We start from the raw sequence: 144,179 nt of genomic DNA, 5'->3' as shown, positions 1-144,179 counted from the left end.
ATAAGTAACCAAGTTATCCTCTGAGAACTGCTCCTGAAGCCCAGCATCTGATCAACACCAGTGAACCCTCACGCTGTTGGCTAAAGGTACTTTATGACTCAGAAAAATATTTCTGTGAAAAATTCTGTGCATTAGCTGATTAGACATGCCTGCTCTAAACAGATGGCAGAAAATCTAAAATCCGATGAAATAGAAGGAGGAAATTTTAATTATTGAGAGATATTTGCATAATATTGGTACAGATATTTTTCCTTTAGACTAATTTTTTTATCAGATGATTTATTTTCTGACCAGTGCAGCTTCGCTAGTTTTTCTGTAAACAAAATCCATCATCCTAAACTGCCTTTTGATTAGTTTAATTAGAATTTCTGCTTCACTGTCACTAAACAAGAAAAATTTAAGGAATCAGAAAAGGTCAAAGTTTTGCCTCACTACTCAGTTATTCAACACAGAATAATATAAAATTTGTTCAGATATTTGAGGATAACTCTCCAAAGTTTTGTTAGTATCCTTTATTGTTTGTAGAAAACTTTCATCTTCCTCATCTTATTAAAAAATGTATTGTTTATATAATTGTGTTTTTATCATATCTGCAAAGGACACTGATGTTGCACTATACAATTGTACTATATAAAAATTAGTTATTATCTACTTTTTTAAATTTCATCAATATATATACCTGAATCCAATAGTTATAAAAAAGAAACCAACAACAGTCTGTAGATATTTATCAAACTGTAAAATTTTCTTACTCAAAAAATTGAAAATATTTATACTGTCCCTGTAAAATGATAATCTTAAGATGTTTAATTTTACATGAGGATTCCATTTCCTAACACTAAAGTGATGAAATATATGGAAGTATTTGTAAAGGGCTATTTATTTAAATAAACTCATTGTTTTGTTAATCGCATAACATTATTTGGCCTTAATATACAGGGAAAAACAGAGAACATAAGAGTTTAAATAAGATATGATGCTAGTAATTATTAACATGCCCAGACGATTGATGAACTGATAATCCTACCACAGAGTTAATGGACAGTTTAGGGTTGTTTTCTTCCTGTCGACTAAACACCATTGTGGGGCAGTGCCTATAGCTCAGTGAGTAGGGCACTGGCCCCATATCCCAAGGGTGGTGAGTTCAAACCTGGCCCCCACCAAACTGCAACAAAAATTAGCCAGGTGTAGTGGCGGGCTCCTGTAGTCCCAGCTACTTGGGAGACTGAGGCAAGAGAATCGCCTAAGTCCAAGAGCTGGAGGTTGCTGTGAGCTGTGATGCCACAGCACTCTACCAAGGGGGACAAAGTGGGACTCTGTCTCTAAATAAATAACTAAATAAAATAAAATAAACACCATTGTGTTTTCTGATTTGATACTAAAATTATATTCTGTTACCCATGGATCCATTAATGCAATTAATTTAATTAATGACACCAACTAGAACAAAGTCTGTAAAGATTGTAGTCACAATTATACATCACATCAGTGCTACCAATTTCCCCACTGCTTTCAGCTTCTTACTATGAGTTCTGGAGGACCTTCAGCTTCTCCTTATCTCTTATTCAACGGCACTGCTTCATACTTCAGACTTTTGTTATGACAGCACATCACTTCTGGTACCAAAATTTGTACTAGTTATCTATTGCTAAATATTTTTAAAATTCAAAATTATTTTATTATATCACAATTTTGAAACAGAGATTCTAGTAAGGCATATTGGGAATGACTTGTTTCTGATCCTCAGTGACTTAAAAAATTAAAATGCACAAAATAAGTTTTTAAAAATCTGACAAAGTGAGTTGAAGAATTTCAACATCTCATTTTTGTTTAGTAGGTTATAAAAGTATGAACTTATAATAGTAATAAACCAAGTTAAAGACATGTAATATCTAGTATAATTTTTAAAATAGGTTTAAAATATAAAGGAAACAAGGTAATAAAGGAAAAACCTAAAATCTAAGCTTTATAAATGCAAAAGGCAATAAAATATGAAATATAAATCACATGAGTAAAACAGCAAAAAAATTATCAAATACTAGAGTTAAACACAAATACACTAGTATTACATTAAATGCAAATGGACTAAATATTTCAATTTAAAAGGAAGAATTGTCGGATTTTTTTAAAATCAATTATATTGTGCTCAGAAGAGAAATATCTTAAATATAAAATGTAGGAATATTGAAAGTAATAATATTTTTAAGGTAAACACAAATAAAAAGATAGCTTTATTATTTTGAAGGAAATTTAGACTTTAAACAAAAAATAGTAATAAAGAAAAATATTTGATAACAGCAAAGGGATTTAATGTTTTATGTACCTACTAACAGTCTTAAATATATAGTGCAGAAATTGATTCACGTTATAAGAAGGAGATAAACCCAAAGTCATGTTGAAGGTTACATTTTTTTTTTTAATTAAGGGAACAAAGTGGCAAGAATTTAATTAAGAATATAATCACTGTAAGGAATAGAAATTATCAATTTGACCTAATTGATATGTGTAGAACATAACACCAAACAAATGTAGAATCCATATTGTTTTCAAGAACATCAGAACAATTTTCAAAAATTGGCCAAATGTTGGGTTATAATGGAAACCTGAACAGATGTTAAATGATGTCATGTAACGTATGCTATCTTGACCACAGTGATATTGTGCTAGAACTCAGAAAAAAAAACTAGAAAATACCCAAAAGGTTGTAAATTGAATTAGAAACTTTGAAATAAATGCTGTGCATCAACAATAAAATTACAATAGAAAACAACTAAGTGGGGCGGCGCCTGTGGCTCAAGGAGTAAGGCGCCGGTCCCATATGCCGGAGGTGGTGTGTTCAAACCCAGCCCCGGCCAAAAACCACAAAAAAAAAACAGAAAACAACTAAGTGAATAAAGATAAAAATGAAACATAATAAAACAGAAGGGTCAACACAAATGTAGCCTTAAAGGGACACATGTAATCTCTACTTACTACCTGAGAAAGAGGAGAAATTGAAAATCAGATTTAATTATCCATGTCAAATACATAGCAACATAGCAAAAGAACAAATATTGAAAACTAAGAAAGAGAGAAAGGAGGTGATACTAGATCGAGAATCTTGTAACAACCTGGATGGAACTCTAGACCATTCTTCTAAGTGAAGTATTTCAAGAATGGAAAAACAACACTACGTGTACTCAAGGCTAAATTGGAACTAGTCGATTAATACTTATGTGTATATATGGAATTAAAACTCAACAGAAATCAAATATGTGAGAATGGGGAGGATGTCCTTGGGTAATTTAATCTCACTTGGCCTGGGGAGGAGAAAGTCCTGTCTAATCATGTGCAACTTTTCTGTAAGTTTCAAACTGTTTCTTTAAAAACAATCCTAGAATTTGTAGGGGAGACCTATCCACTAAGTGGATTATACCTTTGTAGTTATTTAAATGAGTAATTGCTTTCAAATTTAGCTTTTTTTCTTCCTTTTTTTTTTTAGAGACAGAGTCTCAGATTGTCGCCCTCAGTAGAGTGCTGTAGTGTCACAGCTCACAGCAACCTCCAGTTCTTGGGCTTAGGCAATTCTCTTACCTCAGCCTCCTGAGTAGCTGGGACTACAGGCACCCACCACAACACTGGCTTTTTTTGTCGCAGTTTGGTTGGGGCCAGGTTTGAACCCACCACCCTCGGTATACTCACTGAGCCACAGGCACGGCCCAAATTTAGCTTTTTTTCAAGGGACTAGAATTTACAAAGATGATCTTTTCCAGGATTATAACTGATTCAGTGTCTTCACTGTTTAAGAATCATATTTTTCAGACATAAATGGAAGAATGAATATTTACTTTTTAATTGTAGCCTTTTACTCCTAAGCAAGATTTTTAAAAATCTTTTTGGTTTTTGTTTTATGCTGTAGAAGTTCATTACATTTATTAGCTATGTTCATAAATCAGTATTGATAATAATATAAGTATATCTGATACAATATAAAAACAGTAATATAAAGTGTCTGAGAGATTATGCTATTTGTATTTAATAAATTCTGCCCCTAAAGATGTGTTTTTAATTATAATGACTATGTTTTTGTGTTCATGATGGAAGTGTAAGTCTGTATATTAAATGTACCTCCTTAGAACACTAAAAACACATCTTTAGGGGCAGAGTTATTAAATTTTATTTTACATTTTTAAAATAAAATTGAGTACTTTTTTCTTTTAAGCGAGAGGTAATGATGTTTATCAGACTTTTTAAAGTTTCACAAAGCCATCTACTAAAAATATTTCCCCCCAAATGTATACTAGCTGTTTACTTTATTATAATTAAGAATTTGCCTGATCAATAAGAGTGTGTATATATTGTGAGAAATGAAATACCACTACTTACTAGAATAATAATGGCATTGAAATTAAGAAACATAGACAATAGAACTTTGAATGACCAATAGGATCACTATTGTCACGTTATAATTACTTCCATAAAATAGCATTTCTATTTTTAATATGCACTTTGTGTGAAAGTCGTAACTACCACAAAATTGTTTTGGTTATTCAAACAACCATTACATGAATTTCCCATTGAATGATGAATGAATTGTAATGAATTCATTAAGGATGTGTCTATAAAATGCTTACTCTTCTCTCCACAATTAAGTGTGGGATGTTTAGAATAAGGTAAAAATGCTATTAAGATAAATCATACAGAAATATTAGTGTCTTCTTATGATGTTTCAAAAGACCTGAAACTAAAAGTAATTTTAATTTTTAACTTAAAACTTAAAATAGTAGTTAACTATCCACTGTCTGTAACAGTTCTTCTCCACAATATGATATGTACAGATAAAACAAGTATAGGACTAGAGTTACAGAGTATAATAAAACAGAGAAAACAGCATAACACCAACACACTTTGCATGTGCTTCTTTTTCTAAGTCGGAAGCAAGCCCAAGCTGACTGACACAACTGCAAGGGAGTACATGGCCTTGAATAAATTTCTGGGTCAAGGATGACTTACTTGGGTTTTGTATTTTTAAACCTATGGGAAGGAAGTGGATGCTGCTTTCTCCTCAATCCATTCCATGGGTTTCCTCACAGTATTCTATGTTCAAGTACTATTTTTATAACCACTTTGAAAATAGAAATTTTCTTTTTGGATCGTATTGAACATTTTTTTAATTTAAATGTATTAACCAAAAATTAATTGACTTTAAAGAAAAGATTTTAGGGGTGAACAGCGTGTGGCCATGTGACGAATTTTAGTATGTAACACAAGAAGAATAGAAAAATGATAAGCATTTAGGGGTGACGTGGAGACTTATAATTTGAAGGAATTGTCTGTGTCTAAATCGAAGAATTACTGGAAAGAAGCTAGCGTGAATACAGTAAAAGGGATAATTATTTAGGTTGCCTAAAACTACCACTTTCTTTCTTTTATGAGTAATCTGTCTCACATTGTAGGCAGGAGACAGGAGAAAACTTTAATTTGTCCATTAACATTAATTACCATTAATTTAGCCATTAATGATATCGCTCTGATTTCCTGTAAAAAGAATTCCTTCTGATAAAAATGCTCACTCATAGGTGGGGGGATCACAGTCTGTGACACACACTTTGGGGTTGGGACATAATTATAAGAGGGACTTTACCCCAAAAATGAAATCAATGTAACCTGGTTTTTTATATTCTTCAGTGAATCCCCAACAATAAAAAAAAAAGCTCACTCTTTGCTTTTCTTTGCCTTTCATTTGTTCCTTTCTAAAAGATTTCTGAGTTCAACCATCCAAATTTCCTTTTTGAGGTGTGATAGGTCTCTGTAGCAGACTGGTTTATTTTATAGGTCCTGCCCTATTATTTGATGAGGTTTAAATGGTTCTGCGATGCTGTGGAATTCTCATCCAATGCTGGCTAGGAAGCTTTGAACACTGTGGTTGCTTATACCAATTCCAGCACTCTTTAGATTCACAGACATTATTATTATCTTTGTGTTTCATTCCTCAAGAACTCCTTCCCACCTCTCATTGCTACTCAGGAAATGGAAGAGCATCTGGATCCTCTGCAGAACACGTGTAACGCCAGGAGACCACTTATGCCACCTCAGCCTAAACCGTGTGGCCAATGCCTCCACCCGTACACTCTACTATAAAAGTCTGGCACAGGAAGAAGTGGGGACTTTCATTTGGATTTCACACAGAGAATTGGCTCAATTAGTTCTGGTGCTCTCATGTTTCCCCTTACTCTTCTGACAATTTCTATTACATCCACAGAAATACCACCATATCCAACAAAACTAGAAATGTGTACATCTACACTCCAGTTTCCTCCAGGAGGAAGTGCAGAAGTGAGGATACTGATCCTGCATCCTTTGATCTCTGTCTTCCTCTGAGAACAAGATTGCCCACTCTCATTCCCACCATCCATGATATTCTGAGTTTTATACTTTTTGCTTATCGTGAAACAGATATTCAAAGAAGATAATACTGGCTCATAATTTGTTAATGAAAAGTTAACACATCATCTTCAAATTAGATAAAGGTATCTTGTTAGGGAATTTTTTTTCTTTTTTTCTTTTTTTGAGACACAGATTCACGATGTTGCCCTCAGTAGAGGGCTGTGGTGTCACAGCTGGCAGCAACCTCAAACTCTTGGGCTTAAACAATTCTCTTGCCTCAGTCTCTCAAGTAGCTGGGACACAGGTGCCTGCCACAATGCCCGGCTATGTTGTTGCTGTTGTTGTTGTAGTTGTCATTGTTAGCATGCCTGGGCTGGGTTTGAACCCACCAGCACTGGTGTAGGTGGCTGGGCACCCTAACCACTTAGCTACGGGTGCCAAGCCTTGCTAGGGAGTTTTAAAAAAGTGTTTCATTGGTCATGAAAGCTAAGTATTGACACTATTTTTCTCTTTGCATTTCTACCACAAAAAAAGTTTTAATTCTCCTCTCCTACATTGTTTCCACCCTGTAGTACTGTGGTCCCCAACCCCCAGCTGCTGTCCTCTGTTGCCTGATTGGCCCCTGTCATGGTCTTCTGTTGCCTGATTGGAACTGGGCCTCACGGCAGGAGGTGAGCTACAGGGGTGAGAGGGCAGAAAGCAAAGCTTCATCTGTATTTACAGCTGCTCCTACCTCACTGCCTGAACCCACCTTCTGTCGGATCAGTGGCAGTCTTAGCTCTCATGGGAGCTTGAACCCTACTGTACACGGTGCACAGGAGGGATCTAGGTTTGCATGCTTCTTATGAGACTCTAATGCCTGATGATCTGAGGTGGATTTTTCATAGCATGAGAATTACAGATATCTATGACAGTAATCTGGATGAAAGAGGATTGGACTAGGTTGTTGGTGGCAGAGATGAGTGAATTTGAGAGACTAGTCTGGTTCACTGCATATTTATGGAAATTATGTTTTACTGTAACACAGCTACTCATTTATTTACACGTTCTTCATGACTGCTTGGCATTACAACAGTAAAGTTATGACGAAGACCATGTAACAAGCAAAGCTTAAAGTTTTTACTACATTGTCCTTCACAGAATTTTTTTCCAGCCCCTTATTTACAGATACACATTCTACCCACCATATATACTAATTATTTATTAAAGAGATCAGCAAGGTGAGTTTTTTCTGTTGTAGACAGTTAATTTTGATCTTAATTGTTTTTATTCAATATTTTAGAGGAAAATTTGATAAAATATTATCTAACTTTATATGAAAAAGAATTTTTGAAGATATTTGCATTCCATTTTTAAATTGATGTGGTACCCTGTTTCCCCAAAAATAAGACAGTGTCTTATTTTAAGGTGTGCTTCCAAAGATGTGCTAGGTCTTATTTCAGGGGACGTCTTATCTTTCCTGTAAGTAGGTCTTATTTTCAGAGGGTGTCTTATTTTCGGGAAAACAGGGTATTATTATACAATTACTCTTTTTAGAGTTACTTTTAAAAACTAATTTATACAAAATCTCAAAAAAATAACAAAGTAGGGAGAGTACCCTAATGAATTTTGATTTATACACACACAGGCAAAACAATTATAAACTATTCATAATTCTTTATACCTCCCTTCTCCTTTACCCCTTGTTACAGTTAATTTTATTGGTCAACTTGAGTGATCTTTAGGGATACCCAAATTAAACATTGTTTCTGGATATGCTTTAACTTGTGTAAGGGCACACTACAACCTCAGAATATTAATACTAATAGCACCACTAACTATATAATTCAAAAGCATACTGTTTGTAGGATACCCAGATGTGTCCTGGAAGTCAACTTTATTTTTAAATTTACTGAATACATTTTATTAATTACTTTAACTAATTATTATTATTATTTCAGATTAACATGAAGGTACAAATGTTAAGATTATTGTTTTCATTTCTAAGGTAAAGTTCAAGTTGTAGTTGAGCCCTTCATCCACGGGGCATGCTGAACACTCTTACATTGTGCACATTAGGTGAAATTCTCCCAATCACCCTTCCTCCTCCTTCCTCCCCTCTCTCTCCTCTTCCTTTCCCCCCACTAGATCATACATGTGTTTTTTTTTTTTCTTTTCTGTGGGTGTGTAGTTGTTCATATATTAGTTTCATTTTAGTATTGAGTACATTGGATACTTTTTTTTTCCATTTATAAGACTCTTTACTAAGAAGAATGTGTTTCAACTTTAGCCAGGTTTACATAAAAGATGTAAAATCTCCATCTTTTCTCCAAGCTATACATGTACCACAAAGCTACCACAGTTTATTAATCCAATTACTAGTTATCTATCCAGAAGAAAAAAAAATCATTTTACCACAAGGACATTTGCACTAAAATGTTTATTGCAACTCAATTCACAATTGCCAAGACATGGAAACAAAATATTTATTGGCCCATTCTAGTGGATTTCCATTAAGATTGACCTCTGTTCTGGAAATTACTACAAAATTTTGAAGTTGACAAAATAAACAAAAACACAATGATTTTAAAAATTATGAAATTCAATAATTCTTTATGGTTGTGCTTTGGTTCAGAATATCTTTATTCTACCCCCAATATTTATTTCAAATCTCTCTCTCTCTTTTTCTTTTCTTTTTTTTTGAGACAAGGTCTTTCTCTGTCTCCCAGGCTGGAGTGTAGTAGCCTGAGCACAGCTCATCATAAGATCAAACATTCATCCCATGTCAGTTTCCCCAGTAGCAGGGACTACAGTCACACACACTATGCCTATCTAATTAAAAACAAAACCAACCAAACAAACAAACAAACAAAAACTTCCCAGACTAGTCTTGAATTCCTGGGCTAGCATTCCTTTTCCCAGGTCCTCTAAAAGTGCTAAGATTACAGGCATAACCATGCATTTAGCCTCTTTACCTCCCATTACCTCTTTCCTCTCTTCTGCCCAAACCCCATTTAAAACATTTCTTTAGCTCACAATCAGCTTAGGAAACCATGAAAAACATTACCTACATTTATTTAAACACTGTTCTTTCAAGAGGAAAATAGTTGCTTTTTTCCCAATATTGTATTGAAATATTTTATTGAGTTTTACCTTTAGGAAAACAAAAACCTATGCATATAAGATAAGGTGTGGAAGAATGTATACAGCTGTATTTTAAATAGATTGTCTATATACATTATAATGCTGAAATCATGTGAAAATGTACTTTGTCCCTTTTAATTCACCTTTTAGTCATCCCTAGTAATTGGACATGTTAAAAGGTACTATGTGCAAAGTGATTATGTGTGTTAAAAACTTAATTTTTTCCTTATAGATTTTTAAACATGAGGAAAGCTTAATGTTTTCTTAAATATGGATTTAGCTATATCACAAAAATGTGATGTGTCATGAGTAAAATCTCCTTTTGAGGGTTTTGTGTGCATATCCTTACTGATGAGGTTGCAAAAACCATCCCCGGGTGCAAGCTACTCATGATCATATGGCTCAGCATAAGTGATTGGACTATGAGTCAGTTCCTTATGCATATATCAAAATGCCTTGATCACAATTATATTTCAAGAGCAATTCAATTATAGCCCTGCTCAAAATCAACAGAAAATGTTCAGAGTATTCTGGGTTATTGGCAATAACTGCCTCTCAGCTTCAGATAACTATCCTGATGAACAGAGTTTATCATAGGAAATCTGAATTTTGATAAATCGCAAATTTGGAGAATTATGTAAGTTATGATTTATAGATATTATTTCACCTAAAATAGGTTACATTTATAATTACTGAACAATGTATTTCTGAACATAGTTCATACTGACCACTGTTATAGAACCGATTCCATATTTCTTTTTAATTAAAAGAGATCTTTCACCAGAAAATAAAGTGGCCAGATCATACATAGTAGGTGGTTATGGAATATTAATGTTCTTTTAATGATAACTATGTTCATTGTATTTATATTAAATATATAAATACAAATTTATATTAAATTAAATAAATAATTTTCAATGAGCAAAAAATGAACTTAGTCAAATAAAATGTGTATAGCTAAACCAATGCATTTATAATTTCCCCTTTTCAACATAATAATCTTGGATCTTCAAATTTGGTTATCTAACACTCTTGACCTTACACTTACTTACTGTGGATCTGTAATTGCATTTGAAACATCCTACTGATACTATCAATTTTTTAATTTATTTTGTGTTGTTTTTATTCCAGAAGTAGAATTTTTCTGAAAATTATTTAGGATTAAATGACATTAAAATAATTTACACTTATAAGCTACAGTATGTGAGATAAGACTAAGTCAGTTGACAGGATCATCCAAATCCCATCCATCTTTGTTCAGTACCTCTTACCCTACACTAAGATTTTTATCCAGGTGGCATTGGCTTATGATGAAACTAAATGAAGATTCTAAAAGAGAAATTAAAACAGGTTATTATAAAGCCTAAAGAAAACACACAGAAGGGGATAGAAGTTTCTCCTCTTTCTCATGTTGTGAGGGACTCTAAATATCTTTTGTTTACATCGACTCTCAAGTCTTTTCCAACACCTAATGGTCACATTACTGTAGACTTCCATTGCAAATGAATTTTTTATGGTAGCTCTAGAATTTACTACTGGATAGTTTAAGATGAAAACAGGTTCTGGGATTTGTGAATCATACAGCTTTATTATAGGTCACAACATAATGCAGTAATGACCAATAAGAAAAGTATCAAATTATTGTTAATCAATAACAAGGAAAAGGAAAAGGAGGATGAGGAGAAAGAAAAAGGAGGAGTTAACACAGTCATTTCTCACCCAAACACTTTAGCTGAGTATACAGAAAACAGAGGAATGTGTTCATTGTTATTGAAATTTTGCTTTTCTGTAATGAGTAAATGGATCCCTCTTCAATTTGCAAATGTTATCTGCAAAGAGCCGTCTGGTCTCTGTCTCTCTAAAAAATAAAATAGAAGTACAATCTATAGAGATTAGTTTGAGACCTGCAAAGATAAAAACTTGGTCTTGTTTGTGCAAAAGCAATTCAGAATAATTGGGCTTTGCAATGGGCATTAATACACATGGAATTAGGAAAAATAAATCGACATTTAGGAAAAGTACATTTGACATTCACTTATAGTAGGATTTCATTATTTTAAATGAAATTTCTTACATTGTCATCTTTAGTTGAAAAAATGTGTTCTCTGAAAATTGTAGTTTTACTTATACTCCCTTGTTTTCTCTTTCCATTTCTTCCTTTATTTCTTTAGTAAGTACCTCATGTGCTTTGAATGTGCAATAGTTTTAAATTTCAATTAGGAAACCAGAGCTTATAAATATTGAGGTAAGTTTACGAGAAGAGTTAACAAAAATCTAAAGATATCTGATATTTGTTTTACAAAGTATATATATACTAGTATACATATGTAAAATATATATATAAGTTATATACAGTTACTTATATATATTAGCAATATTCTTATTTTAAACAATATATAAGTATATTAGAATATATACACTTATATATCTTAATATATATAAAGAATGTATATACTTTATATCTGAATATAATATAATATATAATATATAATAATATATATAATAATTATATATAAAGATATATATACTTATGTATCTGAATATAATATAACCAGATATATAATATCTGAATACATAAGTATATAGACTAGTATATATAATATATACTAGCATATACATAAGCATATATATACTTAGTAAAACAAGAGTTTTATACATACATATATGTATATAGGAATAGCACAAATTTTGTGGAAATTTCCAAAAATATAATTTGGTTCTTAAGAATGGCATGAAAAAAAGCTAAAGTATTTTATAATATTCATCCTCTATATTAATTCCCTTTGAAAACTTTAATGAGAGCCTTTTACATTAGCTATGAGTCTCTAGATTTGATCAAAAGAAATGTATTTTAAATTACACAATTTTAAAAAGAACTTGATCAATTACATTACTTTTTATCAAACTACTAAAAGTTAAAATAAAAATAGATAAAAATGGTATCAAATAAAATAAATTTTTGGATGAATTTCAAGTATATTTCAATTAATTGTTCAATACTGACCTTTCTTATATAATTTTCTTCTGTAATGATGTTAGCAATAAAAAATTGTAACCTAATTGTTTATACTACCCTCACATTAATCTCAAATACAAAAGGAAAATAAAAAATAAGAATGTTTGCAATAATTTAAACATCTTTCTTTTGTTCCAAATGAATTTACATGAATCTACTGTCAAAATTATTTTTATTTTCACTGAAATTTATTATCATTGTGGTCAATTAAATTTAATATATTTTGAAGATATGAAAACAATTTTAGGACTTCATTACATAAAGTGATGATGAATACAAGTTGCATTCACATTTTAATTATAAATCAGATGTTACAATGAAGTTTAATTTAGCAGATTTGAACCAATTTTATAACACTAAATAAGGACTCCCTATTGAGTTTTATTATTCAGATAATCAAGCCTGTGAAATCCCCCTTTTCTCCTAATTGTGGCATCCCTAAAGTAATTTTGAATACATTCAGGATAAATTCATTATAGGATTTGAAGTGACATACTGGTACAAGAATATCTTAGAAATCAATCGATTCAACTGACAGTTTCTGTTTTATGGTTATATGATCCAAAATTCCAAATTAACTTAGTTCTACCAGAAATTCATAGGCTCTAATTTCTGGTATTAACACAGCAAAAGTGATTAATTCTAGACACCTTCAAAAAGTTTGTTTAATTGAATACTTGTGGATTTAAAAGAATAATGTTTTACTTTGCTTTTTTTTTCTTCTTCTCAGTTTTATGAGAAGTATAATTTTGTTCTTTATAGAATGGTCTACTCTAGTAGAGGTTAAAATTTCAAGATCAGATGGAGCCATAAGATAAGAAAAGGCACCATAAAGACATACAAATAGCTAGGAATTTGGCCTGATGAAAGAGATGCTAGGTGTCTGTCTCATATAAGTAGAGCATCAGCAGCAAAAAAAGAAAATATATTACCGGACAATCTATAGAAGTTATGCATATAACATCTCAAAACCAGGAACCCAGCATTCGCTCAGCAAGAGCTGGCCATGTAGGCAGATTTCTGCTAAGTAACCTGCCTCAACAGCAGAGCCTTCCAAGGGTCTCATGGAGCCCCAGTTCAAATCATCAATCTCACTGTAATCAGTAAAAAATGCTGACAAGCTAGTACAAACTTCTCCAAATTTCTCAGACCCATGGTCACAAAGGAATCTATTAATCAATATGTTGCATTACTTACTTGAGCTGAAGGCAGAGCCATACATGTGTATTTCTTTCTTTTTTTTTTTTTTTTTTGTAGAGACAGAGTCTCACTGTACCGCCCTCTGGTAGAGTGCCGTGGTGTCACACGGCTCACAGCAACCTCTAACTCTTGGGCTTACACGATTCTCTTGCCTCAGCCTCCCGAACAGCTGGGACTACAGGTGCCCGCCACATCGCCCGGCTATTTTCTTTGTTGCAGTTTGGCCGGGGCTGGGTTTGAACCCGCCACCCTCGGCATATGGGGCCGGCGCCCTACTCACTGAGCACAGGCGCCGCCCACATGTGTATTTCTTATCCAGAATTCCTAGAATTAATTTTTACAGCACAATCAACCCTCTGCCCTGAACAGTTGATATAGTCAAGGCCTTATCATGACAAAAGGATTATTCATTTTTTTCTGGTATTTACTTTCCTTACAACATTACATAATCACTTATCAAAAGCCATATAAAAAGTCCAAATATTTGTGAAAATCAATGTTTGGCACTGTGATGGGATCAAATAGATAAACAAAATATCTAATAATATCAGCACAGATTCTTTGTACTAAAAATTTACTGATTTATGTGCTATTGTTTTTCACATACCTGAAGTATGGCTTTCTATTTATATGGTATACATCTCCTGACTGTCTAAGGAAACGTAATCATTCTATCACTAATTAAGTCTAAATCTACAGGCCAATTCTCTTTCGTGTGCATAATATGATATTATCAATGTTGCAATGCATATTGCTGAGATTCCCTAGATTCACCGTACTCCACCGAGAACTTGATAAAGGAATGATATAGAGCAGCGAAAGCAAGAGAATACAGGTAAGCAGTGGCGTTCCAAGAACCTGCATAAAAGCGAGCTCCTTGGGGGGGTTTATTCATACATACGCACACACACCCACACACGTATGGGCACACACACATTACCCTTTACTCTGTCTCTACCTCGGATCACAAAAACGTGTATGAGGAATTTAACTTTGGGAGAACTCAAAGCAGAAGCCCCAAGCAGAACTTTTATGCCTTTCTGCCTGTAAAATCAGCTGGGCTGACTAGGCTGGTTGCAAACTTTCAATAAAAAACAAAGTTTGGAAAATCTCTACAGGGAATTTAGAGATTTTAAAAATTCGTCATAACCCTATTCAATAAATGGTGCTGGGAGAACTGCATATCCTCCTGTAAAAGACTTAAACTGGACCCGCAGCTTTCTCCATTCACAAAAATTGATTCAAGATGGATAAAAGATCTAAATCTAAGGCATGAAACAATACAAATCCTCAAAGAAGGTGTGGGGAAAACACTTGAAGATATCAGGAAAGACTTTATCAAGAATACTTCGTGGCAATTGCAACCACAACAAAAATAAGCAAATGGAACTTAAACGGAAAAGCTTCTGTACAGCTAAGGAGACAACAACCAAAGCAAATAGACATCTTTCGGAATGGAAAAGGATATTTGCGTATTTTGAATCGGACAAAAGCTTGATGACTAGGATCTACAGAGAACTCAAATTAATCCAAATGAAAAAGCCAACAATCCCTTACATCACTGGGCAAGAGAAATGAATAGAACCTTCTTTAGGGAAGATAGATGAATGGCTAACAAGCATATGAAAAAATGTTCATCATCCCTATTATCAGAGAAATGCAAATCAAAACCACCCTGAGATATCATCTAACCCCAGTGAGAATTTCCCACATTACAAAATCTCAAAACTTCAAATGCTGGCATGGTTGTGGAGAAAAGAGAGCACCTTTACACTGCTGTTGGGACTGCAAACTAATACAACCTTTTTGGAAGGACATATGGAGAATCCTCAAAGAACTCAAACTAGACCTCCCATTTGATCCTGCAATCTCATTACTGGGCATCTACCCAGAAGAAAAGAATTATTTTATCATGAGGAAATTTGTACTAGACTGTTTATTGCAGCTCAATTTACAATTGCCAAATTGTGGAAACAACCTAAATGCCCACAAAATCCAGGACTGAATTAAGAAGCTGTGGTACATGTATACCATGGAATATTATGCAGCTATTGAAAAAGATGGAGACTTTACATCGTTTGTATTAAACTGGATAAAGAGGAACATATTATTCTTAGTAAAGCATCACAAGAATGGAGAAGCAAGAATCCTATGTACTCAATTCTGATATGAGGACAATTGATGGCCTAGTACATGGTGGAGTGTGGGAAAAGGAAGGTGCGTGTAGAGGGAAGGAGGGAGGGAGAAGGGGGTCCCACACCTCTTACAGGTGGGTCACAATTATAAGTGGGACTTTATACCTAACAAATGCAATCAGTGTAACGTGGTTCTTTGTACTCTCAATGAATCCCCAACAACAACAACAACAACAAAAAATGTTGAGAAAAAAAGTCATCATAAATCCATTGCTCTTATTTTATCCAAGAGTTAAACAGCCAGACATTCAGAAGTCCGTAGAATAAAGTGTTTCTAAACTATCTGTAAATTGAATTTATTTCACAGATACATAATATATGACCATCAATACCAACATTGTGATGTCATGTTTATAATTCACATATGTATATAATGCCAGTGTTATAACAGTACAAACTCGTAGGTAGAAGACAGGACATGAGAAACAGAGACCCATCATGAAAGCTGTCCAGATGCCAGCTTAGAAAGGCAAAAATGTGAAATAGTAAAACATAGTTACCAGGACAGAGTATATATGAGAAAAACAAACCTCTGAGATATTATATGGGTTCTTCAGAGCAGAGAACAGTAGCAAATTACTCAGAGGTTAGGCCAGAGAAGAACCAAGTGTGAATCCCACTCATGACACTGACATCAAGTTATTCAACTAAAAACCGTATGTATCTAAAATTATTTCTCACTCAGGATCCATTTTTCCTAAGGGCCAGAAGTGTGGACAAGTATGTAGGTGTGTATTAACTGAGCATAAGAGCTTTAATAATACTAAAATAAAATATAAAATATGTATCCAATGATAAACGATTTAAACCCATTTGAAATGTAGAAATAGGAAGTCAGACAATCACAGATAAAAATACAGATAGAGCTGATTGATGAAAGATTTGTTCCAAGGTTGAGTGGGCTTGCTTTTCTTCCCCAGTTAAACACTAAAATTACTGTCTCTTATGGCAGAAATAGAGCTTGTTCTGAATGACTTTCTAAATATGTGAGGAGTGAATGTATGCCTTTGGAAACAGGAATTTTCTAAGGAAAAGCGTTAGGAGAGTTAAATTAGAAATACCCAGTCTTAAATCAAGATCACTACTCAAAAAGGACACGACTTTATGAAGAAAAAGTGTTGCAATGTGGAGAAATAGGGTGGAAGTTGTCTTCATATTCTCCAACATTTTCTTTCTTTTGTTGTTTGTGTGTTTTAACTTTCTGTTTAATAGGAGGGTACAAATAGTTTACATTGTTTAGGTTTGGTAGATAAAGTCCAAGTTGTAGTTGAGCCCTTCACCCAGGGGATGTGCTCAATACCCTTACATTGTGAATAAGAGATTTCTATGACTTTTATACTAAAATATAACCCTAAATCATCCTTGCCCTTGAATATCATTTTTACTGTCAGCATTAGCATTCTTTTTGTGTTCCATCAAAAAGATATATATTATATATTCATTCTTGAATGAAGAATCATATTTATAAAACATAATAATTTGTTTTTTATTATATGAATTATTCAGATGATAATACCAGTAACACCTTGTTAGAAGAAACAAATTAATAAATTTGTAGATCTGCAAAACCTCTGTCGAAAATATGTCTGAGGTATGCAATATCTAATCTAATAATAATTCTTACCTAATACATTTCTTAGATATAATATCTTTATTCTCATGTAAACAAACTGACGAAATTTGTTATTTTCTGCTTTTAATAAAGTCTGTTTGGGGCCGAATGTGGTGGCTCACACCTATAATCCTAGCAAGCTGGGAGGCTGAGGTGGGTGGATAGCCTAGGCTCACAGGTTCAAGATAAATCTGAGCCAGTGCAAGACCTTGTCTCTAATAAGAGCTGGGCATTGTGGCAGGCACCTGCAGTCCCAGCTATTCGGAGGCTGAGGTAAGAGAATTGCTTGAGCCCAAGAGTTTGAGGTTGCCGTGAGCAATAACACCATGGCACTCTACCAAAGGTGACAAAGTGAGACTCTGTCTCAAAATAATAATCATAATAATAAATTTCTATTTGGAAAATATTAATTATGGAATATAAACAAATTCAAGCCAGATTTTTGCCTATGAGTCACGGCACATTGTCTATATATACTATCTGACTATGAAGTTTGTACCCCTATCAGGAAGCAATTTGCAATTGATGAATATATTCATCATATATTAATCTTAATTTAGATATTATATTATACATTATATTATATGTGAAATTGAGATCAATGATTGACAAGCATTTTAATTCAGAATGGTATGGCTATTGAGCTAATGCATAACAACTATAATTTGCAATGTCTTTTTTTTTTTTTTTATTGTTGGGGATTCATTGAGGGTACAATAAGCCAGTTACACTGATTGCAATTGTTAGGTAAAGTCCCTCTTGCAATCATGTCTTGCCCCCATAAAGTGTGACACACACTAAGGCCCCACCCCCCTCCCTTCATCCCTCTTTCTGCTTCCCCCCCCCATAACCTTAATTGTCATTAATTGTCCTCATATCAAGATTGAGTACATAAGATTCATGCTTCTCCATTCTTGTGATGCTTTACTAAGAATAATGTCTTCCACTTCCATCCAGGTTAATACGAAGGATGTAAAGTCTCCATTTTTTTTAATGGCTGAATAGTATTCCATGGTATACATATACCACAGCTTGTTAATCCATTCCTGGGTTGGTGGGCATTTAGGCTGTTTCCACATTTTGGCGATTGTAAATTGAGCTGCAATAAACAGTCTAGTACAAGTGTCCTTATGATAAAAGGATTTTTTTCCTTCTGTGTAGATGCCCAGTAATGGGATTGCAGGATCAAATGGGAGGTCTAGCTTGAGTGCTTTGAGGTTTCTCCATACTTCCTTCCAGAAAGGTTGTACTAGTTTGTAGTCCCACCAGCAAAAATAAACAAATGGGACTTCATTAAACTGAAAAGCTTCTGTACAGCTAAGGAGACAATAACCAAAGCAAAGAGACAACCTACACAATGGGAAAGGATATTTGCATATTTTCAATCAGACAAAAGCTTGATAACTAGGATCTATAGAGAACTCAAATTAATCCACATGAAAAAAGCCAACAATCCCATATATCAATGGGCAAGAGATATGAATAGAACTTTCTCTAAAGACGATAGACGAATGGCTAACAAACACATGAAAAAATATTCATCATCTCTATATATTAGAGAAATGCAAATCAAAACAACCCTGAGATATCATCTAACCCCAGTGAGAATGGCCCACATCACAAAATCTCAAAACTGCAGATGCTGGCGTGGATGTGGAGAGAAGGGAACACTTTTACACTGCTGGTGGGACTGCAAAATTTGCAATGTCTTAATAAAGCACTAACTTTGTGAAAGATATAAATGAGAAACAAAACCATTTGATGAAAATAAATATGATAAATCATTGTGCTTTAGAAAATAGAAGTTATTTATTAAAATTATTTTAGGTACTTAATTAGTTCACGAATAGATATCTTATTTGAAAATAATATGCACTGGCAAGAAGGAAAAAATTAAGAAACAAATCTTGAAATATCATCTCTGAATATGCAAAAGTTTGATACACAAGCAAGCAATTTGAATTTAATATCTGAGATTCTCGTTTTTAATTTTGGATAGGTTTGCTAAAATATAAAATTGTTTTAACTCCTTCCCATAAATAACACAGTAATAAAATAAGAAAAAGAAAACTGTTTTATATTAACCAGTTTTAATTATCTATTCAAAAGGGAACAGAGATTAGATGAGTAATACCCTGATATAATTATGAAGTTCTACATAGTCAGTGCTGTAATCTCATTTGCATAATACTTACTTTTAGTATTTATATATACCTTTCATATACTTACATAATAAAATAAATAGATTTATCTTTTCTTATAGAACATATTTATGTGCTAAGATAGTAAGAGGGTTGTAGACATATACAGCATTCTTTAGAAAAATGAAAGTGTTCATGTATAAAACAATTAAGTCATTCAAAAGAGTCGAAGCTGTTTATAAATGTAGAAACAATTTGAATTGGGTATCCTGCAATTTGCCTTTTATATAAGTGAACATACTTGTAATAGAAGATGTTTATATGAAATAAAATCAATATAAAACCTTTATTCTGTGATTTTGCTGTATTCAAATCTAAAGGTAAAAGAGAGTAGGGTATTTAAGAGAACATTTAGAATTTCTGGGAAAGCTTTAAATGCAGATGCTCCAAACTTTCTTCTCCTCTCTCTGTATTTCTCTTAGCGCTCTGATGTGCAGAACAAAGAAATGTAAGAGCCAAACAATCTCTATTGAAAAACATCACTAATCCATGAAAGGATAAGAAGGTGTAAGGCACTTATCACTGACACAGAAAGCCTATGGGTAGGAGACTTCCCTATGACATGGCTTTTCCCAGGTCCACTTTCTGATTAACACTGGAGTAGAAAGGAAGTCGTTAACATGTACCTTGAAGGGAAGCCAGTCCAATTTATTTACAACTTTTGACCCATAAAGCTAATGTCCTTCTAGGAATACTCTATCTCTAGCTTCTTACCTCAGCCCTACTTCTGTTAGCTCATTGACTAAAGAACAGAACTTAAATATTAAATTCTAAGATGATGACCAAAATATTCAAATTAATGGTTTACTGGGTCCTGAGCCAACTCTACCCACATCAGATAGAATTGTCCTTAGCTGAGTAATAAGGAAAACACTGAACTCATGGTCTAGTCAGAGAATATACCACAAGGATATGAACAAAGGACAAAAATGTATACAGACACACACACATATGCACACACACATACACATACATATATGTGGACATATATATATATAAGAAGAAGTTAAAAATACATGAATTTCAGAAAATATTTACTGTAGAAATCAAAGTAAAATTTATCCTCAAGAATTCTTAACATTTTTGGTGGCTATAGCCTTGTATAATAATTTTAGTCAGGTAATAAGATGCCTTCAGCTTTGTTTTTTTGCCTAGGATTTACTTTGGCTCTTTGGGTTCCTTTTAGTTCTGTGAATTGTAGGATGATTTTTATATTTCTGTGATAAATGACATTGCTATCTTGATAGGGACTGCATTGAATCTATAGATTCCTTGGGTCAGTGTGATCATTTTAGCAATATCGATTCTTTCTATCCATGAGCACCGGGTATTTTTTCCACTGTTTGTATCATTCAGGATTTCTTTCATCAGTGTTTTGTAGTCCTCCTTGTAGAGATCTTTCATCTGCTTAATTAAGCATATTTCTAGGTATTTTATTTTATGTATTTAATTTTTGCAGCTGTTGCAGATGGAATTGAGTTCTCTATTTGATTCTCAAATTGGTCCCTCTGGGTGTATATGAGTGCCACATTGATTTATTAAATCCAGGAGTCTTTTGGAGGTATCATTAGGTTTTACTGTGTTGAATAGAAGTGGTGAAAGTGGTCATCCTTGTCTTGTTCAAGTTCTTAGGGGAATGCTTTCAACTTTCTGCATTCAGTATGATATGGGCTATGGGTTTTGCCATATGTGGCTTTTATTATTTTGGGGTATGTTCTTTTTATGCCAAGTTTTTTGAAGTATTTTATTATGAAGTGATGGTGAATCTTATCAAATGCTTTTTCTGCATCTATTGAGGTGATCTTTTTTTTTGTTTTTAATTGTATTTAGGTGTTTGTTAATGTTTATTAATTATTGTACATTAGACCTCTTATCATTCCTGAGATGAAAGCCACTTAATCATGCTGAATTATCTCTTGATGAGCTCTTAAATTCAGTTTGCTAGTATTTTGTTGAGGATTTTCCCATCTATGTTCAGCAGGGATATTGGTCTGTAGATTTCTTTTTTATTGTTGTGTCTCTGCCTGGCTTTGATATCAAGGTAACACTGGTGATCTGTACCTTCATAGGATGAAGTAGAGATGATTCTCTCCTCCTCATTTTTGGGGAACAGTTCCAGGAGGATTCACATTGGTTCTTTGTACATCTGGTAGAATTTAGCTGTAAGTCAATCTCTTTACTTGCTACTCAATCTCTCGTTATTGGTCTGTTCAGGATTTGTATTTCTTCCTGGTTCAACCTGGGGAGTTTTTATATTTCCAGGAGTTTGTCCATTTACCGTAGGTTTTATAGTTTGTGAGCATAAAGTTGTTCATAGTAGTCTCTGATGATGTTTTGTATTTGTTCAGTATCAATTGTAATGTCCCCCTTTTCATTTATAATTGTGTTTAATTCCCTCTCTTGGTTAGTCTGCCTAGCCATATGTCAATGTTGATTATCTTTTGAAATAATTGGCTTTTGATTCTGTTGATCCTTTATGTTATTGGTCTCAATTCCATTTAATTCTGCTATGATCTGCAGCACTATTCACAACATCAAGGATATGAATCCAACACAAGTGTAAATCAGTGCATAATTTGATAAATAAAATAGCAACAATATGGAACCAATCTAAGTGTACATCAGTGGATAATTTGATAAAGGAAATAGTATAATACTTGGGCATAAAAATGAATGAAGTCATGTCTTTTACTGAAACATGGATAGAACTGGAAGCCATTATCTTTGTGAAACAACTCCGAACAGAAAAACCCAATACTCCATGTTCTCACTTAAAAGTGGGAGCTACATAACACGTACACATTGACATAGAGAATGGAATAATAGACATTGGATACTTAGAATGGTGAGAGGATGGGAGCACAGGAGTGGGGTGTGGTATGAAATATTACTTAATAGATACAATGTACATTATTCTAGTGATGGTTAAACTAAAAGTCCATACTTCACAACAATGAACCACATCCATGTAATGAAATTGCACCCTACCCACTAAATCTATAAAGATAAAAATAATATTCAGTTAATTTTATTAAAAGAAGTAGAAGCAACTAAAATATCACCACATATGGATTTATTAAATAAATTGTTAGTCTATACACTGAAATATAAGAGAACTTTTTAAATTTATGATGAGGGAAAGGATTACAAGTGGTGTTATAAAATTAAAATATATATGTTTAAAAAAATTCATTTTGTATTTACAAACATATCTCTTGAAAGATAAAATAAGATAATAATAATGTAGTGAATTTTGTGCTTTATTATTTTAATTTACTTTTCATAAGGACTTTCTATCTTTTTGAAATTCCATTGCAGTAAGTAATAAAGCATTTATAATCACGAATAAATATTTTAAAGGATATTTTAATGTAAATATAGGAGCAAAAATAACATGAAAATGTAGCTCATGTTGGGGATGATATTAAAGAAGGACAAGGAAGAAAACTGTTTACCTCATTTCTGCAAATAGGAAAAAGAAATTTCCTCTTACACTATCAACATTTTGGGAAGCAGAAGACAGAAATATCAACTATAAAACAATAAAAACAATCTTACATTTTGCATAATACATTTTTTGAAATTCAGTATTTCAGACCATTTTATCTTTGTCCAGAATAAAAGCTCGGCAGATCCCACAGATGTTCTCACTTAACTCACAAAACTCCCCTGCTCACGTTAGTGTTGGAACAGCCTCACTCTGTAGGTAATACACCTAAACACGTGTGATAATTAGCACTGAAATAAATTCAAAGTAATAATTCTTCCACACTTCGGTTTGGCCAGCTTCTCCTCCTTTACAGAAAACAACACCAGGGTTAGAGATAGGTAAGGAAAGACAAGTAAATAATGATGAGGTCTTAATTAAGTGAAGTTCTGTCATACAACAGTTCCAATACTAAAGAGACACAGGATCTTACTGGATATCTCTAACTTCTTCTTCACCTTCTGGTCCAAATAGATTCTCTCAATTGGGCTCTTTTTTTTTTTTCACATATTCATATTCATATTCATACTCTCTCTCACTCTCTCTCTCTCTCTCTCATCTCCTGGTAAACCCAGTCCTTGGACCAGTCATTTGAATTTCCTTTCCAAACCAGCTGATATCATGAGCTTGCCACCACAGACTGCCTTTCATGTTTTCTAAGCAAAGAAATACCAGTTCGTGCGCCCCCTGTATTTCAGAAACCCTCTCAAATTCTCCTAGTAATTTTATTTAAGTCTTTCTCATTATATCTGAGGTAAGGGGAAAACATGATCCCCTCACTACAAATTTACAAGTCTATCTTGAAAGTTGTTTCAAAGTGGTAATGCTTATGTCCTTAAGTGGTTAAGAAGTCAAGGATTGCAAACCAAATTTTTGAAAACTTCTTTTGCCCTAATATATAGGACTGGGGGTGGCATGATTGGGTATCTCTGGCTGCAGTACAAGTTCCCTCTCCTCCCAAGATACCTAATATTCACATAAACACATTTTATGTTTGACCTGGTTTATGGCTTCCACAAACTAACTCAGTACCACCTGCCTTTCAAGCTTCTCTGAGTAGACCTGTTTTTCATCCAGCAGACTCGTCCAACAGTTCTCAGTCAGAAAGCAAAAGTCTTATAATATCGATAGTTGTTTCGGTCTATGCTGAGGGTAAGGAATAGGATTCCATGGACTACATCAAGATCTTTATTGTGGGAGTCACAGAGATTCCAAAGTCGAGGAAACCACCAGGGGACCTTCTATCTTCCAACCAGATCTCGTCAAGAGGAGCTGATCTTCACAATTCAGAATAGTGGAAGACTTAGTTTTATACATGCTCAGGAAGAACTTGGATGAATGAGAAGTAGGAAATAGGACTGTTAATGAACAGGGTTTTTAAATTGCCTCTCTAGAGGTATTCTGCATGACCGAGCCAACATTTGGGTTTTCTGAGAGTTAGTAATGGCCTATCTTGTATTTTCTTTCTTTTTTTTTAACCTGCCTCATTTCCTTTTCTTTCATGTTTCTTTATTTGAATGACTTTTTCAATAAAACATAAACATGAAAGTTTGGATTGCTTCTGTTTTATAGGGTACCTAGGCTAATGCACACTGGGAGAAAGATAATTTACTGAAAAGAATTTAGGAGATCATTGTGAAAAAATGGACTGAGACAGTTGTTTATTTCAAATTGCTGAGTAAAAAAATTAAAAAAAAATCATACTTTTAAAGGTAGTTTTATTTAAAGTCTTATTAAGGATTATAATGCAGGGAAGACTTTCAGAGAATTTCTCTCAGCCTGCTCTGACACAGCATTTCAGTTCACAGTTTTTATACAGGCAGCAAAGATTCAGTCTATAAAATACTATCTAACTTGGGTGCAAGAATCTGATTATAGTTTACAGGAGCATAATCACTAACATTGGTGAGCATTTTCTTCTGTGAGAAAAAAAAAAAGTACCAGAGTCATCTATCTTTTAAGGAATATAGTGTCTAAGCAAGAGATGTACGGAACTGCATGCTGTATTCTGTTTATTGTCTTTAAGACACCTTCTTGGAGAGCTGCGCTCTGTAACAGAGTTAGGGAGATTAAAGTTTTGCTGACAAGCAAAAATGGCTTCTTCCCTTTGCTACTTTGTCTCACAAAATCTAAAGTTTTATGATTCCTTACTGTATAAGTTAACCTAATAATCCTCAGATGCTATAAATCTACTCATTCAACCTATAAAATTTCTAAGAGGTCATGATTCTGACCTTGCAAAGGAAGATATAAAGCAGCAATAAAATTAACAATTTTTGTGTAAAGATATGTGTCCTGCAAGAATCATCCACAATGACTTCCATTTATTTTGACCTCATATTAGCAGAGCACTGAGCCAGTAACAGCTTAAGGATGGAAAGATGAGCTGACCCAGAGTAAGCAGAGTACTAGCATCGCATTGGAGTTGGGAGCCTTGGAACATCATCTCTGCTTGCACCTGGCACACTGACTTTATTTGCCAACACTGAAACTGGAAACCACCACGTGGCACTATATATCAAAGTCTAAAATGATAAACTTTCAACATAGAAGATAATTCATTCAAGAGCAGCCTATATATGAGGGCAGTTCTTTTAATTCTCCTTGGCATTGAAATGAAAGTTCCTGCATTCACTCAAAAGCATACCCCAAAACTTTCCAGTTAATACTAAAATGATTTCTCTGAATTCAGAACATCAATTTTAGTAAACTATTAATCTCGCTTTAAGAAAAAATCGTAATTACAAACATAGTGAATGTGTTACCTTATTCTTGTCACCAAACATGAAAATAATTAGTATAGTCATAAGAATAAATAACATGTGCACAGTGCTTCTGCTGTATCAGAAATTGTTCTGAGGGCGGCACCTGTGGCTCAGTCCCTAAGGCGCCGGCCCCATATACCAAGGGTGGCGGGTTCAAACCGGCCCTGGCCAAAATGCAAAACAACCAGAAAATAGCCGGGCGTTGTGGCGGGCGCCTGTAGTCCCAGCTACTTGGGAGGCTGAGGCAAGAGAATCGCTTAAGCCCATGAGTTGGAGGTTACTGTGAGCTGTGTGAGGCCACGGCACTCTACCGAGGGCCATAAACTGAAACTCTGTCTCTACAAAAAAAAAAAAAAAAAAAATTGTTCTGAGTACTTTATTCATGTAATTTCCTTTATTCCCATGTGGTAGCCAGGCTTTAAGATTGTCACTAATAATCCTTACCTTCTGACACTCCCACATGGTACTGGGTTTGTCCTGTGTGATCCAGAGCCTGCAGAGGAGGAAATGGTATGTCATCTCCGTGATTAGATTACTTTAAGAACTGAGCCTTCCATATGATATCTCTTCTCTCTGTCTCTTTCTCTCCCTCAGCTCCCTTTTCTTTCATGATTCACTTAAGTGAGCTGCAATGTAAACATCCCAGGGACACCTACATGGAAAAGAACTCAAGCCTCCAGTCAGTAGCCAAAGAGAGAGAAGCTTCCTGACAACCATGTGAGTTACGCTGACAGTGGGTTCTCCAGCAAGGCTGAGGTATGAGATGATTGTAGCCCTGATGGACAATTTGATATAACTGTTAGCAACCCTGAGCTAGAGGACCCAGTCAAGCCCTCATGCATCCCTAACTCTCAGCAATTGTGTATGAAAATACGTTTTTGTATCTAAGCTGTTAAATTTTGGAGTAGGTCATTACATAACAATAATAAATATTACAACTGTGGAAAGTGGTTAATATATCCTCAATATCATCTGTCGAAAGGGGTTTTCTTTTCCCATTCAATTATCTTAGCATCTTTGTTTTATATCAATGGCCAGACATGCATGTGTCTGTTATCCTACGTCTCTACTTTGTCCCTTTGCTAGAACTTCACAGTCTTCATTACTGTGGCTTTCAGTAAGTCTTAAACTACAGTGGTAGGCTAAATCCTTCCACTTTATTCCTAATTCCAATTCCTTTGGTCCTAGCATTCCCATACAATTTTTTAATTAGCTTGTCAATTTTCACACAAAAACCTGCTAGGATTTTGATTGAGATTTCATTAAATCTGTAGATCAATTTGGGAGAGAATTAACATCTTAAGAGTAGTGATACTTTTAATCCATGAATTTGGTCTTTTTAATTTCTCTCAACATTGTTCAATAGTTCCTAGTGGTGGAGTCTTGCATTTTCTTTTTTGAAATTATTCTCAGGTAACTTTTGGTTTTATAACATATCCCTCACTAAAGTGTTCAATTTTCTTTACTGCTATTATGCCTTCCACAGCTTTGCAATATGTCATATCATTCACCATTATTTAAAGTAGCATTTTGAACAATATTTACAGTCATCAAATATTGTTAATAGAATATAAAGCTTTTTACATTTTAATAAATAAATGTAGAGAACCCCACACTAAACTGTACCACAAACCTTCTCTTTAAAATTCGCCTCTTAAAATCTCAACTGTTCTTTTTTGAAGCTGTTTTTTATAAGCATATTTTATTGTTTGTAAATTCTGTTTTATTTAAAAATAGTGATATCACATACCTAAAAATTATTTAGCTGTGCATAAGGTAAAAAGGTAGAATTCTTTGGTGATCTTGGAATTGCTGTTGACTCATTATTTAGAGTCACATAATTCATTTGCATATAGTAAGACATTAAAGAATCCATCCTTCTACTAGGTGAATGCTAAAGAATACAAAAAGAATTGGAGTCATGTCTAGAATTAGGAAGTAGTGAAATAGCCAATAGTTACAGGCCAATAACTATCACATTGATATACCGTGTTTAATTGAGAGTAGAGCAGAGTGATGCTATAAAACCAGAGGGATTGCTGTACCAGCAACAGCATACAAGGAAATTAAATGGTCTCAAGTGAAAAAGGCTCCCTACTCAAAGTCACCATTTTCCTTTGGCTTGTGAGAGTTCTAACAGTGTGCCACGTGACGGACAGGGTTTACGCTTTCCTTCATCATGCATATGTTCACAAAATATCTTAGACCTTTTTTCAAAATACATACATGAACAGGCTCAATTTACAAGGCAAATCAAGTCTGTGGATTCGGAGCACATGTGTATTTCCCAAAGACTCCAAATGCCAAACACTAGCCAAAGAGTTTAAGATTTGTTATTTCATTTTACTTAACCTACACAGAACAAGGAGAGAGGTGCTATGGACCTTACTTTCCAAAAGAAGGAAAATGAGACTCTTAAAAAGTAATCAGGAGAGGCATTGAGTTACTGTGCCCATCACTCCTTCCCCACAATACTCTTCAGGGGTTAGCAGTTTTTCTTTAAGTCACTGGCTTGTCATCTTTGGAAGCACTTGCAAGACAAAGGGCAGAATTCCCACAAGCTCAGACTGGCAAGCCTGACCGTCAGAAGTCCCAAGGAAGCATCCTGCCTTTGCACCAGTCCTCTCCCAGTGCTGCTGTCCTGCTGCCGGGGTGTGTGATGACTGCAGGGCAAGAGAGCACAGAGAAGTGATGTCCACACCAGCTCTTCCACACCTTCACGATTCTGTGGGGGTCTTCTTTCCTTTAAAATAGGAAAAATAATGATTTGATTCATATTGTAAACCCCCCTGCTTTGGATGTTTGCTCCAGAAACACATGTAAAAATATTACATCACAGTTACATCCTCAAGTTTTAGTGGGAGAGTCTGAAACACATCATCACAGGTGTGAAAAACATGCTCATTGTTAAGACAGTGATGGCCTTAATTTGATTTACTCCATGGTTTAAAAAGAAGTTCATTTTTCCCATCTTAGCTACTCCACTTAGCTTGTAATTTCACACTTTATGGCCTTATTTTTGCTGTTCTCATCACTTGGACTATTCAGTTGTTTTACGGTCATCAAACATTGTTGATTTGCTATGCTTGGTTAACAGTTATTTACTTTATCAAGTCAGTCTCTGCTTCAAGTAACCATCTTTCCCGATTTAGTCGATATCTTCTACTTTACTCCATATCCCAAGAAAGATTAATAAGCGAAACTAGAAAGAAAAGAATGTACATATCAAAACTTGTAACACTAAATTCATGTTTATCACATTCAAAAATAGGAGATGATTTACCTGCTATGATAATTTGCATTAGAAAGCTACAGGGATCTTACCGATGAAGAGTTATTACTTTCAGATTAAGTTTTACAGATGTTTTGTGCAAATAGTGCTGAACTCTATTAGCTTCTGACTGTTGCCCTTCATAATATTCATAAATTTCAGTTCCTTCTTCTGTACAACAATTTGTGTAATATAGCTGGGCTTTTTATGTGTAATATTTTATTTCAGGTTATTGTCAGGGTACAAACAACTAGGTTACAATATTTGCATTAGTTAGAGTCCCTCATGTAGTTGTGTCCCACACCCCAAAGGTGTGCCATATACCCTTACATTGTGCCCATTAAGTGGAAGCACACCAATCCCCGCCCCACCTCCCCTTTCTGCCCAACTTGAATTGAATTGAGTTTTTCTCTTATATGGGCAAGTATTAGATTGTCTACTGGCTTCATATTAGTATCAAGTACATTGGCTATTTGGTTTTCCATTCTTGTGGTACTTTACTAAGGAGAACGTGTTTCAATTCCATCCCAGTTAATAGAAAAGATGTAAAGTCTCCATCTTTTTATGGCTGAATAGTATTCCATGGTATACATATACAGCAGTTTGTTGCTCCATTCCTGGGTTAATGGGCATGTAAGTTGTTTCCACCTCATGGCAATTTGTAAATTGAGCTACGATAAACACTTCATCAGCCTTTTTTTTTTTTTTCATTTTTGTTTGCTTGTTTATTCTCTTATTTTGGTATGACATATCTATCAGTCATATCTGTCTATCATATTTTTTTATTTTTCTATTAATATTAAATCATAGCTGTGTACATTAATGCGATCATGGGGCACCATACATTGGTTTTATAAACAGTTTGACACATTTTCATCACACTGGTTAATATAGCCTTCCTGGCATTTTCTTAGTTATTGTGTTAAAGACAATTATATTCGACATTTACTAAGTTTCACATGTACCCTTATAAGATGCACCACAGGTGTAATGCCACACATCACCCTCCCTCTGCCCATCCTCCCCCCCTCCGTTCCCTTCCTCTCCCTATTCCCCACATTCTTAGGTTATAACTGGATTATAGCTTTCATATAAAAGCCATAAATTAGTTTCATAGTAGGGCTGAGTACATTGGATACTTTTTCTTCCATTCTTGAGATACTTTACTAAGAAGAATATGTTCCAGCTCCATCCATGTAAACATGAAAGAGGTAAAGTCTCCATCTTTCTTTAAGGCTGCATAGTATTCCATGGTATACATACACCACAATTTATTAATCCATTCATGGATCGATGGGCACTTGGGCTTTTTCAATGACTTAGCAAATTGTGAATTGGGCTGCAATAAACATTCTGGTGCAAATATCTTTGTTGTAATGTGATTTTTGGTCTTGTGGGTATATACCTAGTAGAGGAATTATAAGATTGAATGGCAGGTCTGTTTTTAGATCTCTAAGTGTTCTCCAAACATCTTTCCAGAAGGAATGTATTAATTTGCTTTCCCACCAGCAGTGTAGAAGTGTTCCCTTTTCTTCACATTCACACCAACATCTCTGGTCTTGGGATTTTTTGATATGGGCTAATCTTACTGGAGATAGATGGTATCTCAAGGTAGTTTTGATTTTCATTTCTCTGATGATTAAAGATGATGAGCATTTTTTCATATGTCTGTAGGCTGTGTGCCTGTTCTCTTCATACAGTCTTTTTAAATGTTTTTCCAATATTGATAGCTTGTTGGCTAGCAAGACATAAATTTTACCAAAGTTCTTTTAAACAAGTTAACATTAGAGAAATAAATTGTTTTTCTCCTCAGCTGTTAAAATACCCACTGCTTTATTTAATCTCTTTTGTAACCTTGAATGTTTCTATAATAAATTAAAGTCTGAACATACAATGTGCAGTGACCATTCGATGAGAATTTACTGACTAAATAAAAAATTAATCTTAAACACATTCTTACAACTTAGTCTTCTCAGTTCATACCTGTGATTTTCATAGAAGAACTTAATCTATTCTCTTTCATTATGATGCATTAAGGCTATATTTGTCCTCTCAGAGGTATTACAAGATTTTCTTTGTATTTCTTGTAAGATCATTTACTTCCTAAAAAAGCTTAACGTTGACACTATCTCCATAAGAAGAACACTCTTCAAGGACCTCTGACAAACAGTGCTATAATGTTCAACCACAAATTTAAATGCTATCTTACAAGTAGGACAATGAGAAAATGGAAATACTAAAGTTATGACTCATAACTACTAAAAAAAGTATCTTGAATAATTTCAGGATAATGAATACTCACTAAATGAATTCTTATCCAAGAAATCACTGAAAATAAAATATAATTTTTAAATTGTAAGCACCTATTCTTTTTTACTGGAATTATATGTGTGTGTGTATATATATATATATATATTTTTTTTTTTTGACACAGAGTCTCACTATGTTGCCCTTGGTAGAGTGCCGTGGCATCACATCTCATGGCAACCTCCAACTCTTGGGCTTCAGTGATTCTCTTGCCTCAGCCTCCCAAGTAGCTGGGACTACAGGCACCCACCACAACATCCAGCTATTTTGTTGTTGTTGTTGTAGTTGTTATTGTTGCTTAGCTGGCCCAGGCTGGGTTCAAACCCATCAGCCTCAGTGGATGTGGCTGGTGCTGTAACCACTGTGCTACAGGTGCTGAGCCATGGAATTATATTTGAAGAAATATTTATGCAATATTGATATTAATATAAGTATTGACATTAATACTATATTGATATAGGAAGATATGATATTTCCTCACATTTTCTAATTATTTGTTATCATGTTTAAAAGCATATTAAGATAATCTGCAAATTTGATCTATTATTTTATTACACAAACAAAAACTAATTGTAACCAATTGTATGTCCACTAGATGTATGTCTCTTACATTCACACACTATGGAGAAAGGACAAAAACAAAGTAAACAAATATAGGTTACAGCTTATTTTAAACAAATCTAAACATAAATATTACTGAGGCTCTGTGATTTGCAATTGATTTTCATTCTTCCTATCATATGTCATTTAATACCAGTTTCTAAATTGCTACTACCAAAAGCAAAGAATACTATCTAGAACCCCCAAACTATTTGAGGCCATACAGCAAGTGGATTTTCTTCTTTCCCTTTAAAACTGTCTTTAGGCTATTTTTGCTGAGCATAGAATAATTGGACACATTGATCATGGGTGTGGCTACTAAAACCAGTGCTCTTATCCATCTCTTCTGAGCATTCTAGTGCATTGAAGGGCAGGAAAGAAGGGTGTGGAGAAGTGCTCTGCTTGTTGCACATGCAAAGGAAAAAAGATTTACTCTAGGGTGGCACCTGTGACTCAAAGGGGTAGGGCGCCGACCCCACATGCCAGAGGTTGTGGGTTCAAAGCCAGCTCCAGCCAGAAACCACAAAAAAAAAAAAAAAAAGATTTACTCTACTCAGCCTACTCTGCAGATAAAGTTGTTGCAAAAATCATATTGTGGAAGGTTTAAAAAAATGATGAAAAGTCCTAATATCTATTCAGAAGTCATCATGGTTTGCGGACCAAATACAATTCCCTTTTAAATCATATTTCATATCTCAATCATTTATGTTATGCAACACACAGAAAGCTAGCCCATGAGTGACAGGGATGCTTCCCAGCTAGACTGTTCTCTCAGAATTGCGGAGTCCTGCCACCTTTAATCAAGGGCATTTGGGGCTTCCTTTAGTAGCCCCTCAGGGATGTAGAGTTTAACCACAGCAGTTATCCAGCTCTCACACCACATAGTTTTATTAAAGATCATTTCACTGCTCGTTACCATCAGCCAGATATGACAGAAGAATTCTCTATGATTACTGAGAGCAATTTTCTCTCTTCTTCTGAATGTTTCCAGTGGATTATGGTATCTGTCAGAGATTATTGCATAGTTTTGGTGCTGTCACACACTATCTTAATAATCCGAGGTCCCCTAGGAACTAAGCATGGCACCATTTCAGTGAATTATGGGGCATCACAGAAGAAAGCTTTTACTATCTAATTGGAGCTTATTTTAGAGTCTTAGTTTTATGACTTTTTGATTTGAGAAAACCATATAATTTTCTTTCCTTTGAGATAGATTATTAACTTTTTAAAGTAATAATATTCAACAGGAATGTTCTCACATGAATGTCTTTTTCACTACATTTTATACCACAGATAGCTTATGATTACGTTTTACTTTTGCATCGAAATTACATTTGTCCCTTGGTATATGTAGGAGATTGGTTCCAGGACCTCTGTGTCCACCAAAACTTGTGCCTACTCCTGCAGTAGGCACTAAAGACACAAAGAACACACAGGCTTTGCATCACATGAATATTGTATTTCTGATCTATGTTTGAGAAAAATAAATCTGCTGTAAGTGGAACTGCATGCTTTTCTACAGCCAACTGTATTGTTATAATTGATGTTCATTGAAAGATGCTATAAAGGCTCGCTTCCTTATTACCAAGTGTCCAATCAGAACTGGGTCTGCAGATCTGATATATATGACAAGACAGTTCATGATAAAGCTAAAAGCATTGGTTTGAACCCATTTGAAGAGAAAATCCTCCCTATGAGTGAGTTCCCACTGCTTTATGAGATTCTAAAATGAACCCTTTAGGAAAGTAGTACACATTGATTTATAGCTCCTCTAAGATCACTCAAAGTGAAAATGAAATAAAATACCTAGGGTGGCGGGTTCAAACCCGGTCCCGGCCAAACTGTAACCAAAAAATAGCCGGGTGTTGTGGCGGGCACCTGTAGTCCCAGCTGCTCGAGAGGCTGAGGCAAGAGAATCGCTTAAGCCCAGGAGTTGGAGGTTGCTGTGAGCTGTGTGAGGCCATGGCACTCTACCGAGGGCCATAAAGTGAGACTCTGTCTCTACAAAAAAAAAAAAAAAAAACATAAAAAGAAATTAGAATTTCTAAAGAGAGTAATGAATGCTAAGACAAAATAGCAAAAATAATGGGTTATAATTTTAGGTTATCCATATATGAAGCACTATTTAAAGTAGAATTTCATAACATAGATTCTAAAGCAGTGGTTCTCAACCTGTGGGTTGTGACCCATAGGGACTGTATTTAAGGGCTGGGGCATTAGGAATGTAGAGATCATGGTTCTAGAGTCAGACCGACTTGCATTCACATCCTAGCTCTGCCCCTCCAGCTGTGGGACTTGAGCGTATCTCATATGCGTTACTGTTAATTACTGTCATCCTACTCTGCTATAAAACATTGAATTGGTTTCTTCTATCTAACAGTAGGTTTGTACCCTTTAACCCACTTCTCTTCATCATTTCTCCAACCCTACTGAGGCAAGAGGAAAGCTTGCTGGTTTTTGTCTTCTGTCTTTCTACTCTCTACCTTCATGTGATCAATTTTTTATCTCTCAAATATACATGAGAATATGACATATTTGTCTTTTTTATTCCTGTTTATTTAAGTTAAGATGATCTCCAGTTCCATCCTTGTTGCTGCAAATAATATGATTTCAATCATTTATTTCTGACTGAATAGTATTCCATTGTGTGTATATACCACACTTTCTTTTTCCATTCATCTATTGATGAAGACTTAGGGTTATTCTGTATCTTTGTTTTTGTTCATAGTGCTGCAATAAATATGTGAGTGAAGGTATCTCATTGATATATTGATTTATTTGCATTTGGATAGATAACCCAGTACTGGTACTGCTGAATTGAATAATACTATGATTAATGTTTTGAGGACCCGCCATCCTGTTTTCCACAGTGCAGTCTACTTTACATGCCCTTCAACAGTGGATAAGAGTATCTTTCCTCTAAATTCTCATCAACATCTGTTATTTTTGTCATCTTAATGATAGCAATTCTTTCTGGGGTGAGATGATATCTCATTGTGTTTTTGATTTACATTATTCTGATGATTAGTGACATTGAGCACTTTTTTCATATTTTGTATGTCTTCTTTTGAGACATGGTATTCATGTCCTTTGCCCACTTTTTCCACTGGGTAGAGGGCCTGGCATCATAGCTCACAAGAACCTCAAACTCCTGGGCTCAAGCTTTCGTCTTGCTTCAGCCTCCCGAATAGCTGGGACTAAAGATACTCTGCACAACACCCATCTATTTTCATAGACAAGGTCTCACTCTTGCTCAGACAGGTCTCAAACTCACAAGCTCAGCAATCCACCCGCCTCTGCCTCCCAGAGGGCTAGGATTACATGTGTGAGCCACTGCACCCTGCCTTTGCCCACTTTTTAATGAGATTATTTTTTTTTCCTGTTTAGTTCTTTGTATGTTCTAAATATTAATCCCATGTTGGAAGAATAGTTCATAAGCATTTTCTCCTGTTTAACAGGTTATCTCTACTCTGTTATTTCTTTTGCTATGCAGAAACTTTTCATTTTAATTATGTTCCGTTTGTCTATTTTTATTTTGTTGCCTTGCTCTTGAGTCATAAATTCTTTGCCTAGAAGAATGTCCAGGAGAGTTTTCCCTGGATTTCTTCTAGTATTTTCATAGTTTTAGGTTTTACATAATAGTCTTTAACCCATTTTGAGTTGATTGTTGTGTGTGTTAAGAGATAGGAGTCAGTTTTATTCCTCTGCATATGGCTAACCAAATTTCCCAAAGCATTTATTGAAGTGGTGCTCTTTTCCCAATTTAAGTTCTTGTCAATTTTGTTGAAGATCAAATATGTAAATATGTGGCTTTATTTCTGGGTCCTTTATTCAGTTCCACTAGTCTTTGTATCTACTGTTATGTCAATACTGTGCTGTACTATTTTTGAAGTCAGTTAACATCATGACTCCAGCTTTGTTTCTTTTTGAGCAGCTACTTTAATCCAGACACAATAAATAATCCCATCTACCTTATCATGAAATATAATGGAAATCATAAAACATAATAATATTACAATGGCCAATAGATATGGGCGGAAAAAGATCCAGGTCTCCTGGAAGATTTTAATTTGGGAGATTATAATTGTAAGATTATAATTCTATATATATTATATGAAAATATGTGTAAAATTATGAATAAATCAATGGATGCAGGACTTGTAAGGATCCTTCATTGGTCAGTTTGTGTGTTTCTGGAAAGAGGTACTTATGTTACCACAGATAAGAAACTTTCGAGCTGCATAGGAGTGAAGTACTATGATCAAAGTTACATAATTGGTGAATGTTAGAGATAGACATCAAACCTGATACTGTATTGTCATTTTACAGATAAAAAAATCACAGTTTCAAGAGTTTATGTAAGTTCTGTAGGTTCTAAGTGGTGGAGGCAAGATTAAAATTCAGATTGCTCTTGCTCAGACCTTATTACCAAGTATCCAATCAGAACTGGGTCTGCAGATCTGATATACATGACAAGACAGTTCATGATAAAGCTCCAAAGTCTATATTCTCTCCAGTAAGCTTTTGATGTATATCAACTTGTGAGGAATTCTAGTGCAGGATATTGAATATCTTCACAGATGGTCATTGCTTTTGATCAAAAAATTCAAAAAGATAGAGTTAGCCTGGACCCTGAGATATCTAAAGCCAATTTCAATAATTAGATTACTGTTTATAAGGGAATGTACATAAAAGATTTGTTGGTATGTTTAAAACAGGTATCTTTGTATCTCTTATTTGTAATAGTGTCACATGACTTCTATTAAGTAATAAAGCATTGAGATTTTGAAAATTAAAAAGAATCCATATTATTTTGATCTAAGACTTTCTGAGGTTTCAGTAAAAAACACATCATTACTATAAAATAACCTATTCTTTGAAGATATATACAAAATTTGTCCTATTTTTAGCATTCAAGAAATGGCTCATTTCATACAGTCTTCCCTAGAATGCCCTTTCTCTTTACATAGAATTGCATAAGTAAATTAAGTAAAATTAATGGTTCTCTAACTTCAGAACAAAAAAAAAAAAACTAACTCATGCTAAATGGGTCTATATTGGGACCATAATAAAGTTAATGGGGGATCTTAATATTTAGAATAAACTTATTTCCTGTAGTGTGCCTTTAGGCATTTGGAAATTTTATATACATTGACAGGCAAGAAGAAGTAGTTATAGAGCCATGGTATTTATTTATAGTCTTATATATTCAGGATGTACAAGATTTAATTTCAAGCACTACTTGATGTAATTAATTGCACCCTCATTAAAATATAGGTATAATTTTAAGCCACATTTACATTCGAATTTACATAAATAATTACTAAATAATATTAACTGCTTCAAAAGTCAAACTGAAATAGACGAACATCAGTTTTATTGGTTAACAAAATAAATGCTTACTTTTTAATCAAAATTATTATAGATGCATTGATAAATTATAAGTGAATAAAATATAAGATTTAAATTTTCCAGCCAAAATTATACTGTGGATTGATACTCTTTTTTATTTTTTTTTTATATATGGAGTCTTGCTCTATGACCCAGGGTGGAGTATAAATGCACAATTACAGATCACTGTAACCTGGATCTCTTGGCTCAAATGATCCACTTGCCTCAGGCTTCAAAGTAGCTGGGAATACATAGGCAAGAGCCATTGTGCCCGACTGTGGTTTGATAATCTAACTGAAATTACTGTCTTGGAGGGAATGCAAGAGAGAAGTGGAACAGAGAAAGAAAGTGGCTTTCTGAGGAGTCCAAAGAGAAAAGGGGTATAAGGCATTTGTTCTGTTGATTACCAGCCAATGCTAGTCAATACTAAGAATTATTTTCTGAAATCTAGTCTTATAGATATACTAATACTTAAATACTAATCAAATAAATACTAATACTTAAATACTAATCAAATAAATACAAATCAAATAAATGCTATTTGTTGCAACATTTTAAGAACCTGGGACGTTCAGATGCTGTCTAATTTGAAAAGTAGGAGGTTATACGAATTGCCAACTTTATTCTAGTTAATTGTCTACATGTAAAGAATGAAAATTTTTGACGATTTCATAGTTTTTGTTGTGTATCTTAAATTTTTTTCATTCTTGGAATGAACCTTGTGCTTTTCATTGAAGTGTTCCGTAACTGAAATTTTTATGAAAATTACTATAAGAGGAAAATATATTGACGTTTCAAGTCATTATTTCCATATGTAATCCTGACAACTGACTTGACTTAACTTTTCTAAGTCTGTTCCCTGGCCCTGGCTTACTTAACATGCTTTCCCACTTACTTAATGTATCTAGGCAAGAAATGAAGAGGTATGTTTCTCAGATTCCTTGGAACTATAGCTCTGGATGTGATCTATATTTTTCTAGAGAGATGTGTTTGTTTGAGACTTAGATTCAGGAAGCAAATTACTAGGGAAGAGAGGCTAAGCCTAAGATGTCTATTTTCCTTCAGAAGAGTAAGTAGAAGGCAGCAGCTGACCAGAAGCTTTCTGATTTCCAATCTCCTACAAGGCAGGGGGCTCCTGGAGTCATCAATTATTCTGATGTTACTTTGCTGCAAGATTATGACTAAAGCAATGTGATTCGAGAATCACTGACCATTTTCCCGGGTATGTGATTGTCACAGACAGAGCCCTCAGTTCTCTGGTGTTTTGATAAAAGTAATTCTTAGGGACTCAACTTAATGACTGACCCTCCAGCACTTTCTGTTGTTTTGTAAGTATTGTTTTCCGTATTAAATCTCTCTGTGCTTAAAATAGAGGGAGGGATAGTTCTGTTCTCAGTTGAATCATATTAAACATTAATTCATCGGGCTACTGTGAGAATTAAATAAGGGTGATGAATGTAAAGCAATTAGGAGAGTCAAGTGCTGAACCATCAGTAAATGTTAGAAAAAATTGTAGAGAAACCCTTTAATGGATGTATTTCATTTTGATGAACGTAACTGTGTCATAGCTAGAGTAAAACTAGTAATAACACTGTATTTTTTGCTAGAATTTTGAGTTAGATAAATCTTTTGACATTAATAACTTATTTTTAAATGTATTTGTGCAATTATGCTTGTCTTTATTCCATTCTGTTTGCACAAAAGCCAAATGCAAACAGCAAATCCAATTAAAATATAGAAGAATCAGTCAATATAGGTCATTGCTGATGGTGTCAGCAATTGATTTGGTTAGTCAAAAGATAAACTGAAAAATAGTTTATTTTGTAACTGATCAATGTAAGTCTCCTGTAATTGATTTCCCTATATATATTCATAGTAATGTTTTTTCTCTAAATGTGGAATTGATTTTCAAACAAATATTTAATGTAATTTTATTAGACTATTCCTATGCACTTCATGAAGAATTACAGGTTAAGGAAATAGTTCCAATAATTAAAGGGAAAAAAATAGACAATTAAATAAGCAACATTATTAGCTCTATTAATCATAGATACAGTCTCAAGAAAAGTGAAAAATGAAAGCTAATTACTAAGTCATACAGACAGGAAATAAATTTATGACTGCTGAATTTCTTGTGTAGTATTTCTGTCCATGCTAAAGGGCTCAGTGTATGTTTTTAATGTTCATTCATCTTCATTTTTCAAAGGTGATCTAATTTTGGCACACATCCTTTTAATTTGTACAAATAATATTCACCTACAAATATATTTTTTCAATTTTTAAAGTAAACATTATATTTTAAGATTCTTCTGGTATGTTAACCTAGGTTTCTCCAAAATTCTGCATGCATTTCATCATAATTTATATTTCCATTTCCCTGTCCAAGGACATCAAAGTGCCCCCATTTCCTGACACCACAGACAGCTGTGTAGGAATGAAAAATGAGACAACCCCTTGAGCGTGTGCTTAGGAGCAAGACTGCAGCATCATCAGAAATACACAGGCACAGATTTGCTAAAGCTTGGTAGTTTGCTTTTCATAATGGCTTTTCCAGCTTCTTTCAGCAAGATATGCCTGTTTTCAATCCTGTGTATTCTCACCAGCACTTGGTGTTGTCTGATGCATGCAACATAGTGACTATTAAGAAAATGTAGCATTTATCCAAAACAGGATTTTTTTATGCTTAAGAGATAATATTTGCAAAGAAATATAAAGTGAGATTATCCTTGGCAAACCAGAGTGAATATTTACCCTCTAACACTGTTGTATCAATTATTTATATTTAATTTTATTACTAGTGAAGAACATCTCCTCATAAAAAAATTAGCTACCAGACAATCCTTTTGGTAAGTACATATATACTTTGGAAGTTTTTCTCCTAGTTTACTGTGATTTTCTTATTGTTGGACCATAGTCTCCTGTATATTTGGTTGCAATCCTTTGGTTTCAGTCATCCTCTTGCAGTCTGTAATTGAACTTCTTATAGCCTCTATTGTGTTCATTAGCAAAGAGAATATAAATCTATTTTATTCTTGGGGGACTTGAATAACAGTATTTTTCAAGTGGTGGTAACAAGAGTATTATATCATCGTTTCTGTCTACAATACATTTTACCTTTCACATTGAGATATTTGATCAATCTAATGTTCACTTTTATATGGATATGAGATCCTTAAAGCTTTAGTTTCTTTAGCTAGAAGTCAGCCGGTTGATCCAATCTCCTATGCAAATCTTTCTTTCTCTACAAATTTGTTAAAGCATAACAACTATACCATTTCCTATATTCTAGTGAAATTTTCTATGGACTACTTTGTTAAATTGTTTTAGTTTTCTGGTCACAAGCAAATATTGTGAGGTTTTTATTATTATATTCTTGCAATATGTATTAACATCTAATGAAGGAAATATCTCTTATTGTGTGTTTGTTTCAGAATACTTTTACGTATCTGTGAGCATTAACTCATACATGAAAATTTTTAAATCAAGTAGTCAAATTCCACATAACTTAATATCAATTATACTGAATTTCCTATCAATAGATGGACTCAACCCTTTGAATTATGGCTGACTATTTATGACTTATAGCTTCCATCATCACCTTCTTAGAACCTTCAGAAAACTATATTCTGGTGGGGCTGCCAGAAGCTTTCAAAGTATTTATGTTAGCAGCATCAATCATGGTGATTGAAAGATGTCTTCTTGTATAATTCCTGCCATACATCTCATTTTTCTATCTCTCATAGTGGAGCAGCTATATGGCAGAACCCAGGTGACATTAGCTTCAGGGGAGTTGTGGAGACTCTGTTTGTATTTTATGTCACTGAAGTAAAAGAAGACAGTCTATTATGTATGTTGAGAGAGCCAATTCAGAGCAGCTGTCCCAAAGAGAGTAAATGTTAAAAAAAATTAACATTGAGCTGTCCCTACCCATTCCTTATGTCTCCTGCCTCAAACACAATTAAATTTGCTTTTTAAGAAGCAAATTTTAGTTAAAAAATTACCTTTCATCTTGATTTCTTATGGAGAAAGAAATTTTCTTTTGGCTGGCACAAGCATTCTTGAGTCGGCATCATAGATCCTATTTAAAATTAATAAATTGGGATTCCAAGTTAGTCTGTCATATGATTCCTTTCCAGGAAAACATTATTACTAGATGGCAAAAACACCAACTTTCCAATCTTAAGAGCATGATATATTGCTTATAAAGATAACAGCTTTATTTCTATTCATGCATGCATAGTTCCTTATAATGTGGCTTTGAACTTTCCTATTAGATGGACTAAACCCTTTGAATCAGGGACGACTATTTATGACTTGTAGCTTCCACTATCACCTTCTTAGAACCTTGAGAAAACTATAAGACTAAGCCTGGGCCAGGCTAGAGAGAATGAGAGAGGCCACTCCATATAACAAACACAAACTCAAGCCATGTGAATTGAAGGATCTGAGAACATACAGTCCCAGTTGAGCCACAACAGTGATTTCAGATGAGACCAGCAAAAGAACCACTTGCTGAGCCCAGCCAAAATTTCTAATCCATGAAAATATAAATAAGTAAAATCATGTTATAGTCTGGGGCTGGGTAACTACAACCCACAGGCTAAATCTAATCTGAATATATTAATTTTGGAGACTTTGTGTTAAGAATCATTTTTATATTTTTAAGAGTCAAATTCTATTTCTATTGAATAATAATATTCAATAGAAACTCATAGTCTATTAACAATTGTTGTCTGACATTCTATAAAAAAGTTTTGCTGACACTTGTTTAAGCTAATGTGTTTAGATCATTTGTATGCAAAAATACATAAAATGCCTACTGAAGTTTGAAACTTGCTTATCAGACCAATCAAGATCATGTATGGTTACAAAAACATTTTATAAATTATTAGATTCTCTACAAATTATAGAGTGTAAGGATTGATTTTGAGGGTAGAGAGGCAAAACAACAACTAGTAACTAGTTCTTAAACACAGTGCACTCCATAGCAAAGGTAACATTGGCATTATCAACATATAAGAAATAAATCTTTCAAGAAAAACATAAGCTACATTTCAAGGCACGTTTTAATGATGTACTTGTTTTCCATGGATTTCCTTCTTTATAATTCATACTGAATAATTAAGTAAGATAGTAATTACTTATACATGTTGAGCATTCCTAACCTCTAAACCAAAAATCTGAAACCCTCCAAAATCCAAAAGTTTTGAGCATTAACATCACACCACAAATGCAAAATTCCACACCCAACCTCATGTGATGGGTCAAAGTCAAAATACAATTCAAACTTCGTAACACGTGCAAAATTATTTTAGATTGTTGCAAAAACTTATGTCTAAATGTGTATATAAAACATAATTTCACTTTTAGACTTGGGCTTCATCTCCAAGATAGCTCATTATATATATGCATATGCAAATATTCAAAAATCCACAAAATCCTAATATTTAAAATACTTTTATTTCCCAAAATTTTAATACTTGACTTAATATCAGCTACATATACACACACATACATATACATACATGTAGAGTCTTAACAATTTTACATTATTTTATTCCATGTTGGGCAAATATGCAAACTTGTGATGTACAACTTTTGGGCCTTATGAGGATGGATAGATAGATAAATTTAGTTACTCTTTGGATACCATAATGTTCTTAAAACTAATATATTACTTAAATAATCAATTAATTAGTTTAATTGGTTGGCTTTCCAGATAAATACTTTCTACTTATATTGTCCCAGGTGTTATCCTAAATAAATTAATCAACATTTATCATGACTATTAATATACTATTTCCAATATTCTGAAATAAATATTTTTCCATAGGTTATTATTCTTTGCCATACATGTTTTCTTATGCAAATATTATTATATAATGTTTTTAGTGAAAATAAGTTAAATTACAGATAGCAAACGTATAACAGTAGTTTAAAAGGACATGTAACTTTGTTTACCTCTTGTTAAAAATGTTGGCTATTATAGTGACTACTCCATAAAAATCAGGAGTGGTTGTTATGATATTATGTCAAGATATGAAACTCCATCTGTTCTTTTTTTGCTTTCTTAGCTGATGCCCTTATCTACTGTGGTAACACACCAAGTGCCAACCAATACACAAATTGGTTAATAAAATGTGTTATATGCATAGCAGGGAGTACTATTCAGCAATAAAAAAAAATGGTGACCTGGTACCTTTTGTGACAACTAGGATGATAATAGAAACCGTTCTTCTAAGTGAAACATCATAAGAATGGAGGTATAAACACATGTACTCAATACCAAATTTGAATGAATCGATCAACACTTAATGTACATATGGAAGTAAATATCAGTGAAAATCAAGTTGTGTGGGGGGGGAGAGGTGATGGGTAAATTCACACCTTCCGGGTATAGTGCATACTAACTAGGTGAAGGGCACACTTATGGCTTTGATTCATACTGTACAGAAACAATATAAACAAAACTTGTGTACTTCCCAATATTCTAAAAAAAATTTTAATGGCATTGCTATAAAAGAAGGTGAGAATGAATTTTAAGGAGAGTGGCTACATATCCCAGTTTGCTACATAAATTTATGTAAGTGTAATTGTTCTTTCAGAATCCCTTCAGAGGAACTTACCTTTTCGCTCTGTGAGAACTTCCAATTTGGAAGACAAATGTTTTGGTTACACAAATATTGAAGGGAAACTAGTCGTCTTTCACAGGCAGGATTATATTACAATGTGCTTTCCTTACTCCTGGTACCAGTGTTTTTACATTTATGCTGTACTATCTACAGTGAGCAGTTACCTGCGATTCTCGAAAACCTTACTCCATCACCCACATTTATGTATTTCTTATTTCTCAGATAAGTGGTCAAATTCTTTCCTTTATGTATTGTTATAATTTAAATTTAATCCCATTTTGTGTTATTTCTCTTACATGACTATAATGCAATTTATATGATACATATTCTTCCTATCAATAACAAATTAACTATAGATGCTTATAGTACAAAAAATCTCATTTTTATTTATCTTATTAATGTCACTAAAATGTATTCGCACTTTTGCCATAACAAGTAAGTCTGCAGTGTGCAATATTTTTAAAATGGTCATAAGGGACCATGGAGGAGGCAGTGGCACAAGTCTTGGTGTAGAATTTATGTTAAATACCACCTGTTCTTTAAAAAAGTCATAGTTTAGATAAGATTTTTATCAATGCGGGTTGTATTGCAAAAAAGAAAAGAAAAAATTCAAGAATGTTTTTGAATTTATGTTGCTAAGATTAAGAACAATGGACTTCACCTGTAACATTCATTCTTTAAAGGGAACTCTAACTTTCTATACACTCTAACTTTCTCTAACTTTCTAACTTTAGCTTGTACCTTAAACAACTGTGAGGTGATAATTTATGTTAGTTTAAAATACAGGTGAGTTTGCTAGTATAAGTGTTCAGTGGCACAAAAACATCATGAGTCATAGGATTTCTACTCCACTGTGCACAACTACATCATTTTATACATATTCTATAACTATGACTTACATTATGTTATTCTTTTTAGTCTGTTGTTTTAGAACACTCTTGCCAAAGAGCATCCTCCAAGGGCCCACAATGAGTGCCACTAATGGACAAGGCAGTGTATGGATAAAGCAATGTCTCATGTGTCACTTCTCAGCTGGATAATTATCTATTATATGAAATATTTGTTGAAGAAGAAAAGTTCATACAAAAGAAAGACTTTAAGATAAGAGAATATTCTGAACCTTGGTTATTTTATTTGGAGGTATTTGCTTTTTTTTGGCTTCTGTGTTCCTTCTATCATGTCAATTTTAGCAATCCACCTTATGTTCTGATGTTTTTCTGGAAATCCCAAGATGCTTGTCTCTTGTTGCATATCCATTCAGTAAAGAAATGCAAACTTAAATTTCAATTCTTACTGAAAGCTTAAATATCTAGAACAAGGCTGTATCCCTTGGAAAGTTTTATGTATTCCCAGCATTAATCTGTATTCTGAAGAACCTGCAGCCTGCACTGCAGTGGTGTCTGCTTTTGTATGTACAAGCATATGAAACTGATAGAACCTAACATGGGGAAAATGGGGGGGGGAAGGTATTGTATTATAATATAAAATCCAGGTAGGATTTAGTTATTAGCCTAAACGCATTACTTGTACACACAATTGCAGAACTCAGACATATTATGTTATATCCTTATATTACATATTAGAAGTGCTATCCATATCAGACTTAGGGATAGAAATGTAATAGGAATAATAATATTTTGCATACAAATACTTTCAAATTAAAATTTGCGATACAGTTGCAAATACACAACAGAATATTTCCATATACTTTCACCTAGTCTTTTCAGAAAAGAACATCTTACATAACCACAATACCTTTAACAAAACCAAAAAAAAAAAAGTCTTGTTACAATATCAATTAATGTCCCTTTTTAATTTCAAGGTCCCACCTAGGATACCAGATAACATTTAGTTGCCATGCTCCAATGCTGCGTAGCCTCCTCACACCTGTCACAGTTTCGCTGTCTTCCCTTTCGTGACTAAATCTTAAGAAGACCACCGCTCAGGTTTTGTGTACAACATTGATACTTTGAGTTTATCTGGTGTTTTCTCATGATGAAACTTGGGCTATGGATTTTGGGAAGAGCACCACAAAGGTAAAGTAGCCTTCTCATCACATAGCTGATGGCACGTGACACCAAGTGACATAGCTAGCGAGGCTAACCTTCATCAGTTAGTTACCGCAGGGTCTGAGAGGTTTCTCCAGCTCACGCGGAATGGAATTAAGGAGACTTAGACACCATCTCCTTCTGAGAGGAATACCGAGGAATTTGTGGACGTGTGTTAAAACCACGAAAGCAATGCGTATATTGAAGGACATACATTAAGCTCTTGCAATAATCCTGTTTCTCCTTAAAGCGCCATGCAGTCTGGGGCTTCTCTGCTTACATTTGCTATTACACACAGATAATTATTCTAGAAGGATGATTAACCACTTCTCTATCTATTCTATGGGGTATTAGTATAAATTCACTTATATTTATTTTTTCCTTTGTATTACTATTTAAAAGTGTCATTCTACTAAAAAATGAAAATGCACCTGTGGTGTTGATTTGGAATTAGAGACATTGGTGCAACTCATGATTTCCAAGATGATAGATAGGTAGATTGATAGGTGCAGAAATAATATAGGTGCACATGCATATGTATATGTACAAAAATACAAAGAGTCTCCAGATCTTTACATTGTGAGCAAATCGAAGCATACATTTGCTTTTATTGTGATATTCCAACTAAAGGAACACAACAAGAATCTTTAGAAAAATGGATGTTTCTAATGCTGAGCTACAAGAGAAGCCTTTCACCTGAAATCCAGGACTTGCCTAAAGGAAAAAGAAAATAGAATGGTTAAAATATAAAATTGTGCATCAAAACCATATTTATATTGATCATGACTGTGAAGTATGTATCAACAATGGTTTATGGTTAGTTTCTTAGTGGTGATAAATGTAAGTGAATGTTGCAAAGAAGAACCCAGTAGAAAATAAAAAATATTTAAAAGGTGTATAAAAATGTAAGTCCTGAAAGTCTCTCTGTATATTTTTTATGTTCTTCAACTCGGAGAATAGTTAAGAAGTTTATTTGTCAATTATAATGTATTTTGGTTTAGAACTTCATTTCTATTCTCCACAAAAAAACACAGTAATATTTATTGTGCTCACACATCACTTTTAGTGTAACATTTTTCAATGTTATATTAGTGCCTGTCTAAGAAAATTTTCATATTTAATACGTAATCCTCTATGTGTTGTTGGACATTAGCAACCAATAAAACAGATGCTTGTCACCTTCAGGAAGTTCACAGCCACCAGGGCAGATAGACATTGAATTAATTCAACTGGTACTGACCTGGGAGGTGGATTTTTAAAAGATAAGTAATAAGCAATGTTCTAAGATGCTATAACAAAGGAGGCTCAATCCAGCATAAAATTTCCTGAGGAAAAGGTTAAATTTAGCCAAACAGTAATGTGGTGGGTAGAACATATTTGAAGCATGGAAGAACATGTGTTAAAACAACACGCTTTGTGAAATAAACGGATCTATACATACAGTTTTGTTTCATAGTTACACTATCTTGTGGTTACATGGTGGTGGGGGTAAACTTCTTCACTTATACACATTTTTTTCCTAAGGTGAGAAATTTTGAATATAAATTTTCAGTAGATTGCAGTGAAAAAAAAATATGTAGGATGAACTCATTCGAATTGTATGTTAAATGTATAAGTTTTTACTATTGGAATATATGATTTTAAATGTTTTGTGAGCAGTAAAATATATTTTTTAAAACGTTTTCCTGGCAGGGCAGGGCCTCACTCTGTTACCCAGGCTGGCAGGCAGAGGTGCACTCACACGTACCTCACGAAAGCCTCAAAGTCTTGGGCTCGAGTGATTCTTTTGCCTCAGACTCCCAAGTAGCTGGGATTATAAGTGGAAGCCACTGTGCCTGGATAAATTTTAATAATAGCCATTAAAAATATGCAGCCTAAAGTGTGCTCATTTATTTTTTTTTAAAGTCATTGTTAAAATAACTTTATTAGTTTTGTAGGGTTTTCTTAACAAATGGTATTTGAAACTTGCCTATAAGCTTAGGAAGAAACATGTAGCATGTATATTAAAAGGTAATTTTTTAAATTGTTTTTCTATCCTATGTAGTTTGGACCTAAACACCACTAACAGGTTTGTAAGGTATGGCTTAGCTTCTTTTAATAAAGTGATTATTTAGGAAAATATTCTAAATAACTGTCTTTATGATCAAAACAGTCATATTTGGTAAAGCAACAGTGGCATCCAGTGATTAATTCAAGGAATTATTTAGATTAATTCAAGGAATATTGTTCAGATTTGCCCAAATCAAAGAATACGAGTTATTAAATAATAAACTGTACGCTTTTTTCTACTTCATTTAAAAATTCTAAGACTATATTAATAAAATGTCATTGACTGAAAATAAAAAAAAAGTAATCATTAGGAGAATGAGAAAATAAAGGATTGTGATAAAATATTTGCAAAATATGTCCAATAAAGGATTTGGATCCAAAATGTATAAAGGACTCTTTTTTTTTTTTTTTTTAAGATAGAGTCTCACTCTATCGCCCTCGGTAGAGTGCTGTGGCGTCACACAGCTCACAGAAACCTCCAACTCCTGGACTTAGGCAATTCTTTTGCCTCAGCCTCCAGAGTAGCTGCGACTACAGGTGCCTGTGGCTCAAAGGAATAGGGCACCGGCCCCCTATGCCATGCCAGAGGTGGCAGGTTCAAACCCAGCCCTGGCTCAAAAAAAAAAAAAAAATGTGCTACCTATACAAATAACTCTTAAAACAGAATGCCATAAGTTATAAGGGAAAATGCAAGTTAAAAGAACAATAAAATACCACTATATACCTAAAAAATAACTGAAATACAAAAAATACCACTATACACCTTCAGTTATTCAGTTAGAATAACCGAAATACAAAGAATCTTATAATACCAAATGTTGATAAGGATGCAGAGGAGCAATTCTCATTTACTGCTGATGAGAATACAAAATATTGCAGCCACTTTGGTAAAGAGTTCAACAGTTTCTTATAAAGCTAAATAGTCCTACCATATGATTCAGCAATCATGCACCTGGGTATTTACCCAAGTAAAATGGAAAGTTATGTCTGCACAAAAACTTGACACAAATGTTTATAGCAGTTTTCTTCATAATCACCCTAAATTGGAAGCAGCCAAAATGTCCTTCAATGGGTGAGTAGATAAACAAACCGTGGTGTATACATACAATAGAATGTTATCCAGCCATAGAAAGAAATGAGCTATCAAACCACTAAAAGGGTACCATAAGTGAATAATGCTGGGTACGTGACATCATGCCTTTGTTGAAACCCATAGTACTGTACAACACAATTGTGAACTTTAAGGTAAACTACAGACTTGAGTTAATAAATAATGAAACAATATTGGTTTATCAATTGTAACAAAAGTATCATACAAATATATGACGTTAATAATAGCAGAAATTGTGTGTGTTATCTGGGCCCTTTGTTTTATGTTAAAATTTTTCCCTCACATGAGAAAGAACACAACTACATCCTAATATCAGGGAACGGGGGAGGAGAGAGGAGACAAAGGGAAGGAAGAAGGGGTTTGGTGTGCTACCTCCTAAACGCACCGTGTAAGGGTTCCATGGCACACCTCCTGGTGAAGGCTTCTACTACAACGTGAACTCTACCGAACAAATGCAAACAATGTAACCTAATTGTTTGTACCCTTTTATCAGTATGAAATTTTAAAATAGAGAAGAAGACACCATTTTTTCTATAAATATCAACTATTTTAAAAAGTAATCTATTAATTTTTTAAAATCTGTTATTCTAACATTATCACTTATAAGACTGATCTCTCTCACTGACATAATGACAACAAGATATTTCATGACACTATTCATAATCTTTTTTATTATATGAGGCAATGTATATTGTGTAAATTGATGAATGTATAACCATGTAATTCTTAGTTGCAAAATTGAGGCTAATTTTCGTGTGAGTTTGGGGTGTGAAGTGTTCCACATTGTGCCACTTAGCTTTGTCCTCGTCATTGCATTATTCAGTATTTTCATTAATACTAACGAGATACTAAAAACTTGGCTTGTAATTCACCATCGATGCAAGTATAAGGAGACGGATTAATATAAAGAATACCAAAAAATCATAATTAAATGCAACTATAATAAGCTAACGTACGAAAGGACTAATCATCATGAAAAATAAAACGCCATAGCCAATCACATAAGTATAATTTGATAATAGTTCACCGTAAAAAGCAAATCATAGAGAGATTCTTACTTGACTACAGATCCAACCTAGCATTCATAACAGAGATTTGTATTTATTTTCTGTGTTAATAAAAATACTGTCTCAAAAATAAAAAAGGAGGAAGTAAGCCAACTGCGAACTCCAGCTGATTAGACCGCTTCCGAGTGCTGTCGTCAGTCCTTCTTGCCTCATTTGAAGAGGACCATGAACAAGTTAGAGCATCTTCAGAGGCAAACAGCTACTTAATCGGTATTGAAATATGAAGGCTGAAAATCTGAGACCATGGAAACCAAGAAAGTAAAGCAAAACTTATCAGTACAGTACCTTCACATCTTCCATATAGAAGACAAAATTTCCTTTAACTTACAGAACAATGACAAAAAAGCTGAAAATTATAGGGGAAGATGTATTTCAATGATTTTCATTCAGGATAACATAGTTGATAGTGAAAAATTTAATTGCATTAATAAAACTTTAACACACTAATTATAGATATATTTTATTTTAACCATAACCCTTGCTATTTTTACACATTATTTTTAAATGATGAGAATAATCATTTATAAAAATAAATGATCATTCATTTTCAAAGGATGAGAATCTTAGCAATGATGCAGTAATATTCTTAATGATCATGGTATGTCACATTTTTGTCTTATTTATTTTCAATTTTGTAAAATTGCAATTAAAGGATACATTCAGATTTCCTGTCTACAATAAGATGTAATAATCATATAACCGTTCCATTTACTTAAGAAATTAGTATGTAGCATTTTTCTGTAGCGCCCAGAAGACATGGGATTACTTCACACATTTCTTCAAGATAAGAGACTAAAACCTATGTACCTTGGATCCCTGGGGCATTCCAGGCTGTTCTCCATTAGCTTGGTATGGGTATATTCTATCCAGATACCTCCGCCCCATGTGAGATTCTTTGCACGGGCGTCTTTGCTCAGGTATTTCCCCATTAGCCTAATTGTCAGAAACGTGCTACAGTCTGAAGCCTACCCAATTCTTCCTACGTTCTCTCCTTGCAAAGGTGTTAGGCCCACCTTGCGCTCTGAATGGTTCCCTTGCTTCTTTCATCCCCTTCCAGCTATCCCTCACTAGTGTGTACATGTCTGTTGCTTTGAGTTTTGCTTCTTTGGTTACTCAAATTGATTTATGTGTGCTGTCATACTTAATGTGATGTCTCAACTTGATTGGGCTAAGGGATGCCTATATTACTAGTCAAACGTTATTTCTGCTTGTGTCTGTGAAGGTGTTTCTGGAAGAGATTCGTATTTGAACTAGTAGACTGAGTGAAAAAGCTCTGCCTGCAGCAATGTGGGTGGGCATTATTCCGTCTGATGAGCTCCCAAGTAGGACATAAACTGGGGGAGGGAAAATTCTCTTTCTCTTGAGCTGAACTATCTGTCTTCTGTCTAATGTTTTCATACATTAGATTTACCAATTTTAAGGCCTTCAGACTTAGACTTATACCAGCTTGTTCTTTCCTGTCTTCAGTTCTTAGACCTTTGCCCTTGAACTGGGAGTTTCACTGTCAGCTCTATAGTTTCCTGACCTTCAGACTCTGAATGATGCCACCAGCGTTTCTGGTTCTCCAACTTGCAGACAGCATATCATGGAGTTTTTGGCCTCTATAATTACATGTGCCTATTCTCATAACAAATCTACAATTACATGCAATCAGTCTCTCTCTCTCTGTCCATATATATAGATATTGATATAGATATGTGCGTGTATATATGTGTGTGTATGTGTATATATGTATGTGTGTGTATAAAATATAAACAACCACACCACATATACAGAGGGTGCCAAAAATGTATACACATTTTAAGAAAGAAAAAAAAAAGCCCATGCTAGCTTAACAATACTTTAGACAGTTTTTAAAACTATAGGCCCTTGATATTCTTCTTTGACCATTTACCATAAAAAAACTTGCAATTATAACTTATTTTTCTTCCCCTTTGAGATATAAATGTTCTCCCAGCCTCTTGCTAGGTGTATATCCCTGGGATATCTTTTTCAAGGGCTTTAGAGCCATACTTTTGAGTTGTGATCACCAATAAAGATATTGCTTCTATCTCTCAGGCTCTGTGAGAGGGTAGAGTCTAACTTCTATTAATACCAACTGACAAATACACATGACTTAATCACATTAACCAACCTACCCCCTAACATCCTCTAATACTTATCCACTAGCTCACCCCTATGGTGATAATTCTTCTGCCTTTTGTTTCACAGGAATTAATTGCACTCTCTCTCCTCCCTAATTGCCATAGTCTTAAGTAAAGTCTTCCTTGCCTCCTTAACACCACCCAGCATTTGTGTTCTTTGATTCACTCTCAACCGAAGTCCCAGATAGCAGCAAAATTCTACCATCAGATAGTTTAGTGAGTCAGTCTTCCAATTCCAGCTCCCAACTGTTTTTCTAGCTTCCCAGCTGGTTCTACTTGGACCAGATACAGACTATTTTTTCTGAGCCAACTTGTATTACAGATTTGTAAGCTACAAAAGATTGCTATTGTTTTAAGCTACTGATTGTATTTTGTTATGTATCAGTAGAAAACTGGAATAGTAAGCTCCAAATTACCCCAATTTGCTAATTACTCTTTAATAAACATTCCATGTGGAAGTTAATTCTGAGAACTCCCAATAATATTGAATACTCAATTAACAACCATCCAGAATCATACCATTTAGCTTCCTGTGCCAATTTTTCCTCTGATCCCTGAGGAATGTGCCTGGGGAATACGTATTTTTGTGTCTAAAGAATATATTCAAAATAAATGGTGATAGTAGAGCTATAAAAGGAAGAACAGAACTTACATGATTTAAATTCTGCTATTCTATTTCACCTTTGGAAATTGTATATGTGCAATTAAAATTTAAAGCATTGAAATAGAGTTTGAATTAAGGGGGATAATGCATTTGATAAGTGTCATTGAAAAATATTCCTCCCTATGATCATATCAATGTACACAGCTATGATTTAATTAATAAAAAAAGAAAAAAAAGAAAAATATTCCTAAATTTAAATAATATCTTTAAAACTAAAAATCATACCTATTTTATAAATGTGAATTGATTATTAAAAAACTAAAGAATAGATGAGGAAAATAAGACTTAGAATTTAGTAGTTATGTAAGTTGTTTTACAGACAATTTAATGTATTAAAATTCACTTATTTATTACTGAACACTTACAGTGAAACACTTATTTTATAAGATCCTATTTTGGTATATCTAATGCCTCCAATATTATACATAATTTAACTTTATAGTCATCACCTAAAATAATTTTGTCATATAGAGGAAAGAAATGTTAAAAATTCATTCTAGTGTCAGATGCTAGGTAGACCACTGGAATGAGTATTTTAGATTATAAACTCTAATGCATATAGAAGTAGCCTATTTTCTGTTATTCCTAGAACATAGAAGTACTTAATAGATGTTTGTGGAGTTGATGCATCACATAATTATATAGGAACTGTCATGATCAGAGTTTTATTTTTGAAAGATGACATAGATATCAATGTGGAAACTAAATTAGAAACTGAGACTCCAGCTAGGTGCTGAATATCATGATTGAGTAAGAAAGAATGAACAAAAGTGATAACTGTAAAGATAGAGGCAATGGAAAAGTTTTTAAAAACTATCTTTCAAGAACAATGATTGATTTAGAAAATCAATGATATAGTTCAGCATTATACATGATGTCCTAGAGTTTCTTTGAAATATCTAAGTGGGGCAGCGCCTATGGCTCAGTGGATAGGGCGCCAGTCCCCAGTCCCATATACTGAGGGTGGTGGGTTTGAACCCAGCCCTGGCCAAACCACAACAAAAAATAGCCGGGCGTTGTGGCGGGTGCCTGTAGTCCCAGCTACTCAGGAGGCTGAGGAAAGAGAATTGCGTAAGCCCAGGAGTTGGAGATTGCTGTGAGCTGTGACGCCACAGCACCCTACCAAGGGCAATAAAGTGAGACTCTGTCTCTAAAATGAAAAACGAAAAAGAAATATCTAAGTGGGTATATTCAATAGGTAATGACATATGTCACATCTATGTTTAGAATAGAGGCATTTGAAAGAGCTGCTATTGATGAATAGAAAGAATAGGTGTGAATAGAAAGTGTTGGATGTTATTAATTAAAGATGCTTGAATATGTAAAAATAAAATTGAAATGATTTTGGGGGGTATGCATCAAGGAAGTATTCAATATCAGTGATTTATGTACATATATCGTGTATTTGATACCAAGAATAAGAGAAGGATACATTTAGGTGTGGTCTTTAGATCACAAAAAGTTATATAAATTCTTCTGGAAAATCACAATTAATGGACCAGCATAGAAACAGGAGCCAGACAATAACATGACTGAGAGATAGATATAAAAAATCAGCTGGACATTTCTAGAAAGATATGGTGACTATTCTCAAGTCTTGTGGAGAGGTCAAAGTGGTCATTGAAGAGTTTCCATTTGACTTAGAAAATATAAAAACTTTGGGGAAAAAATGCTTTAGTAAGTATATGTGTGTGAAAAGAAATTCATATTATTAGGACTGGTAGTTGGAAAAAGGCATAAAGAACCATTGACTATTTCAAAAGTCTTGACTACAAGTTTGCAGAATGCTAAATATAGGATGCAACCCTTAGGAAGAATTTGCCTCCTTTTTAAAGATGTATGAAATTGATTATGTTATTGATGAATGGAAAGAGATGATGTGGATAGAAAGTGTTGGGTGTGATTAATTAAAGATGCTTGAATATGTAAAAAAAAATCAAAATGATTTCTTTGGGGGTAAGATATCAAGGAAGTATTCAACCAATGTTTATTCTAGCTTCCTTTTAATATTTCTTTCTATGTTGCAAAGATAGAAAAGCTTTTTCAAAAATATTGGTTATATGATAGCTATAATACAAAATGTGTTTTGAGCTCCATAATCAGACAAACTCTCATGAGACTTGGAATCAGAATTGAGAGTATTTACAAAGGGGCAATGTGCATGACTCTCTAATCTGTGGCACATATCGTAAAAGAGGCAGCATGGTTTTGAACACATCAGGTGTAATGGTGTGAGTGTGTGTGTATGTGTGTGTTTTGGCATTTTTCTGAAAACAACAGCTATGAAAACCACTTATCAATGTAACAGATTAAGTTTGTCCTTATGGAGGGAACTAGTGGAGCATTGCCAGCACACTAGCACCATTCTGTTATTGGAAGTCAACATTTGTGTCTCTTTTTTCAGTCCCCTCAATGATTTATAAGCCATGTAGGGCATTTTAACAAATACATTAATCCTTAAACTAGTCTACATTCTGTTCACTTCAACTCAACCACAACCCATACAGCTTATAAAAAAGGTGTGAGTAGAGACAAGACTGCTGCTGGCTCAGACACTCTCTGCAGGCTTACTTGGCTCTCAGTACAAAGTAAGATCACCGGTTGAGAGGAACGAGTCATGTTTTGGAGTAGTGTGAAGTTCTAAATAAAAATATAACTTTTCTATAAGTTTTCTAATAAAAACTGTTGCTTTGTTTACAAAAAAAAGAATGTAAAATCCCCAATGTCGGGAGGGAATAAAACAAAGGAAATAGAAGTAGTGAGCTGATCTTGTAGCTATGGCTGGGCGTTAGGTCTAGGTTTTACATACCTATGGGGACTACAAATAAGTTTTTAGTCTATATGAGACACAGTGTTAGAACTGAGACACCTGCAATGTATTGAAAAATCTACAAAATATTACACAATTCTTGAAAAGGCAGGCAAGGGAAATCCCCATTCATCAGAACAAGTATATCATAGAACTATTTCACTGGGATTAGAGCCAAAAAGCAAGTGTCCTTTGATCATGTAAGCAAAGAACATGCTTTTCAAGTGAGTTTGAAGGCAAATTTTCATAGTTCTAATGGTTTAGAAAAGTAGAAAGAAAAAAAAAGCTTGATAGTTGGTTTCTTTTTAAAAAATATTAAAAATAGGTAAAACCAGTACTTCCACAAAATTTTCTGCCAGTTTTGCACTGCACAATGGTACTACTTTCAAGAAAAGTGAATCATATGCTTGATATCACAGATAGTGTATTCTCTTTTGCAATTTTCCATTAATGACAATAACATGCTCTTCTAACAATTTCAATGTGTTTTGACAATTTCATCAAACAAATTGCATGTGGAAAGGATGCCAAAAAGTTCCATGTGGGCTAATCAAAGTCATCTGGGAGACCTGGCATATGCAATGTGTGATCTTTCTGAAAATACACAACCACCAAAACAGAACCTGCACAATAACCTTACTGTGAAATATTTACAAGGTTATTAGCATTATAAATGATAACTAGCAGGCATAGCCAGCGAGATAGAGTATTAAACATTTCAAAAATTAGAGAAAACATACAAAAGGAAAAACGCTTCAGAAAATAATATATATAAAGTCATTAAAGATGAAACAAGAAACTAAAGTCACTAATCCCAAAATACCAAATTGTGAGAAAAGGCAGATTTGAAAACGAGTTAAGTAGGACTTACAAAGTTAAAATATAGTTATTGCAATTAAAAAATTATTAATCCATCCCAATCACAAAAGAGACACAGAGACACTTAGTGAATTGGATATGAGATCTAGGGAAATAACCCAGAGGGCAGCACATGGAGAACAATACCTTTTATTTTCTCCTTTCCTGAAGGAGATCAAGGTCCGCTGAAGAGAACTTTCCTACACACCCACTACTTCATTTGTCTACGGTTTGCAGCTGTATCTGTATACTATACTGTCCAGGACTGGCTATGTACTTTTGGCACCTAGCAGAAAATGAAAATGTGAATCTCTCATTCAAACGCTGAGGGACGGGGACAGCAGAGCATTGAGCCAAGTACAGGTCTCTTCTGGGTGTCTCATCCTGTGCGACTGCACCAGTCACATGTCCATGAGGACAATCTTTATATCAGCCTCTATTTATATTTTTATGGATGAGCTGCTTATCTCTCAGCTAAGGTGAGTACATCTGTCTGGTCACTGAATTTCAGATTTTCAGAACTATTCCAGGTTATTCCTCACAAATTAATTTATTAATTCAATGAAATACTAATCTATATTAAGTTTTTTAAAGTGAATGGCAAACCAATGTTGGACTGCACATGGAAGATGCAATGCACAAAAAATAGTCCACAGAACTTTGAAGGGTCTGAGACCGAGGACAAAGACTTAAACAGTAGGATGCAGTGGCTCAGCCTATAATCCTAGCACTCTGGGAGGCTGAGGCAGGTGGATTGCCAGAGCTCACAGGTTTGAGACCAGGCTGAGCAAGAGCGAGGCTGCCCAGCACCTGTAGTTCCAGCTACTTGGGAGTCAAGGAAAGCACTTGAGCCCAAAAGTTGGAGGTAGCTGTGATCTGTGATGCCACACCACCACCAAAGGAAACAAAGAGACTCAGTCCAAAACAAACAAACAAACAAACACTAAGACTTAAAAGTATATTTTCAGAAGGAAATGCCCTATGAGCTATAAAGGAATTTTAGTACTTGCTGAAGATTATTTCCACACATAGGGACCTACAGGTAATTGAATCTGAAACACCATCAGCCTGACATAAAGGCATTTCTCAGTTGCCATTCACATTTGTAAAAGGAAAAGTACACTCACTGAGTTTACGATCAAATTGAAAAATCTGGATTCATCTTTTGATTTAAGAATTTCAAGTCTTTTTTTTTTTTGAGAGGGGGAACTGAACATTGCCTTTGTGCATTCATTGTTCAATGTCACTTTTAGTTATATTGAATATCACCTGGATTCTGAATGACTTCTCTATTGAATAAAAGAAAAATGTCTATTGCTAAAACAGTACAAATGATACTCTTTCCAAGGAAGGCGGTGTTTGGCAGGCACCATGCTTTCTAAGCTGTCTAATGAATCACTAATACACATACATGGATCTGACACAATACTTACAGATCTCGGAGAATATCATGCCCTCAAAATGCTCTTCCCTGAATTGGTTTTGCTGTTAATGGAACTGAATTTACAAGTGCAATACTTCTAATTAACCTTTCTTTTCTGTGCTTACAAAGTGGACAGCATCTGTTTATCACTTTGCACTTTTTGTGTTTTCATCCAAAATTACAGCATTTCAAAGAGAGCTGTGTTTTCTCAAGTACTTTTTCTACAAAAGGAAATTTTGGATGAACATTTCCCCAGTTAGCAAAGATCATTGATATGTAGGATGATATATACAAATCATTTGATGAATATGCACCTGTTATATCAGAAACACAATCAGAGAAAGTCATTAGAAAATACAATGACTTTGGGAATCATACTCAAATTAGCATTTCAGACTCACCCAGTTGGCATTACTAAGGCACCTAAAAATCACACAAAAAACACAAATGGTATGTATTGAGCACTTAAGAAGTGACATTATAACATTATTGTCTGAAGTCAAGAAAGATCCAATTGAGATATGGAAAAATGCAATAGAGTACTGATGTTTTCAGCAAAGTGCCCCAGTCAACTTACATTCTCCTACACAACCCAAAGCAAGACAATCTTAGAGTCACAAATGATTACTACCCATCTAGAGGATCAACTGAAATTGCAGACCTCCATCCTGCAACCAAATATTCAAAGGTTTCCAGACAAAAGCGGACACAGGAAAGTCATCAAAAGATTAGTCAGCTTTAAGATTAACAAGTAGCTTTAATTTCTTCAAATTATTAAGTACATAGTAGTTAGATGTTTAAAAAATGAGGTACATTTTAAAGTACAGGTAATTAAAGTTTCTTGATTGAAGGCTTACTTGTCTGCAGATAAATTAAAGTGGCTTTCAATATGAAAAGTTTCCCACTCCCTGTTCTAAAGCATACAAAATTATTTCTGAAAATACAAATGCAAGGTAAAAATTTACTGTGGGCATCAAAATTTTAAATTAAAAGCCACATGAAGCCAAATTTTTCAAATCATCATTAAAAATATGGCTAAGTCTTATTAAATGTTTTAAGAATAAAAACTGTCAGTAGTTATAGTGTTCAGTGTTCATATGGTTACCGATAAAAATAAATTTTGTTCCACTTCATGTGTTAAGTATAAACATCATATTAATACATTGCAGAGTTCTGTGAATGGCTTAATATAGCAAAAATTTCCTTTATCTATATAACTGTTGAAAATGCCTCAGTAATTTGTTTTTCCTCTAAAAAGAAGCATTATAATCAAATTAGACCACTTAGCACTTCAAGGAAAATAATGCATAACATTCTAAGATCTATTCCAAATTCCTGCTCTCCAAGAGAAAGGGTTTGACAGAGTCATTATCTTGAGTTTTACCTTAGCACAAAATGTTCATTAAGAAATTTTACAAAGAAATGACCAACACAGGCCGGGTGCGGTGGCTCACGCCTGTAATCCCAGCACTATGGGAGGCTGAGGCAGGTGGATCGCCTAAGCTCACAGGTTAGAGGCCAGAATGAGCAACAGCGAGACCCCGTCTCTAAAAATAGCCGGGTTGTGGTGGGCATCTGGATTCCCACCTACTTGGGAGGCCGAGGCAAGAGAATTGCTTGAGCCCAAGAGTTTGAGGTTGCTGTGAGCTATGACATAGCACTCTACCAAGGGCAACAAAGTGAGACTCTGTCTCAAAAAAAAAAAAACAGTGGCCAACACATACAGAATATTTTGTAAATATGGATAGAGTTGGAACACATTCTTCTTAGTAAAGTAGCGCAAGAAAGGAGAAGCAAGAATGCAGTGTACTCAATTACAATATGAAGCCAGTAGATGATGTAACACATACCCACATAGGAGAAAAACTCAGATCAATTCAGGTGGGGATGGAAGCCTAGAGTGAGAAGAAAGCCTGGGGATGGGGAGGGTCGTGGTGTACGGCACACAATTGGGGGGGGACTTTACCTAACAAATGCAAACAGTGTAACCTAATTCTTTGTACCCTCAATGAACTTGAAACAACAACAGAAAATAAAATAAAAATAATTTTGTAATAAACATTTTGTAAATAAAGGTAGATTTAGCTACATTTTTTTCATTTTCCCTGTGTATGGCGACTTTATGGGTAACTTGGGATGTACATTTAAAAATAAGCCTTGGGCGGCGCCTGTGGCTCAGTGAGTAGGGCGCCGGCCCCATATGCCGAGGGTGGCAGGTTCAAACCCAGCCCCGACCAAACTGCAACAAAAAATAGCCTGGCATTGTGGCGAGCGCCTGTAGTCCCAGCTGCTCGGGAGGCTGAGGCAAGAGAATCGCGTAAGCCCAAGAGTTAGAGGTTGCTGTGAGCCGTGTGACGCCAGGCACTCTACCCGAGGGCGGTACAGTGAGACTCTGTCTCTACAAAAAAAAAAATAATAATAATAATAAATAAAAATAAATAAAAATAAGCCATATCTCTATGTAGTAATGGAATAAACTCTAAGATGTACACTTTATCTTTTGTAGAAAAAGTTATAGAACAGTATTTCAATTTTGAAAAATAATTACATTCATATATAACTTCCACAATAACAAAGAAACAGTTAATAACTGCCACTTCCTGAATCAAGTGGAGAGAGAAAAACATTTATTTCCACTTCCCACTTTTCTGCACTGTATGATCTATTTTTAAACTGAATATAAACTTTATTTCATATTTTTAAAACAAATATTTTAAAAATTCAACTTATTAATGGGGTTGGTTTTTTATCTTGCTGATTTGGTGTGAGTTCTTTGTAGATTCTGGATATTAACTCTTTATTGGGGGTATAAGTTGAAAGGTTTTTCTCCCATTCTGTATGTTGTCTAATTCATTCTGTTGATTTCCTTAGCTGTGCAGAAGCTGTTTAATTTAGCCAAGTCTTATTTATTTATTTATTTATTTATTTGTGTTATTGCTGTAATTAATATCCATATCTTCATCATAAATTTCTTTGCCTAGGTCAATATCTAGAAAAGTTTTCTCTACATTGTCTTCCAGGATTTCTATGGCTTCATGTATTACTTTTAAGTCTTTCATGCATTTTTGAATTAATTTTTGTGAGTGGTAAGAGTTGTTTCATTCCTTTGCATGTGGCTATTCAATTTTTCCAGTATCATTTATTTAATAAGGCTTTTTTCCAAAGTGTATATTGTTGTCTGCTTTGTCAAAGACCAGCTGGCTATATGTAGATGGTTTAAAATTACTTTGACTATTATAAATATTGTTTTTAAGTCTCAGAAAATGAGCAAATACTGTCCAGCAATAGAAAGAAAAGTTTCTAAATTATTTAAGGTAAGACTGATTATAGTTCATGATACTTGGAATTTAATCAAATCTGTTTAGCTAGCTGCGGATATTTGGGCAAGACATTTCAATGTAGGAATTTAATTATTTATATGTAAAGAAGAGGTTTCTTGTAATTCTAACTCTTAAAGCCTAAATTAAGATTGATACAACATACTGTCAGCAGGTGGCAGTAATTAACCACAAATAATTCTTCGTTTCTAAGAGCCAGAATCATTTTCTTAGAATTCGATGGAAGATATTATTCAAAGTACCACCATTTTCCTCTCTATTCCTAAAAATACTGACCACATTCTAAGTTTTTCCTATTCAAACAAAGACTACAATCAAACCATACATTTTATCTCATACATGTTCAGTCCTTTGGGTTAGGAAGGCAAATAGAATAAAACAAGGAAGATTTTTAAAGATAATTTTGTAATAACATAAGAGACCTTATTGAAGAGAATCAGGATGTCATTTGCTTTCTGACTTCTAATCACCTGAATAGTGGCATGCTAACTGGAGCGATCAAACAAGGTTACAACAAATCTAACTATGCTTGGCTACTTACTAACTGTAAATGCTACATTTCCAGCCAATTTAATTAATCTTTCTGGCAATCATATTCCTTTAGATTTAAAATAGTATGAATAGCTACTTTAGAGCATGATTTAATGATGAAAATAAATATTTTTAAAAGTTATAACAGAGTACTAAGCACGTAAGTGGTGCTCCATAATGTTTATTATTATTTTAATATTACTGTTAACTATATGGATTTCTTTAAGACAAAAGTTTCTAATAATAGGAGGAATATGTGTATTTCATGTTATCCTTCAACATTTATGTTTGTATGTGCATATGTGTATACATATATAATAATAACTTTTAATAAAAGGTGAAAGCCATTTTTAATAAAAAAGGTGACTTTGTTTTCTTGTATAAAATTTTGGATACTTGATATAGTTTTGATTAATTAAAGACAAATAACAGGCTAACTTTAATCATAATTGTAAGCTTTTCAAAAGAGGAAAATGTGGACTATTAAATAAGGACTGAGAAAATCAATAAGCTACATTCAAAATGATGTTAAAAAAGGGTGAAAGAACATGAATCGCAATTCTCAAAAAATATTCAATAAGAAAATGAACATTCAACTTTTTGTTGCTCAATGGACTGCAAATTTAAATTTTTTTCATGTTTTGCCTGAAAACTGAGAAAAAAAAATTAAAATGTCATAGAAGGAGTGGCATATGGGTAGTATCACAAAATATGATGTGCCCTTGGTTAGAAATTGATATAAAGTGTAATGTTTTAACCATGAGATTCTAAAATTTTAAGAAATCAATCAGGATGTGATACTAATTAAAATTTGTATTCACATTTTGGATATCGAATAACCAATAAAAAAGCTACAGTGCAATGTTCTAGTTTTACAGGATATACCAACACAATTATGTATAAATTAAAAGGAATAAATAATAAGATTTTTTTTTTTTTTTTTTTTTTGCGGTTTTTGGCCCGGGCTGCGTTTGAACCCACCACCTTCAGGATATGGGGCCGGAGCCCTACTCCTTTGAGCCACAGGCGCTGCCCAATAATAAGAATTTTATATAAAAATTTGGAATAACTTCTTTCTAGCAGCTTTTGAATGAGATATATTGAAGGTGAGACATTATGTAATCTTCATTGACTTAGTAAAACTTGTGATCATTGGTACAATTCGTGGTTTTGTGGTAAAATGAAAGTTGCAAAAAGGAAGTAGTTGGTTTCTCTTGTTCCTGGTTGTTTTTAAATATTCTTGGATAGTGTTTTTCATATAGTCGCCGCTCAGTACGTATGTCTATATGATAAGATTGTATGTTGTTCATTTCATACTTTTTTATTTTAAAATTTTTTTCTAAGAAGTTTGTAATTAAATGTATTTTAATAAAAGGTTTATAATTTACAGGGAATCACTTTTCTAATTTATAAAACAAAAATTATTGGTCAGTATTATTTTTAGGTTTTTTAACAATTAGTGAAACTATGGCAGCCATTCTTCCTTTGGAAGACTATGTATATTATACCATTAGACAAAAAGAGATATTTACTAAACAACCATGGTAGTAAGCCCTTTTTCTTCAAAGATCCAAATGGCACTGGCCAAAGTCCTTTTTTCTGAGTCCTTTCAGAAAAGATTAGTGAAAGCATAAATCTATACTTAATAGAGGTAAAAATAAAATGCATTAAATGAAAATTATCCAAATTACTTTCCAAATTATTGAAAGACAAGGATAGGATAGAGGAAAAGTAAATTCAATTTGTTGACCTCATAACCTAATATCATTTAAAATTTTTTTGAGTGATATAATCATGAAGATAACATTTATACCCTAATACAAATACTGATACATAATTGTAACTCTGTACACATTATAAATAGACCTTACTATAATCCTAACTCATATGAATGTGTGCGCTGATCTAAGTCTTGGTTTTGAAGCAACTCACCCAAATCTAGTAGATCATCTCCTCTACTCAGAACTCAACCAATGCTCCTCTGCCTTTATAACTATTTTTTTTTTACACTTTACAAGTATAGAACAAATACTATTAGCTAAAGATTTCTATTTAAAAAAAAAATTTCTATCCTATGATGTTTCAAGAGAAGAATCTTCATCCCTAGGAGATTCCACTAATATCATATTATCATTGGAAGATGTAGCCATTTGCATAATGAATATAGAAGTCCACAGATCAGTTGCAACAACTTGACTAATTTCAGGAATTGGGGCCAGCCTAGTTCCTTTGACATAAAGTAAACAATGTAATAACAGAGACAACAAGCTTTCTCAAATACATCACCTGTAGAATTGAGATCTTTTACATTCACTTAATAGATGGCGCTTTCTAACACAAGGATGTTGATTTGATAAATAAAAAAAGATATTTGCAATTAAAATAATGAGCTCATGTAAACATGTAAGAGGTAAAGTCTCCATCTTTCTTTAAGGCTGCATAATATTCCATGGTGTACATACACCACAATATATTGATCCATTCACAAGTCGATGGGCACTTGGGCTTCTTCCGTGAGTTAGTAATTATGAATTGGGCTGCAATAAACATTCTGGTATATATATCTTTGTTATAATGTGATTTTTGGTCTTATGGACATATACCTATTAGAGGAATTGTAGGATCGAATGGCGAGTCTGTTTTTAGATCTCTAAGTGTTCTCCAAACATCTTTCAAAAAGGAACATATTAGTTTGCATTCCCACCAGCAATGGAGCTGGAACATATTCTTCTTAGCAAAGTATCTCAAGAATGGAAGAAAAAGTATCCAATGTACTCAGTCTTACTACGAAACCAAGCTTTCATAAGAAAGCTATAACCCAATTATAGCCCAAGAAGAAGGGGAAAGGGAGAGGGAGGGGAGGGCGGAGGATGGGTGTAGGGAGAGTAATTGGTGGGACCACCCCTAGGGGGAATCTTACAAGGGTACATGTGAAATTTACTAGGTGTAGAATATAAATGTCTTAACACCATAACTAAGAAAATGCCATGAAGGCTATATTAACCAGTTTGATGAAAACATTTCAAATTGTATATAAAACCAGCATATTGTACCCCATGATTGCATTAATGTACACAGCTATGATTTAATTAAAAAATAAAATAAAATAATGAACTCATGGAGATCATCCTGAGAAAGAGCTAGATCCCATATCTACTAAAAATAGAAAAACTAGTCAGGAGTGGTGGCAAGTGCCTATGGTCCCAGCTACTCAAGAGGCTGAGATGAGAGGAGAGTTTGAGGCTGCTTGAACTATGATGATCCCACAGCACTCCAACCAGGGCAACCAGTGAGGATGACAATAAGGTCTATTTATGTGTGAGACTCTGTCTCAAAAAAATAGAAAAGAGTCATAGAACTAATAAAAATAAAGTATTAGAAGTTGGGTAAAATTTAAAAGATGTTAAATGATTAAAAGAAGATCACACTCTGATAGACACAGTATCATCTATTTTAAAAACAGAAACATATATCTGTTTCTGTAAAGTGATCCAAGACTAAGAATATACAGATTTAAAAAAACTTAATGCCTGTAGGTGGAAATATGAGTTAATGCATTATGTATTACACTGTGAATTTTGTTTTATTTTTAATTATATATTCTGCTTTAATAGTATTTTATTTTATTTGAAATGAAAATCAGGTGAAAGAATGACCACATTCTACACCCAAATGAATTTTTCTGAGAATCCAAAAATTCATCAAAAAGAATTTAAGTCTTGGTTCAGAGAGAGAATGTGGTACTCACGGTCAGTTAGTGTGGGGACAGGCAGGGAGGTTGCACTCCTTGGTTGCAATTAGGTTTTCCAGAGTTTGGCTCTGAGTAGAACAGTTTCTCTACTGGGGAAGATTTTGTTCTCCAATGGCTATTAGGCAATGTCTGTAAACATTGTTATTAATAGTTGTCACCGTTGAGGGAAAGCTGCCTCTGGCATCTGTTGTATAAAGACTAGTGGTGCTGCTAAATGGCTTGCCATGTACAGGACAGCCCTGCAGCAAAGAACTATCTGTCCTAACAAAGAACTATCTGTCCTAATCCAGTTATAGTGCCTAGGCTTAAGAAGGTCAATACATTAGAGAAAGACGTAATGAGTCTATGTCACCTATACTATTGCCTGCTTTGCAGAATTGAAACTTCTCTAAAATGGAATTCCATTCTAACAAAGGAAATGAGTGGAGAGTAAGGAGGATCGCTTAATTCATGTGATCCTTTGTGAAACTCAGATGATGCTGGCTAGTCTTGTGTGCTCTGAAATTCTGGACAGGATTGTAATATGTAATCAACCTGGCTTCTGAGACCTGGATCCCTGGGGGTCTTAGTTCCTTGCCTACTATCTCAAATAACAGAAATAGAAATATAAAGATAGTTCTCTCTGGGGCTAAACCTTCTTTAATATACCTATTCAATAAGAAAGATAGAAAAATCTATTGTATAGGTAATTATCCCTCAAACCCAATCTGTAAAGAACATAAATCAGCATAAATGGATGCTGGTAGTGAAGACTGAAATAAATCTTACCTATCCATTATGCATAATTTCCCAGAAAGAGTTAGAATGAAATGGTTTATAGTATTAGAAGACAGACTTTGTGCAAGTTTTCTTGTGTCTGTTCTGGCAGGTAAGTTTTTGTGTATGTTGATCAAATTATTCAGGGTCGTGATCTTAGAGTCATTTGGCACCACTTTGGCTAAAGGAATGAGTCTATTTGAGGGGGAGACAGGGAGACAGGGCTCATTGCTATGTTAACTGGAAGGAAATAAAGACCTAACTCTGTGGTTTACACCAGGTTATATTCACCCGCATATGAGCAGCACACATTATACACATTAATACAGAACTAATCATAATTTTTACAAGAGGCACGAAAAAATCAAACTTCACACTGAAAGTAATAAGTAAAATAAAATCAAATATTATTAATTGGATAAACTTGTAATAATAAATGGTTTTAATATAATACAAGCAACATAATTAAAATGAATAATTAAGAATAAGTATCACAAATTAATTTAAATAGATGTAGGAAATTAAAAACTTAAAATGGATTTGATACACATAAAATACCTAAAAGCAAAATAATTAATCTAGAAGATTAAAGAAAAAACCCACAAAATGTTTAAGTATAAATTCTAAGCTTAGCATTCCAACTCAGAAGGAAGAAGGGTCCCAAGAGATGTAGAATCATAAATGCACAGATCAGCCCTTTCCCTCGTCCGCAGAGCTGACTTTCTTTGAAGGCGTTCTCAAGACAGTGTCCTAATTAAGGAGAGTAGTTGAGGCGACAGTGGTTAATCTTCAGTAACAGGGCTGTGAATTTGTCCTCAGAAATTTTGCTTCTCCTTTCTAGGAACTTTTCTGTCTTTGTGTTCACTCATCCAAGGTTTTATATGCTGATCTCCACACTGTAAAGAAAAAAGGATCATTATATGGCAAACACACTCCTAAAAAGTATTGTGAAACAATATTCCATAAAGGTTAAGTTCAAGAATTCTAGAGTTGGACTTAATATTTGTAAGTTATTTAAACAACTTTTGTGCTATCTTACAGTAATGCTAAGAAATCAAATGAATTTAATTCAAAATTTTTGAATAATTTTGAATAGTTTTATTACATCCTGGCTTTATGAGACTGGGTCAAATAAAACATTACTACTAATGAAACAAACTTTAAGAGGATATGGTGTGCAGACTAATACACTCTTCCTTATCAGGGAGAGTTCACACAGAGGAGACTTGGGAAAAGAGATTGGACAAATATTTGAACTTTTTTTTTCATGACCTGTTGAAGACTCTCAGAAGGCCACCTTATCCATCTGGATTTTTTTTTTCCTCTTAAGAAATTCCTCATAAAGTGTAAAAAAGCAAGTTGGACAAGAAGGCTACGTCCTGATTTTTTATGTTCCCCATAGAGTTGAGGAGAAGCAGAAAGAAACAAGTGATTGAGTCTGCTGGTCACCCCTGACCCACATCGATTCTTCACAGAAGCGAAAAAAAAGCAGACACAAGAAGAGTAACACCAATTGTCACTTGTCTACTTCCTCTTGTGCCACAAAACATGTGTCCCAGGATTTAGACTTAATCTTTCAAACTTAAAGTGATGTCGTGGTTACGTACTGAGACCATTATAGCTTCCAATTTATTTAGTTAACACAACTCACATTCAGCAAAGTTGATGTTTCTGTTAGAAGGAATAAAGAAACCACACCACAAAGAAAGTTTGTTTGTATGCTTTCCTCAAGAGAAAAGGAAAATGGAGCCCGAAAGAAGCTTTTTCCAGAGTAGAATTCTGAAGGCACTTGTTGCCAGGCGTGCCGGGCACAGGCAGCAGAGAGAGCTGTAGGTTAAAATGAGCACCTCTTGTAGTGAGAACATTTGAGGTCTACAAGAAAATGTAAGTGTGTATGTAATGGATATGTTAATTAGCTTGAGTAATCATTTCATCCTGTATATATATTTTAAAACATCACACTGTGTATCTCAAGTATATACTATTATTTGTTAATTATGCTTTAATAAAAGACGCTATCAAGCCACTAAACAAAAAAAAAAAAAAAAAAAATGAGCACCTCTTGCCAAAAATCCTCAGGGGCTTTACGGGAAAAGCTGCTGTAAAGAAAAATCAGTACATTTAGTAAACGAGTGCGGTTTCTTTCACACAGCCATTATACTAGCAGCTTGATGGTTAACACTTTTAGTAAAGATAATCAGGAAAGACATTTTTTACCTTTCATGTATATTGACATTGAAAATTATATTATAAGAGAGAATAATATCATTTTATTAAAATAAAATAATACCTGCTTTTAAAATTATGTTGTGATAAGAATGATCAAATGAAATAAATGTTCAAAGCCTTAATTCTTTTATTTAATGTTCACCATGATGCCAAACTGTTACTATAATTGAGGCAGATATTGGAATTTCAAAAATTAAATGTTTTTGAGAGAATAAACTTTAAAAATGTTCACTCGCTAATGTTTTCCTGTTGCTAATTTTGTTTTTGTTTATTTGTTTGTTTTAGGTTTTTAGAGAGATGACCTAACTCTGTCCTCCGTTACCCAGGCTAGAGTGCATTGACTCCACCATAGCTTACTGAAGCCCTGGTCGTTTTTATTTACTATATATTAGTAATGAAAAAGGACAAGGAAATATACCAAAAATTCATGCATCGATCACCCATAACTAAATAAATACTAACATTTTCATCATATTTTATATATATTTTATATGTAATAATTTACATGTTATATAGTATCTTATATAAAGTGTAATATTATTTACTACTTTATATAAAGGATGTAAAATATTGCACATCTAGTCGAAGGCAACACTATTCTTTATAGCTTTTTCCAGTTGCATTCTTTCCCTTTCCTTTCCAGAACAAAAACCTAACATAAATGTGTCCCTTTACTGCATAAATATCAATAGTTAAATGTATACTGTTATTGTGTGTCTATTTTTAAAACAATGTAAATTAGCTTATTCTTCATTTTTACTTTACTTACTGACTTATTTTTTATGTCTAGCCATGTTCATACTTATTTATAAATAATCTACCATTTTCATTTCATCCAAATAGTATTCTATCAAGTGACCATACCACATGTATTTATTCATTCAATACTGATGAATGTTTACATTTTTTTCAACTTTGTATTTTTACAAAAATACTACATTTATTACTGTAAGTATCTATTGGTGCACATACGGAAGATGCATTTCTATTTTTTTTTAGAATATTAGAGATAGAATTTGGGGTTATAGATTACACACGATTTCAAAACTACTAGATGTGGCTTTGGAAATTTGTTTTTAATTTAACTAAGAAGGACAATGAGTATTTATAATTATAGATATGGAAATGCATATCAATTCTAAAACAGAGAAGTAGTGTGGTATAGTGGTTAGGACTGTGTGCTCAGAAAGCAAACTCTCTGGATCAAACCACACTCTTTTTTATTGGTAGTGGAACTTACATAAGTTACCCAACCATTTATCTTCACTTATGAATGGGAAAGCTAATATCTACACAGGGATTTGTTGTGAAGATTAAATGATTTTTTTAAAAACATAAAGCATTTAACATGTGGCATACAACATGCCTTCAATAAATATTAACTGTTGTTGTCACATTTGTTATTTGTATCACTGTTTTTATGTATAGTTACATTACCCTTATTATTGATCAAAGGATGAAAGAACTCAAGATACTGTGAATACTGGAGGAAATTCTCCAGATACTTAACTGCAAGTCTCACATTCAGAGACGGGACATCTTCTGCACACTTTCTCTCCTTCACAACTCCTACAGACAGGCACACTCCCCATTGAAGGGCAGCTCACCCCATCTCTACTACCTTTAATTGGTAGGAATGTTAACCAGATTATAAGCTAACATCTGGGTTCCTAATGTGTTCACCCACCTACTTCATTCTGAAATAATGCAGATTCTATTTTCTCTCTCTTCCACATAACAGTCTTCTAACTAATATAACGTAATGCGTGACATATATACTCTCTCCACCCTCTGAGCTTCTTCTTCCTAAAGATAAATATCCCAGTTTGCATCATGTTTTTTGATGTATGTATATTTTCAATATGTTGAAATGTATATGCTTTAAATAACATGGCATTTCCTTCACTCCTGTGAACACGCTCTGTCTTGAAGATTGCTCTCCTAATATTTGTCCAGAAATCTGAAGAAAAGATTATAAAGTGCAGTGGCAGTATCACTTGCCTCATGCTATATTATTCGTACCAATTGTTGTGACCTAAGATATGTCACATTTTTATAATTGATATGTCACTTGCATAAGGCTTATTTCACAGAAGAAGACATGTTGGAAACCCTTGTTTAGTCAAGTAAACAAATTTACATACTACTTGTTATTTACATTTTAGAAGATACAAATATCTCAGTTCCACAGACAGAATCAGAGAAATTAAAAAAAATAATAATATTAAGAAGTAATCAATTAATCAAAGTTAAAGTTCTAAGTAATATCACCATACTATGTAATTAGCAATCTGATTTTAGAAAACCAGAAATATTCAGTTTGCTTTACTTTTCCTTTCTATAAGACTTTGCATTTTTTGAAATAATGAAATATTAACATTTTATTGTGAAAAGTAAGTTCTAAACACAGATCAAAGATTAGTCTTCTGTATTTTACTACTAAATATTTTTTGTCTCATGAAAGAAAAGCATTTTCCCAAGTTATCTACCTTTTGATAATGCACGTTTTAGCGAATATTTCTTTGAAAAATCTCCTATGAAAGCCAAACATCCCTAATTCCAGGAGTAGGGACCTCATTGTCCAACATGCTACAAGTACTTCTCAATATCCATTCTCATTTTTAAATTGTCAAGGAATATCTTATCATGCTCTGGCAAAAATAACATAATAATTCTAGCACTCAAGTTTTGGATATGTGAGTTCGTTTTGATATCCACATGAATATTCAATCTAGTTAGAGAAGATGGGATTTTCCCACAGATGGAAACAGCTTGCTTGTGACCAGAAAATTCTTGAAATCCCTTTTGTTATTATTACACAGCTTAACAAGAATTTACTTTAATCTGTAACATATTTCAAATTGATTATAATTTAGTGTTTTAAGGCAGCTGCTTATATAAGTAAATTTCCAGAAAGCTTTCTACCCAAATTACTCTATAGCCTAAAATAAAATATGTAGGAAGAAAAAAGAAGATGGGGTAACCAGGAAGATGGAAGACATGGGGTCTAGAGTTCAGTTTAGTCTGGTTCCTGGGGTTACATTATGTAATAATATGAGTTCAGTCAAGGTAGCTTATTGGGAAGGGAAGTAAATATAGGGATAGAAAATGTATTAATTTCTGCCTACATTATTCTTGCTAGCAAACTACCCCCATATCTATATAGAGATTTTACCAACAAAGGGCTCATTTTTCTTTTTCTTTTTTTTTTTTTTTGTTTTGAGACAGAGTCTTACTATGTTGCCCTCAGTAGAGTGCTGTGTAGTATCATAGCTCGTAGCAACCTCAAACTCTTGGACTTAAGTGATTCTCTTGCCTCAGACTCACAAGTAGCTGGGACTACAGGTGCCCACCACAATGCTCAGCCATTTTTATTTATTTTTATTTTTTTTTTTTATTTATTTGTTTGTTTTTGTTTTTGTTTTTTTTGAGACAGAGTCTCACTATGTTGCCTTGGGTAGAGTGCTGTAGTGTCACAGCTCACAGCAACCTCAAACTATTGAACTTAAGTGATTCTTTTGCTGCCGCCTCCCGAGTGGCTGGGACTACAGGCAATACCCGGCTATTTTTTGGTTGCAGTTGTCATTGTTTAGCAGGCCCGGGCTGGGTTCGAACCCACCAGCTTCAGAGGATGTGTCCAGCGCTCTACTCACTGAGCTACGGGCAGCGAGCAAAAGGGCTCATTTTTCATCACCTTTGTGGGTCATCTGTGTTAGAGCCATTTCCTCCTTATTGTGATCCAGTTTAAAAGAATAGCCCTTATCTCAGACATCACAGTCATCTAACAGAGAGATTGGAAAAACAATTTATAGTTCATGAAACTCATTAACTTCCCATAAAGCTCTTAAAAATCTCACTCAGCTGTTGTATACGTATGCAAATGTCTTTCTGCTCATTCTATTTGCCAGAGCTAGCAATGCACCAAAACCTTATGTTGGTGGGGAAGGAACTATCCTCTTCTCACTGGTTACCAAGAAGGGATCCAGAGGGAGGGGCAGCAAGTGTATTTGAACAAATAACATAATCTACCAGAGAGGAGTAGGGACAGAAGCGAAGTGTGTCCCTTTGCCCTGACAAAAATCTAATTGCTCCTGCTTCCTTATGAGGTGGATTATTTTATTGTGTATTTAGAAGTTTTAAAAATTGAGGTACTTAATGGTTTAGAAAAAACAGACTGAAGGTAAGTCAATCATCCAGATACTCTGACTTCAAACCCATACTTAACACTTAATTTGGGGCATCTCAACTATTGTTAAGATGAGCACGATAGTAAATTTGGCCAAAAGTGAGGTGGTTGGACTGTGGTTGGTAGTAGTTTGATTTATAAGTACAAGATCTTGTTTTTCCATATCTTTTTATCCTTACCTTTACCCCGAGCAGATAAAACTAAGCACAAAAAGCAGAGGCTTCATGTGCCTTGCTGAATTAATGTTTCAATCTACAACAGACAAGATATTTTTTAAATTCAAAACCATAAATTGCAAGAACTCTGATCTTAAGTGGGAGCATATTTTTAACTCTAAATCTTGGCCAAATTTTAACAGACAGTTTACAATAGACACAACATCTCAGCAGAGGGCAGTAGAGAGAGAGGGCAGTGACTGGGTCAGGGGTCCTCCCCAAACGCTTCAAAGGTTCAGGTGCCCTAGGGAGAAAAGAGCAGGAGACATCTGAATTATCTGGTTTTACCCCCATTTGGTCAAATTTTAACTGATAGTTTAGTTAGTAGTAAATTACCTAGAAAAGGCAACGTTATTTTTGCCACATCAGCAAAAATAGGGGCTTGATAGCTACATAAATGTCATTAATGATGAAATAAATACACAGACGCTTTCGCTTCCATGCTTGCGTTGCCTCACCTGTTACAAACGGTTTTACTGAGTACAATTTGATAAAGCCTGGGGGCCGTTCTTTTTCACTCCTGAAGTCTGAGCATGTCCTCTGCTTCCTTTTGCTAATCAGTCTTCAGAAATTTACTTTCTGGAGCAGTGAAAGAGCATATGGTTTAGATTCTGAATATTAAAAAAAAAAAATGACTGAGTCAAAGAGAAAAGCTCCAGGACTCAGCCCTCACTCAATCTGGTTAAACAATTTTGTACGAAAGGTAGTTAGGATATAAGATCATGGAATATCTAATCCTTCACATACTTTAAAATAGACAAAAATGCATGAAACGAATGTTCAACATGGTAAAATTTAATTTGGTTTGCACGTGTATCGAAGCTTCTGTGTAATTTGAAGCGTTAACATTTTTTTCTAGTTTTGGTGTTCTCCGTCCTGTAACAACGTGCACACTTCTTGCTTTCCTTCCAGATTATGGACCAATCCTCCAAACTGGTTGAAAAATCTGGTATCCTTTAATAGCCAAGATTGTTAAGGGATAAAATTAGAAAATGCTCCTGATGAAGGAAAAATGATGTTTTTGTACTTTAGTTACGAAATATAGTGGCTTATATTAAGAGTCCAGAATGTTATTACGTGAGTTAGAAAGAAAAAAAAAAATAACAGAATCTGATAAGAAATGAAAAGGAGAATATTTACGTGAGGTGAGTACTTGGTATATCCCAATATTGGATAGATACAGACAGGTTTAAGATACACTGGCATATAGTGACGTTGTTAATGAGAAGATGCATTTTATTCAAATAACTTAGAGTTGTTACACACAAAGGAATGGCAATCTAGCAATAAAATCACAAACAGGATCTAACGTAAGCCTGAGGGTGAGAAGAGCTGCGTCTACAGAGTCTGTACGTTACATCATCAGGCTGATTTAACAATATCTTAAGATCAAGTTCTCACATTCTCTTTAGTACAATACCCAAGTTTGTGTAACTTAGCACAGAAACAAAACTGTGAAAAGTTTTCATTGATGCCAGCTGCATCTTTTTTGGCTCTTTGAGACAGGTTCTGAAGAGAGTCTTATAAGCAAAAGAGAGTTTTTAAATAACTTTAGGACAAAAAGGGGCTTATTTTTGTATCATCTTATTACCCTTAGCAATTGACAATTAGATGTAGTCATATAATTATTAAAAGGTTTAGCTTTTACAAAAAGGGGCTTATCGCAAGGATATATGTTCTTGAGCACTTAGGAGATCTGGAGCAGGGCCTAGGGGAAGATGCCCTGGTGGCCGATCTCAGGCCTCATATTCACATCACCTGCTTTGCACTCTTCTCCTGGTTTTCACTTTTTCCCTGGCTCCCTCGCAGAGAGCTTTCCTTCATATTTTTTGCCATTCTCTCTCAACAACCTCCACCTATCTTGCACACGGATGTTATTATGGCTGTGAGCCCTTTCTCCTCTTAACTTTTACTGTTGTCAACCAAAAATAATCAGGAGGATTAGAATCTAGTTTCAAGAGATTTTATTCAAGCACAAAGTCTGAGGATGCATCACCCGTGAAGCACACATTCCCAAGAATGGATGTCAATGTTCTAAAGTATAGAAGTTTGGGATTATTTATATAGACAACATTTAGGGAAGCTTAACAGAATTTCAACATCTTTTTTTATGCAAAGCTTAATGCATCATTATAATATCTTAATAGTCAAGATTTTTTTTTTCTTTCAGAAAAGGTATACTTAACATTTCACACTTAAGATGCAACAGTCATGAGATCTTTGGTACTATCTGGTCTGAGTAAAGTACTGAACAATAATGAGACAGTTAATCTATGATAGAGATTAGTGGTTGGAAGGGTAAGCTTGGTCTCTGATCTTTCTTAGACATTTACAAAGCAAGAACAATGAGGAAGAGTTAAATGATAACCTAAGAAGCAGAATTGTGAACAAGTTATGTGGCTCATTCCCCAGACCTCAACTTCTCCCTTGGCATAGTAAATTTAGAGGTTGCTGAAATTCTATTTTCTTTTACACTATCTAGTTTTCCTATAGTTCTTAGTTTATGTTTTCATAAAGGAAATCTAACTGACAGTTTCCAGTACCAAGAACAGGCCACTTTCTTCAGCAATCTGAGGGAAGAAGGAGAGATGATTGTGACTGAGTGACAGGATATGGGGACCCGGGGGTGGGTTGCTATCATGGCTTGCAATTCAGAACGTGTGTGAGAAAGGAGCATCCAGGAACCCTTATGCATCTGTGTGCTCCAAGTCAGACTGCATGTTTGAATCACTGCTCCGCATGCAACTCAACCTTCCTAGACCTTTGAATGGGCATACAGAGAGGATCTTTGATGAAAGATGGTTGTAAGAATCTTTTTTTAAAAGGCAATTTATATTCCAGGCACCTAATAATTATTTAATTATTATTAAAAACACATAGAGGACGTCTTTTCACTTTACGGATTTCTTTTTCTTGGATATTTACCCAGGAGTAGAATTTCTGTATCATATGGTAGTTCAGTTTTAGCTTTGGGGGAAGCCCCATACTGTTGTTCTTCCCAGTGGCTGCACTAATTAATATTCCCACCACCGTGTCCAGGAGTTTCCCTTCTCTCACCCTCCCCGCATCAGGTGTTTCCTGATAACTGGAGTAAGATGATGACTGGATCTGGTGAACAGGGATGCGTATCATTTTTTCACATATCTGTTGGCAGTTTCATATGTCTCTTTTAAGAAATATCTGTACAGATCTCGGGCGGCGCCTGTGGCTCAGTCGGTAAGGCGCCGGCCCCATATACCAAGGGTGGCGGGTTCAAACCCGGCCCCGGCCAAACTGCAACCAAAAAATAGCCGGGCGTTGTGGTGGGCGCCTGTAGTCCCAGCTACTCGGGAGGCTGAGGCAAGAGAATCGCTTAAGCCCAGGAGTTGGAGGTTGCTGTGAGCTGTGTGAGGCCACGGCACTCTACCGAGGGCCATAAAGTGAGACTCTGTCTCCACAAAAAAAAAAAAAAAAAAAAGAAATATCTGTACAGATCTCTTGCCCATTTTTTAAATAGAATTATTTGTTTCTCTGCTATTGAGCTGTTGAATCTCATTACATGTGTTCCAGTTATTAACTTCTTCTCAGATGTGGAGTTTGCAAATATTATCTGTCCTTCTGTGGGCTGTCTCTTCACTTTAGTGATTGCTTCCTTTACTGTGCAGAAGCATTTTAGCTTGATGTAATCCAAATTGTATATTTTTGCTTTGGTTTCTTAACTTTAGGGTTTTTCCCAAAAATATCTTTGCCCAGGTCAATGTCCTGGACCATTTCCCCAATATTTTCTTTTAGTAGTTTCATAGTTTCAGGTTTTAGATTTATGCATTTAATCCATTTTGATTTTATTTTATGTGTTCTAAGAGAGAGGAGATAGTTTTATTCCTTTGAACATAGTTATCCCCACATCATTTTTTGAAGAGATTGTTTTTTTCCACAATGTACTCTCTTGGCACCTCTGTCAAAGACAAGGTGGCCACAGATACATGTATTTACATCTCAGTCCTCTATCTGTTCCATTGGTGTACATGTCTGGTTTATGCAAGTATCATACTAACTTGGTTACTATTGCTTTGTAGTAAACTTTAAAGTCAGAAAGTGTGATGCTTCAGCTATATATTCCCTCCCCTATTTATTGCAATACTATTCACAATAGCCAAAATATGGAATAAACCTAAGGGCACATGGATGAATGACTGGTTAAAGAGAACGTGGTATATATACACAATGGAGTATTTCTCAGCCATAAAAAGAATGAATTCCTGTCTTTTGCAGGAACATGGATGCACTTGAAGATCATTATTTTAAGTGAAATAAGCAAAGCACAGAAATATAAATACCACATGTTATCACTCATATGTAAAAACTAAACAAGTGGAGCTCATAAAGATAGAGAAGAGATTGGTGGGTCCCAGAGGCTGGGATAGGTACCAGGGAGGCGGGAGGTGAAGAGAAGTTGATGAATGGATACTAATGCGGGTTCAATAGAAAAAAATAAGAGATTAAACAGTAGGGTGCTGATAGTTTACAATAAATTATTACATATTTCAAAATACCTAGAGGAAGATAATTTGTATGGCCGTAGCATATAGAAAAGACAAATATTTACAGGGATGGATATCCCAAGTATACGGATTTGGGTTTTACAAACTATAAAAATGAATGTGAAAAAAATAAAGGAAACATGAACAACAAAAACCATACAAACAAAAACACAAAAGGAAAGATTCTTCCTTACTTTGAGGTCAAAGGAAAGATGCAAGAAAAGTTGCAGTTACAAAAAGCATCTGTAATTGAGAAAACAAGAAACTGGCTTATTTTCTGGATTGAATAAATTTAGTCTTCCTCCAGTCCAGCGTTGTGGAGGGCACCTATAGTTCCAGCTACTTGAGAGGCTGAAGCAAGAAAATTACTTGAGCCCAAGAGCGAGGTTGCTATGAGCTGTGAATGCATGGCAGTCTACTGAGGGCACCATAGTGAGACTCTGTCTCAAAAAAAAAAAAAAAAAAAATTTAGCCTTTTTGGGCAAGTAAATTCTTCCATCTTATTACATCTCTACTGATTTTAGCCTATATGATCATAATTGCATTACAGAGATACTAAAGGTTCACCTCAATGATACGGATCTGCAGCAGAAAACTCCGAATGACATCTTTAATGATTGTAGGTGTATCAATTATTATTTGTAAAATAATAATACAAATGGCAGCAGTCAGGACAATCAACATTTTTTGAAAGGTTCCTATATTCTCGGGTCTGCCTTAAGTGCTTTTTATGTATGAAGACATTTAGTACTTGTATCAAGCCTAGAAAAGTAACATCATATTTTAGGAACAAAGAAACTGAGGCAAAGAGTATTTAGATAACTTGGCTGAAGTAGCAAAGCTAGCAAGTAGCTGAGCCAGGGTTCACAGCCTGATGTTCTGCAATCCATGATGCACTATGTAATAAATGGGACCTCTGGGAGCTCTCAGATTTTTGAAATATATATATTAACAATGTGTGAAACAAGTAAAAAGTTACAAAGATAAGAAACAAATGTCAAAAGAAAGTTAATTTATTATCAATGTAATAATAGATATGTAACATATTTTTAAAGAATCCTAACTAGGAAAAAAAAAAGTAGTTTTAAAGTGATTACAAAAAAAAAAAAAATCCTAGAAAGTAAAAGAAATAGCTATTCAAATTGTAATGTCTGAGATCTTAGTGTAAGGTGTTTCCTTTGTCTGTTTCCTCAATACAAAAAAAAAAAAAAAAAAGCTTTAGAAGAGTTTGGCAATGAGACTAAATAGTGTCGGAGCTGGAGCTGGAGCTGGAGCTGGAGCTGGAGCTGGAGTGACCTAACAGGAAGCTGGGCTATTCCCACTGCCAGTGATCTCTGAAAAAGACTCTGAGGCTCCCTCTCTGCTCCAATAGACAGGAGGGACTTAGGGCTGGATAATCATCAAATTCTTACCTCGCCCTTTCACTGCTGGGGGATCAGATTGCATTTCTTTCAGTATTCTCCGCTTCCCAGTTTCTTGATCTAGTTAAAGGAAGTAGAAAAAATAAATCCTCTCTTTAGTACCTCGAAGGAAAACAACATAACCTCAATGCCGCTTTGAAAAAAAAAATCTTTCCAAGAACTTTCTTCAGAGATTTTACTCGTGAGTACTTGGCACTGGGGGGAAAGCAGAGTTCTGAGAGTTAGCAACGGGGTGCGGAGGACCACTGTCTATTCCCCCCAAAGAAACTCTTCCTTATAAACAAAGTAAATTCAAACTGCAATGGGAAATTAAGTTCTCAGCATGTTGCATTTAGTTCTTAAGCAAATATATGTGCGATGTTTATGCTTTTAAAATGACAATTTTGTAATTAGTTGGTGATATGTAGCCTCTTTATAGTTTTAAGATTGTAGTACTTTATTTACTAAGTGTGTTTGGTTAATTGGAATTTTATTGAAGGTTTGGTTTACCTTTCAATTTTATTTAGTATCTTATAAAGAACCGTAATAAACACACTGACCGCCTGCTATTTAAAGAAAAGTTTTTCATTGTCATTAGTTGGTGATACTTAAAATGAAATATAAACATTAGAATTATTGGATTCTAAATAAAATATTTTATGCCAGCATTAACTAATCTCTAAGGCAATACAGGTCTCCAAAGATTAACACTCATATTCCAAGGCATTTAAATGAGAATACTCATGATCAAGTCTGTTATGTTGTACAGTCTTTTAAATTAAAGCAGTAGGTTACATACCTACATGGTATTCTGTCAAGTCCTTGTTAGCTATGAAAAAAATATTCAACTTTGCTTCTGGTAGAAAGGGAATGCACATAACATAGCAGCCCATAACCAGAGAACTACAATGAGAAAAACAATTATTTAATTATGAAAAAACTTATAAGCATAAAAAAGTACTGAAAAAATTAGGGCTAAGAGCAGTACCATGTGGGAAAAAAAAAGAAAAGATAAGCAACAGCCACACTATGACTCAGTGCTCTGGAAATTAGTCACAAAATGACTTTGTATAATATGAGATAACATAAACACCAAGGGCAGAACCCAAGCAGGAAATATACAGCCAAGAGGGTAATTTTTATGTGCAAAGCCGGAATGTTTATGTCAGAGAAGAAAAGTTGTGATAGTTTCGCTCTATTGCATAATTTCAAGCCTCACAATACCCTTTTTAAAAATATTTTAAGGATTTTAATAAATTCGTCATTGTAGTGCATGATTATTTTAAGGAATATTATTCTTATCTAGTTCTTCAAGAGGGAACAGTCTGTTTGGAAACTTACTAGAGTGTGACATGTTAATGTGGAACTTGTAACTTAAAAAATGATATGAAATATAAGTAGAGATCGTTAGAGATTGAAAAATATTAATACACATAACTAACATAAAATCTTAGAATAAGAATAAAACTTTAAAATACATTTAACAATCTTAGTTGGTATGTTGGGAAACCAGATTTGTCTTTTTCAGATGACCCTGGAATCTTGTTAGAAAACTTTAATAACATTCATATGACATTTGGTTCCTTGCTCTATTAGATATGGTGAATTGGACAAGTTACACTTTTGTTTTGTTTTGTCTTGTTCATTTTCCTATCTTTGAGTGTTTGTTTTACCTCCAATGAACATATCAAAAGTCCTTTTGGAGATGTGGTTCTTCTTCAAATAGATCATGCTATCAATTGTACTTGGTGGTCTGATTTATTGTCTGTAAGTCTATGCTTCATCTGCTTATTATTTGTACAACTATTTTGATAGAACCTATCATAAACATTATTTTTAAATTTACAAATAATAACACATAAAATGATAAAATATTTTTGTATTAAAATATAGTTTTTATAGTATTAACTGAAGAGTCCCTTAGGAATTAGTTCCTTGACATTAATTATTTGCATATTTCAAATCTGAAAGTTAAGTAAGAATGATGACCAACTAAAAGACCAGTCTCAAAAGTTTTATAAAAAAAAAAAAAAAAGTTTTTATATGTCCACAATGCCTGGCAATCTAACCAAATAGTAAATATGCTATAGATTCTTTAGGAATGGTTGATTGGTTCATATCAGTGTCACAAATTTTAAAATATTGGAAAACTGATATCCACCCTAATAGAAGAAAATGCACCCATGTAATCACAGTAATTTTGCAGGCCAAGGCAGCAGGATCACTTGAGTTCAGGAGTTCAAGATCGGCCTGAGCAAAGTGCAGGAGTTCGAGACCAATCTGAGCAAAGTGAGATCCCTACCTCTGCTAAAAATAGAAATTTTGGCTACCTGTAATCCAAGCTATGTGTGAAGCTGAGGCAGGAGGATGACTTGAGCCTAGTAGTTTCACGTTGCTGTGAGCTAGGCTGAGGCCATGCACTCTAGCTTGGGTGAGAAAGGAAGAATTTGTCTTAAAAAAAATATGCGAACATCCTGACCTAAATAAATAAATAAAATAAGGAGAGACAACAAAGGAACATTCCCAACACAAATATTAAATGCCTAAGGTGGTAGATACTTCAACTACCCTGATTTGATTAATTTCAATCGTATGCCTGTATTAAAAACATCACAAGTGGCCTATAAAGATACACAACTAATACATGCCCATAATAGCTATAAGTATTTTTTAAATAAAGGAAAGTATTCAGAATAGATTTTCATAAAAATTTTAATTGTCACTATTTATTAAACAATTGAATGATAATTTAGAATCAAATTGGTTAATTATATCACCAGTTTATTTTTGCTATATGGAAATGATCTAAGAATTGTAATCTAATCCAACTCATCTATTCTTCATGAAGGCCTCCCCCAGCCAGCCACCCTTTTTCTATTTACCATCTACAGCAATTAACTTACTTGGAGAAATTAACTTGGTAGATTGCCTTTTTAAAACACAAAAATATTCTGAAATTCATTAGTGTCATAGGTAGCTTTTGCTATCTTTTGTAGAAATAAAGCAACATTTTAATTCTTCCTGATTGCTAATATGTGCAGTAGAATAAATCTGAATTCAATAGATATGGAGTGTCTTTTGAAGTCTCTGTTTCTGAATATTAAATCTTACCGACATGAGGAAAAGTTGCATGTTTTTGAGTTAGTTTTCTTCATACTAGACCATCTTTCTTAGCTCTCTGAGCAACTCAATGACTTCTTGATATTTTGTTATCAACTGCAGGGGCCCAGTCTTCTCATTACCCATTTCTCCCTTGTTCACTTCCCCAGATAGAACCAGTGCCTGAGATTCAACCACCAAAAGGCTGAGGGCAACCTAGTCATCTCCACTATTCTTCCCCAAACCAACAACAAAAAGTACTGGGCCCATGTCAAGTCCATTGTTTTTAGTTTTCTTCAGGCCTCCCCTTGGGATTCAATATTCTTAGTTGGAACAACCACATGTTAAAATTATTTTTAAAACCAAAGAATAAAAGAACATATTAAATATCTCAATGCTGTAATACTCCTGTCCCAATGGTTCCTTCTGTTGGACCACAGACCACTTGGGAGACTTAAAATAATTGCGGCAATATCCCTAATCCAAATGTGATGGAATAAGGATAGCATGTTGTTGACTGGGGCTTAGAAGGCTGTTTTTAATATTAGGAATATGAAAATATCTATTAATAGGGTATTGATAAAATGTAGCTTTTTCATTGCAAGTGTAGGGTGCTCCTGATACTGTTAAACTATACACATCCTCAGCACTGCTGCCACTCTGTAGCCAGCCTCATTTATCTTTACGCCTGATCTTGACCATTGCCTAACGCTATTCAATCCTTGTATCCTAGTCATCTCTAAGCATCTCCTTAATCTCCAAGGCTTAAAAAATAGAACAAATCTCAGAAATGGGGTGAGTCTCTACAATAGTGTCATTTGTGAAGATTTGGGTAATATGTGCATTTTAGGAAGCTTCAAAGTCCTGGATTCATTAGGAAATGAATCAAAATAGTTACATTAAAATGTCTTGTGCCTGATCTTGCTCTTTCTTGTGTTCCTGATATCAATTATACATAATGCAAAAGGAATGGAGTTTTGATACATGATACAAGAATGAACCTAGAAAACATTATGCTACATAAAATAAGCCAGACACAAAAAGACAAATAATAGATGATTTTATTTATATGAATATCTAAAATAGGGAAATTCTTAGAGACAGAAAACAGATTCGAGATTACCAGGGGCTGCAGGAGTGGTGAGTTATTGCTTATGGGTACAGGGTTTTTGTCTGGAATAATGAAAAATGTTTGAAATAGGAGTCATGGTTGTATAACATTGTTAATGTAATTAAAGCTTCTGAGTTATATTTTTAAAACTGTTTAAAATGGCAAATTACATGGTCTATATATGTGACCACAATAAAAATTATTTTAAAATGATAAAAGAATTCCTTTTGAAGAATTCTGGCTTCTTGATGACCGTTTCTTCATATTTTCTTAATTAATAGATTAAAAAGTATAAATATTATAATGTTGATTGCCTGAAGTTTTTAACATGAAAACAGAAACTTCCTGCTAGAAACACAAATATATTTTTACATGAAATTTCTGTGTTATAGGCTAATTATTTTTATTTTATTCATAATGGTTTTTTTATCTGATTTTAGTATCAGGCTAATTCAAACCACATGGATGGTTGGCAGGTATTTGGCCCATTATCTTAAATTCTCTGGAAGAGTTGACATAAATTTGATAGTATTTCTTCTTTAAATTTTAGATAGAATTCACCAATGAAATCATCTGAGGCTGGGGCTTGTGGGATATTGTAATTACAAATGTTAATATTGAAAAACAATTATAGAGTATTCCAGGTTATCCATTTCTTCTTGAAAGAGATTTAGTATTTTATGTCTGTCAATGAATTGGGCCATTTCAATTTTTTGTCCAATTTACTGACATAAAGTTAATATTCTTTCATTACAAAATCTGCAATGGTGTAACCCTCCAGCTCCTAATATTAGTAAGTTGTATCTTTTCTTTCTTTCTCTCTCTCTTTTTCAAATCAATCTACTTAAAGGCTAACCATTTTGTATATTTTGCCAAAGAGCCAGCTTTTGGTTTCATTTACTTCATATTTTCTGTTTTCATTGTATTGATTTTCACTCTTATTTTGATTTTCTTGTCATATATTTCTTTCTAACTATTGCTTTAACTCATTTTTACTTTCATTATTCTGTGTTTTTATTTGGCTAAAAATATACTTTAATTTTTCTGTTTTTAGCAATGGCCCATAGGTTATTTAGAGAGTGTTACTTAGTTTCCAAGTATTTGGGTATTTTCCAAAGATTTCAGATATGTCTGTATTCATTTCCAATTTAATTGCATTAGGGTCAGACTACATATTTTATATGGTTTGAAATATTTCTGACTTTTTGAGACTTATATGGCTCTGAATATGATGTAACCTTGTAAATGTTCCATATGCATTTGAAAATTAGGTGCATTCTGTTTCTGTGGAATGAAATGTTTTATAAATGTCAATTAGATCAAGTTATTTCATAGGGTTCAGCAAATGCTTCATATCCTAACTAAATATTTTTGTATAGTTTTTTATTGCATATTGGGACATGGTTATTGAAATACATGGCTATAATTCTGTATTTGTCTAGTTAACTTCCCAATTGTCAGTATCTGCTTCGAGTAATTTTTTATTTGCTAAAAAAATGAGGATTATTTGGTCCTCTTGATGAATATTTTTTTCATTACTCACATAAATTGACTGCCTTTAACACTTTTAATATCCTTGCTCTAAAATGTAATCTTATATTAACATAGCCCCCTGAGGATTCTTTTAATTGTGTAAACATGGTAAAACCTTTTTCATCTTTGCACTGTTAATTTGTGTGATCAACTTTAAAGTGAATTTTGTTAAGGCAATGTATAGTTGTGTCTTCCAATTTTACTCAATCAGATAATGTTTATCTTTAAATTAGGTACTTACTAATTTATATTTGATATGCTTGTGTTTAAATCTGTTATGATGCCATCATTGTTCTTTTGGCTCTGTTTTTTTTTTCTTTTTTATGTTTCCTTTTTTTTGCATTGAATATTATATGTGATATTATTTGTTGGCTTATATGCTATAATTCTTTATTTTATTTTATGGTTAGTTTGGGATTTGGAGTGTAAATCTGTGATTTATCCTAGTCTTCCTTCAAGTGATATTAAACTATTTCTCTTATAGTGTAAGAAATTTCAAACAGTATACTGTTTTTACTTTTTGCCCCCTGTGCTATTGTTGTTATACATTTTATTTTTATGTATGTTATAAGTGATGTGCTCTACTGTTATTATATTGGCGTTAAACAGTGAGTAATCTCTTTAAAAGAGATTGGTTTGGAATACATTAGATTTACAGAATGTTGTGATGATAAAGTATCATCATATACCCCACATTAAGTTTCCCCTTGTCAACATCTTATATTAGTTTAGAATTTTTGTCAAAACTGATGATCTAATTATCTTTTAAAGAGATTTATTTTTTAAGATATTTTGTATTTACTGACATAGTTACCATCTCTGGATCTTCCTTCCTTTATGTAGATTCTCATTTCCTGCTGGTGCCATTCTTCCTCTTCAGCTTTTCCCCTCTCTTTTTAGACTTTACTTATATGTCTGTCAATTCTCCCTTCATGTCTTTTGGAAATGCTTTTTTCTCTCTTCTTCAATTTATATAATTTCCATCATTACATCTTTAATTTTACTAATTTTTTTCTTCAAATGCTTCATCTATTTAGAATCCCATCTAGTATAAATTTAATTTTAGACATTTTTGTTTTCATCTATATAAACTTGGGTTGGGTCTCTATCTTCTAAATCTCCTCCTAGTAATACACTTAATATTTTCTCTAGCTCCTTGAATATCTAGAACATGGTTTTCACTAAAAGTAAAATATTGATTTTTAATATCACTGTCTACTAATTCTTGTTTCTGTGTCATTTCTATGTCATTTGCCTTTTCGCATTATGAGTTATATTTTATGTATTCTTTGCATGCTTTGATGCTGTATGTGTGTCTTGTAGTTCTATAAATATTACTGAACTTTCTTTTGTGATGATGTGAAATTATTTGCAGTCACTTTGGTATTTTGTTGTCTTGCTGTTAAAGTTTGTTAGGCAGGACTGAAGAAATATTTATTCTGTGGTTAATTTTTTCCTCACTACGAAGGCAAACAACCCTCTGAGTATTCTTCTTGATGCTCCAAGAGTTGAGATTTTTGTAACGCAGGGGTAGAAACTATCCCCAGCTTTCTGTGTGCACCATGTATTGTCCCCTCCAACCGCTTCAGGTGGATCTTTACCCTGACTTGGGTACTTTTCTTTCACACATGCGCTCATCAGTATTGAGATGAAGACATGAAGTCCATCTGAATATCTCTGGGTTTGTTTCCCTATATACTTTTCAATCGGGTACTCTGCTCTGCCTATTCTAGCCACCTTGGCTTCCACAGACTCTGCTGTGTCCCCTAAACTCGGGGAGCCCATGTGGCTATTTTGGAATCCTTCCTCTCTGACCTGTAGTATGGAAAGTCTCTTCACTGGCTCTGCTAGAACAAAGGTAGAACTGAATTCTTATTTTCAGTCTCTATAGATAGATTGTGATTTGACTCATTAGCCGACATTTGGAAATTTCATATTAAGCAATTCTCTTGAAAATTATGACTTCCTGTAATGAAAACCAAATCCAAGAACAGTTTCCCTAGAGAATTGGCCAGTCTTTAAGTAAACAGGATTAGTCAATAGAGGGTGCAATTATTTGGTGCTTTTTTTTTATATATATAATTTTTTGTTTGTTTCTAAATTGCTCTGTATTTCTACTAGTAATTCTCTTAGGTTCAGAATGTTTGCTTAATTTTTTTCCATATTATATTTTAATCTGAGTATAATTTGAAAATTTCACCATCTTATCGTGAAAACTTAGGCATTGTTTTAATTTCAAAATAATTTTAATAAGAAAAGAGGATTCCAGCATGAGCTTAGAGATTTGATATCGTATTCTTATTCTTTAATGAAAAAAAAACTTTAAAAAATTGTTTGATAGCCTGCTTACAAAAGTGAAAACAGCAAAATAATTGTCAGGCTGTGTTTGGCTGCTGATAGGAAAACACTACAGCACTAGCAGCTTAAACAATGAACTTAGACTTATTATCTCAATTATACAAAATACATAGGCAGGATGCTTTATTGCTGGTTAACTGAAGGCCAGGTGTAGTGTCTGCAGTCTCTAATCCCAGCATTCAGGGAGGCTGAGATGGGAGGATTGCTTGAGCTCACGAATTTAAAAATCAGCCTGAGCAAGAGTGAGTCCTCATCTCTACAAAAAATAAACAAATCAGCTGGGCATAGTGGCTCTTGCCTGTAGTCCCAGATAATCGAAAGGCTGAGACATAAGAAATGCTGAAGCTCAAGAGTTTGGGGTTGCTGTGAGCTATGATGACTCCATGGCACTCTAACCTGGTCAATAAAGTGAAACTCTTGTCTCAAAAACCAACCAACAAACAAAAAATACTAGTTAATTCAACAAGGAACTAGTTTCTTTTCATTTTCTTATTTCCATCATTCATGGAAAATTGATTTTATCTGGGGTCATTCTCCCCCATATATAAGATGTTCACTTCAATCTCAAGCATGATGTTCAAAAGTACCTCATCCCCAACCCATGATGGCAGCATCAGTTTCCTCTCATCTCATTATCCAGAGGTTTATCACTTAGATACATCTAAAATAAGTACTGTCAAAACAAAACAAAACAATGCAATCATCATGATTGAAGTGGATTAATGAAGATTTATTTCTTGGGTGGGCATAGTATAACCTTCCCTAAGATCTGGATTTATAAATATATTGAAAAGTCTTCTGATTATACAAAGTGGTAGAAAATGGTTGTATCATAAGCAAATGAACAAAATGAAAACATTTTTAAAAGCTGGGGAAAAAAACAAAAATACATCCATAAAATCATTGACCTAATGTATTTTCCATTATTAGACTATCTTTTCCTATATGAACAACAATTTTGGCTTAGTTGATCTTAAAATACACATGTATTTTTGTGTATATCTTTAAAATTCAAACTACCCTAATTATTTCCCACATTACCATCTGGTCATTAACATTGCCAATTTAATATTATGTATATCACCTACAACATTCAGTAGATGGCTATGCCATCATAACTAATAATGTAATATTGGAAGCCTACATTGTTGAAAATGTAAGGTCATTTTCTCTGCTAAAATAAATATGAATATGACTTATTAGTCATATTCTATGTATTCTAATACATCCTGCCTATGTATTTTGTATAATTGAGATAATAAGTCTTTTTTCCTTTATCTCCCTCTACCCCATGCCTGGTGTTTTATCCTACACTAATTTAATTTTACTTTTAGCTTTTGTCTCTCTTTAGTGACAGAACTATATAAATCCATCCCCTCTATAGAATTTTCCTTTCAAATACTCTCTCTTTTCAGCACCGATTTATTAAGTCACATCCTAAATTGCTGTTTGCCCAGTCTCTGTTCCTATGCGTGGCCAGTTCACCTGCAGCTGCCACGCCATGTTAACGGATTTCTTGCAAAAGGGCTGGTAATGTCATTATCAGTAAATCCCATGCATCTGTGTTAGCCCTTGTCTTTTGGAACCTTCAGTACGTTTGACATTGTTGACTTGGGAAAATTTCTGGAAAAACATTCTTATTGTCTATGACCTCCCAGATTTCCTACTACTTCAGTGGCCATTTATGAACCACTCCAGAGAAACAATTATCACTTATGTACTGATTCTTGCATTTTTACCTTCAGTAGAGCCTCTGTCCTGAGCTCTGAGTCTACATGCTAGCCTTCTTATTTTGCATTTCCACTGAAGGATCACAAATATTTCAAACTCAAACTCTATCTAAAGCAATATGCCTTTTTCCTTCAGGCTCCCCACCTCAGTACCTGGAACTGTCCCTGACCCTTGGCTTAAGTCAAAAGTTATTGGTGTGCTTGATTCCTTCACCCTCATTTGCTTTATCAATTTAACCATAAAATTGTCTTGAATTTGCTTCTTAATTTTCTCATGAATCAGGCCACCTTTTACAATGTTATTTTCAATATTATATGATGTAGCATAGACACCTCTCATTCCAAAACATGAACCAGAGGCATCTGATTTTACGATATTTCAGAATAGACTGCAAATCACACCATAAAAATTGTAAATACTCAGGAGAAATGTTTAATTTTGTGTCTTATTTTTTATGTGTGTATGGTAACTATTTGTCATGCTATAATGTGAATTATAGAGGATATATATGATAATATGTCTGAAGATTTTTATACAGAGTGGCCATAAAGTTTGCATGCAATTTAAAATAGTTGACTATACAGTATAATATATTGCTTACTTAGGTCACTTTGTACTTCAGACTCTTGAATAATTTGTCATTATTTAATCTCATTCCATAATTTTTTCCAATTTTTTATTTAAGGTTTATTCTTTTCTTCTAGGAAAATTTATTACAGAAAACTAGTTCTCCCTTCATTTAACTTACACATATAAAATTTCTCACACACTGCTTACTCTTTAAGTATATCAAGTTTTCTTTCCAAATTTTCAAAGGTTTTTAATATTTCATTTTACCTAGAATCTACCTTTTAGATATTATGTTTTTTCAGTTCACAATGCTTATCTTATAGAGAGAAATTATCCACCTATCCACCAACCCCAGCTTCTGTGATTTTGGCCATAGTATGATATGAGATATTGACACTCATTTTTTTATTTTACAATTTTCTACAAATAAGAGTCTGTATCTAATTCTTTCTATTCGGTGTTAAATAGGAAAGAATTATAAACTGTAGGTGATGAGACAGGTGGTAGTTGTGATGTTGAAGATATCACTAGCTCTCTGAATATAGCTAATAATACAAAAAGTGTTTATTTAATTTTAGGATACTAGACTCTTTGTTTTCACACTTACACTCCTTTCATTTTTCTTTTTTGTACTGTTTGATCTGGGATACATCATAGCAATCATTCTGAAAATAAATGGGGCAATTTTTGCTAAATCTCTAATTACACTCATCAAACTTTATCTGGCAGCATTTTCTGCCTCTGCAGAAAAATCACAGATGTTGGAGTTTGCAGGCCTGGATTAAACTGTGCTAAGGAAATTCCACTAAGGTTACTCACTATATGCTGAGTGATTTCCACATCTTATCTTTACTCATCATAAACACAAGTAGGCTATAACAGCCTCATTGAACAGATGGAAAACTTGACTCTTATAGATGGTTAATGTATTTTCCTTTGAAAAACTGATAATGAAAATTGGATCTTTTTTATTCCTTATGTACATTCAATATTTTCATTTTACTCTGCTACCTTACCTTACATATGAAGTGATATCAGTATACTCATTTGTGCTATCTCATCCTTTTTTAATCTTTACATTATTTCGAAAGGAAAAAATACTTGAGGGCAAATCTAGAACCTTATTATTGCCAATCCTTACCTCGCATCCTCACACACTGTAAAATATTTCTCTAATTTCTCACAGACATTTAAATGTCCACAATAGCAGCCACTGAATACTAATTGAAATTCAAATGAATAACTAACAAGTTTTAAAAGAACACACACACACACATTCCTTAAGCAAAAGTAGAAAGAAATAAGCACTTTCATCAGGTTCTAAAAAAACATGGATTAGTATTATTATGTCTGAATAGCAATTTTAAATACAATTATTCTAAATACAATTATTTAATATAAAATGGTTGTAGAATACACATAGAAAACATCTTGTGAATACATTTGTTTTCTCTGTTATTTTGTAATGACTATAGAAAATCTAACTATTATGGAAATAAGGTACTGATATGTGAATTCGTTTAGACACAGTAAGCACTTCATAGAACAGGACGTTGAATGCGCAATATGAAATTCTCTGGTAGACTATAGAGTATATTGGAGAACCTTGGTCGTGAGCTACATCAGAGAGTAAAATGTACACTAGGCTCGCCATAGCATCTGCTTTGGTGTTTAGTCCTCGGTGGAAGTCTTCACCACACTCCTGTGTGACGGAGCAGTAGTTGATCTGACAACGTACAGGTAAGGCAGCTGTGACCAGATGCTGATGTAACCCCATTGTTCTCCATCCAGTAGGATTTATGAGAACAGGTGTGATGAACACAGAATATAGGCAGGTTTCTGAGAAGTAGAAGAGAAAAAGTAGAAGGAGAAGAATAGACAACAGGAAGCAATAATGTCGTTAAATAATTATTGTCTTCTCTAATAAAGGATGTGTATATAATTAGGCCCATTACATTAATTTTCACTAATAGAGTTTCAAATAATTTTAGTTTATATATTTGTTTTTAATTTTTCCATTGACTTTTATTTTCTGTAAAAATGGGCAGATTTTCCACTGAGACTGTAATTCATTGATTTATTCGAATATTCACAGAGTTCAAAATCAGAGTGACTAGACATAATTCCTCCATTTAAAGAGCTTACATTTGAGAGAAGATGTGGAGTAAGCAAATAAATATTTAAAATGCAATATAAGGATACATGAAACGATTTAAAAATTGGAGGAAGTAATGGAACACACCCATGGAGCTATTTCATCTGGGGTGCTCAAGGAAAGACTCTGAAAAGAAACGAAGCAGAGATTTGATCTAGAAGCGTATTTCTATTGTGTTCATGAGATTAAGTCAGGGCATAACACTAGGAGTAAAGAAGTAAGGAAGCTTCTATGCAAAGGGATTTATCACCAAAATTTCTCTCTGCTGCCGCTGGAAATGTTTCACCACCTTTTTCATATTAGTGACAGTGACTAATCATTTTCCCAAAATTTTATGGAAAATGTTCCATACTTAGTTTTTGGCTCTTAGAATATTTATTACACTTTATTATGCAAAGTTATAAAAAATATTTCCAAGTTCAGAATAAAACTTCTGAGTAATTTCTTAGTTAGCCCATACAGCTAACAGAATGAGAAAAAAAAAATTCCAAATTAAGTTGTAGAAATTGACCACCAGAGCAATGTCATCTGTTCTCTAACATGTGACAGTCAACTGCAATTGAAGAATGAAGGTAGAGGAGTGATTAGGCAGTGAGAGTCTGTTTTAGGGAAAACAGTCTGCCCTTCCTGCTGTGAACTAAAAAAGGCACAAAACTTATTAGAAGAGATTTATACAGTGTCGTTGTTTTCCAAGATGTCTGTTTCCTCTGAAATCACCACACACACACATACACACACACACACACACAAATGGGCAAACTGATAGAAGACGTAAAATATACGAAGTTAGTAATTTCTGTATCTCCTATAGGAGTGTAATAGGTTATGATCAGCTTTGTCGCAAGCTTAATATTGAAGCAAGGAACAGAGAATGGAAGTCTGTAGCTATGTGGAATGGAAAGAATTATATTAAACATTAGAAAGTAGAGTGTAGGGCTGATTTATCTCCAGCTTCGGATGACTAAGAAAAGAGCAGTCACCCTCAGTTCTGAGACAGATTTACTGACCTAGTTTAGAGGCACTTCCTTGAAAGGCTAGGAAGGCTCCTGCTCTGAACTGTATTGTGTTCCAACAAAATGTTGGAGTCCTGTCCCACAATGTGAATGTGCTTAGACATAAGGAATTTTGGAGGTAATTAAGTTAAATGACATAATAAGGATACAGTCATAACTCAATAGGATTAGTGGCGCGCACGCGCTCTCTCTCTCTCTCTGTCTCTCTCTCTTTTTCTCTCCTTCTATCTCTCTCTCTTTCCATGTGCAAACACAGAAGAAAGATCATATGAGGCCATAGCAAGAAGGCAGACACTATTTGCAACTCAGGAGGGTTCCCTCACCAGAAAGAAACCCAATTGGCCATTAACCTGATCTTGGATTTCCTAATCTTCAGGACACTGACAAATCCCTGTTGTTTAAGCCACTCCACCTGTGATATTTTGTTAATAGCAAACCTAGTAGACTAAGATAGCTCCTGTGAGCATTGCCCATGAATCATTTATATCCTCACCTGGTGAAGATTCATTTCAAGCCTTGTTGGCTGATTTGGACGTGATAGCAAAGCAAAGTCACCTTGAACTGGGTCTGATGAAACATTCTTGCCAAATCTCAAACCTAGACTAGTTCAATGAAAGTTAGCTTAAGCCTTCAACATTTATAATCTATTTTATTTTTTATTTTACTAGCTTACATATCAATAAGAATAAATTCTAAATGTATATTTTTTAACATAGGTTCAGAATTTCAAATACTGGTCCTACTAACACAGTTAGAAATATGATCCCATTGTAAGACAGTGGCTCCTTTATCAAATACTTTTTACATTTTCAAATGCTTATTTAACATTTTTATTAAACCAAATCACACAAATCAATCCACACATTACTGTGTAAATATAATTTTTAGTAATATTTAAATTTTCTTTCATCAACACTGTTTTCAAAAATTTGACATTGTAACTACAGTGATTAATATGATTTTTCTTAATGATCAGATATATTAACCCTGATACTTAACAAGCTTATTTTTGGACTATTTTATTATTTTATCTTTTTTATTTTTATTTTTTTTATTAAATCATAGCTGTGTACAATGATATGATCATGGGGCATCATTCACTAGCTTCACAGACCGTTTTATTTTATTATTTTAAACCCTGCTTCCTTCCTTTATAAAATTAGTATTCCATTCTTTTAACAGGAGTTTAAGATACAAATAAGGAAAAAGAAATAATAAAAGTGCAATAATCCACACTGATATTTGTATTATTATTATTAAAATAACAAACTGCAATTTAACCACCCCATAGAAACAAAATGGTAACTTAGGAGAAAATAATCTAAACAGGCTTAATCTACAATACAAAAATTAGTAATAGTCAAGAATTGACTATAATTACATGTTTCAAATGAGGCTGAAATAAAACAGGATTTGTTCTTTTCAATCTTGTCTGTAGCCAAGATTTTTTAATGAGTTAATATATGATGTATGATTTCTATTTCTTCTAAAGTTTATGGAGGAAAGAGAAAATGTAATACTTGACAGATTTTCAAGTTTTTCTTTAAAAAAAAAATATATATATCCGCTAGGCTTAGTGCCTGTAGCTCAGCAAAGGAGCCAGCCATATACACCAGAGCTGGCAGGTTCAAATGCAGCCCGGGCCTGTCAAACACTGACAACTACAACCAAAAAATAGCCAGGCGTTGTGGTGAGTGCCTGTAGTCCCATTTACTTGGGAGGCTGAGGCAAGAGAATCACTTAAGACTAAGAGTTTGAGGTTGCTGTGAACTGTGATGTCATGGCACTCTACCCAGGGCAACAGCTTCAGACTCTGTCTCAAAAAAAAAAAAAAAAAAAAAATCCCTTATTCAGGCTTGTTTTGGTGTATTCGTTCAGGCTTTGACTGCTAGGTAAACCACTGGATCCCAGTCCCAGGTATGAGAAATAAACTCTCAGGGTGTTCAAATCTTTTGACCTCACGTGCAGTCCCTTGACTGAATCTAAACTTGACAGGAAAAAATCCCTTTTTTAAAAGAATTTGTTCTGTAAAATTTGGATTCAGTCAAAAGGCTGCACTCAAAGATCCAGAAGGCCCATGTGGAACCACGACCGTAGATTCCTCACCCCTAACAATAGAAAACATTTAGGCAACTCACTGAAACAAAAATTATAGTAATGATTAAGGTAAACACTTTTATTGCAATCCTGGCACAGTAGAGAACACCTATAATCCTAGCACTCGGGGAGGCCAAGGCACCTTGAGCTCAGAGGTTCAAGAGCAGCCCAAGCAAGAGTGAGACCCCCATCATTAATAAATATAGTAAAATTATCTGGGCATTTTGGTGCATGCCTGTAGTCCCCGCTACCTCTGTGGCTGAGGCAAAACGATCACTTGAGCCCAGGAGGTTGAGGTTGCTGTGAGCTATAAAGCCACGACACTCTAGCCTGTGGCAACAGAGAGCATCTTTGTCTCAAAAAAAAAAAAAAGAAAGAAAGAAAAAGAAAAGAAACAAAGAACTTATATTGGTTAATGAATTATACTTCTAAAATTAGCAAATCTGAGAAACCAATTTTTTTTGGGGGGGTCAGTGCATTCTTTTTTTTATTGTTAAATCATAGCTGTGTACATTTGTGCAATCAATTGGTATAATATTCTAGTTTCGTGTACAATCTGAAATATTCTCATCAAACTGTTCAAAGTAGCCTTCATGGTATTTTCTTAGTTACTGTATGTAGACATTTGTATTCTGCATTTAATAGGTTTTGCCTGTACCCATTCTAAGATGCACCTTAGATGTGGACCCACCCATTACCCTCCTTCCACCCTAACCACCCCCTCGCTGTAGTCCCATTTACTCCCATGCCCTCCCTTATCCTCCCTTGGCCCTTTCCCCATATTCTTGTGCTATATTTGGGTTATAGCCTTCATATGAAAGCTGTAAATTAGCTTCATAGTAAGGCTGAGTACATTGGATACTTTTTCTTCCATTCTTGAGATACTTTGCTAAGAAGAATATGTTTCAGCTCCATCCATGTAAACATGAAAGAGGTAAAGTCTCAATCTTTCTTTAAGGCTGCATAATATTCCATGGTATACATCTACCACAATTTGATAGTCCATCCGTGGGTCGATGGGCAATTGGGCTTCTTCCATGACTTAGCAATTATGAGGGGGACTGCAATAAACATTCTGGTACAGATGTCTTTGTTACATTGTGATTTTTGGTCTTCTGGGTATATACCCAGTAAAGGAATTACAGGATCGAATGGCAGGTCTATTTTTAGATCTCTTAAGTATTCTCCAAACAGCCTTCCAAAAGGAACATATTAGTGTGCTTTCCCACCAGCAGTGTACAAGTGTGCCCTTTTCTCCACATCCACGCCAACATCTCTGGTTTTGCGATTTTGTAGTGTGGGCTACTCTTACTGGGGTTAGGTGATATCTCAAAGTAGTTTTGATTTGCATTTCTATAATGATTAAGGATGATGAGCTTTTTTTCATGTGTTTGTAGATAGTGTGTCTGTCTTCTTTAGAGAAGTTTCTCTTCAAGTCCTTTGCCCACCCTGAGATGGGATCACGTGTTCTTTTCTTGCTAATACGTTTGAGTTCTCTGTGGATTCTGGTTATTAAACCTTTATCGGAGGTATGACCTGCAAATATTTTCTCCCATTCTGAGGGCTGTCTGCTTGCTTTACTTACTATGTTCTTGGCTGTGCAGAAGCTTTTTAGTTTGACCAGGTCCCAGTAATGCATTCTTGATACTGCTTCAATTGCCTGGGGAGTCCCCCTCATAAAATATTCACCCAGGCCAATTGCTTCAAGAGTTTTCCCTGCACTTTCTTCAAGTATTTTTATAGTTTCATGTCTTAAGTTTAAATCTTTAATCCAGTGAGAGTCTATCTTAGTTAATGGTGAATGGTGTGGGTCCAGTTTCAGTCTTTTACAGATTGCCATCCAGTTCACCCAGCACCATTTGTTGAATAGGGAATCTTTTCCCCTGTGGATGTTTTTAATTGGCTTGTCAAAGATCAAATAACGGTAAGTAGCTAGGTTCATCTCTTGGTTCTCTATTCTGTTCCAGACATTTACTTCTCTGTTTTTGTGCCAGTACCATGCTGTTTTGATCAGTATTGATTTATAGTACAGTCTCAAGTCTGGTAGCATGATTCCTCCTGCTTTGTTTTTATTTCTAAGTAATGTTTTGGCTATTCGAGGTTTTTTCTGATTCCATATAAAACGAAGTATTGTTTTTTCAAGATCTTTAAAATATGACAATGGAGCTTTGATAGGAATTGCATTAAAATTATATATTGTCTTGGGTAGTATAGACATTTTAACGATGTTGATTCTTCCCAGCCATGAGCATGATATGTTTTTCCATTTGTTAACATCTTCAGCTATTTCTTTTCTTAAAGTTTCATAGTTCTCTTTATAGAGAGCTTGCACATCCTTTGTTAGATAAACTCCCAAATATTTCATCTTCTTTGGCACTACTGTGAAAGGAATAGAGTCCTTGACTGTTTTTTCGGCTTGGCTATTGTTGGTATATATAAAGGCTACAGATTTATGGGTGTTGATTTTCTAGCCTGAGACATTGCTATATTCCTTGATCACTTCTAAAAGTTTTATAGTAGAATCCCTAGTGTTTTCCAGATATATGATCATGTCATCTGCCAAGAGCGAAAGTGTGATCTCTTCTGACCCTATGTGGATACCCTTGATTGCCTTTTCTTCCCTAATTGCAATGGCTAAAACTTCCATTACAATGTTAAAGAACAATGGAGAAAATGGGCATCCTTGCCTGGTTCCTGATCTAAGTGGAAATGATTTCAATTTAACTTCATTAAATATGATATTGGCTGTGGGTTTGCGGTAGATGGTCTCTATGAATTTAAGAAATGTCCCTTCTACACCGATTTTCTTAAGTGTTCTGATCATGAAGGGATGCTGGATATTATCAAAAGCTTTTTCTGCATCAATTGAGAGAATCATATGGTCTTTATTTTTTAGTTTGTTTATGTGCTGAATTACATTTGTAGATTTATGTATATTGAACCAGCCTTGAGTCCCTGGGATAAATCCCACTTGGTCATGGTGTGTAATTTTTTTGATGTGTTGTTGGATTCTGTTTGTTAGGATCTTATCGTGTATTTTTGCGTCAATATTCATTAGTGATATTGGTCTATAATTTTCTTTTCTTGTTGAGTCTTTCCCTGGTTTAGGGATCAAGATGCTGTTTGCTTCGTAGAATGTGTTGGGCAGTATTCCTTCTTTTTCTATATTTTGGAAGAGGTTTAGTAATATAGGTACTAGTTCTTCTTTAAAGGTTTGGTAGAATTCTGATGTAAAGCTATCTGGTCCTGGGCTTTTCTTTTTGGGGAGATTTTGTATAGTTGATGCTATTTCAGAACTTGATATAGGCCTGTTCAACATTTCCACTTCATTCTGGCTAAGTCTTGGCAGGTGACGTACTTCCAAGTATTGGTCAATTTCTTTCAGATTTTCATATTTCTGAGAGTAAAGTTTCTTGTAATATTCATGAAGTATTTTTTGAATTTCTTAGGAGTCTGTTCTTATTTCATCTTTACCTTTTCTGATTGATGAAATTAGAGACTTTACTCTTTTTTTCCTGGTTAGGCTGGCCAAAGGTTTATCTATTTTATTGACCTTTTCAACAACCCAACTTTTGGATTTATTGTTCTGTTGTATAATTCTTTTGTTTTCAAGTTCATTTAATTCTGCTCTGATTTTGGTTATTTCTTTTCTTCTGCTGGGTTTGGGGTTGGAATGTTCTTCCTTCTCCAGTTGCTTGAGATGTCCCATTAAGTAATTAACTTCCTCTCTTTCCGTTTTCTTGAATAAGGCTTGCAGTGCTATAAATTTCCCTCTTAGGACTGCCTTTGCAGTATTCAGAGGTTCTGATAATTCGTGTCTTCATTGTTGTTTTGTTCCAAAAATTTGGTGATTTCCTTTTTAATCTCATCTATAACCCATCTATCCTTCAGCATAAAGTTATTTAGCTTCCATGTTTTTGTATGGGTATGCAGATTCCTATTGTTATTGAGTTCAACTTTTATTCCATGATGGTCTGAGAAGGTACAAGGAATAATTTCAATTTTTAAAATTTGCTGAGGTTAGATTTGTGGCCTAGGATGTGGTCAATTTTGGAGTATGTTCCATGGGCTGATGAGAAGAATATGTATTCAGTTTTGTTGGGATGAAATGTTCTGTAGATGTCTGTTAAGTCCAGATGTTGAATAGTTATGTTTAAATCTAAGATTTCTTTGCTTAGCTTCTTTTTGGAGGATCTATACAGCACTGCCAAAGGGGTGTTAAAATCTCCAACTACTATGGAACTGGAGGAAATCAAGTTGCTCATGTCTGTTAAAGTTTCTCTTATAAAATGAGGTGCATTCTGGTTGGGTGCATAAATATTAATAATTGAAATCTCATCATATTGAGTATTACCTTTAACAAATATGAAGTGTCCATCCTTATCCTTTCTTATCTTGGTTGGTTTAAAACCTATTGCATCTACAAATAGGATTGCAGCACCTGCTTTTTTCTGTTTTCCATTTGCCTGGAGTATAGATGACCATCCCTTCATCTTGAGTCTATATTTGTCTTTTAACGTAAGATGAGATTCTTATATGCCACAGATATCTGGCTTGAGTTTTTATCCAGTCAGCCAACCTGTGCCTCTTTAGAGGACAATTTAAACCATTCACATTAATTGAGAATGTTGATAAGCCTTTCAAGAGTCCGGTGGACATTTTTAATCCCTTTGTGACTGCAGAAGTTGGAATTTGTTCAAAATTTTCTGGGTGGGTTTACTTTTGTGGTGGAGGATTATGCTGGTCTGTATGGAGGATAGGTCTGAGAATATCCTGGAGAGCTGGTTTAGTTGTGGCAAATTTCTTCAACATGTGAATATCATTAAAGTATTTAATTTCTCCATCATAAATGAAACTGAGTTTATCCAGGTACAGGATCCTGGGTTGAAAGTTTTTTTGTTTTAGGAGATTAAAAGTTGATGACTATCCACTTCTAGCTTGAAAGTTTTCAGCAGAGAGATCTGCAGTGATTCTAATATTCTTGCCCTTGTAGGTGATGGTTTTCTTTCATCTGGCTGCTTTCAGAATTTTCTCCTTCATATTAACTTTAGTGAAATTGATTATGATGTGTCTGGGGGATGTCTTATTTGGGTTGAGTCATGCTGGCGTCCTGAAACTGTCTGCTATCTGAATTTCAGAATCTCTTGGCATGTCTGGAAAATTCTCCTTCATAATCTCATGGAGAAGAGACTCTGTGCCTTTTGAAGCCACTTCATCACTTTCAGGGATCCCTATAAGACGAATATTAGTTTCCTTTGAATTATCCCAGAGCTCTCTGAGAGAGTGGTCTGTTTTTGCCCTTCATTTCTCTTCCTCTTTGACAGTTTGGGAGCATTCAAAAACTTTGTCTTCAATGTCAGAAATCCTTTCTTCTGCTTGCTCCATTCTGTTACTGAGGGATTCTACTGTGTTTCTCAGATCTTTGAGGGCTGCAACTTCTTGTCTCAATTTGTCAAAATCTTTGGTCATTTGGTCTTTGAATTTGTTGAAGTCTTGAGACATCTTTTGGGTTACTGCTTGGAATTCTAATTTGATCTTATTTGCTATCCAGATTCTGAATTTGATTTCTGACATCTCAGCTATTTGCTTGTGCATGGGATCTTGTGCTGTGTCTGCCCCATTGATCCTTGGGGGAGTTGATCTACTCTGATTATTCATGTTGCCGGAGTTTTTCCCTTGATTTCACCTCATGATAGTTTTTCAACGTTGCCTCTGGCTGTCCTCAAAGTTGGGGAGATGCTTCTCCAAGTTTAGACCCCAGCAGGATCACTCTATTGTTGCTGGATCTTTGTAGGGAGTGACCCAATGTAGCTCTTCTGGGGCTGCCCCAGCCAGGGAGTTCTGATTGTGGGAGCAGCTCCAAAGTGTGGCACACCCGGATCCAGCAACAGGGTGGAGGGTGGTTCACATGGTTCTGGGAGTGCCTGGCACCCAGTGACTTTGGCACAGAGGGCCCAAGGCTCCAGCAGTCTCTGGCCAGGAGAACGGCTCTGCGCAGAGGCAGGGAGGTCTCCAGAGGGCACATGGCTACCAGAGTCCCTGGCCAGATGAGCAGGCGGGTGTGGAGGCAAGGAGGGTTTGGGAGGGAGGATGCTGGGTTGCACGGCTCCCCGAGTTCCCGATCAGGACATAGGAGGCCCAGCAGGCAGAGTAGCGGGTCCTGGTGCAGCTCTTACCAGGGTCCAGGTGGGCGCAGCTCTTCTGGAGTTCCAGGAGGGTGCTGATCATGAGTCTCGGTGCAGCTCTTCTGTGAGAAACCAACTTTATTTTCTTTGATAACATTCTCTTAAGCAATTTACTCAATCAGAAAATATAACAATGAGCAAGGTAGAAAATTCTACTGGTTAATGAACTGTTTTATGAAATTAGTAAATAAGAGATACCAATTACTATCCTATAGTTTTTGATAACATTCCCTACCCATCCTCTTCAAGCAGCAAATAAAGTTTTTCAAGTGAAATAAGTATAGAGAAACATTAGTAATTAATATGTTTGTTAATTATATTTTCCTGAGTTGACCTTCAGTCTCTTTTCCATTTACCTTATTTATTTTCGGATGCTCTGTGGTACATAGTTAGGAATCTAGTTCAGCCTTCAACACATATACTAGCCATCCAGCCATTTGATGCTACCAAATAAATCACACGGTTCCTACAAAATTTAACATACCTACCCAAATAATGGCACAGCATTATTGTCAAGATACAACAACCTAACAGATAAGAAATACCCTAAAAAGGTAAAGTATTAAAAAAAGTTTGATAAGAATATATCTTTGCTCTTCTAATATCATTTCTTACAGTAATTGTGGTGTAGGCACCATGCAGTGAACCTCATGATATTTGATTTTTATTTTATGTCATAGATAAATAATCTTAATGCCAAAATAATGCTTATACTGATGATTCAATACTCCAAAAATGTAATACCCTGGGGGAAAGTTAATAAAGAGATAAAGAAAGGCTCTGTGCTGACTTGTTAGAATTTGGTATGTGGCAACTGTGTGGTTGCACAGCTTTAGAGCTCCCTTGAGAAACTTCCCAAACATTTTCACTCTCACAAAATGTTCTTCCTGAGAAAAATCTGACTATCAATTCTCTCCCTGAGATTATTCAAGTTCTCCATTGGGGAATCAAGAGTTATAAGTCTATTAAGGCATATTTATAATAAAAACCTATTTACAGACCCTCATTATTGTAAGTAGTTTGGAATTTTCTATTGAGAATACTACTTACAAAAGTAAACATAAAACCATAAAAAGAAAATAGAAAACTATAAAAATCCATGCAGAGTTTATTTTCTTCCTTTCATACAATAAGTTGATTCTAATGTTTCCTTTCTTTATTCACTTTTCCTGGGAATAGTGTGCTACAAACTCACCCAAAATGAAAAATAGTTGAAAAAGTAAAGAAAAAAATTAAGGCACCTCATTTAAAGATTTAAAAATATATAGTGCAGCAGATTCTCCTAGGCAGAAGGGTAGGCCCCCTGGGGATCAGCAAATTGAGTAGATGGAAGTAATAAACACCAGAGGGTAACAACATTAGCAACTGCTGAGCAGAAAATTGGAAAGACTCTTCAAGTTTTTTTTTTCTCCTTTACTGGTTTTCAGGTTTTGTCTCTCCTATATTTTACTGACACACCATAAATAAAGGCACAGCTAAAATGAATTTTCTACTAGACACAGCAAAATGCTCATTGAACTAATTGATTAACAGTTCAATGTTTACAATTTCAACTGCTAAACAACAATGACAATAATAACAAAAATCAGCAAGGCATGTGGCGGGCACCTGTAGTCCCAGCTCCTGGGAGGCTGAGGCAAGAGAATCTCTTAAGTACAAGAGTTTGAGGTTGCTGTGAGCTGTGATGCCACAGCACTCTACTGAGGGTGACAAAGTAAAACTCTGTCTCAAAAAAAAGAAAAAGAAAATCTGAATGAGGAAGGTTAAAGTATATTAGTACTATGTGTATCATAAATACTTAAACAACATATATAATTTTTCATTTTTTACAAGATGATAAAATAATGTGTGTATCACACAAAAATGACATCCTAGAAACCTAACGTCATAATGTTGTCCTCCTACAAGTCTTTGTCATTCTATGTCAGTGTCTTCTCTTTGGATCATCCCATATATTCTCACCCATGTCATTACCCTTTTTTACTCCCTTTGAGTTTTTCTCTTCCAGCCACCAAAGCCAAACTGCCAAAATCATTTAGCTACAAATGAAGATTTGACTCTTCAGGAGAACATGCCTTTTAGACTGAGACCTGAAGTTCTTCACTTTACAACTTATATCCTAGCAATTGCCAACTTTCATTTCTAACCATATCAGAAAAAAATGTCTCTTGTGTCCTTCCTAAACTCTTTCAAAATCAGTGCTATTTTTCAGTTATTTCTTTAGACCTTCAAAGGTCTGAAATGACATTTTCAACACGGAATAAGCTCTATGAATACTGATCATCTGTTTTTACATTGTACCCAAGATGGTGGCAGGAATTACTTAATGAAAATTGTGGTAGCTAAAATTATTAACCTAATCGCCATCATAATTCCTTTATGTTTAATTCTTACTCAATACTATGAGGTAGGTTCTAATATAATACTCATTTTATAGATGAGGAAATAGAAACAGAGAGTAAATATACTATCAAATTCACAAAATTAGTAGTTACAGAATTGGTGTTTTAAGCACTATACTTCTGTATTAGCTAGCTATGGATGCCATAACATATTACCACAGGTGGTAGTTTAACACAGAAATGTATTTCCTCACAGTCATGGAGTCAGAAGTTTGAGATGAAGGTGTTAGCAGAGCTGATTTCTTCTGAAGCCTCACTTTTTGGTTTAGAGACGGCCAGTATTTTCTCCATGTGTGTCTGTGTTCTGACATCTGTTTTTATAAGGATACCAGACATATTGAATTGGATCCCACCAGCAATGACATCATTTATCCTTAGTTACCTCTTTAAAGACCTTACTTCCAAATATAGTCACATTCAGAGGTACTGTGGGTTAGGGTTTTAACACATGAATTTGAAGTGAGATGCAATTCAGCCCATAAACATAGTCTTATGGCAGAACCTACCTCTTACCCACTGGGCAAACATTTTTTTTAAAAGAAAGGAAAGGAAAGAAAGAAAGTGAGAGAAAATAGGAGAAAGTGAGGGGAAAAAACAGGCTACTTGAGATCAAGGCATGGGACATAACTATAATGGATTTAATGTTTTCTTGTTTCCATATGGAAGACAACAATCTCCACTACAGTGATAAACCATGTAAAACAGAATAATCGTGCAGGCAACTAGCAGCAGGAGGCTTTCCAGACAACGCTAGAGACTAATTACCTCACTCTAGCACTGAAGTCACAGAGACAGGAGTACAAATAGCTTTCCATTTCATTCTAACTTGAAAAGATGTATCCCATCTCTGATCCTCAGTTTTCTTAAGATGCACATCATACTTCTTAGTGTAGGGTTATTGGGGAGATTGCAGTTAATATGAAGAGCTCCTGTCTTCAAAGAGTGAAACCCCAAATTTCTTCCCTTTTCTCTGCCATCTTTGGCTCTTCCCTGAATAAATTCCACTCAGACTACTTCCTTGTCCTTCACATATTCCCTCTTAAAGAATATTAATATCGCAAGAGGGACTTTACCTAATAATTGCAATCAGAGTAACCTGGCTTATTGTACCCTCAATGAATCCCCAACAATAAAGAAAAAGGCACATAAATTAAAAAAAAAAGAATATTAATATCATAAACACATGGTGAAATAGCAAATAATACATTTGCTTCACCTAATTATCTCTTTTCATACCTTTCTAGCTGTATAGAAAGCATGACAATTTACTCAGGATTTTCTTGAATCTTCTCTGTCTTTAACATCTATCTTTTGTTCACTGAATTGTTCAATTTCATAACTACTTAATTCCAACAGTCTCTCACATCTGCTTTTTCCTCTGTAGCTCCAATTATTGCCCCTGTTCATAATTTCCATCTGGTCTTCTGCGATATTCTAGCTGTTCATCACTCATATTGTCTTCTCACTTCTCTCCACATACCCTGGATTTTAACAAAGCAAAAATCATAGTACATTTTTAAAAATATTTTTCTGGCTTAGAAAACCTACAGACTTTCTTTTTCTGTAGCATTATTTCTCAAAGTATTTTGAGTGTACGTTTCTTAAGAGTCTCAGGCATTGCCTATATATTTTTTATATCCCCCTTAGTGTCTATATGTTATCATGCACAACAGGTCATGAATACATTTATATGGTATATCCTTGTTTAAATAATGCCAGATGCCCAGTTGGAAATTAATGAAGATTTACCAAGAGACTCTTAAGCCAATAAATCAAAAAGAGGTTCCCAATCTAACAATCAATATGGCAGATTAATTATGATGATGCAAAAATTATGCTCAATTTAAAGAAATTGTGAAAAAATAAATTCATTTTTACTTCCATTCTCAAAGATAATAAGTCAACTTGCATTTACTAGAGTTTCTTTGAAACAGAATGGTTTTCTATAGTTAATAAATTTAAATTAATTCCCAAAGCATTCTTGACTTTACTGTTACATTGTATCTTGGGAAACCAAATATAAGAAAGTCTATTTGAGGAAGATGTTTGAAAGAAATCAGGTACAAGATGGCACCTATGATAGGTTTAACTAATTTAGATGCCTTATTATAAAAGTACCTCTCCACTAATTCAACAGTCTTATGTTGTCCACAAATTCAATTAATCAGACTTACATAACAAGAAAGTTAAATAAATTATAATTTTGTTCTGTAATAAATAATAAATTCATTTAAAAGAAATTATGAAGATTAGATTAAGTTGCAAAATTTAGAAAAAAAGAATGAACAATAAAAATCTATACCTTTAAAATGATGCTACAGCTGACCAAACAATGAAGTGTTAATTAAATACAAAGTAATATAGTAAAAATATGATTCTGTAGGAAAGGTGTGGTAAATACATTTTAAGGCAAAAAATAAACTGTACTAAGGAAATATTCCGAATGTGCTTCAAAACTTATGGACTCTGAGATATTGAGCTATCTGTTATACCTAGGTAGTGGTTTTTAAGGTCAGTGTATTTCTGAGCATATCAGCTCAATGTGATGCAAGATCCAAGAAATCAAAGTCCACCAAGTCCTTTGATAGCATCCTAATAAACAAAACAATGTGACCTGCAGATTACATTTGTAAACCTCATATCTGGCAAAGAGCACATATACAAAATATACAAAGAGTCTTTAAATCTCAATAATAAGAACACAAACAATTTTAAAAATGGGCAAAAGATCTGAAAATTTTCTTTTTTTTTTTTTATTGTTGGGGATTCATTGAGGGTACAATAAGCCAGTTACACTGATTGCAATTGTTAGGTAAAGTCCCTCTTGCAATCATGTCTTGCCCCCAGTATTCTTAATCAGAGAAAATGTACAGATAACAAATAAGAATATGAAAACACATGCATCATTGTCATCAGAAAGTTGAATTAAAACAACAATAAGAAGCAAGCAGACACCTGTTAGAATAGATAAAATCTTTTTTTTTATTTAGTATTATTTTTATTGTTGGGGATTCATTGAGGGTACAATAAGCCGTCCACATGCTGGTGAGGATGTACACCAACAGGAAGTCCCTCATTGCTGGTGGTGATGTGAAATATGATGGCTACTTGGAAGACAGATCTCCAGTTTCTTACAAAGAAAAGCATTCTTTTAAAATATGACGGGACAATTACCATCCTAGATATGTGTCTAATTGATTTGGAGACTTAAGTCTACATAAAAGCTTTACACAAATGTGTACAGAAGCTTTAATCATAATCACTAAAAATTGGAAGCAACGAAGATGTCCTTCAGTCTGTGAATAAATAACTGATAAATTTGTGCATTGGAATATTATTAACAATTCTAATATTTCTATACATGTATGTTAGAATTAATTAATTAAATGATTGTTACATGGCAGAAATCAGATCTCTCTCTGTTGGAGAGGGATGTTGTGGATATAGGTTAAGAAAGGAGATTAGAATGATTCATGTGTTGAAAATATGCATATCACTTTATATAGACACTCTGATATCAAGGAGCAGGACCAGAACTCTCCACTCTTTAAAGTGTGGGCTATACATGATGGCCTCCTTCCTAAGAGCAGAGAGTGGAAAGCTGGAGGTAGGAAGCAACTTCATAGTGAGAGAATTTAACAATCATTATTTCAGCTAGGTTTTCAGAGTAAATATCAACAGTCATAACTCATGCTGGCAGTATGTACCCTTGTTATGATGTAATTAATATATCACTTTACCTCTGTGATCCTCTGCCCTAAAATTCATAAACCCTGTTGAATTATGAGGGAAAAAAGACATATTCCCATAAATAGGCACTCTACAATATACCTGACCAGTAATTTCTCAAAACTGTCGAGATAATCAACTACAAGGAAAGTCTGATGAACTGTCACTGCCAAGGGGGAGCCTGAGAAAAAATGACAGCTAAAACTAATGCCTCATTCTGGATGGGGTGCTGGAACAGAGCAGGAAACAGGGAAAACCTGAGGAAGTTTGATCCAAGTATGGATAATGGTAATAAATCCACCACACTAATGTAAAATGTTAATAACAGGAAAACTGAGTTTGAGATATAAATCTATGTATAGGCTTTACTTAATTATAGGCTTTACTTAATTTTGTTTTGTAAATCTAAAACCATTCTAAATAATCGTCAATTTCTTTAAAAAGTATATTTCTACCAGAAAACCAGGACTACGTGCTTATCAAGCAGTTTCTCACAAGGAATCATCTGCAGGTCATAGGGAAAGAGATCCCTGGATGGAGGTTTATAAACTTCTGTTTTCCAATTTTAGGAAATTTGGATTGCTCAAAAAAAAAAAGAAGAGATTTTATGTGATATATGTATAAGTGTTGGTGCATGGATTTTTCCCTATATTAAATCTGTTATCACGGACAGTAGGATTTTTCTGTGAAAATTTGAATATTTGATTGCTCTTATAATGCATGTTCTTTGCCTTTTGCTCATTTTTCTATTTTTAAAATTTATATACTTGTTTTTTTTCTTTCTGATACACTGTATATATATATATATATATATATGCATGTATTTTGTTATGCTGTGCTCATTTAATTTTTAATTTGGACCATATAAAGTTCTGGATCATCAGTTACTTAGCTAAGGATTGCTGTAGTACACAGTCATGGTTTCACAGTTTTATCTGTCCAACACCCTACCCTTCTTCTGGAAGTAACAACCTCTTCCTTCTGGGAGCTACATCTGTCCACTACACTATCAAAACAATTTTCTTCCATTAATATTTGTAATGCTGTTACATTACTTAATCCTGACTTCTGACTGGTGTAGGCACCACCAACTCTGTGACAATGGCTCACAGCTCCCAACTCAAATGGATTGGTCCAAAAGGTGGCAGTTGTTCCAAGGTGAAATATCAGTGCTATTCCAAGTTGTTTGAATTTGGTTCATAGAAAGAAGTAGTCATGCTTTTTGATGGTTTTAATGTTTAAAACCTAGAACAGATCAGTGACCATGATCATGATTACCTAGAGAAAATTGGGTGGCATTAAAAGAAAATCAAATGTGTCTGATTTTGACAAGGGGGTGTAGCAGCCAGGAGAGATACCTGGTGGTGTCAGCTCCCTGGCTGTCATAGTTCCTGAGATCCAACGCCAACCTTCCCTTCTATTCCTAGACTTCTTCTCACTTCCTTAATAGATGAGCTGATAATCTAAGTACCTCTGAGCTGACTTCTGATCCTTGCCATTAAGGAAAATTCTAAACTACTATTTGGGCAACGCTGTAGGCCACCATTGTTTAAGAAAGGAACTGCTGGATTTAGAACCCCAATTCCTGAGTTCTTCAGCAGCACCCAAATTCAGCATGCTTCCTAATGCATGTGATGGAAATAAAAATGCTTTGTTTTATACTCGGAGTATAACCTGTTTGACACCTTAAATAATTAAATGGAAATAGGAGAGGCTCTGAAAACTATGCATTCAAAATTAAAAGAAAAAATAAAGGTTGAGTTGAAAGATTCTTCAAAAAACACATAACTACATACATATGCACACCTATATATTTGTGGATTCCAATAGTTCATGGTTTTATTTACAAGGTATATAACACCCCTACTGACCAAAAATCAGACATGTGTTAACATTCCCAAAGTGTTGTGAGAAATAGGTTACATAGTTCACTAATAATTTCAATGAAAAATAATACTTGGTACTTTATTATTTATTATGAGGCTACAGTGTGCATCAAAGCTGTGATCCACTACAGACAAAACCACAGAATTCTGGGTTGCTTCGACGGAGTATCTCTCCCTGCATGTGTGAATGTTTACTGATAAGATCTCTCTTTCCTTCCTGACTTCAATAGCTGAAAACATGAGCATGTGTTCCCTATTTTCTCTTCCCAAGCTAAAAGCACAGTACACATTTCCTTCCCCTTTTAAGTCCAAAGGAAAAATCTTCTTTTAAAAAAATGTATTTAGAGTGCTTTTTAATTATGTTTTGCTATGAACATTTAAATCATCTGAAAGCAGGAAATGTCTCTTGTTCCTGCTGAAATCTGTTTCCTTTAAAGTGTAAAAGTGTCACTTTATCATAAAGTCATTTTTTCGTGAAATTCTTATGAATCAGATAACTCACTTAATTGAGGGGGGATGAACTGGGGAAAAGAACTGGCTGGAATGTTAGACATTTCTTTTGTCTGTTGTTCCGGCTGTCTTCTATCTCACAGAAAACCTGGTTAGGAAATTGATTACAAAAACAAATAAAAAAAAAACAAGGTGAAAAATTCTAAATATGTTATTTCCTTTTAAATACAAACACCAGAGCAGAGGAAAAGAAAAATCACGAACTGAAAGTTGCATTAACAGGGCGGCGCCTGTGGCTCAGTGAGTAGGGCGCCGGCCCCATATGCCGAGGGTGGCGGGTTCAAACCCAGCCCCGGCCAAACTGCAACAAAAAAATAGCTGGGCGTTGTGGCGGGCGCCTGTAGTCCCAGCTGCTCGGGAGGCTGAGGCAGGAGAATCGCGTAAGCCCAAGAGTTAGAGGTTGCTGTGAGCCGTGTGACGCCACGGCACTCTACCCAAGGTCGGTACCGTGAGACTCTGTCTCTACAAAAAAAAAAAAAAAGAAAGTTGCATTAACAAAATCATAGAAAAATACAAAAATGCAATCAATTCTGTCTGAACAAGAAGAATATTTATGAGAAAGGTAGAGAAAGGAGAACCACACATCAAAAGGGACCTTAACACATTCTGACCCACATTGGTCATTATTTATCCATGTCTCTCAATTATACTCTTTCTATTTACATTTTCAAAGTTGAAATATGACCTGTGCACTTGAATATTAAATATATTCACTGAGTGTATTTGCCATAATTCTGAATATACTATATACTCATTTTAAATATGACTCCTGAAGTGTGTGGAGAGAGAGGTGTGTGAATCCATACTCAATGTCATGGGAATTTGCATTTCTATTAGTCTGCAGATAAGTCCTCATTAATACTTTATTTATTAGATATTTATGGGTTCTGTATTTCAGAAATGATTTATACAATGAAGAAAGAACATGTTTTTTGGGCTTCTCTGCTGCTCAGTCTTGCCCCTGCCGCTCTTAGAGCTGATCCTGAGGAAGGTGAAGAACATACGAATCTCACAGGTAAAGTGTTAGATGCATTTATCTTTCCAAGCTAGTCAAAGTTCTCATGGATAATCCAAAATCGATCATGTTTTCATTGTGTAGAAAAATTAGACTTTATTGCAGTAAATTTTTCTTTTGAAACTTCTTATCCCTAATATGTGTGTGTGTGTGTTTCTTTTTTAAAACTTAGTCCAAAAATGAGGTCCCTTTAGCTGAACGATTTCTTTTCTTCGGGTTACACTGTCACACACTGGAGTTGCTCTGGCATATTGCAGGGAGCAAAATACTGGAGGAACAACTCTTGGGGACACTTGATGCCACCCTTGGGTGGGGAAAGCGTAAGAAGCAAAGGGGATTTCAGACATCAGAGGTATCAGCCATTCTCTTATCTTGCTCCTATTTCAAAGATAAGGACTTTGGAGAGGAGTTCCATTTAAGAAGTTAATCAAGCAGGATGCCAAAGAACCTGATAATACAAGTTACCCCATGAAGCTCTGCATCTCAAAACAAAATATTAACAATAAAAAGAAGACTGTATGGTGCTTGTTATCATAAATGTATACCTTTCTGAAAAGTAACACTTTGTGGGAAACTAGTAAACTGTAGGTGGTGATCTCAAGTCATTGTTAATAGTCAGATAATATTAACAAAATGATAGCTTCTTTTTGGATAGCAGTTTATGGTGTACAAAATGTTTACGTAAACACATTCTTTTTTATATCTCTCATAGATCTTTGAAGTGATTAAGTTCAGTGTATTTCCCTTTTATAAACATTGAATGAACACATCTTCTGAGCCTGAAACTGTCTTTTATGGTATTTAAAGTCAGACAGACTTTTGTCACCTAGTAACTTTGTGAAAATAAATGAGTTAAACACTGATTTCCAGCATTCTAAACTATAAGTAAATGATGTAAATAATTTCATATAGCTCTTCTATAAACCATACAAAAGCATCTGGCACATTTTATGGCACAGAGTAGGCAAAGAGTATGTTCAATTGCTAGAGAAATTGAACCCTGTAGTCAGAGAGGCAAGGAGCACATGGACTCTTAGCAAGTTACCTGAAAGCCCTCGATTCACAATCATGTTTCAGGAGAATGAGGATTCTAACAGTCCAAGGTCATGCATTTTCTCAGGCACCAAATATTATAGACAGCCTTCTATCCTACATCCCATGAAACAGAGAAGGTGAAGGTAAGGCTGTAACCCTCAGACTATGAGACATAACATACATTACATCAATTAAAAATGATTAAATACAAACCATAATCCTACTTAGATAGTTTCATCAGATTAAATTCCTACGAAATCACCCTGATGCTAGCTTAGTATCCTATTACACCCTCGCACAAGACCCAGAACTTTCTAAATACTTTTGTCAATCTCTAATGTTTATGTGCTCTATGAAGGAAGAGCTGCTTGCTGCCTCAATGACTGTCATTCTTCAGTGACAGATAGCACAGTGCCTGACACATGCTCAACACATGTTTGTTAACATTCATAAAGATTTATCTAAATTAAGAAATGAAACCAGGGCAGACTTCTATCCCTGTTGAGTGAAGTGGCAGCACACTGTAGGTCAGACGGCCCCCCAGACTCCTGCTCATCTCCAGAAACACTGTGTTCATGTGTGAGGCACAAAATTACTGCACAAAAGAGTATTCTAATACAGGATTCCTCTTGGAAATACATTAAAATAAGACAGATAAAGGTGAATAATAAGCTAATAATAAAATTTAGTTAGTAGAAGTTCATACTTAGTGTTTTTTCTTTTAGGAAATTGCTATACAGTTACCATGTACCTACACTATGAAATCATTTTTAGTTTTAAAAGTGAATTTTAGAAAAAAAAAGTTACTAATTGAGCAAAACTTTTATAATTGAATCTGTGTGTTTATGCAAATGCCATTTTGAGAATCTGAATCATCAATCTGTCACAATATCACTCAGTTATCAGGAGTTTATGGCATACCTAGTGTAAAATCAAATGGGGCCAATTCCAAACCGATTACTTATAATATGAATTTGAAATGTTTACTCAATTTCTTTAAATGCTAGTTTATGGTTTATAAAATTGAAATAATAATGCCTAACACATTGCTGTGATCATTAAGTGATACAATTTCAAAATGTCCATAGCATAGTAATTACTCAGTAAACATGAGGTGCTGTTATTGCTAGGTGTGGCTGCTCATTCAATTTACTTTTGTGTTTCGTGGTGTGCTACCACCACCTGGTGGCATAATTCCTCAATAGCCTACTGAACTTGGTGTGAGTACCTCCTTAACATAGATGGAAAAAAAAATTAGCTTGATGATAAGAATTACAAAAAATATTAGGAGGTCCAGTGCAATCCCAGCACTTTAGGAAGCTGAGGAAGGAAGATCACATTAGGCCAGGAGTGAGACTCTGTGGCTTTAAAAAATATAAAAATTAGCAGGCCATGGTGCTGTACATCTGTAGTCTCAGCTACTCAGGATATTGAGGTAGGAGGACTTGACCTCATGCATTTGAGGTTACAATGAGCTATGATGGTACCCAGGCACTCCAGCTTGGGTGAAAAAGTGAGGTCCCATTGCTCTAGAAGAAAAAAAAAAAAGGAAAAATAAGAGTAAAAAAGAATGGATTCATCAATGAGCAAGAATCTTACATAAAGTATTGGTTTATAAGAAATTTTTTATATATAGAAACTCGGGTATTAGGCGAAGTTTCCTGTTTTCTACAAGTATAGATCTGGATATTTGTATTAAATATGCCTGTCTGAAACACTGCTTTCTTGTTTTGTTGTCTCTAAAGTTCTACAGTAACACTATCCTGGGAATGAGAACTGTCATACGGTATTAGCAGTGCTACAGGACTTTCTGAGATAATGGTACACAGCTGTAAGATATACATAAGATTCAAAATGCCAGAATATTTTTATTCCGAGACCATTTAATATATGTACATACGTATACTACAGATACTTACTGGATTTAGGGACATTATGTTATTGGTATAAAATTATAAAAAAAAATCATATTGATAAACACTCTATTTTGTCAATTGAACATAACCACAAAGTAGTTGAAAAATTACAATTGCCCAGGTACGTAAAACTCAATTTTAGTTAAAGGTTTGGCCAGCATTATTAAAATTAGCAATATTAGAAACTCAGCGACACTGAGTTTCATGCTGAAGTTATCCCTGTTCTCTGTCACAGTAGTTCTCTGTCATGTTATTCTGCCTTATCAAATTTGGGGTCTGAAAAGCTTATGGAGCTATCAGTTCTGTCACTTCATTTATTTTCAAGTAAAAAACATAGTAAATTCGGTTACCAAATATTTAAAAATTCTGAGATGGCAATTTATAAATTTAACTCAATTTTTTAAAATTAAGATTTGTGTTAATTTTAGTAGTTGACATAAAATTTACCTGTTGTAGTGTTAAGTGAAATTAAATAGCATTAAAATTTCAAATTATGTACAGAAAGGCCTATTTTTTACTATTCCCAGGATTGCAAAGACTATCTATCATTTTATGACTCACATAAAAATTAGCAATAACATTTAATCAGTTTGTAATAGAGTTTGAACATTCCTGAAATACGGTTGTACTTGCTATTATTAATAATCCATGATATTTAATTATAGGTTAAGTGTACAAGATAAAATTGTTTAATTTTACTTTTAATGTATGCATATTTTCTAATCGATTTGACAGTCTGGAAGAGTGCAAATTTGAAAAATATTCATGTAAATCTTGAAATTACAAGACATTTAAAATTGATTTCCTTTCAGATAATCATACATCCACAGACTTATAATTAATTTCATGCTTTAAAAATAGTTTGTGAAAATTTTAGTGGAATTTATTTATGTTCTTTTCTTCAAAGCAAATTGTTTTATAGTTCATTAAAATCTCTTTTGAAGATATGTAGTATGCATACTGTTCTGTTTTAATTTAATACAATACTACTGCCCTCTAGAGGGCAAATTGGTTCGGGTCATCAACAGGTTTCAATAGAAGGAGCAACAGTCAATTCCCAAAGACATAGAAGATAAGAGACTCAATATGTAGAAAATATTCAAGAATATTGCATGACATTCTTTAGTCATTACGATTTTTTGCCGCACCAGCCACAATTTTCAGTGTCTTTCTTTACGGGTAGATCGTATAAACAATTACAACTATTAATATTAATAGACTGAATACAAATAAAATATTTAAAAATTTAGTTGAGTTTTCTGTATGTGAATGTCCCTTCCTTATATAGGAAATGTTTATGTTATTAAAATCAGTTACTAAATATATAGAGAAAAAATATACTTCAAAGTCAAACGAATTGCCTCATTCTATTTAAAATAAAGAAAGTATTGTTTAAGTTTTTTCAATATTATTAAAAACCAATTGTGGCAAGTAAAAGCATGCACCATGCAGTACGCTATTTTTTTAGTATGTAAAAGTATGAGTTCATTTTATATTAGAGACAAGGAAGAAGGGGGAAAGAGATACGAAAGAGAGAGCAGAGACAGCAGAGGGCAGGAGTGACAGAAGGGAAGCTCATAGTGCATTCATTTTTAACATCAAACATATTCATTTCATAATTAGTAAATGGTTTTAAAGGTATATATATCCACATATATTTACACATATAAATTAAACTTCCTTTAAAGAGTTGTTTTATGTGTGAAAAGTGACACAATTGAGGTTTATGGAGAGGAACTCAAAGAATTATTCATTAATTGAGTTAGAAGATGAGGTCTATTGTCAGCAAATCTATTTTAATGAGGTTACCTTACTGCCATTAATTCCCTATCAGTCAGCTGGCACAGATTTAAGCAGCATCTATGAAAATAAACCAGAAATAATTATAATGCATTTTCCTTTAATAATTGATAAGTAACCAACTGTTAAACTTTAATAGATTATAAAATATGTCTTATTTGATGAATTTACTTATCTACCTTTTTGATAACTGGATAACTTTTTATGATTTCTTATCAGCATGTTTTATTGTTGAACTTTTACTTTACATCAGAACGTATTAAAGAGGAAATAAAGACCATCATTAAAGTGTTGATAGAGGATTATATGTTGTGTCTTTTATTTTTATCATATAGATACTGAGTTGCCACCACTGAAACCTATGCATTCATTTTGTGCATTGAAGGCTGATGATGGCCCATGCAAAGCAATGATGAAGAGATTTTTCTTCAATATTTTCACTCAACAGTGTGAAGAATTTGTATATGGGGGATGTGAAGGAAATCAGAATCGATTTGACAGTCTGGAAGAATGCAAAACAACATGTGTAAGAGGTACATTTCTGGAGATCCGTATTACTCAAGAGTTTAAAGAGTATTCAGTCTAATCTTTGATTTGATCATTTTAGGGAAAATAATTTGATACTTTTTCAACATTCCCAAAGAATCTTTTATTTTCACATATTTGGATTTCAAGTCAACAATCAGTTTTTTATTTTTTCATATCAAGTTCTATAAAATATATTAACCCTCATTTATTGTCCTATGAATTTTTCCACATTTAAGAGGGAAGAAAAATTTTCAGTTCACAGAACAGTGAAGTATAATTGCAGTGAAGTGAATGTAATTCAGCACTCCCTGAATTGTACTATAAGGTGAAACAAAAGGATTTGTTAGTCATACTGACTTATTCTCTCCTTCATAAACACATCTCATGATCCTCCCTCATGATCATGAATGTGAAAATTCACTTTGACGTGCTTTATATTCTAAGCTGCATTAGACAGCAGAACTACATACATGAAATTTAAGTCTCTTTTTTGGAACCTTGAAATGCTATAGAAATGACAGCGTCAACCCCACTAATACATGGATACTTTCCTAAATCCAGCTGTTTTCATGTTACTTTATTAATTTACAAGGTTAAAAGAACACGTTATTTTATCTTTCTCATTAGGAAAAATTAAAAATAAATGCTGGTCAAAATTTTGAATCTTTTTATGTCAGGTTATTCTAAGTTGTGATCTACTTGAGGGATAAAGCAATCTGAAAGGCCTTTATGTCCCTAGTTTTTAGTCCAATATTACTCCTTAGCATGTTTTTAGAGCTAGTTGGATTAACAGTACCACTCTGTAGAGATGGTATGTTTCATGAGGAATACTAGATGTCTTGTGCTTGGCAAATCATTCTTAGTCTTCAGTATGTTGGCTAGAGGCTTGGTTGATTCATTCTTCTCAATCCTTGCTTTTTTATTTGGCAGCAAATTTATTTTCATCAATTGATATTTTCCTTGAAATACATCCCCTTTGCTCTTTTTTAAATAATTCATCTCAGAGGTTATCATTGTACGAACTTTCTTTTAAAGTTAATCAAATGTAATAATTTCATTTGAAATAAATACCCTATTTGTAATCTTATGTAACATTACTAAGTAGCATATAAATGTGTGTCTCTTATCCCCATCTCCTCCTTATCTCTTTAAAAGCAACCTGATGTTACGTGTGTGTCTGAGTGTTGTATAAAGTAGACTACTCTTATAATTGTCATACAGAAAAAATACTGCCAAACTTTAAAAAATCACCTAAAAAAAAGAATTTAATGTTCAGCCATCACAAATAATAAGAATTAGCACTTGATGTTCAAAATCTCTAATTCTTGTGTTCTCCTAAAATAGAAAAACTGAGAAAAACTGAAGCCTCACCCCTCAGGTAGATTTTCATCCATTCCTTCCCCCTCTCTCCTCTGCTTGATTTCTGCCGAGTTTTACTTCCCTCTGTGCACATCTGTGCTCATTGGTTAGTTCCAGTTTACTAGTGAGTACTTGTGGTGTTGGTTTTTCCATTCTTTAGATGCTTCACTTAGGATGATGGTCTCTAGTTCCATCCACATTTTTGCAAAAGGCATTACATCATTCTTTTTTATAGCTGAGTAGTAATCCATAGTATGCGCCATATTTTATTAATCCACTCATGAATTGATGGGCACTGGGGTTGATACCTCATCTTTCTAATTGTGAATTGTGCTATAATAAATATTCAAGAGAAGGTGTCTTCTCATAAAATTACTTCTTTTCTTCTGGATAGATATCCAGTAGTGGGATTGGTGGTCCAAATGGCAGGTCTGCTTTTAGTTCTTTGAAGAATCTCCATGCTGTTTTCCGTAAAGGTTGTACTAATTTGCACTCTCACCAATAGTGTTTCTTTCTCTCTGCACCCACACCAGCATCTATTGCTTTTGGACTTTTTGACAAAAGCCATTCAAAGTGGAATAAGGTGACATCCATTGTGGTTTTAAATTGCATTTCCCTGATGATTAGTGATGTTGAGCAGAAATTTTTCATATTTATTTTCCATTTGTTTATCTTCTTTTTAAAAGCTTAATCACTTTAATCACAGCTATTCTAAGCAGCGAATTCAATCATTATGAATTCTCATTTTTATAAATGTATTAGGAACATTTAACATGGTTTTTGAAACATTATTATATTAAAATGAGTTGGCTTCATGGTTAAATAAATAGAAAAATTTAATTTTCACAGAATATAAAAAATTAATTTTATTAATGTTCTGTATAAGAATAATTTTATGGTAAAGCATTATCGTAGTTTGTTCATTCGATTACAATTCACAGCATTACATTATGAATTTTACCAATGATATATATATATTGCTTGATTGCAGGTTATCTAAAGAAGATTACAAGGACAACATTGATCAAAGGTAAATATTCATTTTTGTGTAAATTAGTAAGTAAATTTATATAAGGCATCTTAATATTTAAATCTTAGGTTTCTCTGATATGAGATTGATTATAGATTCATACAATCTTTGAAATGTTGTTTTATATCAATGGATAAAATGAAAACACAGAAAAATGTACACATGATATTTGGTGGGAAAGGCTGCAGACATCACATGTACTTTCATTCTAAGGCAGCATAACATTTAATTTTAATCCATTCAGATTCCGCACGCTATTTGAACATCTTATAGACAGTGATTTTAAAGTTTTAGTCTTACTTTACTTCTCTGATCCCTAATCCTATGTTAATCTCGGTATTATGTGGCTTTAGCAAATTTATTTAAGTATTTCCCTGAATCGATATACATCTTTGAATTGACAATAGTTCTATATACAAAATTACATGGGAGTATTTAAAAATAAGTATTGCCTTTGTCAATGTTATTTAGTACCTATAGGCACATGTTTAATTTTATGATTTAATTTTTTTATTTATTAGTTTTAATTAAGTATAATTACTTTTGATAAATGTTTTAGATAGGTACAAAAAATGTTATCAACAGGTAAAGAGAAACAACATACTTTTAATAATGGTCCAGAAACTGTCTTGGTCCAATTATGATATATAGCATTTACATTTGAGTAAGAAAATATTGTAAAAAAGAGATTAAATTGCTTAACTCAGGACATGAAAGAACACAAAATTTAAGATGCACTTTACTTTGACTTATTTTGATTTAATTATCTGGGAAACAGTTGAAAATTCCTCTGACTTGATGATAATCTTTAAACTTTACTAACTAATCGGAATTTTAATCAAAATTTATAAAATAAACTCAGTGACAAAGTTTGTACAAACAACATAAGCAATTGCATTTATTAACAATTTAAGAAAAAATTCCTATAAATATTGGATTAATCTGGACAAAAATGTCTAGTGATGTCTTCATCAAATCAATATCAAAGACTACAGCATATTGATAAAGGGAATTTTGACCACCAAATACATGAAGATATTTTAATGAAAGGAAATACCAACATTTAAATATTAAGACCTTTCCCCAAAAACATAGAATTAGAAAAAATATATATAGGGAAAATTTTACTCAAAAATGTATTGTAGATACATTCTATTTGATAATTCAGAATTTAACTATGCTTACTTCATATTGTACATGAAAGTTACTGTGTTAAAAATGTTTAGAGGCTAAAATCAATCTACAACAAAGACTTCTATCAAATCAAGTTTGTAATATGCTTCCTAGAATTAGAATAATTACAAAGAAAGTGGAGATGATTACAGCCCTTTGAAAGGAAAGCTGTGTAAGTATGCAGGCCTAAAAAAATGTTACCAGTAAAAATCCTACAGCTATTAAATGTCAGTGTACTGCTCATGTCCACATTCTGTGTTACTCAATTTTAACAGAGCAGCAATTTAGGCTCGGGTTGTGCATACATAATCAATAAGAATATTAGTTTATTTATCTGAGGAATATTTAAAGTAAATTTCTTGATTCGTAACTATATTTAAACTGTAGGCTAGAAAGAATTATTACACATTATGCATTTCTTATTTTGCCTTACTATAAGTTGGTGTCCTCTACACAGACTTCATATAAATAATAACCTGTAGCTGTACAGTTTTTAAATTGTGCTTAGCATAATTAACATTATTTTCTGTTCTTTATATGCAATATTTTTATCCACTATGCTTGTTAAACATGAAATTCTTATGCCCTCTGTTAAGATAAATTAAAATCTGATGAAATATAGTTACTAAGACTAAAACAAAACTTTTAATAATTGAATGCATTTTTCTTACTTTTATAGAAATATTTTAAAAATTTAAAGAATTGGTTTTATTCTTTTCCCAACTATTAGACTCAATAACACCATAATAACAGTCACTTTGAAAAACAAGAGACAATATGAAAATCATAGTAACATTCCCTCTGAAAAACAAGAGACACTAAGTTAAGTCAACTTTCAAATGATGTTTTGAGAATACGCAGACTATGGATTTTTAAAGCTATATTATAATGGGGAGTTTTATTTAATAAAATGAATTTTTTCAGGACATTAGTTCTTTTCCAGGTCTGCAACTGTTGTGGAAATCATTAACATTATTAAATACATTATTTTTACATAATAAAACAATTATGAGCATTGGTTCCCTGAGATAGTTGCTTTAGTATAAAAAAGGATACTACTGTTTCTTTTTGCCACTATGATAATGTAGCTGTAGGAGAAAAAAAATAACTGAGAACTTGAAGCTCTATGCAAAAAATAAAATTCAAATAAAATACGCCCTGTGATCATGTGATTTTGAAAATTGCATCAGTTGTTTTCACAGAGTATCCACATAGAGCTGGTAATGTAGATCCCAGTAGCACAACTTTTGTAACAGCTGGGTTTAGCCTGCTTTGGAGCTCAATCAAAGAAGAGGTATTAGACATTTGCAAAAGCCTCTCCAATCCTTGAACATGTATTTCCTTTCTTCCTCTGCCCTTCTGAACTCATTCCAGTCCCAAAAGAGACACAGCAGTGGAGGCTGTCATATCTAGTATTAATTTCAGCATAAGAATACAGGAGATTCTAAAGAAAGTCATGAAAACTTACGTACTTTTCAAATTTTATTTTTCAACTTTTAAAATTTAAACCCTTCCATATTTCTCTTTGAGGTAGCAAAGAATATGTTTATATACATATATAAAAATTATATTAGGCATAAAGCATACCTCCCTCTATCATCTGTCTGTATATAATATACAGTTCATGGCATTGTCACTATTCTTCCCTTTCCCAAGCATTGGAATCATACATTTCAAGTTGTAAATCAGACCCTAGATTTGGAGACTGTTTCTTTCCTGAAGATGCTTGCTTATCATAGAAAACATTTAAGATGACATTTAAAAATGATTTCATTCTGGGAGCAAGTGGCTTGTGCTGTCACCCCAGCACTTTGAAAGGTTTAGGCAGGAGGATCCATTGATAACATGAGTTCAACACCAGCCTGGGTAGCATAGCGAGACTCCCTCTCTACACAAAAATAGTTTAAAACTCAGCTAGGTGTGGTAGCAGGTCTGTAGCCCCAGCTACCTGGGAATCTAAACAGGTAAGATAGCTTGAGCACAGGAGTTCAAAGTTGCAGTGAGTTAAATCACGTGCCAGCACGCCAGCCTGGGAAACAGCAGGATTAGATCTCTAAGGTAAAATAATAAAATAAAAATAGAATAAAATATAAAATAAAATAGTTTCCTAACAGATAAGCTGTTTTTGTTTTTTTTTAAGGCAAGCACAAAACAAAGTTTATTGAGGAAGAGAAATGTAGGTTTATAGAGTAAGCATAAGATACAGGTTTACAGAGCCAGACATGTTCACCATAAACAGTCAACAGGCCTCCATTGCCAGCACAAGTCGGCAAAGAGGTCAATCTAAGTGTTTTAACCTTCAGATTTGGTAAGCTTACTACTTGGACTGTGGTGATTATATTTCCTTAACAGAAAATTAGGACATGTGGTCTTTACAAAGACATTTATTTTTAGCTATTTGTGAATTGATACACACTTGAAAACTATTATTATGACATAAATTAAATCGTATTTGATTATCTATACCAATTAAAAAGAATTGAAAAGAACAAAGAAAAGAAAAAAGGCCTATCTGTATTAATATGACCTAATATCTAGGACATATAAACATTAATGCTTTTACAGTATAAATATTAAGCCTATTTTTTACAGTCTTGAACGAGAAAAATGAATAAAAAAAAGAACACCATTAACCAGTTATGTTGTTCTGGAAGAATTAAGATCTCTCTCTCTCTCTATCTCTATCTCTCTGTCTCTGTCTCTGTCTCTCTCTCTCTTCTCTCTCTCCGTTACAAACACACACACACACACACACACACACACACACACAGGTGCACACATCTAACGAGATCTAATTTATGTTTTTGACACTGCAGGTATAAACCATTCTTAATGAAACAATACACTCCATTGACTTCCCTAATGATACTCCACACCTAAATAGCATGAAATATGCACAGATCTTTCCTAAAAGTTAAGACATATAAGCATAACAAAATAAATTAAACCTAATTTTGCCCTAATATTTTGTACCTCTAATGAAAGGGGGGGTACATGGTAAAATAACCCTGTATCTTTCATTCTCTCAAGTCATAAAAAAGTTGAAATTTCCTTACTAATTTACTATTATTTGTCTGTATATGTTATAGTTGTAATAGTTTGTTTCCAAATAAATCTTCCATCTTTTATTGCTATATGTCATTTTTATATTTTTTATTTTTTATTGTTATGGGTGCAAAACAGTTGTACGTACTTATAGAGAAACTTAGAACTTGAAATACAATCACAAAAATATGTCAGATAGGTATACCTTTCTTATTCTAAATACCATAGTAGATCTTGTAGATAATTTTAATTTTGTATAGGTGTGAATAAATTATATGTTTACCACCTGTCTTTAATTTTTATGTTTAATCCTTAAAGAACATAGCCTGTTATTTATAAATTTAACTAAAATAGACAAATTATTTAGTTTTTTTAAAAGTATATTGCTTTCTGGGGTTTTTATAATTTTTAGAAAAGCCAGATTTCTGCTTTTTGGAGGAAGATGCTGGAATTTGTCGAGGTTACATTACCAGGTATTTTTATAATAATCAGTCAAAACAATGTGAACGTTTCAAGTACGGTGGATGCCTGGGCAACCAAAACAACTTTGAAACACTGGAAGAATGCAAGAATACCTGTGAGGATACGTGTAAGTTCCTCATCTCAATTTAGTCTATTCATCAGCTTATTCATTACTTTTAAAAATAAGTCACAAGCTCAAATCACAATTGCCAAGACGTGGAACCAACCCAAGTGCCCATCAACCCATGAATGGATTAACAAACATTGGTCTTTGTATACTATGGAATATATTTAGCCATAAGAAAAGATGGAGAGTTTACATATTTTGTGTTTACCTGGATGGAGTTGAAACACATTCTTCTTAGTAAAGTATCACAAGAATGGGTAAAAAAATTATCCAATGTGTTCAATACTAATATTAAACCAATATATAAACAACTACATGCCCACATTAAAAAATCACAAGAGAGAGGGAATGGAGAGGAGGGAAAAGGAAGGTGGAATGAGAGAAGGTGATTGGCAGGATCTCACCTGATGTGTGGCTCTTGAGCACGCCTCCTGGGTGAAGGGCTCAACTGCAACTTGAACTTTACCTTAGAAATGAAAACAATGTAATCTAAACATTTGTACCCTCACATCAATCTAAAATTTTAAAAATATATAAAAATAAGGCATATAAGAGGATGTAAAGTTTGACCAAGTTTTGTTTTAGCCATGCAAATGAAGAGATATTTGTATTCATTAGATCTGTAAGAGATTTATATGTTGTTTAATAAGACTTGCGATTTAAAAAAATTAACTATAGTGCAAACAATTTACAGAGATCTCATATAACTATTTCATTTCCCCCTGCTTAGAATACTACAGTGTATTTCCAGCACAACTGTAGAATTGCTAGAATCCCTTATGCTTATAAAAAGTTTGAGGACATATAGTAATTTAGAAAATACGACCTAACATCAATCACTTTTATTTGCCTTAACATTTATTAAAGTAGTGACTCAAACATTAACTGTTAATCTTTTTTGACCAAAAAGTATGAAGTTATTCATGGAAATTACTTTATAACATAGACATATTTACTGTTTGGTAATTTAACATAGTAACGTAAATACAATTGCTAGCAGTCTGGTTTTCTTAGCTCTTGTGCTTTGATTCATGTGTAAAAGTAGGATATTGAGACCAAGTTCTGGTATTTTAACTAGCTGTATTTTTTTCCAGTGAATGATTTCCAGGTAGATGATTATAGAACCCAGGTTAATACTGTAAATAACAACTCCTTGACTCCCCAACCAACCAACGTTCCCAGCTTATTTGGTAAGAATATCTTTGTTTTTATTGCTTCCAGAAACATATTACCATGGTAACAATAGAGGTGGATAGTGCATTAGAAGTATCCTTTTAAGAATTATATGCCTATTTTGTTGCTTAATATGGTGTGCTGAAGTACTGAGATTTGAAGTGCATTAAACAATTGATCTCACAAAAGTGGAAGACTTTAAATTGTTTTAAAGTATGCTTTGAAGTGTATATGCATTCAAAGAATCATATAAAAACCTTTCTATGATATTTAATTCTATGCCAAATTTATCTTATAAGATAGTACTAGGAATTGCCAACTTCAATATATGATTGTAAATCATTGTACTGGCAGGAGTGTGTCAGAGGCAGGCAAAGTGCTTTTCAAGTAAGGGAGGCACTGGGCAGGGTCCCTATTTTTAGTCACAAGGTGGATTAGAAGTTGATTAAATGCCATACCCAGATGGTATATCACTCTGTAGGGAAATTTCTTTTGAACTTCTGCAGGTCTCCTTTCTGGATGCTATGCTGTTAACATATTTATCAGATTTAAACAAGCATACAAGAAATAATGCCACAAAAATGCAGAGCTGAGAAAAAAGTGAAAATACTGGAAAACATAACCAGAAATCACAAATATCTGGGCACTTAGAAACAACCTAATAATACAATTATTAAACTAAATTATTTAAATCACACTCATTCAGATATTGAAGATTTTGCCTAGAAGCAGCCCATGTGAATGTGTCAAATGTAAATATGGCATGAGTTTAAGGAATTCTGTACCTATTAAAATTGCAGCCATAGGATATTCAAAAAAGTGTACAGTGTTTAGGTCTGGAGCTCTCCACCCTGGCCATATATCAGAATCAGATGGGATTCAGAATGAGAATGTCTTTGGGTGGGTCCTCCTTATAAAACAACAACAACAAAAAAATTACAAGCAAAAAAAACAAACAAACAACAACCAGAAAGAGAGAAAAAAATAAATCAAAACAACCTTTTGTCATATGGATTTAAAGCATAGTAAATCAGCAAATGTTATTTGTGATTCAACTAGAATGAGGGCTTTGCAGGTCCACACTGATCTAATTATCTGTGGAACTTGGTTTAGCACTAAGTACTGTGCCTTTGATGCTGCAAAGAGAATGTGAAGCATGCTAACAGAGGCAGGGAGACTTAAGCCCTCAGAGAGAGGATACTCTGTGCTTTCAGTACTGGAAGAGTGGGTAGAAGAAAGTTCTGTACATTCCTCAATGAGTCCTGCCCATTTCAGACTCTCCATAAGTGACTCTATATATCCTCACCTCTTTAATCTCCTTCAACCCAGCCTAAGCATTGGGATTAATGTGTGTGAGATAAAGTATAAATTTCTTTCTATAAAATGTTTATTTTTGATGTAAGAACTTCAAAATGGATGGCTATCTCAGAGATTAGTAAATTCCCTAAATTTTTGTATTAAAGCAATGCTCTAATAGCACTTAAGATGTCATAAAGGGAAGGAAACCTTCAGTGGGAGCTGGAAACATGGTGTACTTAAAATGCCTACAGTTTTGTATATTCTATAATTAATGCAGTGAATTCAATATCAGATGATTTTAAGTCTAATTATTGAATACTACCTTATGATAGTATTTAATAACTTTGTGGTTTGATGTTTACCTGTAAAATTAAGTAGTTTCACTGCACTGTTTTCTTATGTCCCTCCAACTCTGTGTCTTTCAATGCTATTTTTTTTTTACCCACTTAAATATCACGGTTCAAGACATGTTAAATCTTGTTGCTGAGAAAAAAAGGTTTAGCATGAAAAAGTATTAATTGTTTTAAAAATATATGTGATACAACATATCAGCACATAAGAGAAATGTATGAAATCAGTTTTCAATATGTTTCAATATTTTTTGTTTAAATTATTGTACAATTCAAATGGAGCTCTTCATTTTATTAAAATGAGTACCGTAGGTTAGGGAATAGTTTCACATTGAAGTTTTATGAAATATGAAATACATGATTATTGTCTAGCATACGACCAAATCAGAAAGGGGAAATGAAAATAAATGTGAGAAAGTAATATTAATGAGTGTTAAATATCCCTTGATGTATGTATATACCCTCCCCATATTTCTATGCAGACGCACATTGAATATTGTAACAAATAAATAGTTATGAGTAAATTACTAAAGAGGCAAAAGAATTTACAGCATGAATTCAAAATTAAGTAATAAAGATTTTGTTAGAAATAACATCCCTTTAAGGGATAATGTTTCATAGTAACTGCCTTTAAAATGAGGGTAAATAACTCCTTTGTTTGGAAAACACAGTATTTTATTTTTGATCGTATACATTTAACTCAAAATATCTATGTTCCAGTAGCAAATCTGACTCCCTTTTCTCTTTTTCTATGAGCATAATGAATTCTTTTTCTTTTGTTTTTCAAGCTTCTAATGTAAACTGTGAAACAATATTGCAATAACTACGAAAAGTTTAACAGTAAGGGTGGCTTAAGTATCAGGTGTTCACTGAAGCTAAGCCTCCATTCTTCCTCAGACCCACATGATCCCTGATCCAACTCATCCAAGATGCGGAGGTGGGACTGCAGCTGTCCCTCTTCACCATGTAAAACTTAGACGATCCCTTCTCCACTCCCTACAAGGGGTTTGCTAAGATCTATAAAGCAACCTGTTGATTTCCCAGCTAAAATATAGTTATACATCTGTCACTGCTGAGATTACATAAATACATTCATTATAGCTTAAGAAAATACAATATTTGTTTATGTAAAACCTTGTTCAAGGGCTTTGTCAAATGTGTAAAGCACTCCATGGGTATTAGATTATTTTGAAAATGTATAAATCTTTTAAACTTTCAATTTAGTGTATAGGAAAAATAATCTGCCCCACAATATAAATGGCATAGCAGTCTTTTAAAATTATTCTCATTAAATAACAATCCTTAAGGATAATATTTGAATACGGGCAAAATTCTATTATTATTTAATATTAAGTGGAATATTTATAAGTATCATGCTAATGTTTCTCTGCCTGATGATATTAGAAAAACATTTTAGTTGTTTTCTTAAATGTCACTAGAAAATGTATTGGCAAATTGTTTTAATTGCTATTTATTCTTTTTTTATTTTTATTATTAAATCATAGCTGTGTACATTAATGCGATCATGGGGCACCATACACTGGTTTTATAGACCATTTGACATTTTTCCTCACACTGGTTAACATAGCCTTCCTGGCATTTTCTTAGTTATTGTGTTAAGACATTTATATTCTACATTAACTAAGTTTCACATGTACCCTTGTAAGATGCACCACAGGTGTAATTCCACCAATCACCCTCCCCTACCATCTTCCCCCCTCCCTCCCCTCCCTCTCCCATAGAATATTATAAATGGAGTTGAGAATATATTTTTCCAGTGAACTCTCTTCACTGAAGGTATTCATATTAAATACATTGAGATTAATGTTTCTCTTCTTATTTCCATATTTCAATATTAACAGGCAACATAGGTGATCTCAAAGATTGAGCTTTACTCTTTCTAAAAAGAGATTTTTCTGAAATGACTTGTAAGCATATCCCTGAGCACATGTGAGAGAATGTTATTTGAGGTTGAGTTGTTCAATTAGTCCACTTAGTTCAAATAAACGTGTGAGTGTGAGAGAAATAATTCTAAAGCAATTTCCCCAAATGTGTGCACCTTTGTGCATAATCTTCAGGATTTAATACCATCGCAATTGGTTTCCCTTTTGGACTGGCAGTCTGATATAGCAGATAAAAGACTCTTGAGCCCAAAGACATGGGTTAAAATCCCAGCTCTTCCACTTAAGAGTTGTGTGTCCCTAAGATGTTTCTGTACCTCTCTGAGTTTTACCTTTCCGCTGTAAAATGAAGATGATACTAACGTGGTAGGTTTTGTGCGAGGTTAAGTCAGTCGATATTGCATAGCTTTCTTAGGCAGAGCCTGATACGATACCTGGGCAGTACTATGCAGTGTTACTCACCATTATTATCTGTGTGATTCAGAGTAATACTGTACTTCTGAGCCCATGGTTTCTTATCTGTGAAATAGGTTTTTGTAAAGTGCTATGTAGAGAAAATTTATTATTCAGATACCTATGAAATCTCTCATTATTCAGATAAATGCATCTGTAAGCACATAGTTACTAAATCGTAACTAACCTTTAAAGAATAATTTATACTAGAACTAAATTAATGCATATATGGAAACTCAAAGTACTCAAATGTGTTTATTGGAGACAAGTTGAGATTACTGGCTTGGAGAAGTATTAAGGGGGTTCAAAGAGAAAAAAAATTTATTTGTATATGTACCTTTTCAACATTTCCAGACTTTCAGAGTACTGGCACTGTTTTTCTGATTGTTATAGAAATATATATTTCTATATATATATTTATATATTTATATAAATTTATATTTATATAAATTTATATTTATATATTTATATAAATTTATATAAATTATATATTTATATTTATATAATTTTATATAATATAAATATATATTTAATATATATCACTCTGAAATATATATTATTATTTAATAATTTACTTTGACCGCTTTTCTTCTTCTAGTCATTCATTAAATCCTATTGCTTTTTTCAATGAAATGTCTACTCTTTTTAAAATTCTTTTTAAAATTACAGAATATTATGGGAATGCACACTTTTTGTTTGCATAATTTGCCTTTGTACAGGTTGAGTCAAACTTATGTGTGCCCTTCAAGTAGTGTGCATTGTATACAATAGGTGTGAATTTAGGCACCTCCTTCTCTCCCCTTCATTTCTGTCTCTTCCATTTCAGTCCTAATTTTTGTGTTCCCATCAACCCCTTATGTTTAAATTATCTAAGCAATCACATGTCATCCAAACTGAGACACTAATGAAAGTGAAAGGGGAGGCTAAGAATGTTAAGTTATATATCTATTTTAAATATCTATGCATTGACAAAAATTTAAATTGTCATTTTAATGGCCTTCAAAAATAGTTTAGTCTTTAAGAGTATTTCAATATTTTTAATCACATATATTTTGGAACATGACATTCTAAAATAATAATCATGACTAATACTGACTTGGGCAAAGCAGGTCACATCATGTAGGTGTGAATTAGATAAATAGATACAGATAGATATCACTGAGCTCAGCATCACTCTGAAATACTCTATGTAATATACATCAGATAATCAGATATCTTACATAGGTCAAGTACAATACATTTGATATAGAAGGAGAGCAGACAGAGAGAGGGAGACAGAGAGACAGTATCACAGGTAACATGAATTACATATGATCTTTTTGACATCACTGTCCTAATCCTATTCGTCCATTATGTTATGGGTAGGCTACCTTTAATCAAATAAACTTAATCAAACAAGTTTACATATCCCTTTTCCTTTACAGAAAAGTTTAAAAATAAAAACAAACAAACACAGGCTTAATGAGGGTACTCCTTCTGTGTTAATTTTCTGTCATCCACTTGGCTTAAATTTTTCTGCATTATATGTTACCCTGCTACATATTCCAGATTTTCTTGCTGTCAACAAAATTTTTCTGTCCATCCATGACACAGACTATCTACTCTCAATTCATACAAAGTTTTATGTGATTTTTATACCTAAAATTCCCTGGCCCACCTCACCTTCTTTTCTAAACTACTCTTTCACTACCATAATGAAACCTCTTTCTCTCTTTCCAAGGGCTTCTTATTTTGATCCATTAGCATTTGATGTTTTATCTGCTCTGCCTGACTGTCTAAATTGTAAGGTTTTTGAAGAAAAGGATTATGTATATATATTTTATAGACAGCCCCCACTCCCATCATTTAGCTCAGTGTTAAGCACAGGACAGATGACTCACAGTTTTTATTTATTAATTTTTTATGATTCACAGTTACAAAAGAAGGAACAAATGATGGTTGGAAGAATGCCGATCACATGTACCAAGTCTTTCTGCACGCCTTCTGCATTCACGCATCCATGTTCTTTTTAGGGTTGGATAGCATTTTGTGCACATGCTAATATTTGTGCTTTGGGGATATCCTTAATATTTATATGTCTATGTATTGCATTCGACAGCATGACATTAATAATGTTTTAATGACATTAATAATATTTACATGCATATTTAGTATAGTCTCACTACATCTCACTCATAAATGTTTAACTACCAAAGAAAAACTAATATTCTCAGTGTTTTTTAACATCGTCCTGCTGGAAGAGGTGTTACGCTCAGAAAAGACTTCAGTGACAACCAAACAACATCGTGGATACAGTCAATTTCCCGATCTGCAAGAGAATGTTGTCACCCATTTGGCCTCTTTTTTGAGATGATTACGCGTGGAGGAATAGTGCAACTATGGAAATATTGTGAAAAGAAAATGTCCCCCATCAACTAAAGAGTTACACATTCTGCTGCAGACCCTAGTGAATCACGAGTACTCCGGACAATTCTGAAAAACCTCACTTCATCCATATTCCACTTCCATAGTTCTAAATCCGTATCCTTCCTTTCATAATGTGCTCTCAGACCAAGAGGCAGAAAAACATCCACCGTGATCTAAATATGCCTTCATAGGACATCTGGAGCCTCCTCAGCTGATTTCCTTACAAGCTGGCTTTCCAAATATAGATAACAGATTTTGGAGAGCACCCATCAAGCCTCTACTTCCTGACAGGAGTGCTGGTGAGGAACAAAAATGTGGCACGTCACCTCTGCCAGACCTGCTGCCGTCCAAATGCAGTCACCCTAGCCGACCACCGCCTACCTTTCTAATCCCTTTCTTCCTGGACCATTTCTAGTCTTAACAAAGATCTTTTTTTTCCCTTAGTTATTAAGTGTCCTCCAGACAAATATTTCTCCAGCTTGACTAATACACAGATGTTGGGGTTTGTTGTTGTTTGATTTTGGTTTTGAGACAGAGCCTCAATCTGTTGCCCTGGGTAGACTGCCACGGTGTCATAACTGACAGCAACCTCAAAATCTTGGGCTCAAGAGATCCTCTTGCCTCAGCCTCCCAAGTAGCTGAGACTAGAGGCTCCCACCTCCACACCTGGCTACTTTTTCTATTTTTAGTATATATGGGCTCAGGCTGCTCTTGAACTCCTGAACTCAAGCAATCAACCTGCTTCAGCTTTACAAAGTGCTAGGATTACAGTTGTGAACCACCATGCCAAACTACAAACATATTTTAAAAAGAAAAATAACCAACTTTTGATTTGTAACCCAAATTATTTTACATAATATCAGTTTGTATTAATAAGTAAAACAGTAGGAAGAAATGCCATAAGCTTGTGCTCATTATACAACCATAAACCAAAACCTATTTATAAATTAGTACAACACAAAGTGTAAACTAATAAATAACACTAATTTAATAAATTTTTAATTTGTAAAAACAATAAAAATCCTTGTTATAATATGAATTTGTTATTAATTGCTATAGGGAGGGTTAGGAAAGAGGTAGCATAGTTAAGAAAAGTCTTTACTACTCTCTGTAGTGTGTAATTCTCTCCTCTTTTTCTATTTGAATACTGAACGATCTTTGCAGAAATGAACTTGAGAAGCATTGATATAAAAAGTGTCAGGTGGCGCCTGTGGCTCAAGGAGTAGGGTGCCAGTCCCATATGCCGGAGGTGGCAGGTTCAAACCTAGACCCGGTCAAAAACCACAAAAAAAAAAAAAAAAAAACAAGTGTCCATTAGGAAAATTTCAACTGTATTTTTATGGATATAGCAGAGTGAGGTTTCTAGATTTTGATCATATCTTTTACCATTAAATGGATCTCACTGACCAGGGCAAGTCTGAGTGATCACACGCATAAAAGTATGGAATTTGGGTGTGTCATTTCTGGAATCAGTCCACGTCCAACATCCCAATCCAAAAATTCTTGCCTTCAAGTGATAACTCTCTAATTATCTAATATTATTTGGTCCAGCACTGCTTCGCTTCCGACTTGTTTCTAGCCTCCTTATCTACTGACCTATTTTAATTAGATACCTTTCTCTCCCTTTCAAACTTAGTAAACATTAACTTCATGTATGCAACTGACAGTATGATGCATCTATTACATTCTGAACCTGAGCTTCAAAGATGAGGGAATTTGGAGATCGGTTATGAAATAGAAGTTTTAAAATAATTTTCTTAGTTTGTTTTCAGAATGACTAACTGTAATGGTAAAGAGCATTGGGTCTATGCATGGACAATTATGGTTTTTAATTCCAGTTCTGCTATTTGAAGACTCATTATGGCCTTGAAAAAAATCAAACCACTTCATTCAGCCTCAGGTTCTTCATTTGTTATATGTAAGAGAAATATATGAAAACTTTGTGAAGATTGTAATGATATATAAACCTCTTAACCCAGTGTTTCACACACAATAAGAGCTCAAAATATTAATTCCTGAGTTTTATTATGGTGATCACCCATTTGTATCTGAACTTGCAGTAGAAAAAATAAAATAATTAGAAGGATTACTTATATGCATTTTATTATTGATGATTTACTATAACTAACATCTATAACTTTGAACTGAAGTACCTTCATTGAATATATTTTATGCTATGATTACCTGAAATAATATACATAACACTTGTAAAAATCAAAAATTATTAAAAAAATAAAAGTAATGTATTTGTGTCTTTGGATCTTATTTGGAATTGGAGGGTTTGTAAACCTGTATTTCCAACTTTATCTTGTGACCTGAGATGAAGATCTGTATACTTTTAAATTTCAGTCCAGGTCAACAAACACTGAGTACTTTTTACATAACAGGAACTATGACAAGGACTAACAGTATATGGGTTATAAATAATAGGGTGGTTTTACCCTTTACAGACATTCCTGTCCAATAAGGGTAGGAGATAGATAAATAATTTCTATGTCTATCTTTTATTGAACAAAGAGTTATGAGAGGCCTCCATTAAACTATATCAAAATTAAATACTCTGTCTTCTCAAAATCTGAATTTTAACTTCCACCCCTCATCTGGTATTTGTTTTCTTAGATGCTGGCTAATCCATGGATATAGTTTACAATTTCATCTTCATTCACTAATTTTTCTAAGTCATGCTACAAGGAAAGAAAGCTACAAAAAAAATTACAATTTAAAAAATTATTACAAGAAGAATTTTTCTGAAAGAATATTTCATACTACATTAGAAAAATATTTCAATTTCTAAGTCAACTGGTCTAGACACACTAAAATTATCTCTAACGCTCCCCCTGCCCAAACTTAATCTTGTTCTTAATTTTAGCCACGCCCTAACTGGCTTAGTTGGGATCCTTTTGTAATTCTTCTTTATTGAAAAAACTGGGTTCAACCTATACATGCCTGGTTGAGTTTGTTTCATTTATCAAAAGCTATCAGAACTTTGTTTCTGTCGTACTTCAGTACCCTCTGTGGCTCATTAATGTCTGCATCATAAAATCCAAATATGTTAGTATGCAAGAAAATAACCCTCTTCATTTCCACCAAATGTGCTTTTCCAGCCTTGTGTCCCACTGTACTGCTTTATGAATTCTGCTTTTGAGATAGCCCAGAATTTACAAAGTAACCCATTCTGCTAGAGGAGCCCTCACAAGATAGCCTAAGCTCAGCATAAAAGAATCTTTCCTAAAATTAAACCTAGCAAACATCTAAGCTTGCTCCCTCATAGAACTATCTGAGTGGTACTCACTCTTCCACTGATTGCATATCCTCTAAGCCTTCTGCCTAATGGAGAGCATATGTCATTTTCACTCGTCATTTATATGTGATTGTTATGTCTCTGTGTGTGTGAGAGAGTTTGGTGTGTTGGCATGAAAATATAAATGGTAATGTTTTATTGGTTCTAAGATGCATATTTTCCCACATTTTAACATGATTCTAATCATGATTCTAATACGATTCTAATGATTCTAATATCAGGATTAACATTATAACTGATAATGTGTAATAGCATAATATTTGTTTTTAAGTAGTGGATAAAACAACAACCCATCCTTTTTTTTCTTTGAGACAGAGACTTACTTTGTCACCCTCAGTAGTGCGCCATCGTGTCATAGCTCACAGCAACCTCAAACTCTTGGGCTTAGGCTATTCTCTTGCCTCAGCCTCTTGAGTAGATGGGACTCTGACAGATGCCTGCCACAATGCCTGGCTATTTTTTTTTTTTTTTAGCCGGCCTGGGCTGAGTTTGAATATACTAGGCCTGGAGCATGAGGCCAGCGACCTAACTACTGAGCACAGGCACCCAATTTTTTTTTTTTTTTTTTTTGAGACAGAGTCTCAAGCTGTTGCCTGGGTAGAGTGCCGTGTCGTCACAGCTTACAGCAACCTCAAACTCTTGGGCTCAAGCAATCCTCTTGCCTCAGTTTTTGTATCTTTGGTAGAGACAGGGTCTTGCTTTTGCTCAGGCTGGTCTCAAACTAGTGAGCTGAAGCAATTCACCCGCCTCAGCCTCGAAGAGTGCTAGAATTACAGGTGTGAGCCACCATGCCCGGCCACAATAATCCATCTTAAAATCAATGGTATCTTAGATTCAATGGACTAATATTTCATAAAACATTTGAGAAGCAATAAGCAATTACTTGTTCCACATAATACCCTTCTACTTTTTTTAGTGAAGGGAGAGAAAAAAAGTGGTTTATGATAAATAACTGAAAACAAAGTCCATGTTTTGGTAAAAAAAAAAAATTAGACACTTTTAAATACTACTGTGAGTGTATACATTTATAAAAACTTTCAGTGGAAAATTCACAACATTTATGAAATTATAAATTGAATATTGACTTAACATAATACTAATTTTTTTTTGAGACAGAGTCTCACTTGGTCACCCTTGGTAGAGTGCCATGGCATCTTAGCTCACAGCAACCTCAAACTCCTGGGTTCAAGTGATTCTCTTGCCTCAGCCTCCCACGTAGCTGAGACTAGAGGTGCCCACCACAATGCCTGGCTATTTTTTAGAGATGAGGTCTCACTCTGTCTCAGGCTGGTCTTGAACCCATGAGCTCAGGCAATCCACCTGCCTTGGCCTCCCAAATGCTGGGATTATAGGCGTGAGCCACGGCACTCAGCACATAACACTAATTTTAAAAATATTTCCACTAGAAGTATCTGAACCAATGTTCAAGAATGTTCATAAACCATGTGTGGAACTGAAAAAATATTAATCTGTGTATCCATGAGTAATAAATTGAATAAATGTACTATAATCGATTCATAAGAATATTATACATGCATTAAAAAGAATGAGGAATATCTATAAAAAATGTGGAGACGTATCTACAAAATAATACACAGTAGAGTGATAAGATCATAGAACAGTATACTGATACGTTGCATACAACGTTGAGACAAACATATTATTCATAGTGATTAAAGCACAGGAATCAAATTATGGAGTAATTTTGTTTTACATTCCCTAAACTTTTGCATTTTTTCAAAGTTTTACAAAAATAATTTATAGAAAATCATGCTTTAGACAAGAAGACAAGAAACTTAACTCAATAGGTCATGAATTATTTCATAAAACTTAATTTGGTGAAATAAAAGCCTAAATAAGCATGCAAAAATGGAAATAGAAAAAAAGTGGAAAAGACACTGCAGTAAATGTGCACATTGAGTTTAAGATTCAAAGTTCACTGTATAAATTTCAAAGTAAATTTACACAAACCATGTTACTTGTAAAACTGACTTTGGTCACCACCTTACAGTTCAGCAGTCACACTAGATCATGGTAGTTTCTAATAGGAAAAAAAGCAGATCCTGAATTCTGAAGCCTATCACAAACTCTGTAGATGGAAGCCAACCAGCTTATTGCTAATGGCAGAAACAAGACAGATGACATTGGATCATTAAATTACCTTTGGAAAATGAACAAAGGTCAAATTAGTGTAGGTTTAGTATATTTAAATTTCTGTGAATAAAGATTATAGAATGTCCCTAAAAACCCACTTTGTGCAATTACTTCAAAACCTTTACATTTTCCTTCAGCATAGATATCAAGGTCTGATTTTGAGCGGGTGAGTGCATATCTATATCTAGAATAATTTACTAGTTGGAAAGAAGCTTATCTGCTCATGTGGTGCAAAAATTTCAATTTCCGTACCTTTGGAAATTTGACTAGCAGATAATCAAGGACTCAAAAGTTCTCAGGACTAACATGTCCTTAAGAGACTGTTTTGTTGCTTTTCTCCCACTATAGATTATGCTATAGTAACACAGTGATAGCCTTAGTGCTGAGAGTTAAAATGATCTAAAGAGAAATGAATTCAATTACACATCAGGTAAAATTCATGCACTGAAGAATAATTGCCTTATAAAGACTCCTTAACTAATGATTTATTGCATTTTTAGACTTATTTTTATTTTTATTTATATTTTTGAGACAGAATCTTAAAGTGTCACCCTGGGTAGAGTGCTGTGGCATCATAGCTCACGGCAACCTCAAGCTCTTGGGCTTCAGTAATTCTCTTGCCTCAGCCTCCCAAGTAGCTGGGACTACAGGTGCCTGACACAAGGCCTGGCTATTTTTGGTTGCAGTTGTCATTGTTGCTTTAGCTGGCCTGGGCCGGGTTCGAACCCCCCAGCCTTGGTGTACATGGCCAGAGCCATAACCACTGTGCTAATTTATTGCATTTTAAAAAAAACTTCTAAAACATAAGTATATATAATAAAGAATGTTTAGTGATTTATTTATAATTTTAATCCATAATCAAAATATCCTTCTTTCTAGTGTTAGGAACCTTATTATTGATCTGGGTCAAATTTGTATCTTGTTGAATGATCTGTAAAAGCAGTGACTGAAATCAAGGCAAGCGAAGTGAGACAGACAATTGCCATTATTCAGTCACAGACATGCACGTTCAATTAGAGCAGTGGTTCTCAACTTCCTAATGCTGCGACCCTGTAATACAGTTCCTCATGTTGTGGTGACCTCCAAACATAAGATTATTTTCATTGCTAGTTCATGTGTGCAAAAATATGTGTTTTCCGACAGTCTTAGATGACCCTTGTGAAAGGGTCATTAGATCCCCAAAGTAGTCGCTACCCACAGGTTGAGAACCACTGGTTAGAAATTGTGGGTAGCAGGGAATGCCTCTAGGGTTGTGTTTATGCCCTGCAGGCTGAGTTGGAGTTAACTAGCAAGAGAATCTGCAATGAAAATAATTTTATGGTTGGGGGTCACCACAATATAAAGAACTGTATTAAAGGGTCATGGCATTAGAAAGGTTGAGAACCACTGAATTAGAGCAAGTGTAACAGAGGCGATTGCACTTGCACACTGGATCCCAGGCTGTCAGAAGCAGCATGCCAGACATCCTGTAATTCAGAAGTCACAAGGAGTGTCAGGTGTTGGCAATCTGATTCCTTGGATAATTTATCTGGTTGTGAAGCTTTCTCTGCTGGCATCTGTGCTGGCAAACTGTCTGCTCTCCATCCAACGGCTTCCTTACCTTATGCATTTTTATAAGGAACCCTTTTCCTCTAGCTTCTGAGTAGGTTTGGTCAATGGCAGAATTGTCAAAGGAAGACTGAAACTAGGATATGTCTCCCCCCCCCCATCAGTGGCATGTGCTCCATGGCTTTAGCACCACTGCAAAAGTCCATTATTGTTCTTGTTTTCAAGTGGTGGTCTAGGATCCCTTGACCTCACTTTGAAAAATCCTTGATTTTATTATGGGGCCACGTTTAGTATAGGATGTATATGGGGAAAAAGAAGGAGGAATTTGCTCTCTGTTACCAGAAAATGAACTCTAACCTGGAATAAAGAAGCTTTAGGTCAGGCATTGCCATTGAGACATAACAACAAACATTGGTAAAGGAGGGTTCAGCTTACAGATAACATTCATATATGTGATCTGCAACTTACTGAGGGCTGACACATCTTGTGTATAAAATGCTGAAGTGAAACTGATGTTTCAGTCATATTTCATTTTATCATGAGCATTTACTTTGAAGCATCTGTGGATGCTTGATGAGAAAAAATAACCAATTTCCTCTGTTTTCTCAAATTAGGCCAATTTCTTCTAGTGCATCTCTTTTGTTTCTGAACATAGGGGATTACTTCAGAAGCTCATGAGATAAAGGTGATGGCAATTAATAACACTTTAATATTCTAGGTTCTAGAATGATACGAATCCACGTCACATACATTGGAAAAGTTTATACAATACAACCTAACTCTTCTAGACTGTTAGAAAAATCTTCTCCCAGCTACAACTTAACAATAGGGGGAAGTGGGAAAGGGGGGTGGGTGGGTAGAGGGAGGGGAATCGGTGGGATCACACCTGTGGTGCATATTACAGGGGTATTTGCGAAACTTGGTAAATGTAGAATGTAAATGTTTTGGCACAGTAACTGAGATAACGCCGGAAAGGCTATGTTAACCACTGTGATAAAAATGTGTCAAATGGTTTATGAAGTGAGTGTATGATGCCCCATAATCATATCATTGTATACAGTTATGATTTAATGAAAAAAAAAAAAAAAGAAAAATCTTCTCATGTAAACTAGTCTTAGTGATAGTCAAAGTCAACATTTTATAGAATGGTTAGTAAACATTCTCACCAAAAGCATTTTCACTGATTTATTACGGCACGTAATTATGACAAAGGACACAAAGTAGCTTGCATGAAAAATGAACAAGTCTGGAGATCTAATGGACAATATGTGGACTGTAGCTAATAAAACAGTATTGTATTAGGGATTTTTGTTAAATAAGTGGATTTTAGCTGCTCTTTTCACAGGAAATTTTTAAGTTTGTGAGAATAATCAACATGTGAATCTGCTTCACCATAGTAACCATTTTACTATTAATATTCATATGTAATGTTAAAAACCTCAAGTATATACGATAGCATGTATTTTAAAATAATGGACTATAATCTCCTCATTTGATAGGTAAAACATAAAGGACTACATGATTTTTAACAAGTGTTTGCATTGTACAGATCCTGAGAGTTTATTTTAAAATCATCATGAATATGTCTTGTCACAGACATAAATAAAGTCTAGTGTTCTTTCTGTGATTATTGTTCTTGAATTTTGGTAAGAGATATTACCTTTCTAAAATTTCTTCTTGTAAATTCTTCTCATCACATTCACTCTCCCTCATATTTTCTAGAGATTTTTTTTCTTCATTGGGTAAGTTATTATATTAAGATAACCTAACCTTTATTTAAATTATTGGAAGGCAAGAGATAGTAAAAATGTCTATGTCACTTTAATTTTTTCTCCTTTTCATTCATTTAATTCATTCTCTTATATGGTCTGTTCATCATGGGTTATTTTCCAAATGACTTCTTTTGCTTTCTGCACAATCCGTTTGCCTTCATTGACGACTGGATTTCTCAAATTTCTGTTTTCTATCAATATTAATAATCTAGCAAATCTTCATCAATATTCACTGTTATCACAGCTCATCATTTGGCAAAGACATTAGTCTTGAGTTTTCTTACACTGATTCCTCACCACCCAACAACTTACTTGCAGTACTGGTTTATTAGCATCAAACAATTTGGATGTTACCACTGCAGAGTTTCCCCTTAGTATCAGGAATTCCTAAAGGAACTAAAAACTGCTACGGAGCTAAAACTAATTTTCTCTTTTGCCTCATATTGTTCTGGCCGCATTTTTCTGTTTTGTTTGGAAAGTCATTGGTCCCATTGACAGATGAGCTCATGTATGGTCCAAACCAGTGTTTCATTTTACTGGCTTTAGCAATATTGCTTCCTTAGCAAAAACATTTAGCTCATCTAGAAGTGATGATTCAGCTCACCAGAAAAATGTTATTAGTAAGTCAAATACATCTTCTGGATGTCTTCTCTGAAACTTAAAGGTAAAACTTGTTACATGTGAATCCCTGCACTTTAAATTAGTATTGTATTACATTACTTAGGATCTTTATAGCTAAGAGACTAAACTTCTTCCCCAACTTCAGTGTTTTTGTCACACAATGAATAAAAACTGTGCTCATCAGAATTTTTTGTCCAAGTTGAAATTCATGTTAATAATATGTAAATATTAACACATATAAAATAAATTTTCAGCAGGTAAATTATTGAATAGTGGTTATAGTTAGTTTGTTCATATAAAGTATGGTCATATACTTCCATTTAGAAAATGAGTTCTTTATAATTAATTGGAGAAAGATCTCATTATAGTGAACACTCAGGAATTAGTTAAGCATTTTTTAATTGAAATACGTGACTTTTATTAAACATTACATTTATTCATTCAAATTGCTCTTTTATATAGATATACCACAAGAGTAATCTACAAAAAAATATGAAGGCCTCAGATGCACTGTCACGCATGGCTTACCATGTTTTCTTGGCATTTGTAGAATTTCATGGGCCCTCATGGTGTCTGACACCAGCAGACAGAGGATTGTGTCAAGCCAATGAGAACAGATTCTACTACAATTCGGTCATTGGGAAATGTCGCCTATTTAAGTACAGTGGATGTGGAGGAAATGAAAACAATTTTACTTCTAAAAAGGCATGCCTGAGGACATGTAAAAAAGGTATAGAAGATATCCTTGCCATTAATTCACTAGGGTTTGAAATAACAATTGTACTGAAATTATAAATGAATTTTAAGCTACTAAAAATATCATGGACCTGTTCTTTTTATTATAAGAAATGAAGTATGACTTTTAAAATAAATGTTCTATTTTCTAATACATTTAGATAATAATGCTGGATATATAACAGTAATTCCACTTAATTATGTCTTCATATCATGTGGAAAAAGAAGCCGTGCAAGGCCAATTAAGTATGTTATTTGTTCAATGTTAAATGTTCAGCATTTATATTAAATGATGATATCAAAATACCTGCATACTTTCCTTACTGCATAAAACTTTAATATATTTATTAATTTCTTCTGAATATAAAAAGGAAACTATGTTTATAATAGGATAGAAAGAATAGTAAATGCAAATATAAAGCTTCTATAATTCTATCAACCATATATTTATATTATTTTAAAATAAAGCTAGCAGAGATTATTAACTAAAGATGAACTACATGATATTAATAAAAGACAACCACATGCTTATCCATTTTTACTAATTCATACTATGCAAAATGAGTCCCTAGAAGTAGCTTGTCCTACACAAAGATATTGGCAAATAAAAGGTTTTATTTTAATCATATATTTAATTTTAAATATTAAAAGATGATTTGAGAACATTTTAGATAAAGTGCTCTACTCTGTTACTTTTTACACTTAAATGTATTACTTTTCCTCTTGTAGGTTTCGTCCAAAGAATATCTAAAGGAGGACTAATTAAAACCAAAAGAAAAAGAAAGAAGCAGCCAATGAAAATAACATATGAAGAAATTTTTGTGAAAAAGACATAAATTTATTATGTTATTTGAACACTAATTCCACTCAATATTTTACATAGAATGTTTCACTTGACTTTCTATTTTTTCTTTGCTAAATACTGTAAATGTCTATGTTCATGAAGTAATTTTCTGTACTTATTGTAGTTGTTACTAACACATTTGCATCAGTTTCTTCTCTTATCTGGTCGCAATGCTTTTCTAGGTCTACAACTTATTAACCAGCTAATGTGAATTTAGTATTCTCTCTATTCTTTTCTAGCTGTCATTTAACTATAAATTACCACACTGTTGACCACATCAAACCTGTTCACTTCTACCGTTTCACTGATTTTTTCTGATTATGCATGTGATGATCTCCTTTACAGCCTATGACCACATTAAGAAATACAGTTTACCCCATAATCCTAGTGGTAGCTTACCCCATAATCCTAGTACTCTGGGAGACCAAGGTAGTGGATCACTTGAGCTCAGGAGTTCAAGGCTAGCCTGAACAACTGAGACTCGTTTCCTGCTAAAAATAAATAAATAAAATAAAATAAAAAAGTAAGCCAGGCATTGTGCTGGGCGACTATAGTCCCAGCTACTCAGGAGGCTGAGCAAGAGGATCACTTGAGCCCAAGAGTTTAAGGTTACTGTGAGGTCTGATGCCACAATACTCTAGGAGGAGCAACAGCATAAGACTGTTTCAAAAAAAGAAAGGAAAGAAGGAAGGAAGGAAGGAAGGAAGGAAGGAAGGAAGGAAGGAAGGAAGGAAGGAAGGAAGGAAGGAAGGAAGGAAGGAAGGAAAGAAGGAAAGAAGGAAAGAAATAAAGAAAGAAAAAGAAATACATCTATTAACAAACAATAACTTATTGGATTTCACGTCTAAAATAGTGACACCTGCTCTGATAAAAGTCACTCAATTGTTCATTTGTAAAAAATTAGTAATAATACAATTCTATCTTGTGCTTCCCTCCCTAGACATACCTTTTCTCCTTTTGTACAGTTCTTCCATCAAAATTGACCTAAACTCTCTTTGAACAAAGAACAGTCAACTCTACTTCATGTGCCTGCCTGATTTAGATTGGTTTAACTTTTTGTTGTTTGACTATATCCCATTCTATCAGTCAAGATGATTGAATAATTGTGTGTTAAATACATCTCAAAAAGGAAGATACTTTATGAAAAAGAAAAAAATTAATGGCAATCAAAATGAAATTTTTTATACATCCTTCCTAATTTTATTATTTACAAAATTTTCTCTTACTAAAAATAGTAAGAATATTTAAATCTCCTGACATTTACTCATTTATCATTAGGCTTTGTACACCATGTAACTAGTTATTCATGCTCCATAAAAGTATTTCCTTGGTATGGAAGAAAAAATGAACAGCAGGAAAGATTTCTTCTAGAAAATCCATGGGCTATTCACTCTCAGGGTTAGCATTTCTCTGGAGTTAATTTACAAAATCCAGACCTGTGTCTTTCTCTGCTGAGCCGTGTGCTGTCCGGCATCTCAACAGCCTCTATGACATGTCAGTTTCTGTAGCATTCACCTCAAGTTTCATACTTAAATCTGATTTAGAAACAACTTATCACCTCATCCATTTGGCTTATCTCCATGACTTCTTTCTGGCAATAGCATTACAATTCTGTTCTTTGAAAATTTGAACTCAAATTTTCTTTCTTATTTCCCTTTATATACCATAGACTCTGAACCCTCTTATTTCCTTTTGCAAAAGATTCATCTAACACCCAAGGTTTTTATTCTTTACTGTATCCTTTAAGTATTTATTGAGTTATTCCTCAAAATTTCTTGTATTTCTCCACTACTCAAAATCCCCCAAAGACTCACTAGTTAGTACTTAAACCACACAACCCTCACTTCCACAATTTAACTTTAATATATATTTCTGGATTTAATCTGCCATATGTTCCTTCCTGACTACTTCAATTTGGTTACAAGTAGTCACTGTTGACTGAATACAATCTGAATTATTCAGCTTAATTTGCTGATTTCCTATTTAAAAATCTGACCCCCTCCAGGCCATTCATCTGACATCAGGGTACAGCTATTGTCAGCTACAGATCATTTGTCTCAAGATGGAGTATGAAAAGTCCTAACATATAATTACAAATCACTTTCAACTGTGGCATAAAAAATATATATATAATTACAAAATAATGTCAGTTTCTTCATCTTTAGGAAAATGTAATATCTTATTTTAAAATGTCCAGTACACAATTGCCTTAATTTGGTCTTTGTTGTAAAGTTTGAGATTTTTAGAAACCAAAAACTCTTATGAAATATATTCTGTTGCATGGAAAAGTCTCCTTAAGTCAAATGGCAAGTTGCCACCAAGGATATACAAACAGCATATTGGTGCGTTGACTAATTGCTTTCTTCAGCAGTAATTATTGAGTTCATTGGTTCATCACTTAGAAAGACACACTGAAATAATTTGCAATGTATAATGCATGTAAATATTATTTTTACTATGTTTTGAAATAAGAAGTTTTGATGGTATT

At 34.0% G+C, this 144,179-nt stretch overlaps 1 protein-coding gene across 3 annotated transcripts; it reads left to right on the top strand.

The window, feature by feature from the left end:
- Positions 1-79,190: 79,190 nt before the first annotated feature.
- On the top strand, positions 79,191-141,827 carry TFPI (tissue factor pathway inhibitor). 3 transcript variants are annotated; one of them, XM_053597829.1, is made up of 8 exons: positions 79,191-79,467; positions 110,543-110,659; positions 115,746-115,943; positions 118,289-118,327; positions 122,958-123,134; positions 124,229-124,324; positions 140,663-140,842; positions 141,577-141,827. In XM_053597829.1, exons 2-8 carry the CDS (start codon positions 110,545-110,547, stop codon positions 141,681-141,683), a joined length of 912 nt encoding a protein of 303 aa, XP_053453804.1. In that variant the 5' UTR covers positions 79,191-79,467; positions 110,543-110,544; the 3' UTR covers positions 141,684-141,827. The 3 variants fall into 3 exon arrangements, with proteins under 3 accessions (XP_053453804.1, XP_053453806.1, XP_053453805.1); XM_053597830.1 differs by lacking the exon at positions 79,191-79,467 and adding an exon at positions 86,583-86,689; XM_053597831.1 differs by lacking the exons at positions 140,663-140,842; positions 141,577-141,827 and adding an exon at positions 130,224-132,945.
- The last annotated feature ends 2,352 nt before the right edge of the window (positions 141,828-144,179 follow it).

The sequence above is a fragment of the Nycticebus coucang genome, chromosome 7, assembly GCF_027406575.1.
Source record: "Nycticebus coucang isolate mNycCou1 chromosome 7, mNycCou1.pri, whole genome shotgun sequence".
NCBI classification, from domain to species: Eukaryota; Metazoa; Chordata; class Mammalia; order Primates; family Lorisidae; genus Nycticebus; species Nycticebus coucang.
The sequence above is the reverse complement of the archived record's forward strand: the minus strand, read 5'-3'. Positions and strand labels throughout refer to the sequence as shown.

What these genes read in the sequence shown, in the direction of transcription:
- TFPI (XM_053597829.1), top strand. Translation starts at nt 110,545, where the DNA reads ATGATTTATACAATGAAGAAAGAACATGTTTTTTGGGCTTCTCTGCTG. An exon ending in AGAACATACGAATCTCACAG is followed by an intron (nt 110,660 to 115,745) that starts GTAAAGTGTTAG and finishes TTTATCATATAG; the next exon opens with ATACTGAGTTGCCACCACTG. An exon ending in CAAAACAACATGTGTAAGAG is followed by an intron (nt 115,944 to 118,288) that starts GTACATTTCTGG and finishes GCTTGATTGCAG; the next exon opens with GTTATCTAAAGAAGATTACA.